The sequence below is a fragment of the Solanum dulcamara genome, chromosome 6, assembly GCF_947179165.1.
Source record: "Solanum dulcamara chromosome 6, daSolDulc1.2, whole genome shotgun sequence".
Taxonomy (NCBI): Eukaryota; Viridiplantae; Streptophyta; class Magnoliopsida; order Solanales; family Solanaceae; genus Solanum; species Solanum dulcamara.
Genome location: NC_077242.1, coordinates 75836843 through 75981021, shown reverse-complemented (window position 1 = coordinate 75981021; position 144179 = coordinate 75836843). Strand labels below are relative to the sequence as shown.

The window sequence follows — 144179 nt, the reverse complement described above, 5'->3', positions numbered from 1 at the left end:
AAATTGACTGAAAGTCATCACCAAAATATGCATGGGTTAACACACATGAAAAAATAGAATCGCCTAATTTTGCTTGTACGACTCCTAAATGTTATGAATAATACGTGGATCGTGTCGAGGCTACACATACTTTTCCTCCGGTTACTTATGAAATTTCCCATAAAGATTTCAGAAAAAAATTGATCGAAGGTCGTATCTCTAAAATATTTATTGGCTAAACACATACGAAAAATGAGAAAATTATCTAATTCTGCTTGTGCGGCTCTAAATGCTATGAATATACTATGAATAGTGCCGAGGATACACGTGTTGCTCTCCCAGGTACTTACGGAGGGTCCTATAAAGGTTTCAAATTTTTTTTACCAACAGTCATATCACCAAAATATTCATCGGCTAACACTCACAAAAATGAGAAAATCTCCAAATTTCGCTTGTGCGGCCCCCAAATTCTATGAATATGTCATGGATCATTTCAAAGCTATACGTACTGCTCCTCCAGATACTTACGGAGGGTTCCATAAAGGTTTCAGAAAAAATTTAATCGAAAGTCATATCATCAAAATATGTATAGGCTACGATACACGAAAAATGAGAAAATCACTTACTTTCGCTTGTGCGTCCCCTAAATACAATGAATATGCCTTGAATCATGCCAAAACTACACTTACTACTCTACCAGGTACTTACGAGGGGCCTTACAAATGTTTTAAAAAAAATTGACCAAAAGTCATATCACCAAAATATTCATGAGCTAACACATAAAAGATGAGAAAATTGCATAATTTCGTTTGTGCGATTCCTAAATGCTATGAATATACTGGATCATGTCGAGGCTACACAAACTGCTCCTCTAGATACTTACAAAGATTTTCATAAAAGTTTTAATTTTTTTTATCGAAAGCCATATTACCAAAATATTAATGGGTTAACACACATGAAAAATAAAAAAATCATCTAATTTTGCTTTTACAACCCCTAAATGCTATGGATACACCTTGGATCGTACCAAAGTTACACGTACTTCTCTCGGATAATAACGGAGGGTCTTATAAAGGTTTCACAAAAAAATAGACCGAAAGTCATATTAAAAAAATATTCATGGGCTAACAAACGAAAAATGAAAAAATCGCCTCATTCCGCTTTTGTGGCCACCTAAATGCTATGAATATGTCATGGATCGTGCAAAAGCTACACATACTTCTCCCAGCTACTTATGGAGGATCCTATAAAAATTTCGGAAAAAATTGACACAAAGTCATATCACCAAACTACTCATGAGCTAACACACACGACAAATGAGAAAATTACCTAATTACGCTTATACGACTTCTAAATGTTATGAATACACAGTGGATCATGTCGAGGTTACACGTACTGATCCCTCAGATATTTACGGAGGATGCCATAAATATTTATGATTTTTTTTACCGAAAGTCATATCCCCAAAATATTCATAGGCTAACTAACACACATGAAAAATGAGAAAATTGCTTAATTCTGCTTTTGCGGCCCCCTAAATGCTATGAATACGTCGTGGATTATTCCGAGGCTACACATACTACTCCTCCGGGTACTTACGAATTGTCACATGAAGGTTTCGGAAAAAACTGACCGAAGGCCATATCACAAAAATATTCATGGGTTAACACTAACAAAAAAATAAAAAAATCGTATAATTCCGCTTGTACGATCCCTAAATATTATGTATATGCCTTGGATCATGCAAAGGTTAAACGTACTGTTGTTCCGTGTACTTACGGAGAGTCTTATAAATATTTTGGAGAAAAATTGATCAAAAGTTATATCACCAAAATATTCATGGGCTAACACACACAAAAGATGAGAAAATCGCATAATTCCGTTTGTGCGACCCCTAAATGCTATGAATATGCCATTGATCATGCTGAGGCTACACATATTGCTCCCCTAGATAATTATGGAGGATTCCATAAAGGATTGAGAAAAAAATTGATTGAAAGTTATATCACCAAAATATTCATGGGCGTTACCGATAAATGAGAAAATCGTTTAATTGCACTTGTGCGACGCCTAAATAATGTGAATACGCCTTGACTCATGTCAAGGCTACACGTACTGCTCTTCCAGGTACTTACGGAGGTCCTATAAAAGATTCAAAAAAAAACTAACCAAAATTCATACCAACTAAAATACTTATGAGCTAACATACACGAAAAATGTAAAAATTATCGACCCCTAAATACTATGAATATGTCGTGGATTATGATGAGGCTACACATACTTCTCCCCCGGATACTTACGAAGGTTTCCATAAAGGTTTTAATTTGTTTTTACCAAAAATCATATTACCAAAATATTAATGGGCTAACACACACAAAAAATGAAAAAATCACTTAATTTTGCTCGTGCCTCCTCTAAATTTTTTAAATACGCCTTGGATCGTTCCGAGGTTACACTTACTGCTTTCCTGAGTACTTACAGATGGTCTTATAAAGGTTTCTCAAAAAATTGATCTAAATTCATATCACCAAAATATTTATGGGCGACACGCACGAAAAAATGAGGAAAACGTCTAATTCCACATGTGCGGCCCCTAAGTGTTATGAATATGCCGTGGATCATGTCAAGGCTACACGTGCTGCTCGTCTGGGTACTTACGGAGGGTCCTATAAAGGTTTCAGAAACAAATTGACAGAAAGCCATATCACCAAAATATTCATGGGCTAACACACACGACCAATGAGAAAATTATCTAATTCCGCTTGTGCAACCTTTAAATGCTATGAATACACTGATCGTGTTGAGACTACACGTATTTCTCCCCCGGGTACTTACAGAGGGTCCCATAAGGGTGTCAGAAAAATAATAACCGAAAGTCATATCACCAAAATATTCATGGACTAACTCACACGAAAAATAAAAAAAATCACCTAATTTCACTTGCGCAACCCCTAAATGCTATGAATACGTCACACTAAAAATGAGAAGATTGCCTAATTCCTCTTGTGCGGCCCCTAAATGTTATGAATACGTCGTGGATCGTGTCGAGGCTATACATACTGCTCTCCAGGGTACTTATAGAGTGCTCTATAAAGGTTTCAAAAACAATTTGACTGAAGGTCATATCACTAAAATATTAATGGGTTAACAAACGAAAAATAAGAAAATGTCTAATTCTGCTTGTGCAGGCCATAAATGTTATGAATACGTCGTGGATCATGTCGAGGCTGCACGTACTGATCCCCGGGGTACTTACCGAGGGTCCCATAACAATTTCAGAAAAAAATTGACTGAAAGCCAGTTTACCAAAATATTCATGGAGTAACATACAAAAAATGAGAAAATCGTCTAATTTCGCTTGTGCAATCCCTAAATGCTATGAATACATCGTGGATCGTACCGAACCTACACATACTGATCTGTCGGGTACCTATGAAGGGTCCCATAATGGTTTAGGGAAAAAATTGACCGGAAGCCAGTTCATCAAAATATTAATGGGCTAACACATACGAAAAATGAGAAAATCGCCTAATTCCGCTTATGCAGTCCCTAAATGCTATGATTGCGTCGTGGATCATGTCAAAGCTACACGTACTGATCTCTCGAATAGTTTCGAAATTTCCCATAACGATTTCAGAAGAAAAAAATTGACTGAATGACCTGAGGGAACAATACATTTAGTCTCACCATGACCTCCGCTATTTTTTTAGCATTCAGGGGTCGCTCAACAGAAATTAGGCGATTCTTTCCATTTTGTTGTATTAGTCAATGATTTATTTTGTGATATGATTTTCGAGAATTTTTATTTTAAAACCTTTACGGGGCCCTCTATAATGACTTGGGGGAATAATACGTATAATCTCATCATGATCTACGCCTTTTTTTAGCATTTTGGAGGTAAAAAAAGGGCATCCCGTACTCAACAGAAATTAAGTAATTTTCTCAAATTTTCGTATGTGTTAGTCAATAAATTTTTTAATGATATTGTTTCAGACACTTCTTTTCCATTTATATTAACACATGAATTTTTTGAAAGACGATCAACGTACTCTGATTAGCATGAAACTCGACTGGTCCATCACAAACAGGGATGGTGAGTGAAACTCAGAACACTGAAACCAGACAGGTCCATCACAAATAATATTGAAAACTTGGCCTGAGAATACTTTTATTTCTAAATTGACAAAATAAATGTGAACTAAATGAGCAGTTGAAGTTGAACTATAAGACATCTGTACACCTGGTAAAATTACTTCTACTTCAAGCTGCTCCAAGAATGCCCTCAACAAATTGATTGAGGCTCAATCAATGCAACTGAGACAAAAAAAGCATGGAGGATCACTAGAGTTTTCTTCAGGGGTAATGCCATCCAAGCATACGGCGTGAAAAGAATGTCCACATGACAAAATAGCAACACTTGGTAGAACGGAAGGCTCAACATCATCGTCGTAATATTTATCTGCAGATTCATCAGGCATGTCAGACAGATCATTTTCGCATAGCGGGCAAGTCATTTCAGAGGAATGAAATGTTTCATCCGAACCTGCAATTTACACATTATTGATCAGCAATTGCACTAAAGCAGAAAACAGAATTTTGCACTATAGCAGCAAATTAAAATGCTGCAATTCATATTATGCTGGTGACACAGCCTTTTGTAGTTAAATGTCATCCTTACACAGCAGCACAAGGATCATGTCATTGAAATCATTGTGTTCGTTGTGCACATCCCAGAAAAATTAAGCAAATCAACTTGCCACATAATCTATAGTACGACTGAGTTTAGTACATCTAAAACAATGAGTAGCTTTACAATTTCACGATTCTGTAAGCCTGTAAATCATGTTTGCTTAAAATTAAAATTAAGCCTTTTTGATACCTAAAAATCTCTTTAAAAGCTGTTTTACAAGATGATGAGAGAAAATCTTGGTCATACCTTCCCAAACAATATGATGGATGGGCTCTTCATGTCCTAAGTATCTCTCTCTAATTCTTGAAGGCTCCTTGGTACTTGTGGATGATTTAGACTGCCTGATGGAGGTCGGAAGCCTTGTCTTTCCTGCCAAAGCCTGGGGAGGAACCGTTGTTTTCTGGATTCCAGGTCTTCTACTAACATACTGTTCAGACCGACTTACAGAAGGCTGTGAAGTTGGAGACTTTTGAATTTTCGATTGAAGGACGGGAGCTTTGTTCTGTAGCTTCTGATGTGATAGCTGGGGCTTAGATGAAGTCTTCTGAAGTACGGAGCTCTTTGTAAGTGTAGCTGTTGGTTGTGATGGATGGATAGAAGTCTGGATTGGCGTTATTTCCTTTAGTACTTGAGGTGGAGCTGAAATCTTCTCGATTTTCTTAGTTACAGGCAAGGGTGGTCTAATAGGAACAGGAGTACCTTTCACTTCGCTTGTCTTAATTGATTCTGATACCGAATTTTTTAACCTTGGCCTAATTTGCTGGACTTGTACTGCATGACCAGTCAGTAGCAATCATTGTTAGCAATCTCATGAAGCAATAGTTGGAATGAAAAGTATATGGCTTCTCTAAAATGAGGGGAAGGAGTATTATTCACGCTGATCCTAAAAGGTAACATAAAAACTTAGTACTTTTAGGAATAACACAACATTCATTTCTGAAAAAGTACAGGCTTCTGAATGTATTGCATACCTAAATAGATCGCATCACTAACCTTGAAAGCTCGGAGACATTATAAATTCATCCCCATTTTGGCTCTATAGTCTATATAAATGCAAATAATGCTTAGACATGCCCTTCAAGTACCATATCATTCAATATAAACTCTACCATTAATTAAGTATATCTGAGTATGTTTCCTAGCACCAGCATGAACATTTTGGAGGATGAAAACGGAACACAAATCAAGACTGAATTGTAGGAATATCTCTATTTGTCATTCTTATCCAGAAAAAGAAAGGAGTATCTCTGAATAGTAAGAAATCTGAATAAAACAGCAAATGATAGTGTAGGTCTCACAACAAAAGATACCGAGAGTCAAAGAAGGCTTAAAAGTCATAACAGTGCCCTATGTTGCTCGAACTCTTCAAAAAAGTCAACGGGTGTGTGTCAGATTCTCCAAAAGTAGTTTATTTTTGGAGAATCCGACACGAGTACCATCAAAAGTGAAGAATCCGTGCAACTAGCTGATAACAATTTTGCCCTCTAGCATAAGAAGCTTGACCCCACTCTATTTCCTATCCTCTGCAAGGTACGGAAAGAAGAGAAGGAGAGCAAGAGCATTAGACTTGGTTAAACTTGCGGAGGCTAAAATAAGAAGGGGGAAATTGTTCATATAGGTCATTTTACAGTGAAATGATCACAATTTCTGATGCCTATTACTGGCTTCTGTTACACCCAAAATGAGTATATGCCTTTTCCCCTCATCTAGTTGACTAGTGGCATGCACATGGAAATTAACGAAGAAACAAGACAGACAAGACGTAAAACCATGAGGAAAATGTGAGAGCATATCCAAAATCAGATTTAGATTACCCCCAAACATTTGAAAATCTTATTATAGTTGACTTAGATTGGTTAACGAAATTGGTCTGTTGGAGTTAAAGAGTTCCTCAACATCTTTTACCATTTTTAGAAACATTTTATATATAGGAGTATAATTTAACCTTTATTTTTTGAAGTTCAAAAAAAAAAGTCAGTTGATAGTATTTAGATGCTTTTTTTGTGTGTGTATATATATCAAAAATATCTGTAGGGGTAGTGAATTTGTTTTTTGGTTTGGTTTTGCATTATTCTCTTTCGGCTTTTCGATTTTCGGTTATAAAAAAATGTATACACCAAATTAACTTTAGTTTGGTTCAGGCTTTTCACTTTGGTATTTCGGTTGTATCATATAAGATAATATGAATATGATATAATCAACTAATTATATTGAATGACAAAACAGAATAAATATTATAGAGAATGAGAAGCAGCAATGCCAAATCTCTTAAAATATTTTTTTCTAAATTCAATTCACATGATTAAAATAATGAAAACAGTTGATAAGATAGTAATACACATATGACGAGATAACCAAACATTACTAGTCTCCTATAAAACATAATACAACAAGCTAATAAAAATAAGTTTGCATGACTTAATATCACAATCAAAACAAAATCAGTATGTATTATTCAATCAGTATATATACAAAAGATGATACGCTACTGTGCACTGGCAGCCTGTAAGTATATTAAAAGCCAGAGATTTTTGGATTCTTCCGGTCGGATTTAGAAATTGCATATTTCTTTCTCAGTTAATTATTAACATGTACAGTAGGTTGATGCTTCTTAATGAGATGCTAGCAAAAAAAGGGGGAAATCTTTTTTATTCCCAACAGAAGGAAGACTATCCAAATAGATGATGATATCATTGTGCACACAAATTGTCCAGACATGATAATCCCCAAACTTTAGTATTGGACTACATATTGCATGTAATTCATTAGATATGTATGTCCGTCTAGCCTATAACGGTCGTTAAGTTGGAAGGTTCTGATGGGCTAGTTAATCTGATTAATGTTCAATTTAGTTTTTGTAACCCATTTCCATAATTTAATTAGTTTTTTGTATCATTTTAGTTCCGGACTCTAATTAAGAGCATATGCAGGAGAGGTACACCTAAACTGTAAATTCAAAATATTTAATAAAGAACACTAACTGGATTATCATTAATGTCTAGTACTCTAGCCTCTTCTTTTTTTTTTCACCTGACTAGTGAGGTGCAACCTAAGTTGCATGGACTCTTCACTTTTGTTGCCGCACCAATGTCATATTCTCCAAAATACACTACTTTTGGAGAACCCAATGCACCCATTGACATTTTGAAGAGTCTACGCAACATAGGATGCAACACAAAATAGTAGGGCATTAGCACCCAGTATGATGGTATGATTACAAATTTCAGCTGATTTCAACGGATAATATATTCATGTAACCTAGTACACCACACAGAGTTACTTAGCAAAAACAAAAAGATGTCACCTCTGGTTATACAGGGAAGCCTTCATGCGGAAATGAACAAACAAGGAAATTTGAATAAACAAAAAGTCATGCTTTATCAAAGTATATTGTTCTTCATCCAATGGAGGACATGAAAGGAAAGGAAATTTACTCTTACCTTTTTGCTTTTCTGTACTAGTTTTTCTGGAAGAACTAATTGTCGGAGCGGAATATGAACTTCTATTCCTTGTCTCAGTGCACCTCAACTCACGTGTACTTTCAGTTTCTTTTCCACTCAAAACTTTTGTGTTTAAAGTATGTGATAATTTCTCCTTTAGAATTTGGTCGTCCTTCTTGCTAGATAAAATAGGATATCTCCCAACAGATGATACTGGAGTCCGAAGTGGGCCTTCTAACTGCTTTTCCACAACTTCACTACGCATAGAGCCATTCGTTTTACATTTCCGACCTAAAGGGCTGCCGACCATGTTTGATAGTCAGATGATCTTGAAATCTTTCAACAAAGCTGCTAAGGTAAGCTGCAAATCACCTAAGCAACAACAGCCAGCCAAGTAGTGTATGGGAAAGATGGATCTACAACAGACTTGTTTCTTGCTTCTGCAATAACCACAACAACCGGTCACATCTTGCTGAAAAGTAAGACCATGACAGCATCTACAACACATGAATATTTATTTATTGCTAGATAAATTCGATTGCTCAAAATTGTCCATAAAAAATAGTAAGTTTTTCCCTCTATTAACTTTGCACACCAATTACTATTGTTACGGATTATTAAATCCAAAACTGCCACAAATAAACAAAAAGGGTCAGCATTACAACATGTACAAATTTATATAGGACCTATCTCTATATTAAGTATATCCACCAAAAAAAATTCCTGCAGTCGGCGTTTAAACCAAGCTAATAGATACATGACATATGTTTGTACATAGACTTATAGCACTAAACCATGGTTAACTAACATGCATTTTCACCTCATTAAATCACGTAATTATATTAGGTGTATATGGTAAGTATTTACCCTTCCTTTTCGTAGTTTATTACATCTAACACTGACAGAAATAACTAAAAGGATCACTATGAAATCCTATGAGAATTAAACTTAACTATATCCACCAATTAATCCTATTGTAAGTTTATTAAACTTAATCCTGCCACAAATAACCAACAAGTTCACAAACAAAAAAAATATCCTTGTGTCTTAAAGGTTATAATATATGATCCAAATCCACATACAATGGATTACAACTATGAATACAACTACATAACAACTTATAAATAAAAACTACAGTAACAAACCATAAAACACAAAAGTCAATTTTTTCTTGAACTAAACGTAGAAACCTTCAACAAAGCCCTATGGGTATCCAAAAAATACCACAAAACAGCAAGAACCCAAATACCCAGAAGACAATACTAGATGACAACAACAACATCTCCGGTGTAACATGACAGAGCATTCCAAAGGCAATACTAGAAAAATTACCCAAAAAAAAACCCATAATAGAATAATACCAAAATCAATAGCATAATCAGTTCTAGAGTCATCTAAAATATTCAAAGTAGGAAAAAATTCCCATAACACAATACTTGACAAATTTCCACAAAAAAAGAAAAACCCCTAATACAATAATACCAAACGAAACATCAAAAACTCAAATACCCACAAGGCCACAACACAATACTCAACAAATTCCCAGAAAAAGAAAACCCCATAACAGAATAATACCAAAAAAGTTCAAAGTAGAATTATTTTTTTTAAGGAAAAACCATATGGGTATCCAAAAATTACTACCAAACATCAAAAACTCAAATACCCACATCAAAATACTCAACAAATTTCCAGAAAAAGAAAACCCCATAACAGAACAATACCAAAATATTCAAAAGTAGAATTTTTTTTCTTCATAAGGAACCATATGGGTATCCAAAAATTAACACAAAACATCAAGAACTCAAATACCCATATCACAATACTCAACAAATTCCCATAAAAAGTAAACCCCACATCAGAATAATACCAAAATCAACAGCAAAATCAGTTCTTGATTAATCCAAAAATTTCAAAAATAGGGAGAAAAAAAAACACCTTTTGCAGACTGATTAAAAGGGAGTGAAAATAGTAACTAATAGAGACCCTAATTAGGCATTAAATATGAAATCTTGAAGAGGCGGTGGATGGAGAAGAACGAAAGAGAAGAGTCCAATTCATTCAAGGAAAGGAAAAAAAGGTTTATATTTTGGGGGAAAAGAATGGTACATATGGCTTTTAAAGGTTTTGGTTGTGGGGTCCATTTTGCCTATATTTTAGGTGTGGGGGTGGGGAGGGGTTTATTTATTTTATGTGAAAAAATATTTTCTATAATTAAAAGTTAACCTAATTTAGCTAGTAGAAAGCTGGAATTTCTTTTTCAAAAAAGATTTTTTTTTTAATTGTTGAAACAAAATGAAAAAAATTCAACCAAGTAGAAATGGTAATTTTTTGGTTCGAGTATCGGGTATGGAGAAAATTTTATTGGATGCACCATCCCGAATGAGTCATACAATGCTCAATTCAAATTTAACCGAGGCTTCAATATGAGCACCAAACATCTGGTAGGAAACAAAAAAAAAATTAATTATATATTTTTTAATAATAGATTGAGCTAAAATAAAAGAGGAGATTGTGATATAAGACTACCGACTTAAAATTTATCAATTCAAAATGAATCTTTCATATTATAATAGTATAAATAGAAAAACATAATAAGTGAGGATTCATACCATCCACCACAAATCATCTAGGACTATTATAAGATAAATGTTATTGGAAATATCAAGGTTTTTGTGTCCCAAAATGAAGTAAAAAGCTAATTGCTGCTTCACCTACTCAAAACAAGCACTTTTTGACTCCTCAAGTTTGCAGCCAAACATTCAAATCCACACCAAATAGTTAATGTCAACCAAAAAAATATATGGACAAGCACCATCAACTCAACAAATGTTGTAATGGGATGTTAATATCCCTCCATCCTTAATCAGAATCTCGACTTCTAATTTCATATCGATAATAGGTACTTTACTCCTAATATATTACTTCTTGATGCAAATTCAGATTAGTTGAATCAATATCAGATCGGTTCGGTTCGATTTTGAAGTTTATCGATTTGACTTATCGATTATCAGTTTATAGACATATCAAACCATTATAAAACCATTAAGATATTGACTTATCGGTTATTATTTTGTCAGTTATTGATAATTATCTGTTCGATTATCGATTTAATTGTTAAGATTTGATAAAAAAAATATTAAAAATCACTTAAAAACAAAGTGACAAACCAAATTAACCATGCACATGAATTGATAAATTGCGTCTTCCTCAAAAGCAAATGTAAAACATTGTATAATAACCAAGAATTTGAGATAGCAAGAAATAAAGTATGAAAACTAAATCATAAGTGAAAGACTTTATATTTCGAATAGTAATAAATATTAATTATTAAGTTACTATCGGATTATCGGTTAACCCGTTAAGAAAATACTTAAACCGTTAAAAACCGATAACCCGATAATAAAAAAAATTAAAACCATTACCGAAATTGTTAAACCAATAACCTATTACCGATAAACCAATAACTTTTTTTCGGTTCGATTTATTGATTACGGTTCGATTTTGAACAGCCCTAGATATCACACACCGAACTGAAAGTCCCTCACAACAAAGCCTAATTGACACAAAAAATACGACATCAACCACAACGCAGTACGATGGAATAGAGGAACTCCTGGCAGGAAGCGCTTCCCCTTCACTAGGCTATACACATCGCGTATCTGGACTATGCAGACCAGATAAATTTCGAACACCGAATGCATTAAAAAGAAAACAAGATCAAGACAACCATGAGTCATCAAACGCTTGATCAAAGGAACTAATAAAAGGAGGATGAATATTTACATGTTTATAAGAAAAGGCATTAGATACACAGGAAGAAGTCTGATTGATTTTCATCATCAGCTGTACAATAGGAAATCAAGCAAAGAATCCTTCTAAAGAAAAGTAGTACTAGTTAAAACTATATAAATCATTCTGTACAATTTTGATTTCTTCCCTCATTTCTTTCATTTCCATTCATGAGATCAGGAAGGAGGTGGTGAATGAATGGTGGTATCAGGTAACATGGCTACTGTCACGACGAAGTATTCACAGCCAACAGGGAGACCATACGGGTTCGTAGTTGATCCTGAATTCAAGGACAAACGACTGGTTCCTGTGTCAGAAGTCAGTATATCTAAACGATCTCTATCATGGTCAGCTCGAACTGATGTTGAGGGTGTGGACCTCACAGTCTGTTGTTCAATATGCACAACCAGCCCTATGATATAGCTTGGACGATTTGGAAGATGGTCAGTAAACAGAGCAACAGATTCTGCAGAGAGGTAGTAACGAGGGCAGTTTCGATTGATAGCTTCATAGTTTCCAGTAGAGTTGAGAACAAATGCAGCAATTTCATGGATTTCTAAACGCCCAAATGATATCTTCTCTTTGTTTGCCTGACGAACAATTAGGAAAGTATAATTAGCACAAAAAGAAATTTCAATGAATCAATTTTTTCTGTCACTTTAGGTCACGCCCAAAACAGCGATGTTACTAATGCCCAAAAAGGGAACACTTACCAAAACAATAATCAATCCAGAGGGAAAACATCAACAGTAAGTTTGAAGAAGAAAGGTAATCTATAATTGTCAAAATAAAAAGAGATCCATAGCATTTCCAAAGCATTTGCTTTGACTTAACGTAATTCAGGTGTTAATGTAACTGAAAAGCTCAAACATGGACAAACCACAAGTGGAAACAAATCACCCTTTAGCAATGGTACCATGTATATAACCAGAACACAAGAAGCTATATCGTTTACCTGCTTCTCGTGTTGATGCTTTTTGTAGAGGGTGTTTACCAATTCTTTCTTTTCTTCCAACTCCTTTGACACCTGCTTATTTGCAGCATCAAATTTGGAACATTTATCAGCCAGCTCTGCTCGATGCCTTGATAATGCACCAACTTTATCAGCAAGTACCCGGATGCATTCGCGAAATTCAGCTGAGCCATCCTCCTCTTTTTCATTGATTGAACTAAAAACAAATCAATTTAAATTGATCAGTCAGTGTTAGCAAAAAGACCGCATAATTTACAATTATAACCATTGATTTTTATTCCACTCCACCAGTAAACCAACAGACTGTTTACTTTACCAATAAATGATTATCATTGTACTGATACTGAATCTTTTACTAATCCAAGAGATAAATGAACTTGAAGAACTAACATGTCATAATATCAGCAAGTGTCCGCTAGTTACTTTTAGTTCTCTCTTTTAAAGGGGCAGAAGATAAACATGTCATATTTATCAGCAATTGTTCCCTAGTTCCATTTAGTTCTCTTTTTAGGGGAGCAGAAGATAATTGCTCTATTTATTCACAGCCTCTCTATCTCTAAGAAGTAGGGGTAAGGTCTACATACACTCTACCCTACCTAGATCGCACATGTAGGATTACACTGGGTATGTTGCTGCTATATTCACATTCTAGCTCCACTTGTTCTGTTCTCGACAAATACGAGCACGTCATTTCTCTAACTCTCACCATTTGTATTAGAGCAAGATTTTTGAAATTAGTGGCTCTCCAAAATGGCAAAAAATTGAGTACTCTATGTCGTTTTATCGTTTTGTAGAACATCCGGATAAAATCCATACTTTTAATAGAACATATTGAACAAACCGTTTCGAGAATATTTGGTTACAACAACAACAAACCCTGTGTAATCCCACAAGTGAAATCTGGAGAGGGTAGAGTGCACGCAGACCTAACCCCTACCTCGTGGAGGTAGAGAAGTTGTTTCCGATAGACCCTCAGCTCAAATGAAGAAAAAGAAAGCATTTCAAAGCAGTTTTGAAAAAAGAAAGTACAGAAATGAAGAAGCCATGACATATACTAAAGAAAGCATTACAAAGCACTCTGAAAGAAAGGAACAGTAACATCAGTTAAAGAAACAACAAATAATAACAAAATTCGAAGAACAAGAAACTACGAGGAAACACTAGCACTACTGGTATGAAAGGAGAAGCAGATATGGTGCTCAATATTTGGTTGAAATTGGAAAAAACGGTACTTAAAATTGAAGTTGAAAACAATATTTGGAAACTGAAATTGCGTTTGAACATGAATATCACTTGGAAATTGAAACACTGACGGGGAAATTTTGACAGAGAAAACAAAAAAGGGAAATTAGATAGTTGGTGCTCCATGTGCAAGTGTTACGGAGAAGATGCTAATCACCTACTCCTACATTGTCCTGCCCTCATCTGTGGTGTGAGACTTTAAGATGGTTCAGGATGCAATAGGTAATGTCAGGCAGTGGAGGGGGCACTCTCCAGTTGAAAATTTAGAAGAGGGAAGTGAAGTCGAAGAGCACAGGATGTTACCTCACAGCACTCATTTTGTTGGGGTGAAAGGAAAGAAATAGGAGCCATCGAGAGAAAGAGACGAATATATACTTTTGTGGAACATCCTTCTCATTTCTTGTTTCTTTTTTGGTACATTCAAGAGGTTCTAGTTTTACAGAAGATTGGATGTCGTTCTTAGAAAATAATACTGTGTTATAGAGTCGTTACTTTTTCTTGAAACTGGTAAATGTGAAAAAATGTTACAGATTCATTACTTTTTGGTATATTACTTCTATGAGGGATTTTTCTCATTTCCCCAGACCCCACTGGGGGAATATGTATGTTTGTTTGAGGGGCTTTTCTTATTACCTATAAATTATTTACCTTACCAAAGAAATATGTTCGCAACAACGTACTTCAGCCACTTGCACCAACATATAATAAGATAACAAAGTTGATAGGATTAATACAAGTAGTGTGCTAATTACATACTCCATGAGGGAAAAGCAAGAAAAGGTTAAGAAGATTAGCGAGTAAAGATTTCGCTGATTTACTGCATTATTTTCGGAACTCAAATCGATGAATTGGATTTTTCAACCTTCATCTATGTACTTTTTTTCAACCTTCATCTATGTACTTGTTTATCATTTTTGGTTGGAGAAGGAGAGTTGAATCAATTATTCAGATAATATTTTAGCAGCGCATCATTGATTAATTAATTAAAATGGGGTTATTCTCTGAACTTTGCACTTGAGCTAACCATGTTCACACCTATTGTTATTTTCCAATGAATCTCGCATCTAAAACATGTATAAACATCAACAATTAGAAGGTATTTACAAATAAGTAAGTTTCTGTCATGCATAGCAAAATGCCGTGTCAAGTAGGGTGAAGATATTATGGCAAGAGCTTACTTGGCTAAAGATTGAGATAATGTACGCAAGGACTCAGCCAAATTAGCCACACCACTGGACAAAACACATACTCTCAATCTTTCAAAGAGGCTGCGCATTTTGACTGCAGAAGCACGCAATGCGCTATACTCTGAGGCTCTTCTATCAGCTGCACATAGATGGGTTTGAGCTTCCTCTCTTGCTTCATGAAGGCAATTTTCTAAATGAGCACAGTTCATCTGCAAATCAACAATGGAAAAGGATTAAGAAAAAGTCATTAAATAAATTAGCATATCATGAGATAACAATTGCAGTGATACAGTGGATCATACCAGACAGGCCTAATCTTATACATATCTATATAAAGCTGGGAATGGAAATGGTGATGTGGCGTCTTCCTATATCAGTATCTCTATTTATCTTGTTTCACGCCTTCCTATATCAATATCTCTATTTATCTTTTTTTTCTCAAATTTTTGATTTATTTCCTTCTTTTATGTTTAAAATATGCAGAAAATTAAGTACTCTTTACTTATCTCTTTCCTCATTATTACTATTATTTTTTTCCAAGAATACCTCCTATTGCCTTCTTTTCTTCCGGGGGTTTTTCCGTCATAAATCCCACCATTTTCATGCTCATAGTTACTATTATTTAATTTCACAAGTTCATTCTTCAAAGAGTTTCAAACTTCCCCAAGTTCTTAGAGTTTTAACTCTTATGTGCACACTGTGCACGAGTAGATTCATAATGTTTCTTCCCTTCTCAATAGTTCTCTTTCTCTCTAGGTTGCTTTTTGAGATATCTCCTCATTCCTCAAGGGCAATCTAGCTTTTCTTATTTTGTTCGACAAGTAACATTGTATTACGTGTGCTTAAATATCCTGAAGTTGTTGACTTCCTTCTTATTCTGTTTCAAGGGCTATGTCAAAGGCATTTGAGATGTCTAAGAGATGAAATTGTGGGACAGATTAAAGTCACAAAAAAGGCCATGAGAGAGGACTATACTTCTCCCGGTACGACAAGGGGAGAGACGCCAAGATTTGTACTACCTAATCAAACTTAGCTTTAAAGACAATTGAAACCTCTGCATCAAATGAGCATGATGTAAAATCATCCCATGGAGACCTCAACGTGGATGACCAGAATAACAATTTATGCTCTTCAAGCCTAACTCTCTTCTTTTTTTGGAAAAGGGTAACACTTTCTACACCAGCTTTCCTCAATCTCTTTATCTTCATTTTTGAAGCAAGGTTATTGAACTAAGTCTGTTCCTAAAGTGTTCCTTTTCTATTTGCTTTTCTGAAATTGAAAGACAGGATTAGTGTCTTGGTAGCAGCTCCAGACATTGCTCCTTGTTTTAAATTTTGTTTACATTATCATTAGAGTCCATTGTTGAACTTCTGCTACAAAGTAAAGTGAAGTGTGTCTATCTATTACCTAAATCCCCTGTTTAAAAAAACATTTTACCTGTTTTTGTATTTTGTTAATTGTTCAATAGTAATACTTTGTTAAACATACTAACAATTTAATCATTAAAGCTTTAGCAGTTTCTCTTGTAAAATGATTTTTAATTAATGAATATTTATTTTGGATTAAGGCCTTTTAAAGCGGTAAGATTTTGAAAAAGGTGATCAAGGAATTCATCACTTGATCTTCAATGTATGCGATTCATTCGTCTTCTTTTTCATTGTGATATGCCTTTGGAATTTGCTTTGTTTTTTTTCTGTTCTATAGTATGGTATTGGTAGGATAGAACTAATTGACTAATCCCCCAAGATAATTATAGTTTCTTTAGTTTAACACTCATGTTCTGTCCATTAATCCATTCAGTAGTTTAGAAAATTCTGTAAACAGAATAGAAAAGAAAAAGATCCACGAAAGAGAGACGTACAGAAGAGAAAAGAAAAAGAACCACGAAACAGAGATGTAAACACATTTTCTGCTTTTACTCTACAAAAGAAATCATGTGGCTTAAACTTCTTTTTTTCTATAATAGAGAAATCCCCGAGGCAAGTGGCGAACGGTTCAAAACTCGATGGCAGTGAGCTCTCCCCTCCACCCTTCTCCACTTCAAACTAGTGGTGTGCGCCTAACCCACATATCACATGACCAAAGTCCTGGCGGCATAGCACATAAAATACTTGACATTTCCCATGATGTGTATAGTAAAATACATTTAGTCCGTTGTGACAGGCATGAAGCTTGAATAAAATAGATGTCACCCATAGCCTGATGATATACATTTTGAGATTTAAGAGTCCACGTTAAATTTCTTAGCAACGGACCCATCAATTCCAATCCAAGTCCTCATGACGTCACCTAATCTTGAGTTTGACAAAAAAAGTATTATACCCCAACAAAATGCATATATTCACTTGAAACTTAGGACTAGCAAACTGGACCATAGTCACATCCATCAAATCAAGATTAACAACTTACCAAATTCCACCAATTACAGAAATATATCCTATTCTAGTGAAACTTCTGCTGCTACTGCATTAGATTTACTTTTCAAGAGAAGCCCATGTTGAAGATATTCCCTGTGCATTGCTACCAAGACAAAAGAAAGAGACTCTATGAACATATGTTTGTTAGCATAGTCCTCTTACCTTTTTAACTCCATGGCTATCAGAAGTAAATAAAAAGGCAGCATCCAAACACGGTAAAATGAACACAGTAGTGGAAGAATCTCTCCAGCTATGTTCAACTCTTCACTCCTTCATGGAGAGTGTTTTCAATTTTATGTTAATTCGACCGTTAATGGGGAGGCCCCACAGTTAACTTACATCAATAAGCACCAACAAATAAAGGCTATGGGTTGACCTACTGCATATTGAGACAAACCCACAAATCACATAGACATCCATTTAGTTCCACGCGTATATGTTTCTGGAGCACCAATTTAGCTAGATAACCTAATTCCTTGGCACTAATTTTGGAAATACATCCTTAAATTATCTATAACCATGAGGTCTCAGGTTCAAATCCTAACGGAGGCAACATTAAATGATCTCTTCCTATCTGACCAAGCTCTTTGGGAGGTAGAAGTACATCTATTCTTGCACTAGAAGACAGTTAGTTACTTTGATCCTCCTTCCAACTTCTTTAGAGAAAGTTATGACCCAAAAAATACAAATTATATGGAAGATGAACTATGGAGGCTATAACTCTGTATGAGCAACATAAAGATTATACTTTTAGGAATATTGTAATTCTCCAGAGATCATGATAATTCCAAGCAGTTACCAGAAATTTAAAAGTTCAGGAAACTAAAGAAAACCTGAGATTCATCAAGAAGTTTCCCTCTGATCCCCAACTCCCTCACCAGCTTGGCTACCTCCTCTGTCAAGGATTTCACCTTGCTTCCGCTTTCATCCAGTAGCTTTGATTTATCAGCCAGGACACCTTGCAACTCCAGGAGAAGATCCTCTCTCGCTTTAGCATCCACACCTTGTTCAGCAATTGCTTCAGAAGGCATGTCAGTCTGAGCCGGGGATATACTCACAGCCATGGAACTTGTCGCAAGTGCCATATCTCCTCCAACCAATGTGGTATCTTTTTTGTCTTTCACGGGAAAGTTTTCATGCTCTTCATCACGATGTGGATCTAGCATAGATGAATCCAGCTGAGGGTTAATCATACCAGAGGAATCAGTCATATTGTCATCTAAGCCTTCTTGTTCCTTGATTTGTTTAGAGCCAGGTTTGATATTTGATGAACTACAGGCACAAGAAACCTCATCCATGACTTCAGCAGGCATACAGGGCATGTGAGCTTCTCCAACACCTGACATATCTGATTTACTGTCATCATTCTTCACAGCTGAAACAGTTAAGTTAGATACACCCTCACCGGCAGAATGTGTGCGCCCTTGCGAGTAATGATCAGACAACCTCTGTTCCAACTCCTTAATCCGTTTTTCATAAGATTCACACTGAATTTGCTTCGCTTTAAGCATAGATTGAAGGTGTTTTTCATACTCTTCTTTATGATGTAGAGCCTCAGAAGTTTTCTCTCTTGCTTCTTTTAGTAAACTATCAATTTTACTGTCATCAAGTGATTCAAAATCAAATTCAGGACAGGTAGAACACATAAAGGCTATTTTAGAAGCAAGTTCAGCCCTCAATTTTGCATTTTCCACTTCCATTTTGCTAGTTCCAGCAATATCCAGAATCTCTGAGCCCTGAAGTAATTCCTCACAATCAATTTTCTCAGCGAAGTCACTTACGTCAGTTTCTGCTAACTGAGAACCATCATTAGACAAGGAAAGTGGACTCTTTAAGGTCCCATGCTTTTCACTCCTGGAAGAGAGTCCCAATAGATACTCAGGAGCATAGCGATCTATGTCTGAGATATCAACATCGAGCAATTTAGTGTCAAAAGGAGTTATATTGACATCACAGTGGTTAGGGGTATCATACAGTCCCATGGAAGCCAAAATATCTCGGGGAATGTATGTACTATTTATCCTCAGAAACTCCTCTCTTCTACGAACTTCTGCCTCCCTCCTGGTTGCAAGCCGTTCAGCTAATTGCCCGGCCATTCCCATATATAGTTTCATTGCAGCTTTTCTTCTTACCACTTCGGCAAGGCATGCCCTGTATGCAGGACCAATCCCTCGGACCACTTTTAAGTGCTCGAATAAATCATTTTGACGCCTCAAAGCTTCCTGGAAAACAGCAAATTTGCATCGTATATCTTTGATGGTGAACTGGATATATGCCACCTTTTGCATGTAATTATGAACAAGAATGTTCATTTCGTTCTTTTTATCCTTGCAGAACTCAACCAAATTGGAGATTTCACCATCACAAGCCTGCATCTTAGGAAGGTAACTTTTCTCATGGCATTCATACATTGGTCCCAAGGCTGAAACAGCATCATGTGGACGGAGGGAAGATGATAACTGATTGGTCAAACAGTCATCCACGAGCTTTTTGACCATATTCACATCCTTGCTGCATATAAAGTTAACAGAACTTCGATCATTAAAATGCAGACAAACAGCACTTTAAAAGTGGATTCTGTAGTCTTTCTCATCCAAGGAAAAAGATGTTGACTATATCCAGGTAAAGCAACAGATGTACTTAAACCAATTAATTCAGCGGCCATCCTACAATCTTTTAGACTTCACGGTTAAAAATGACAAAATCTTTGTAAATGTCCTGAACACATTCTTACATGTTCCAAATTGCTGGATATAGACAACCCCGAAAGCTAAGCATATGAACTACAGATGTATTTTAACAAATTGTATAAGGAGTTGTCCTATATCAGCTACCTTCATCTCTGAAATATGTGGACCCTGACCCACTGAGAGAAAGTTCCTTTGTAAAACTAATGATCAGACTAATTCGTCAGCTTAAAATGAGGAGGATGGTAAAATGTACTAAAAATCTGAGACCTCATTCATAGAAAGGTAAAGTTGGAACTCAAACAAGAAAAATAACTACGAATGAAGGTCGTCAAAAACTTCCAAATCAGATATCACCCCATTTCTTCACATGTGACTTCAGTTTTAGCGAATTTGAGCTATCAGCTTAAGCAATATGACATCCTCAAGTAACTAGCATAGACATATATTACTTATATAAAGAAGGATGAAGCCCCATGCTGCAATTGTAACACCAATGAGCACAGGAACGGAAGTCCTTGTTGGAACAGAATGTTATGACAAAATTCTTCCTCGCCTACTAAACTGTTGTTACTAAAGAAGTTAATTTATTACTACAAAGGTAAGTACATTGAACTAAAAGTATTAATGTTACTGAGATGCCTTTAACCCAAAAGACTTGCAAAGTGTGTCAAAAGGCCAAAGGAAGTATCACGTATTTAAAATATTAAAACAAGTGCCAAAGAAGTATTAATAACATTTTTTTATAGAGAGACCATCCATGAGCAAAACGACTCTAAATTCATTACAGAAATTTCAATTTCTACAAGTACAATTCGTCACCATAACCTACATGAAGCAACCAGAAAACTATCCCTAGCAAAGCCTCTAAATCAGTCGATTTGCACAGCAGACAGACACAACATGGATATATTGGCAATTACGTAAAACATATATTATTAAGCTTCATGGATACACATGAAGAGGGTGAGGGACGGACAAGGGGAGGGACAGAGAGAGCAACAAGAGAGGAAGAGGTAGAGAACAAACCTCAAAGCCTGCATTATGCTTTTCTGCTCGCTGACAGACTTCTGGTGGTCTCTGATAGCTAGTTCAACTTCCCTTATAAGATGTGAAACCTTGGTAGAAAATAAATGCTTGACATTGTGCTCTAGCTCTCCAAACTCGAGCTTAAATTCGGACACTTTATTCTCAAACTGCCTGTGGGAACCATTACAATCGTCTGCCAACTTCAGCAAGTTCTCCTCTTTCACGAAATCCAGCAAACACTTGCGGCTAGCAGTCTGCAGAGCGGGATGAAGTTTGCAAGCCCTCAACTTGTCTATATCCCTTCCGAAATTATTCAGCAAGTTAGTATGGCTACGATATTGCTGGGAGTAACACTTTAAAAAGTCGTTGTAATTCTGAAGTATCATCCCATAAAAGTGATCCAGATTACCCCTAGCAATCCCTAAAGCCCTCTCTTGCACTTTTTGCTCTCTTGAAAGCCTCTCACAAATATTGATTCTCATTTGGGAACTGCTATAAATGGCATGACCGCGCTGGAAGTGGAACCTGAATTGCCTCTCATAAGAAGGCAAGGCTTTCAAGGCAGGGTCTGTAGCATCATCCAAAGGGTGGGGGTCATGTGAGGACGATGGTAATGGCGGATCAAGAATATCAATTATCTCAACTTGCTCGGGCAAAGGAGGTGGCGCATTGCTTCTCATTCTAGATTTATTAAACAAGATAACTTCCCGGTCATCCGATGGGAGCTTGTAAGTAGAAAGGGGACAATGCAATTCAAGTTTCACATCTAAGTACAAAAGAAGCTGATCACCAACAGGAATCCCAGAAACAGACTCTAGGAATTGCTGAACAGCATCAACAAGAGTATATTCATCACAATTCAGTTCATGTGATTGCCCATTCTCAGCAATAAGAACCAAAAGCTTCCCTACTTGTACAACACCAGATGAAGCATTTGAACTCATTTTATCCCTTCAAAACTCAAACCAAACAACCAGAAGAAAGTTCCCAAATCTCAACTTCAAGACCCAAATCCTCCAGAATTCACCCAGCAAAAAATGCCATAAATCCAATCTAAACCACAAATTACTCGAAACCCAATAAACCCTAAAGGGATCTCCTCAACACAATCAGATTCTTATGTGCTAAAGAAAAAACCCTATCTTTCTCAAATCTACTAAAACCTCCCAAATACACCCAAAACCAAAAACAACCCACCAAATACTTCCCCAACAAGACCCCAAATTTTCAATATCTTCCTTCAAAACAAACAAAATTTCAGCAGACCCACAAACGAATTCAGCAATAAAACTCCAAAATCTCAACGATCCACTAAACAATTCTTCACCAACGTCCAGATTTCAAACTACCCATCAGCCAAAACACAGAAAAAAAAATCAACTTTACAAAAAACCCACCTCAACAAACTCAAAATTCTCAGAAAACCCAGATGAAATCTATGATTCTTCAACCCAAACACAACATAAAAAAATCGAAACAACCCACTGTACAATATACGGAAAAAAAACAAGATTTAAGAAAATTAAACTACAGAAACCAACAAATAGATTGAGTACGAACAAGTTTACCACAAAAACCAAATATCTTTTCCTTATAATAATAATAATTTTGTAAAGGGGTTACTTGGTTCTGTGTTTTCTTGTTCTTCTAGACAAGTGCTGGCTCCAAAAAACCCAAAAAGAAAAATCAAAAAATTGTAAAAAATCGTTTGTGGGTAAAAAATTTTAGCAGAAAAGAAGAATCCTTCAATATGAAGTGTTTAAGCAATTGAAGCAGAGAAGTTGATGAGTTCTTCAAGAAGATTTATACAAAAGAATAAAAAAAGAGTCCTTGTGAAGAAAGAAGAGGTAAATTTCAGATGTATTTTTATTTATTTTTATTATTTTTTTAAAAAGATAATGATTTGTATATTTGTATATGTTGTATGTATAGGTGGTATATAATACAAGTAAAAAAATTATTTAAAAAAAAAAAATTAACCATCAATAATTGTGGAGAGTGAATTTACATAAATACCCTTGTTTGTTATGATTTTTTAAGGTTTTGGACTTTGGATATCCATCAATCTATATTCTTTATTTAATTTTCTAATTATTTGTTTATAGAGTTTTTGTTGATATAAGTGTATGTATTTATGTGGTATAATACGAGTAATTTTTTTTCAATAATATACTCAGTGTAATTTTATATGTGAGATCTGATAAGAATAATATATATGTAAACCTTATTATTACCTTGTGAAAATAGAGAGTATGTTGATAAATCCTCGATTTAAGGAAAGTATTTTCTAAACAGTTTGGAAGAAGAAAATATGAAAGTGAAGAAGAAACATTAACAACGGAAAAATAATACGATCACTCAAGCACAAGAATTAATAGATAGTGACAGAAATTGAACAATAAGAAACTATTACGAAAATCGTACTAATGTTATTAATATGAAAGGAGAAGCAGATGTGATGCCCCAGAGTCTAGACTACCACCAAACATATCCTACAGGAAAGTGAGACAATGCTTAGTAGCTTTTTTTTATTTATGATCATGTTTTCGATAAGTTGATGATTTACATCTTGTTTACTCATTTCCTCGGGAAAAAAAATCGATCTACCTTTACTTAAACCCATGCACCTTTTCACTAGGACATTTTTACATTGTCCACGATACCAGTTTTGTATTATTATTTTGAAAAAATAATTTTTTTAACAATTGTGGAAGTTGAATTCCATTAGTACCATAAAATATTCTTCATTTTTTTAAATTTTTTTTTCTATTCTCAAGCTTATTGGTTTTATTTATGTACAGCTTTTTCGTATTATTTTTTCTTGAAATTGGAATATTCACCCCTCATATCTATATTTATTACTATATTTAAACTCAATGTTTTGGGGGGTTTCCAATTGGTCACACATAGGAAATTAGAGTGTCTTTTTTCTTCTTCATTTTTTGGATATTGTGTATTATAAGTATTAAAATAAAACTTGTTTTTTATTTAAATTTTTACGCAGATAAAATATTATTACATAAGTTGAGACGAAATGAGTATATTTTAAATTAGTTTTATTGTTGCTTTTAACATATCATTATATTGGATTCACATATTGTGTGAATGTCTGATATTTAATGAATGTTTTTTCGCTAGATTTATTTAATTTGTAGATTGACAAGCTTTACATTTGGATCTATCACTCTGAAACTAAGCACTGCTGAATTAGACAGGAATAACTTAAGCAGGCATTTTTCGTTAGTTTGAGCATTCAATAGATATGAATAACCTTATCTGGTGTGACTCAAGATCATACTGATACAAGCACTGCAAAATTAGATTTAACTGAACTTCAACTGTCACGTATCGCCTTTTGATACTTTCGAAAGTCAAAGACAAATTTTGACTCATAAACATATGCCTTTTGTATTTCTTTTTTTTTTGAATTTTTTTTATCGAATTGAATTTAACTGAACTTTAATTGTCACGTATGATTTTTTGATATGTTCCAACGTCGGAATAGAATTCTGACTCATACAATATGTGCCTTTTGTATTATTGTTTTCAAAGCATCTTCATCTTATTTCAGACAATCACTAAAAGATTCTATCACTACTTTAATTTAATTTATAGTTAAACATTTATCAAGATAAACTAAGAAGTGTGCTTTTATTTTCCAATTAAAATATTAATTGACGTTCACACAATACGTGGAAAAAATAAATTCTATCACTTTTCAATGACTAGAAAAAGTTGATGAATTGACCTGCAAATCTGCAATGACTTGGAAATCAAGTTTCATTTAGATTTCATCACTATTTCTTGGAAACCCCTAAATTTTCTGTAAAAAAATAAAAAAAATAAAATATATATAGTCAATTTCTTTGTAATAATGTCGATTTTTTATACCGATGCCGATTTAACATAAAAAAAACTGATCAAAAAAGAAATTAATCGTTATATTTAAATATTATTATAAAGAATGATTGTTATTAAAAGCGGAGTCAAAAATTAAAACTTATAGATTCGAGGATTTTCATTTTTTTAAGGTACTAGATTTTAAATTGAATAATTTATACATGTTCAAAAAAAATTCTTAAAAACAAATACAAAATTTAGATCAAAACTATTAAGTTCGATCAAATCCATAACTTATACTCTACCTCCGTCAATGACCTCTTTTATGACTTTTTGTTTTGTTTTGTTTTCTTTTTTCCCTTCATATTATATGTTGTTGATGGCCCGTAATGTTTGTACCAAAGCATAATATATAAACATATTCTTTGACTTAGCTTCAATTGGTATATATATATTCAATTGTGAGTGTGCACAAATAGATATTTGAATTTGTATAAAATTGGATAAATAGACACATTTGTCCTACGTGACATTCTACAAGACAATTTTGTGTTATATGTGGCGTCATACATGTATTATGTCACATAAGATGTGTGTGTCTACTTGTTTGATTTTATACAAGTTTAAGTGTCTATTTGTGCACACCTAAATTTGGAGGACGTAAATGTCAGTTGAAAACAAATTAAAGAGCATATTTATGTATTATGCTTTGTATGAAATTTCTTCACAATTTTCGAATAAAATCTACAAAATGAGAAATATAGTAGTTGCAAATAACTTGCGCAATATTGGAAACTAAATTGGTTATTTGAATTTTCATTTTGTTTGTGATGGTTCGATTTCCCATCTTATAATCACCTCCCTCATTTTCCTTTCCGCCTATCCTTTATTAGAAAAAAAAATCCTTTCCCACGAATAAATTCACAGAAATTTCTTTCTTTTTCTTTTACATATTTTCGTCGAAAATACATAAGTTGCGACATTTATATCCTTATATCTAAGATCAGGTTCTCGATAAGTTAAAAATGTGTCATATCCTGTTTAATTATCTCTCCCTAATACTTTTTTCTATCTACCTCTACCTCTCCTTAAACCCACAGCCCCACTCCCACCCCCTTCCTTTTCACTTTGGATATTTGTGTATCGTCCCAATACAAGTATCATTATATTTATTTTGAAAGATTTTTTTTTTAACAATTATGGAAGGTGAATTCCACTAACACATGAAATATTCTTCATTTTTTTTTATTCTTAAGTTTATTGTTTTTATTTAGGCATAATACATAAATAGACTTGTTTCAACTGTCATTTATGCCCTCCAATTTTTGGTGTGTACAAGCAGACACTTAAACTTGTATAAAATTGAATAAATAGACATACATGCCATATGTGACATAATACACATAGGACACAAACTTGTCATGCAGAACGAATGTGTTTATTTATTCAAATTTTGGATAGTTAAAGCGTCTACTTGTGCACTAGTAAAGTTAGAGGTCATAATTGTCAGTTAAAAAAAAAATTAAGAATCATGTTTATGTATTATGTCTTTTATTTATAAGTACATCTTTGTTCATATTAAGTTTTCTTGAAATAAGAATATTCACCCCTCGTATTTATATTAAGAAAAAACTTTATAGAGTTATTTTTTTCTTCAAATATTTGAATATAGTATATTATAATTTATAAGCATCGACATGTTTTTTAACTAAAATTCTTACATTGTCAAATATCATAACATAAATTGAGACAAAATGAGTTCATCTTAAATTTGTTTTAATATTGCATTTAACATATCTTTATATTGGATTCACATATTATGTGAATGTATGATATTAAATAAATGGTTGCTGGTAAGATTTATCCGATTTGTAGATTGTTAAACTTTACCTTCAAACCTATTGTTCTGAAGCTAAGCACTGAAGCTAAGCAGACCTGCTTAGTTACTTCGAGCATTCAATGGATAAGAATAATCTTATCGGGTGTGACTCAAGATCATGTGTGATACAAGTATTATTGAATTGAATTTGACTGAACTTCGACTGTTACGTATCGCCTTTTGATACGTTCAAAAAGTCACCAATGAATTTTGACTCATAAACATATGCCTTTCGTATTTCTTTTTTCTCGAAATATTTTCATCTACTAAATTGAATTTAACTGAACTTTGACTATCACGTATCGCTTTTTGATATGTTCGAAAGAGTCATAATCGAATTTCGACTCATAAAAATATGCCTTTTGAATTTCTTTTTCTCCGGAGTATTTTCATCTACTGAATTGAATTTAACTGAACTTCGACTGCCACATGTTATCTTTTGATACGTTCGAACGTCAAAATCGAATTTTAACTCATACAATACATGCCTTTTGTATTTCCTTTTTCTCGAAATACCTTTATCTGATATCAGACAATTACTAGAAGATTCTGTTACTACTTTAATTTATAATTAAACATTTATCAAGCTAAATTAAGATTTGTGTTTTTATTTTCCTATTTAAAAATTATGTGACGATGTTGATGAATTGACCTGCAATGACTTGGAAATCAAGTTTCATTTAAATTTCTTCATTATTTCTTGGAAACCCCTTAAATTTTTTATAAAAATTAAAAATTCATAATATATACAGTTAAATTTCTTCATAACGATGTTGATTTTTTTTTAATTTTATCGGCATTGATTTAACATAAAAAAAAATTGGTCACAAAGAACTTGAGAGTTATTATAGAATAGGGTTGTTATCAAAAAAGGAATTAAAATTTGAATCTTATGGGTTTGAGAATTTAATTCTTTTAAGTAATTAAATTTTAAATTAATAATTTGGACATATCAAAAGTTTTTTTAAAAAAAAATAAATACAAAATTTAGATCTAAACTATTAAGTTCAATTGAATCCATAATGTATTTTTTTGACTTTTTTGCTTTTCTTTTTTTTCTTCATATGCATATACTGTTGATGGCCCATAATGTTTGTATGAAATTTCTTCACAATTTCTGGATGGAATCGACCAAATGAGAAATATATGAGTGTAAATAATTAGCGCAATACTAGAAATTATAATTTTTTATACGGAAATTTTAGTAGGTTAATTGATTAGCTATTTTGAATTTTTATTTTTTCCACAACTTTTCCTTCTGCTTATTCCTTATAAAAAGAAGAGACCTTTTTCCACGAATAAATCCGCAGTAAAATCTATTTTTTGTTACAAATTTTCGACAAAAAATGGATCGCGAAAAATATTTTCCTGTAGGTTCCATGAAATCTTTTTAGGGATTTTCCACTATAATAGTTAAATATAAATTCTTGTGAATTTTTTTGGTAAAATTATAGGAAAACGTAATAAAATTTTCATGAAGTTCAAATCTGATTAATCATTTGATTAAGATTGGAAAGATCTTATTTATTCCACAATAAGAAATAAAATTACTTTGGAAGAATTTTTTATTTACTTTAGATAACAATAACAATAACATATCTCGTATGATTCCATAAATAAGGTCTGAAAATCAAATATTCGCAGATCCTATTTTGTTTTATTAGATAGAAATATTATTTTTAATAGATATTCAACGCAAAAGAAAGATATTTGACGTAAAATACATGTAAAACAATACAACTTATTAACTTGAACTAATCAATGATTGAACGAAATATTTTTTAATTTGTACTTCAACTTTTCATATCATGTTATCTTCTTGGAATTTCAATACGCCATTTTATATTATAACGTGCATCCAATTAATTATATATTATATTATATATATATATTTGTTAATTACGTGTTTGAAACCTTATGATTCACTCTATCATCAAGAAGTCAATATTTCTTCATCTTCAAGATAATGGTGACATATGAGGATTTTTTTTTTTTTTTTTACATATATACTTATTTTATAGCCTATGTGAAATTATTATAGGATAAAGGGCAGCCCGGTGCACTAAAGCTCCCGCTATGCGCCGGGTCCGGGGAAGGGCCTGACCACAAGGGTCTATTGTACGCAGCCTTGCCTTGCATTTCTGCCAGAGGCTGTTTCCAAGGCTTGAACCCGTGACCTCCTGGTCACATGGCAGCAACTTTACCAGTTACCTGAAATCTATACTAGTGACAAATAGCATATATTTCATGAAATTAATCGAGATGTCTACAAGGTGGCCTAGATATTATATTCTATCAACAACAACAACAACAAAAATAAAAATCTACCATAAAAAATTGTCAAGTTTTTTAAAACTCCATTATATATTGAGTTAAGATACTTTTGACATGTCAATTGTTAATAAATTATGATTTTAATCTATATGATATCGAATTAAGGATATTAAACATTTAATTAATCGAATTATTGACCTTTGATCCATTTGCTTGTGAATGTTTACAAATCTATCATAATTATGAATCGTTTCGCCATTTATTACTCACATGTTATGTTAAATTTGTATAATTACTTCATATTTTACAATAATATATATATATATATTCACATAAAAAGTTAAGAGATATATTACATTTTTTTATTTTCTTTAAAATTGATTACTATCATGACATGTCCAATGCATAAATTTTTTAATATGTTAATCATTCTTCAAAAGTTTAATTGACATTATTATCTTGTGAGGTAGGTATCGTCAAAGTAACTTATGTTAATTGTGCTTAAATAATTAAGTAGGGTCCAAATATAAAATCACATGGTGAACATTGCTAATGACGTGGAAAAAGGTTGTTTGATGTTATCCCTTAACGGAACGTACGTAGATTGGATTAATTTGCTTTTCATTAAAAAATATTTAAATTAAGTATATCGATTTATTAAATTTATAAATCAAATCAAACCAACAGAAAGTTATTTTTTTGTTCGATTTGGTTGGTACTTTTAATTTTCTCAATATTTCGATTTTCTCATTTTTTTTATAATTATATTGTGATTGAAAAAGATATCAAATCGAAGAAGTTGTTCCTTTGATCATGTGATTTAATGCAACATTTGAAGTTCTCAATCGAAGAGGCATCTGATATCATTATCACAAGAATAAGCGATTATATTGCTTAATGACATCTCAAAGTAAGTTAATTTTACTATTTTGATTATTTTTTCTTTATAACCATTAGACAACTGTAGTTTTTTAATTTGACTCATTCAAATTATCGTTGTACGGGGTTTAAAATAACATGGCTGCTAACTCACATGGGAATGTCAAATATGGAGAATTTGATGGAGACATTGTTGCAGCCAAAAAGTATTAAAAATGAGAAAAGGACCAGAAACCTCCTTTTACATTTTTTTTTATCACGTTTGATATTCGATATTTTATCGTGAAATTCTAATTAATTTAAATTTATCTTACAACTATGTTCCAGAGCCTTTAGTTTAGTTGCGGAGTTAGAAGCATTTTTTCCTTAAGGAAAAAAAAAAGTACCCCCATCATAGTGGAAAAACACTCCTTTTTATCATAATTGTGTTTATTTTCAAGATTAAGATCCGTGATTTTTAATTAAAAAAAATAAAATAAAAATCCTATACATCCTGCCACGACCCTTTTATGATTGAAAGCCACTCTTTGTATTAGATACTTTGTCTCACATAAAAAAAGTATTTTTGTATGATTTGGTGTTCAATATTTGCTTCGAAGTTTCAATTAATCAAGTTTCTTAATGCATAAAATTTATTAAACGCAAAATATTTTTATTTTTATTTTTAAGACTCGATGCTGAGATTTTTAATCAAAAGATAAAAAAAAAATACTTTGAAAAGTCATTCCTTATCTCAATGTGAGGACAAGTACTTTGATGAACTCATTTTCATATATATATTTTTTGTCTCACATTAAAAAAAATGCTTCCAAATTAAAGAATCCTACCACAACAACAACACAGTGAAATTTCACAACGTGGGGTTTGAGGAGGGTAAAGTGTACGCAGACCTTACTTCTACTAAGGTAAGACAACTATTTTTGAAAGACTCTCGACTCAAAAAAGCATAAAAAAGGTCAGATAAGGCTAAGAAATTCAAAGCAATTTGGACAGCAAATAACGAAAACTTTACAGATAAAATAAAGTAGTCAAAATACATAAAGTAATAAATAATAATAGAAATCAGAGCACGGGAAATCATAATGTGCTAATGGTCCTACTAATAAGGAAGAATAACAAAACTATGTACTAGCCTTCTACCCTAATGTGGGTCCTCCACACTCTCCTATCTAAAATCATGTCCTCGGTAAGCTGTAACTGATGATGGATCAATATATGATGGATCAAGAATCTTAATTAAACATTTCTAAAATAAAAAATTTAAATTAAGGGATCCATAAAAGTTTAAAGTATATATATTCTTAAGATCATGATTCATTGGTTCAAATCTCCTTTAAATTAGAGTAAATTGTAATTATTTAACACTTGGTTCCCCAAATATGAATATCTTTTATGTATCACAAACATGTGTTTGTATTATTTTAATTTTTAACTAAATAAATAATAAATCTCTCTAATAGTGAGTTGGACTCCTATTTTGCTTCTATATTAAAAAATAAACAAAATGGAATGGAATGTTTCAATAAAGAAACACTATGAAGTCATTTTTGCATAATAAGTCAATAAGTTTAGAAGGGAAAGTTTGGTTTCATCTTCTATTGTTTAATTATTTGGTATTCAATGTCTATTACTCGACTGATTTAGATTCACGTAGTGGTAGATCTATTAAGAAAGTAAAATGCTCCTGATTGAAAGATTTTTCATTCACAAGATTTGTTTTGTCAAATGCGAAATTAAAATTAAAGTTTTATCGATTCTGAACATGTCGCTGAGAGTTTCTCGATCTAAGCAAAAAAAATTAAATTTCCTCCGAATCCGTACCTAATAGTGTAGCTCTACCTTTGATACCTAAAACCTCTGATTAAGTGAGCAAAGGAAGGAATCTCAACTATCCATTTAGTATCATCTATTATCACATGATTTATTTGATCTTTCCAAACCAATTTTTAAAAATATTTTTTAATTGTTCTGATGTAATTTTGGTCTTAGTACGTCATGCAATAAATTCTATTAATTAAAATAATATCCATAAAAATATTTTCACATGGTAAATTTGTTGGTTCAATCTGTGAAATGTTGAAGAAATTTCATACAAATCATTATGAGTCATCAACGGTATACTTCTGACAAAAATTGAATAAATAAAGTCTAAAGTTAGGTGGCTAGGAAAAAATATTTGATTTTTTTTTTTTAGAAATTCATGGAACTTTCAAAGAATTAGTTATGAAATCCAAGTAGAACCTTTCAACAACATAATTTTTTTTATTAAAACAAAAAATTTTCGAATTGTGGTAGTATCTAATTATGTATTATGTATTGTTTATAAATGAATGAAAAATGAAAACTTTATCAATTCCCCAATAATAATTGTATATGATTTTTCTTTGAGACATTCAAATTATAAACAAGATCCTATTTTTGTAGAATCTTTATAATTAGCATTTCAAATTTTTAAAAATTCTATGTGATGTCTTTGCTAGTTTAAATTAACTTTTACATTGTTATTTCTTTACTACTAATAGTATAGTATGTATGTCAAATACAATATTTTAATTTGGTGTCCAATCAAATAAATAGCCGCTTTTAATATCCCTATTTAAAACATATATAGTTTTTAAAAATTTATTTAATATAGGAAAAAATATTTGATTGAGTGCTTTTTAAAAATTAATTACTGATTTTAGCGATATTTTTTATTTATTACCATTTATAGCAATATATAGCAATACTATGATAAATCTACACTTGTATTAAAAGTGAATTATGCATACAATATAAATGTATTATAAGTGTTTTAAAATATATATTATGTTTGTGTAGTAAGAAACTAACATAATGTATTATAAGTCTATTAAAGTATGTGATAAATATATTATCCATCTATAAAACTTGTATTATATATGTTTTATAAATAGTTCTCTGCAATATGTATTAAAACTGTATTATAAATGTATTATAAGTATTCAGTGAATTTTTTTTTTATTGCTATAAATGGTAAATATTTTCTTAATATTGTATATTTATGTAAGTTTCCCTTTAAAATATAGCATTTTGCTCAACCATGTCAGGTTGGCCCAAAGAAAGAACAGGCCCATTGGGCTCAATCACATAGTTGTCCAAGCCATGCATATAGCCCAACTAAAGCACAAATTTGTATGGGCCTTTAGACATTCATATAGATGTTTAGGCGAAATTTCGCAAATAACCACTATAATAAATTTAGTTAGGCTTCTTACCTATAGTTGACATATTTATGAGTTGTAGCTATAATTTAAGCTGCTTCGTTTATATAGTTCGCGGATAATTGAGATATTTTTGTATAAATTTGAAATAACGAATTTATACAAACACAAACATCTGAACTTTAAACAATTATACAAATTATATATACAAAATTACATTATACAAAAGCTATATAAATTATATCATACAAATTTCAAATTATACAAACATGCAAATTATACAAATTCAAACCGTAATTAAGGTTAAATGTTCGTGGCGAATTGTAAATTAGTTAAACTATAGCTATGTTAACTAATTAACTAGTATGTATTTGCTTATTCACGTAATTTTTTCATGTTTCAACGAGCAAATTACATGAATGACTTCTATAAGAGATGATTTTGAATTTTTGGTCCGCGCTTAACAATGTTTTTCCAAAAAAAATTGCCTTTACTTCGGAGAATTCACTTGACAAAATTTTTGTTGCCATCGATAATAAGTTGTGGTCATAAACTAGATTTTTCTATAAGATAAAAGTTCAAAATATTTCAATTAAGTCAAAGATCGTAAACCTACTCAATTGAAACATAAATTCAGCCTTATTGACAAAAAATTGCATGTGTATCTCAATTGTTCACAAATTAAGTCAAAGATCGTAAACCTACTCAATAGAAGACACACTATTCTCTTCCAAATCTCCAAAAAACTTGTTAAGTTTTAAAGGTATCTGCAAAAATGGATATCACGTTGAGACACTAAATGAAATAAATATTGAATAACTTGGTATAACCAAAGGTGTCTCAGGCCAGAAATATATTTTGGAAAAATTACCAACTTTGTCGTTTGGCCTATATTAATGCAAAAATTAATGCAATTGAAGCACATTTGATCGTAAACCAAAAATTTACTGATCTAAATACACTTGTGCTATGGCATGATCAAATATATCATCCTGAATCAATAATGATGAGACGAATTCTTGAAAATTCAACTGGACATCCGTTAAAGAACCTGAAGATTCTTACGAATGATAAATTTTCATGTGCTGCTTGTTATCAAGACAAACTAATTGCCAGACCATCAACCCTGAAGGTTGGCATTGAATCTCCTGATTTTTTAGAGCGTATACATGAGAATATATGTGGACCTATTCATCCACCTAGTGGATTGTTTAGATATTTTATGATCCTAATAGATGCATCATCAAGATGGTCTCATGTGTGTCTCTTATCATCTCGCAACCTGGTATTTGCGAAGTTGTTAGCACAAATAATAAGATTAAGGGTACAATTCCCAGATTATCCAATTAAAGCTATTCGTCTTGATAATGATGGAGAATTTAGATCCCAAGCTTTTGATGATTATTACTTATCAATTGGGATAAAAATTGAACATCATGTTGCTCATGTTCATACTCAAAATGGCCTTGCAGAGTCATTTATTAAGTGCCTACAATTGATAGCAAGATCCCGAAAACAAAATCGCCGATTACTGTTTGGGGTCATGCTATCTTACATGCAGCAACATTTATATATCTCAGACAGACAAATTATAATAAATACTCTCCATCACAATTAGTATTTGATCATAAGCCAAATATAACCCATTTATGAATTTTTGATTATGCGGTATACGTGCTTGTAGCACCACCACAACGTACAAAGATAGCCCTCAACGAAGATTTGGCATATATGTTGGGTTTGACTTATCCTCCATAATTCGCTATCTTGAACCGTTGACAAGAGACTTATTTACTGCTTGATTTGCAGATTGTCGGTTTGCTAAAACAACTTTCTTGCAATTAAGGGGAGAGAAAAAGGAACCCAAAAGAGAAATTGCGTGAAAAGTTTTATCACTATCTCATTTTGATCCACGTATCCGCACATGTGAGCAGGAGGTCCAAAAGATCATCAACTTATAGAAAATAGCAAATCAATTGCCAAATGCATTTACTGATTTGAAATTGATAGCTAAGTCACATATCCCTATAGTGAATATGTCTATCCGAATTGATGCCCTAAAAGGACCATCTACTAGTATCATAACTTTTGAATTCCAAACACGTCTGAAGCGTGGTAGGCCATTGGGTTCAAATGATAAAAATTCTAGGAAGAGATGCATGAGAAATAGTAAAGATGATACTACAAAAAAACCTCCTGAAGAAGGTTAAGATTTGAGTAATTCTGATATTCCTTAAGAATCAGTGAACCCGAGACTCAAGTGAATGAAGAATTTTCAATAATCCTGATATTCCTGAAGAATCAGTGAACTCGAGACTCAAGTAAATGAAGAACTTTCAATAAGTTCTACCGGTGATGAGATAAATTTAGATCGATCGAAAATTACAATTGATAATGTTTTTGCATATAATGTTGCACTTAACCTCATGCAAGATAGTAAAAGTCTTGAGCCTAAATTAATCAAAGAATGTCGACATAGATGTAATTGACCAGAATGGCAAAAGACAATTCAATCAGGATTAGACTCACTTGCTACACGTGAGGTTTTTGGACCTATAGTTCAAACCCCTGAAGGTGTAAAAGCAGTTGGCTATAAATGGGTTTTTGTGCGAAAACGAAATGAGAGAAATGAAATTGTAAGATACAAGGCACGCCTTGTTGCACAAGGATTCTCTCAAAGAATCGGGGTCAACTATAAAGAAATATATTTACCTGTTACAGATGGAATAACTTTTCGATATCTCATCAGATTAGCTGTACATTAAAATCTTGAAATACATCTAATGAATGTAGTTACAACCTACCTTATTGGTTCACTTGATAATGAAATTAAATGAAAATCCTAGAAAGATTAAAATTGCCTAAAACATATACTAAGTCTCGAAAGATGTACTCAATCAAATTGCAAAGATCATTGTATGGTCTGAAACAATCAGGTCGTATGTGGTATAATCGCCTTAGTGAGTACTTGATAAATGAAGGTTATATAAATGATGTCATTTGTCCATGTATTTTTATTAAGAAAACGGAATCAAAGTTTGTTATACTCGCCGTTTATGTTGATGACATAAATCTCATTAGAACCCCTAAAGAGGTCTAAAAGACGATTGAATATTTAAAGAAAGAATTTGAGATGAAAGACCTTGGAAAAATAAAACTTTGTGTGGGTCTTCAAATTGAACATTTAACAGATGGGGTTTTTGTCCACCAATCTGCCTACACTGAGAAATTCTTAAAATGATTTTACATGGACAAAGCACATCCATTAAATACTTCAATGGTTGTTCGATCACTTGAAGTGGAAAAAGATCCATTTCGACCTCCAAAACAGAATGAAGAACTTCTTGGTCTTGAAGTACCATATCTCAGTGCTATTGGTGTACTTATGTATCTTGCTAATGCAACCAAGCCTGATATAACATTTTCTATTAATTTGCTGGCAATGTATAGTTCATCTCTAACGCGAAGACATTGAAACAGTATCAAACATATTTTGCGATACCTAAAGGGTATCATTGATATGGGTTTGTTTAATACTAACAAAGGTTGTGCAGACCTTATTGGTTATGCACATGCAGGTTATTTATCACACCCACATAAAACTCGATTTCAAATAAGCTATCTATTTACACAGGGAGGAACTGCTATATCATGGCGATCTACAAAGTAGTCTATTGTTGCTACCTTTTCAAATCATGCTGAAACAATAGCAATTCATGAAGCAAGTAGAGAATGTGTTTGGTTGAGATCAATGATACAGTTCATCAAAGAAAGATTCGGCCTGAAAAATGATGTCAAAGTACACAGTTATATTCGAAGACAATGCTGCGTGCATAGCTCAATTGAAAGGTGGCTTCATAAAAGGAGACAGAACGAAACATATTTCACCAAAATTATTCCTTACACATGATCTCAAGAAGAATGGTGATATTGATGTACAACAAGTTCGTTCGAGTGATAATCTTGTAGATTTATTCACAAAGGCATTAACAACATCAATTTTTGAGAAGCTAAGATATAAGATTGAAATGCGTCGTCTCCAAAGTATCAAATGAAGTTTTCATTAGTGAAGTAAAAACGCGCTGTACTCTTTTTTTCTTAACCAAGATTTTGTCCCACTGGGTTTTACTGGTAAGGTTTTTAATGAGGCAGCACTCAAGACGTATTACCAGATGTGTGTACTTTTTTTTCCTTCAGTAGACTTTTTCTCACTGGATTTTTTCTAGTAAGGTTTTAACGAGGCACAACATCTATGGATGTTTAGAATAACTATGTATATTGTTTCTTGTAAAGTTTTTAATGAGGCACATTACACATGGACATCCAAGGTGGAGTGTTATGAAAAAACAAAAATGTAGTGGATGTTCCACTTTCATTAGTGGGACTCACTAAATGGCCTTGGAGATCACAGAATGGATATATACTGAATTCTCTGATCTCTCTCTTATTATTACTATTTTTTACTATTTTGTTTTTATTAATTTGCTAAGTTAGTTTATTTTATATTAATTGTATACATTGTATTAAATTGTTACAAGTTGTCAACTTTGTCATATATTGGCAAAATTTTTGTCACAGGTTGTCAACAGCTCCTTCCACAATACTTGGTATCGCCCACTTAAAGCTTTTCATGATTACTTTTGTCTGTTATTTTATTTATTTACTTTAGTTTTTTTTTTAAAAAGAAAAAGTATAGTAGATCATCTTTTATAGTTATTCAATTAAGATTTGAATAATCAAGAATTCTATCTAATAAATATATCGAGATGTATTTGTTAAAAAAAGTGAGATGATAAAAAAGTCAGAATCAGAAGATATCTGGTCTTGTATCCATCTTTACAGTCATTCTCGATACAATTTTTAAATATTAAATTTTGTGTTATATAAATTATTTATCTCCTTCACTAATGTTTATTTATCACTCAATGAATGACTTGAAAGATTCATTAATGACCCAAAAACGTTATTATACCCCCAAAACATTTTCAAAAACTTCTTTTGAGTTACCAAAATATTGCATAGCAAATGCTTTTAGTGAAATTTTGGGGCGCGACACTAAATACCTATTTGAATTGATTTATTTTAGATATTGTAAGCATTTTTATAATATTCGGGATTGACTATAAGCCCATCAAGCAGGCCCGGGTGTGGATGTAGAAAATATTTAGCCTGACAATTGATTCTTTAAAGTGATTGACTTGGAGTCTATTCAGTTGAAGACTTATTGACATGACACCACAGGGACTAACACTTCCAAATGCCTAAATGTTCCCGACTAGTATGCGTGTAAATAGCGGCGGAATCAGATTTTTAATCAAAGAGTTAAAATATGAAGAAGTAAACATACAAAGAAGTCAAATAAAGTTTAATATTCATTATTATATACATAAAATATAATTTGAATCATATATATATAATATAATTTTTCGTCAAAAAGGATTTAGATGAATTCCTTTGATCATACCTAACTCCACCCCTGACTATAAATAATTTTCCTTCCTAGTTCATTCACAACAAACAAATGTTGGGGCGCCTGTTTGAATTAGCTATTTTTAGTGCTTTTAAGCATTTTTTAGAGTTCGAGATTGACTATAAGCCCATTCCAACAAACCCTACGTGTCAAAGTAGAAAATAGGTGTAGAAAGTAGACAATGAATTTTTTAAAGTGATTTGAGACTTAGAGAGCAGCCCATTCACCAGAAGACTCATTGACTTGACACCACAAGGACTAAAATTCTTTCCAAATGCTTCTGTTGTCTTAGGTCAATACTGGTTTTATTTATTTTATTTTTTTAAACCTCAACTAAAAAATTCATGTACGGTTAATTTGTACACACCTCAACTAAATTCACGATATACCTCCTACCTCACACTAGCATTAAATGGTATGTAATTATGTCCATCATTGCTACGATCAATAGGAAGAAACCATCTAATATTTTTATTTCTGCTGGATTTGAACCTGAAACATGATGATTCTCAACTCAAGAGTCACGACCACTAGGCGGCCACAATACTGGCTTAATTTTCCCCAAATACTATGCCTATAAATGATAAGAGATTTTCCTTGCTAGTTCATTCACAAACAAGCAAATATGAAGAACAATTCATTTCAACTTATCTTTCTCATATTGTTAATTCAACTTTTGTATTTCACTTGCATAAACTATCACTTTGTTTCCTCCGCTGGCACCTCTTGCATTGAAACAGATAAGAATGCATTGCTAAACCTTAAAGAAAATCTCATAGATCCTTCAGGCAGGCTATCTTCTTGGATTGATCAAGAAGATTGTTGCCAATGGCTTGGTGTAACATGTGACAACAAGACCGGAAACGTCGTAAAGATTGATCTCAGGAACAAATTTTCAAGAAACTATGGATTGAGAGGTGAGATTAATCCATCTTTACTTGAGTTACAACAATTGAGATACTTGGACTTGAGCATGAACAATTTTGAAGGTATCAAAGTACCTGAATTCATCGGTCGCCTTAAAGAATTGAGATATCTCAATCTATCTGGTGCATCTTTAACTTGTTCAGTATCTTCATTTCTTGGAAACCTCTCTAATTTGCAAGTTCTTGATTTGGGAGGTTTAGATCTTAGCAAAGATACTAATTCTTGGCTTCAAATAATCAATGATCATGTACCTTCTCTATTGGAGTTGCATTTGCCTCAATGTCAACTTTTAAAACTTCCATCTTCTTTTCCATCTATAAATCTTACTTCCCTTTTGGTACTTGATCTTTCCAACAATGTTGTCAGCTCAAGTACATTCCCTCAATGGATATTCAAACTTAGTAACCTTGTGTATCTTGACTTAAGTTCCAACAATATCTTTAGTGAACTGTCTGATGAGTTTGGTAAGCTCAGTTTCCTTGAATATCTTGATCTGTCTTCCAATTATGGTATCAATGGAACACTCAAGAGAAGCTTAGGGAAACTATGTAATTTGAAGACTTTGATCCTCTCTTACAACAACATCAGTGGAAACACTACTGATTTCATCAATGCCTTATCTGAATGCCAAAGCAACAGCTTGGAGACATTGGAGTTGAGTTTCAATGAATTGACAGGAAATCTTCCTGATACATTAGGCTACTTGAGGAAGCTAAAGAATCTTCAATTGAGGTTCAACTCATTGACAGGAACAATACCTGAAACTATAGGGAACTTATCATCATTGGAGACATTCTACCTCACATCCAACAAAATGAGTGGGAACCTCACCACGAGTATTGGGCAGCTCAGGTCGTTGATCTCTTTGGACATCTCGGAGAATATGTGGGAAGGTATTGTCACAGAAGACCATTTTTTGAATCTTTCCAACTTGAAAGAATTTTTAGTTGGCATGAAACTTGGTAAAAATATTACCTTGGGATTCAATATCAGCAAGAATTGGACTCCTTCATTCAAGCTGACATTCTTGACCATTCAGTCATGTCAATTAGGCCCTGAATTCCCACATTGGCTGAAAGATCAGAATGAGCTCACCAGTATAATATTCAATACCGCGGGTATTTCAGATGGTGTACCAGTTTGGTTTGTAGAGTTGGATTTGAAGCTTGATAATCTTGACATGGCTTACAACAACTTGACAGGGAAAGTTCCTAACAAATTTAACTTTAACTTTCAAGCCAATGTGGATTTAAGCACTAATCGCTTCGAGGGTCCTCTACCACTATGGTCTTCTAATGTTTCAACATTGTATCTGAGGGATAACTTGTTTTCAGGACCTGTTCCTCTCAACATTTGTGAAGCACTTGCCAATATATCAGACTTGGACATCTCCAAGAACAATCTAAATGGCACAATTCCCTTGTGCATGGGTGATATGAATCAGTTGACTACTTTAGCGCTCGATAACAACCAACTTATCGGAAAGGTTCCTGATTTCTGGGGTAAGCTACCACTTCTTTATTGGATAGACATGTCAGAGAATGGCCTGTCCGGACAAATTCCAGACTCACTAGGCTCTCTTGCTTATCTGATGTTCTTAAGACTCTCAGGCAACAATCTCTCTGGAGAACTGCCTTCGAGTTTGAGAAATTGCACGAAAATGATTAACATTGATCTTAGTAACAATCAGTTGTCAGGGCTAATCCCAGCTTGGCTAGGGGAAACAATGACATCACTGTTAATCCTTAGTGTAAGGAACAATAGGTTTTCAGGCCACATTCCTTTAAAAGTCTGTAGCCTTTCAGGTCTTCACATACTAGACCTTTCAGGAAACAACTTATCCGGTTCTATACCGTCCTGTTTTGGAAATTTGGAAGGCTTCAAGGTTGAGCTAACTGATGTAGAACTAGAAGCTAGACAATATCAAGGGACATTGAAACTAGAGGCAAAAGGAAGAATACTTTCTTATGAGAAAATCCTTTACCTAGTAAATAGTATCGATCTATCTAGCAACAGTTTGTCTGGAGAAATCCCAATAGAGATAGCAAACTTACATAAACTTGGAACCTTGAACTTGTCCAGGAACCATTTGACAGGAAATATACCAACAGATATCGGAAAGTTACGATGGGTTGAAACCTTAGATCTTTCAATAAATCAGTTATCAGGTCCTATCCCAACTAGCATATCAACTTTAGACTTTCTGAGTCACTTGAACTTGTCTTACAATAAGTTTACAGGAAAAATTCCTACTAGTACTCAGTTTCAAACCAAAGTTGATCCAACAATTTTCCAAGGAAATGTAGCACTTTGTGGTCCTCCTTTGACAGAATGTGTTGGTGATAGGACTACGACGAGTACGACATCTCAAAGTGGAAGGAATGATGATGAAGGAGAAACAGATGATGAAGAAAAACTTGAGAAAGTATGGTTCTTTGCTGTTGTTGGTTTGGGATACATAGTAGGTTTTTGGACATTTTTTGGCACTTTGATCTTCAAGAAAAGATGGAGAATTGCTTATTGCAGATTCATTGAGATATGTATTTTGGAGTTCTATGAATGGTCTTGCAATTTTGTGAAAAAATGTTTAGATGTTTAATGTGTAGAAGAAACACTTAGAAAAAAGTTTGTTAAGTTTAGTAAGGTATTCAATAAGTGGAGCTATAGGAGTTTGTCTCTGTCATTCTGTTGTATGTTATGTTTTAGTTTCAATATACACATATTACTTACTTCAGAAGCACTCCAACTTTAAAAGTGCACATCTAGACACGTCAAGTACTCAGTGACATTTCTTGGTCCCTAAATCAGGCTCTTTCTATCAGGTATGCCACTTTTCTTGATTTGTTTTGTTGAAGTGTGTGACCATTTCATTTCAAATGTCCTCACATGTGGAGTTTATTCTTTCGTGGACCAACACATGGGAAATGGCATTAGAATTTGAATTCAAGACTTCAGTCTGCTCCGATGTCTAATTAAAAGTGTTCTCTTTAACATGTTAATCAGCAAGATGAGTCGGTCATACATTTCAACAAGAAAGATTGTTTTTACGTTGGAGGGAGCATGTGAAAAAACTACCTCCTTTTATTGCCTTCAAAACTTTTCTTAGTACTACCCAAAAAAATGTACCTCAAAATTTTTACTTTAAAAAAAACAGAAATCAAATTACACGCCTCAAGCATACATCAGGGACTTAGAGAAAAGCAGTAAGTTTTGGAGCTACATTTTAGTATGTACTTTTTTTGAGTAAATAGTTTAGTTCTAATCATTTTTAGTTGTAGTAATGTCAAAATGTACACACTTTTTGTGTACTTGTAATTGATGTAAAGAAAGTTTTGAAGGAAATAGAACAAGAAGTTTTTAATTTTTTTTTTTAATCTTGTATGAATCCATTGTTTTATCTACTAATGCAAATACTGATTATGCTAGGATTGTTTTTTTTTCATCACTTAAGCTATCAAATAGGAGTAACTATGTTGTATGGGGTGAAGTGATGGTTAATCAAGAGCTTGTGCGTTTAAAATATAGAGAGTAGCGAAAATGAGAGATATGATTAGGAGCGAAGTTATTGGGCACCAATGTGGAAGTGACTTTCATGGTGGATAAAATGAGGGAGACAAGGATAACATAGTTCGAGCATGTAAAGAGAAGATGCACATATGCTCTAATGAGGAGGCGTGAGAGGATGACTATGGAAGGGGTAGAGGTAAGCTGAAATAGTCTTGGAAAAAGGTGATTAAATAAGACATGGCTTACCTACATCTTAGTAAGGATATGACAGATGTGGACTGTGGAGGTCGAAAATTAGGGCATGAGGTTAGTAGGTAGCAATATTGCTACTATTACTCCAATAACTATCGTATTCTTCGATTTTAATAGTATTTATTATTTTCATTACTTTGGTTATCAAATTATTTGTCATCGCGACTTGTTTTTGAACTAGGCAAAAAATCTTTATACTCCCTTTTAGCCAACTAATTGCACCATCTACACGTTTCCATCATACGTAAGGGAGGTTGCAACAATTTTTGCAATAAAAAGCCACTTTAGCCTTTTTATCAGCACAACAAACAAAAACATGAATCATGTGCACAACACTGACAAAAACAATGCTCAAGCACACGAGCCTTATAAGGAGTTCATCTATTTCATTAGTTATAAATATAAATTTTTTGTCATTCTTCAATATTTACGTTAATAAATAGGTTTAAAATAATCATTAAAGTATATTTTGAACGATTTCCCTCCTTTAAATTTGTAAGGAAGTATAATACATAAATGGTACTTTTTAACGTATTTTCAATTGATATTTATGTTTTCTAACTTTGAATATGTACAAGTAGATGTTTAAATATTTTTTAATTTTGAATATGCATAAGTAGACACTCAAATTTACTTAAAGTTGAACAAGTAGACATATGCTTCATACATGGCATATAACATGTAGGATTGCCACGTAGGACACAGATTGCCACATAAGACACAAATATCTATTTGTTAATCTTTATATAAGTTTAATTGTTTACTTGTACACATCTAAAGTTAGAGGATATAAATATCAATTTAGAACATAACTCTTAATTAATATTTCTGAAGAAGAGTGTACAAAAGAGACGACAAATAATTTAAGATGAAAGGACTAGTGTACAATTTTATGTGTTGTAATTTCTAAAATTTGACGAGATTTTCCTAAAATTTATGAGATTTTGGGTTTGAAAATGGATTCAATAAATCTAAGTAAATTAAAGTAAATTGGAGTTTTGTTTTCCACCCCCTCATAAATATTTGGTGGTTTCTTCTCATTTATTCTAGCTTTGATGAATAAAATTATTTGGTACCTATTGTTCGTGAAAAATGACCAGAAAAGGAGCAACATGTATTGATTACGATTTGGCCGAATCCAATAACTTTGGTTCAACCTCTAAACATGAAACAAGAAATTCCTTAAATATGTATTAATTATTAATTTAAAACTTAATAACTTAAAAAAATATATTAAAACTTGAAACACATAAAATTTAAATTCTAATTCTCTCTTGCAGTATTCCATAAAATTAATCCGAAAGATACACAGACAGCACCTCCGAAAACAAAACAAACGAAAACATAAATCATGCGCACGACACTGAAAAAACAGAACTTATTGTTACGTCAACAAAATCATTATTGATACCCTTTTTTTTTTGGGCCAATAAGCTTCCTTTTTCCCATACTTCACCAGAATTAAAGAAAAAAAAAGTGAAAAAAATTCAATCTTTATATACCCCTTTTTCCTCAATTTTTGAACAAGTTCATAAAAATTTTCACCAAGAAAATGTTAAATCTCATTTGGGTTTTTCTTGTTCTTGGTTTATTTTTCATTTCTGGTAGTTTTTCTGTAAACCCAAATGCACAAAAACAATTAGACATAGTTTCTAAGCTTCCTGGTCAAGGGTTTAATGTGAACTTTGCACATTATTCTGGTTATGTTACTGTGAATGAGGAATCTGAAAGAGCTCTTTTTTATTGGTTTTTTGAAGCTGTTGAGGATCCATCTTCAAAGCCTCTTGTTCTTTGGCTCAATGGAGGTTTTGTAACTCTATCCCAAAGTTTTACTCTTTCTTTTGTTTTGTTTGATTGCATTCTTGTTACACTCTTCATCCCAATTTAAGTATCTTAGTTTTGACTTTGCGCGGAATTTAAGAAATAAAAGTAGATTTTTGAATCTTGTGGTCTTAAATTTGTGATGTAGAATGTTGGAATTGAAAAAAAAGACAATCTTTTTGGGACATATCAAAAAGAAAGGTAAGACACTTACGTTGGAATGGAGGGAGTGCATTTTCTTGTTCTCTTTTAGCTTGTGTTAGGTTGGTTTTTGACGTTTCATTGATTCTTTTGTTTGATTGCATTCTTGTTACTTCATTGATACCAATTTAAGTATTTTAGTTTTGACTTTGCACGGAGTTTAAGAAATAAAATAGATTTTTGAATCTTGTGGTTTTAAATTTGTGACGGAGAATGTTGGAATTGAAAAAAAAGACAATCTTTTTGGGACATATCAAAAAGAAAGGTAAGACACGTTGGGACGGTGGGAGTTCATTTTCTTGTTCTCTTTTAGCTTGTGTTATGTTGCTTTTTGTTGTTTTGTTTGATTCTTTTGTTGTATATAACAAAAGTTGAAGAGCAGTTTTGGAACTACTAGGTTGAAGAAAGAGGGGATTTTGTTGAAAAATTATAATGTACTAATAGGAAAATAAATTATTCGTTTTTCGGGATATATATAAGTTGCTGAATCCTCTTGACATGAGAGAAAATTCTAGTGAAGTGGCAATGAGGTTAAAAGATTGCACATTATGCCCTTTCTTTTGTTTTCTTACATTTTCTTGTTCTCTTTTAGCTTGTCTTTGGTTGATTCTTCTGTTGAATTAACAAAAATTAAAGAGCAGTGGTGGAGCTAGGTTGAAAAATTGTAATGTGCAAATAGGACAATAAAAGAATTCGTTTTTCGGTTTTATATAAGCAGTTGAATCCTCTCGACATAGTTGAAGTGGCAAAGGGGTTAAAAGATTGCTACTTTTGAATCCCTTATGTAAATTCCTAGCTCCGTCAGTGTTGAAGAGTCATCAATTCCCATATGGTTGAAGTTGGATGGTCATTTTCCTCTGACAAGAGATTTATTAAAAGAGTATTTCTTGGTTACTCAATGTGGTTGATTGTGCCAATGATTTATTTTTCACTGATTATGGGTTCTTACAGGGCCAGGATGTTCGTCGATTGCCTTTGGGTTAGCTGAGGAAATTGGACCCTTTCATATTGAGAAAGACGGGAAGACCCTCTATTGGAATCCTTATTCTTGGAACTTAGGTATGTTTCGCAATACCCCTTCTTTTTGCTGTAAAAACTTATGCTACTGTTGAGGGATTTTACTTTTCTAAGCATGCTCGTCAAAAATGTCTTTTTTTATGAGATGTATAATATATGCTTGTACATTCATGAGCCCACTTCATGGCATTCACTTCAGTGTGTCCAACCTTAAGAAGAAAACTTTAGCAGTGTCAAAACATAGAATGTAAGTGATGGGAAAACTTTATAGTTGTTCTTAGATTTCACATGTGGTTGGAAATGGCTCAAAACAAATTTCCACTGAGAGGAAGCTTAAATTACGCCATTGGAGAATCAGGGCTTATTGTGTTCGCTTTGGTATCTTCTTGATTGATGTGATACCAAAGAGATTGTTGCTATGGTTACATTTGATTCTTGTAATGGTTCTATTTGTAAATTTTAAGGGCAAAGGATCAATATTTTTTTTTTAGGGGGGGGGGGGGGGGGGGGGGGAGGAGGGGGCGACCGAGTATCAACTTCTTTTAGCTAGTAGTGTTTTCTATTCAATTGTCTTCTTGTTGGTGTTCAAAGAATGCTTAATGGATTTTACTGTTATTGTATCCGGAAAATGATGTCATTAGGCATTGACGGAGCATGATTACACTTTCGAGTCAGATTAGTTTATATTTTGAGCCCAAATTGTACCTTTACTGACTTAAGTAGTTATAGGAAGCCAGTGTTTCTTCAAACAATAGTGGTTCGCAAACACTAAATTTGCATGATCACAGGCAGGATTAAGTCAATCACCCCATAATATAGAAATTCACAAGATATTCCATGTCTGCACTACATTTTTACTCCGAGACACATTGCTTCTGCAGTATGTATACATTTGGACATAATTCTCGGAAGCATGTTTTAGGAACTTATCAGGATGGTGTCTAACTCAATTATCTGTTTCTGCAGCTGCAAACGTGTTATTTCTCGACTCGCCTGTTGGAGTTGGTTATTCCTATTCAAACACTTCATCTGATCATCACAACAATGGTGACGCTCGGACAGGTAGTAATTTGACCTTTTGAGCGTTTTTCTTTAGGTTATTGTCCGTATATTTCTGTAAACAGGTATTAAATTTTCTTCAATTGTTGTTATTGCATTACAGCTGCGGACTCCCTTGTATTTTTACTGAAGTGGCTTGAACGATTTCCAGAATATAAAGGAAGAGATTTTTATATTTCAGGAGAGAGCTATGCTGGTAAAATTATTTTTTCTAAGCTTAAAATTTCTATTTCCAATCATTTTCTGGTTAGCTGTATTCAGTATTAGGTACCCTAGGGAATTAATGGTGACCAAATTTATCGGGTGCATTGTGGCAAAATAAGTAACTGGTCATCAAGATGAAATTACATGTCTATTATGCTTACGGAGGAAATCCATAAACATTCCAGGAATTCGATTGTTTGTATATATTATTACATAGATGGAGTCATAAAGATCCTTTACTACCTAATAACTCACTAATTGACGTCATTAGCCCCGATGCTCTAATTGACAGTACAGATTGTCTCACTTGCCTAAAGGGTTGATAGAAAGTTTACGAAGCCATAGTTCAAAGAACTAAGTAATACTGCCTCTGTCCATCTTTCCTTGTCCATGTTTGACTTGAAACACCCCTTAAGAAATAATAAATAGTGGGCTAATTTTACTATATCACCCCTTTTATTATAAGTCATCTAAGTATTGAAAAATGAATAGTATTTTATTGCAAGGGTAAAAGAGACACAAACTTCTAAATTATCTCTTGGTTTTCTAAACTGGACAAGTAAAGTTGGACAACTATTTTTAGTATATTGGACAAGTAAAGATGGACGGAGGGAGTATAACTTACTGCACGCCAACTCTTGGGCTTTGCAATTGATCAGGCGTAATAATTTTGATCAAAACAACTTGCATAAAAATTATTGTGTTTTTTTTCCCTTATTACTCTTCAGAGTTTAGTTAAAACCTAGTGGTAAACATTGAGGTGGAAGATTAAGGTGGGAGGTGGTTGATGGATTCTTTTTGAAGCAGTTGTTGATGAACGTGCGTGACAGTAAAGCATAAAACAATGGTTAAGTGATTCCATGATGTTTAGAGGAAGTACTCTTTAATCACAATAGAAGTAGTTGGGAATACAAAAACTTTTAATCGAGATGAAAGTCCTTTTCGTTTTCATATTGAAGAATATTGTCCCACGATTTTGCTAATCAAATCATGAGAGAGAGAACAATAAAACGTATTCACTAGAAATATTTCACATTTCTACCAAATGGATCCGGCACTTAAAGATGGAGATACTATCTGCTTAATCAGAAGTTATTTAATCTTCAGCGGACATTGTGTTACTTTCTAAGAAGATTGTGCTATTAACAAACTTTGATAGGATTTTATTTAAGAAACAATGTTTCCTTGAAAAATTCTGGCTATTACTGTTTGTTATCTTGGTAGCTCAATTCAATTACTGAAACAACTGTGGTTTACTTATTCCTGGTTGTGGACCAGGGCATTATGTTCCTCAGCTAAGTCAAGCTATTGTGAGGTATAACCATGGTTTAAAGAAGCAAGTGATCAACTTAAAAGGTTTCATGGTATGCACGCTTGTTTCTCAACCCAATGCACGCACACAAAAGATTAGCAAAGACAAAACATTTGCATTTATGTAGTTTAGTACTAACACTAGGTAATGAACGTTGCAGGTTGGAAATGCTTTGACTGATGACTATAATGATCACTTGGGATTATTTCAATTCATGTGGTCATCCGGAATGATTTCTGATCAAACATACAAGCAGGCAAATGCTTTGTGCGACTACCAATCATTTCTAAGACCCTCAGAGCAGTGCGATAAGATTCTTGATCAGGCTAATGAAGAAATCGGAAATATTGATAGCTACAGCATCTTCACTCCAGCATGCACAGCCAAGTTTAGTATACTTAACCACTTTCTCAAACGGAGCAATGTAAGTGACTGGAACTTTACTCTCGCATTAACTTCAGTTATAAAGTTTGAACTCTATTCACTTGGTGTTCATTGTCTGAGTAGTAAGTATGCATGGTTGTTTGGAGTGGTAATGGTTAAAATCATACATTCTTCTATTAGTTTCCATTTTCGTGTAGGATGATTGAGATGCTATCAACATATGACGTTTTTAGTATATACCTGTTAAATTTGATTGAAAATGTAATTCTAAACTTGGATAACATGCTGCTTCAAAATGCTTTATAACTCCATATTAATCAGCTTTGAGGTTCGTGATAGAACGAGCAAATGTTTTGAGGGTCAACCAACCTTTGTTCTCGCATCTATAGAAAGGATTAGAAGTCCCCCTGTATCTTTTTTTTTCTTAATTTCTAGAATGCGATGCTCAATTATTTCCATCTCTGGAGAATGATAACTATTAGCATTGTTTTTGATAAGGAAGTATTATCATTGTTTATGAAGATGATATGATAAATATGCCATATATCAGTTTTCATTCTCTTTGTTGATATGGAGATGCGCTACATTAATGAATAAAAAAGAACGGTATCTATCTCACATTAGTGTGTTTCCTCTAGAGACAGAATATTGCTTCTCTCAAATGCATTATTATCGGCTCGGCTGAGTTGATCAGGAGATTAAAATGTTGAAAAAGGCTTTACCAAACACTATTTTGATCACTGATAAAATTTTATGTCTTTAAATAGAGCGTGGGCCATCTCAGAAGAAGCTATGATCCATGTACAGAGCAGCACTCAAAGGTCTACTTCAATCTTCCTGAAGTTCAGAATGCTCTTCATGTTCATAAGAGAAACTCATCATTCAAATGGGTAACTTGCAGGTATTTTCATTCTCTTTCAACACCTGCTCACTGAAAAAAGCAGCAACCTCGCTATTTCTTCTCTTCTTCGGCCGCAAGTTACACTTCCGTTTGATTTTCTCTCTTTCCCTTCATTGCCATCCCCATACATAAAAAAAAATTAAAAAACTAGAAGAGGATAAGAAGTGTAAATGGACCGGCAACCAAGGGTGTGGCCTAGTGGTCAATGAAGTGGGTTGAGAACTATGATGTCTCAGGTTCAAATCCCAGTGAAGGAAAAAACATTAGGTGATTTCATCCTATCTATCTAAGCTTTGGTGTATAGAATCACCGGGTACGTGTGCTGGGGGAGTTAGTAGGTACCTCGTGGTATTAGTCGAGGAGTGCTCAAGCTGACCGGGCACCACGGTTATAAAAAAAGTGTAAACGAACGGTGATTTGGAAAATTGAGGGCTGCTTGCCTTCTAAAAGAAAGAAAAAACTATAAGTCCATGGGGTTTAAAGATGTCGAAGGGGATCTCATGCAATGTCCTTGTTATATAAGAGTCCAAATGGAAAATGCATTATTGTGTAGGTTAATCTACTCAGTCAGCTCCTTTGTCTTTCAATTGTAAATGTCTTATACTAGGAAGGCGCTATGTATTTACTCATTTGCCCTACTCGCAGTGAAGAAGTATCCGCAGGTTGGAAGGATTCTCCCAAGACAGTGCTGGACGTGTATCGTGAACTGATAGAGTCAGGCCTTCGTATTTGGGTTTTCAGGTATGCTTTAATCCTAATGCTAAGCTTTTCCTTCTCTTCTCACGTTTACTTGTTAAGTTGGCAAGCATTGCGATTTTAGGATGTTAAAAAAGAGGCAGTGAATGCATTGAATAGTTAAAAATTTAGTTCCATTATTTGGAGAGTTGGATTGGCCAAAGGGAATATGAGTCTTGGACCATACGCTCTAAAGCCGTTACGTGTAAAGAAAACAAAGTGTGTCAACTACAAAAATTGGAATTGCATCACAAAGTACCTAAAATGAAGACTCTTATATTTGTACCATATGATGTTTTGGCTCTTGGTTATGATTGGAATTCTATTAAAACAGGTCATAAACGTTCACAATTCTGATAGTATTCGTTGAATTTAATGTTAATCCCGTCTAACAAACTACAAGATTACATTCTCCATATGCCAACTATTATCTACCATCGACTTACACTAATCTGAAACTCTACAGAAAAACTTAAGTCTTCTTCTAGTATCATAGTAATAAAGCCTTAATCCATCCGATTGTTTAATCACCTACTATTTTGAGAGAGAAAGAGAGGCAAACAAAGTTGATAAGTACTTATGTTAAGGATTTTAAGGGGGTGAAGTATGAATTCAAAAGCTTTGGTATATACTGAAGGCTGCTTGAAGACATCATTGTGTGAACCTCAAAATGTTTTTTCAGCATCTTGTAGACACTTCTTCCACTAATGTGAGCTGAAAAAATGCTGATAACGCAAGGAATGTTTTTTTGTTTAATTTTATGGCAGTGGTGACACAGATGCTGTGATCCCAGTTACATCAACCCGTTACAGCATAGATGCTCTAAAACTGCCAACGGTTCGTCCTTGGCGCCCTTGGTATGATGATGGACAGGTATTTTCATTGCTCAATTTTGTTGTCCTTCAAGAAATACCTCAAATTCAATCTGTCTATAGCTCTGGAATCGCTTATTTCTTGATTTAGTATCAATTCTGATCCTGTCAAACTACTATCATACTATGATTAATGCGTAAAACAGGTTGGAGGATGGACTCAGGAATACAACGGGCTGACATTTGTTACAGTAAGAGGCGCTGGACATGAAGTTGCTCTGCATAGACCGAAGCAAGCTCTCACTCTCGTTAAGTCGTTCTTAGCAGGAACATCTATGCCTAGTTTGGAACAAATTAGTGACTTTTAGTTCTGTCCCCCCCCCCCCCCCCCCTTTCCAAGCTGATGAGCAAAAACAATTGTTACATCGACTGCAGCTACATGCTTTGATATTTTTATAAAAACTCAACGCCACGCTTATGAGTTGTAAGATTTTATCATCTAAAGCAAGCATGAGCATATCTTCCTTTTATATCATAAGGCAGCTGAAATGGTACCAAAGTTATGTTGGATTTATATGATTTGAGAATGAATTCTACTTCTCTTGCCATCCTTATGTTTGTGGTTCATGAAATCCAGTACTTGTTAATCAGATATGGCTGAGAGTGAAAAGTTTCAAGTGGTGGATGCCTTTGGAAAGGATTTTCATTTCATTGGTTTGAAAGAAATATGCAGCACTAAGCTTCTGCTATGCACGCAGTTCGAGGAAGGGTCGGACCATATGAGTTATTGTACGCAATTTTACCTTGCAAATTAATTACTACCAATAAGCATTCTTATCCAGAAGACGGAAGAAATATTTATGTTCTCAAAAGATGTAATCTTGCTTGTATAAATTTAAACAAAACACAAATAGTGTCTGGTGAAAATAAGGTCAACAAAATCAAGAGATCACTACATCTTCTTGGTTGGATGGTGGTTACTTATTGTTTCATAGTGAATATAATGTTTGGACAGATTTATTATTTATCGTCGTTATATAATGTCACATCAACCATTTGAACGATAAAACTTAAAAGAAAAGTAAGGTATGAGTAAAGCTATTATAAAAGGTATGGTAAAAAAATAAAACACGTCTATTAAATAATAAGCAATGACAAAATGAGAAGAAAAAAAAAAGGTAACGACGCTATCAGACTTGCACCTTGTTTGGATGGTTATTGCCTATTGTATTATATTGTTAGTTTAAATACTATATTTATTTTGATTGTTATTTAAATTTTATTATATTGTATTATTTAAATCCATCATTAGGTAATAATGAAAAGTTTCATTTTGTGTAAAGTCCGATTTGGTGTGATCTCGTCGTACTTTTATTGTAGGTTTATTATTTAAATTGTTGATGTGTGATATTATGTAATGACAGATAACAATACAATTTATCCAAACATTTTATTAATTAAGATAACACAAGACAATACGATAGATTACAAAATAATATATAACAACCATCGAATATGAACTATACAATAAAATTTAGATAAAAAATAAAACCAACAATACAATAAAATTTAAATAACGAATCACCCCCTATGCACGTGATGAGTGGAACATTTTTGTAGCAATCTTATCTCTTGTTCAATTGATGAAAACTTGATTCTCACATCTCCACAAGAAATTCTCATATGTTTAGATTCATAATTGCCCTTTAATTCCACTGTGAAAAACTAATATTAGAATAAATTATTATGTGTACATTATATTATTAAGTATATAACTTTTAAAAAAGTTAACATAAAATTTTGTTGATAAAAAGTATATTTAAAGAGGAACATCATCATTAACAATTATTAACGGAAAATTTTATAGATAAAAAATATACTTAAAGAGGAACATCACCATTAACAATTAAGGAACAAAAATAAATGGGGTGAACAAAATTTCGACATTGATATCAAAAGAAAAAATTTAAAAGAATTTTGTTTCTATTTTTTTCACCAAACTAAATTATGTTAGGAAAAAAAAACGACTGAGATACTTTCAAGCTTTTCTACTTCTCTTTATGCAGATTATATGTTGCTTGAATTTAATATTTTACTTAATATTATATTATTTTAAAATTTATTTTTTAGAAAGAAAAATAAAAAGAATATGATTTCTGTAAGCTTTTGCTTTTAAACTATGATTTTAAAGAATTTAAGTTTCATGATTAAGAAAAATAAATTATTCTCATAATATTAAACACATACTTCTAATTTCCTTCCATATATTTTAGGTTCCTTTATTTTCACATACACTTCTTTTCATATATTTTAAGAGTTGTTAATTACGTACACTTCTTTCCAAATATTTAAGGAATTTTTAAAATATTATAAGAATAATTAAATAATAATTTTAAAAAAATAGTAAAGAATCCTAATTTAAATCGGATTGGGATTAAATATCTCCTATTCCAAACAAAACACGTCTATAATAAGTTTCCTTATAATACATCTAAAAAAAGGGCAGCCCGGTGCACTAAAGCTCCCGCTATGCGCGGGGTCCGGGGAAGGGCTCTCACTTCTATATATTTGCCTATAAATCTTTGTTTTGTTTATTTATTTTTGCCCTCTTACTCAAAAAAATATGGCATATATAAGGGTGTTCAATTGAATTCAACATATGATTAAAAATCGTGTTATTAATCATCATCACCGATTAGGATCGTCATCGAGATTTGAGCTTTTAGTTTTAAGGGTAAGGAATTAAATTAGGATTGTAAGATCTAGAATTGCGATTCCAACAATCGTGGTGGACAATTTAAAAAGACAACTTTCAAAAAAAGTGTTCAAGATTTGTGAAACTCCAAAAGAGTTTGTTGAAAGTATTGATTTTACTTTGGGGTTATAGAATTTGTTCTTTAAAAACACGATTCCTCATTTAGCTAACGCGATCTATGATTATTTGTCTGAGTAGCTTTGGTAAAAATTTGAACTTTTTGAGTAATATGGATGATGAAAATTGTGAAATTGGAAAAGAAAAATGTTATGAATTTTGAATTGGGAGATATATGTCCAGTTTGTTTTGAGATTTTTGAAGAAAAATCAGTTGTTGTGATTACTCCTTGTTCACATATGTTTCATAGGAGTTGCAGATTTATGTGGCTATCAGAGAATAACACATGTCCTATATGTAGAGAAAATTGTGATGTATGAATATTTTTATGTATAATAAAAAATTTCAATTTATTTGGGACTAAGATAAAATTATTGTCGTTGTTATTTCATTTCCTATTTCATTTTTCATTTCTATATATAATATGAATTTTGATTATATTGATAGACTAGTTGGCGGATTCATTTCATGTGAATTCATTTTTTGATGGGGTCATCCCAAGATTTGTTTCACGTGAATTTCTTTTAGTGCTTTATGAATTTTTACTTTTTTACCTTTTAAAACTTTTCATGTTAAAAAATAATCAAAATAAAAATTGTATTAAGTCTGTAGTGAATAAATTCCGTTGGATATGTGGACAAAGTATATGCTTTAAAATACTTTGATATTATTTTGTTTTAGTTTTTATACTAATAGTAATTTGATTTATGCTTTAACGTTATCGCAAATGCTTATACATAATTTTGTTTTAGATGACATAACAATAGAAATATATAATACATTAACGTGCCTTTTAACTTAGCTTCATTTGGTATCTATGCTCTTGAACTTTAAATGTACACAAATAAATACTTAAATTTTTATAGAGTTGAATAAATAGACACACACATCTATTTAGCGTCCTACATAAAAATTTCCGTCCTATGTTATCATATATGACGTCCTAGGTATATTATTCCTTAAGAAGATTTTTTTCCACTATTTTTTTTTGTACTTAGAAAATCTTTTTGAATTAAAACACAATTATTATAGAATTCAAACACAATTTAATTTTCCTAATAAAAAGAGAACTCATATATGCTAACAAGAAGACAAAAGGTAAAAGGAATGTTGCAACTAGTCTCCATGTCTTCTTGGAACAGCCACCACTAGCTGAAACTCTCAACATCAAAATCCCAAAATTCTCCACTCCACTGCTTCACTATTTCACCTTTCCATTATCCTTTCAAAAACTAAAAAAGCTTCCCCCTTTTCTCATTTTTTTAGCTTAATCTTCAAGGTAAGCCCTCAAACCTCTAATATTGATAACTCCCAACCAACCCCATTTAGCTAAATTTTAACTTTGTTTTTTGTAAAATTTTGAATCTTGATAACTCCCCACCAACCCCTTTTCTCATTTTTTTTGTTACATCTTCAAGGTAAGCCCTCAAAACTCTAATCTTGATAACTCCCCACCAACCCAATTTGGCTAAATTTGAACTTTGTATTTTGTAAAATTTTGAATCTTGATAACTCCCCATCAACCCCTTTTAGCTAGATTTTAACTTTGCTTTTTGTGGAATTTTGAATCTTGATAACTTCCCTCCAACCCCATTTAGCTAAATTTTGGCTTGTTTTTTATGAAATTTTGAATCTTGATAACTCCCCCACCAACCCCTTTTAGCTAAATTTTGAGTTTGTTTTCTAATGAATTTGGAATCTTGATGAATTAATGCTGAGGTTATCAGCTTTTCTTGAGGCCACTCTGCTTCATGGCCTCTTTGAAATTATCCCTTTGTGTAGACAGTTCATGGGAATCCAAGAAACTTAATTGCACAGTAAAAGCTTTGAACTTTACTGATTCTAAGTGTTGGGTTCCCTCATTTTTGGGTGGTGGTGCATTTGTGGTTAGCCCATTTTGTAATTTGAAGCACATTAGAGTTTCAAGATTAGAAACTGAGGAAATAGAGACTTCTGAGTCAACTTTAGATAGTGAAGGGGTTGATGTTTTTGAAGGTGAGTTAGGAAATGAGAGTTTTGTTACTGAAAGACCAACTCTTGAGAGGGATTCTCAGAAAAGGAAGTTTAATGTTTGGAAAAGATTTAGGAGGGTGAAGAAGGTACCGAGAGACTCGAATAGGTCTAGTTTTCGATTGAAAGAGAGGAAAAATGGAATGGGAGAAAATCCCATGATTGTGTTTGATGTAAATAGTGATGAGAATGTGCTAGATAGCCAAAGTGGGGTTGATTTTCATGATGAGAATATTGGGTCTGACTCGAGTTTGGATCAGTGCAATGCAATATTGAAAGAACTCGAAAGGGGTGATGATGGGAAAGCATTGAGTTTTTTCCGATGGATGAGGAAAAATGGGAAGTTAAAGCAAAATGTAACTGCCTATAATTTGATACTCCGCATCTTGGGGAGAAGAGGTGATTGGGATGGGGCGGAGGGAATGATTAAAGAAATGAGTATGGAGTCGGGTTGTGAGCTTACCTATCAAGTTTTCAATACCCTTATTTATGCTTGCCATAAGAAAGGGCTCATGGAGTTGGGTGCTACATGGTTCGACATGATGTTGGAAAACGGAGTTCAGCCAAATATAGCGACTTTTGGGATGCTAATGGCTCTCTATCAAAAAGGATGGAATGTTGAGGAAGCAGAATTTGCCTTTTCAATGATGAGGAATCTCAAAATTATGTGCCAGTCAGCATATTCTTCTATGTTGACGATATATACGCGAATGAGATTGTACGATAAAGCAGAAGAAATCATTGGCTTTTTGAGGAAAGATGAAGTAATTCTGAATCTGGAGAATTGGTTGGTTCTTCTCAATGCTTACTGTCAACAAGGCAAGTTACTCGAGGCTGAGCAGGTTTTAGCTTCCATGAAACAAGCTGGTTTCTCGCCAAATATAGTTGCATACAACACATTGATCACTGGATATGGGAAGATTTCCAACATGTGTGCTGCACAACGCTTGTTTGGTGACCTTAAAAGGGTTGGAGTGGAGCCTGATGAAACAACTTACAGGTCTATGATTGAAGGGTGGGGTCGTGCAGATAATTATGAGGAGGCAAGGAGATACTATGCGGAACTGAAAAGACTTGGACACAAGCCAAACTCCTCTAATTTGTACACGATGTTAAATTTACAAGTCAAGCATGGAGACAAAGAGGATGTTGTTAGAATTATTGAGGAAATGATGCACACTGGTAGCGAAAAGTCAACCATCCTTGGCATTCTTTTGCAAGCATATGAGAAGCTTGGACTCATTCGTGAAGTTCCTTCAATTTTGAAAGGCTCTTTATATGATCATGTTTTGAGAAACCAGACATCTTGTTCAAGTCTGTTAATGGCTTATGTGAAAAACAGCATGATAGATGATGCCTTAAAAGTCTTACGGGAAAAGCAGTGGAAGGATACTTTATTTGAGGACAACTTGTACCATTTGTTAATATGCTCGTGCAAAGATTTCGGGCATCCAGAGAATGCTGTGAAAGTGTTCACTTGTATGCCAAAATCTGATAAGCCTAACTTACATATAATATGCACTATGATAGACATTTACAGTACAAACAACGATTTTGCTGAAGCTGAAAAGCTTTATCTGATGTTGAAGAAATCAAATGTCAAACTGGACGCGATAACTTTCAATGTTGTGGTAAGGATGTTAGCGAAATCTGGAGCCTTAGAAGAAGCCTGCTCTGTGTTAGATGCAATGGAAAAACAAAAGAACATTGTTCCAGACACATATTTGCTCCGTGATATGCTTCGGATCTACCAGCGATGTGACAAGAAGGACAAATTGGCAGATCTTTACTACAAACTTGTGAAAAGAGGAGTCATCTGGGATCAGGAAATGTACAGCTGTGTCATAAACTGTTGTGCCCGTGCACTGCCAGTTGATGAGCTTTCAAGGCTTTTTGATGAGATGCTTAAACGTGGATTTTTACCTAATACAGTCACCTTCAATGTCATGCTTGACGTATATGGAAAATCCAGGCTCTTCAAAAGAGCAAGAGAAGTTTTTTCGATGGCCAAAAAGTGTGGTTTGGCTGATGTTATCTCTTACAACACTCTCATAGCTGCATATGGGAGAAGCAAAGACTTCAAGAATATGTCATCAACTGTCAAGAAAATGCACTTCAATGGCTTTTCGGTTTCTCTTGAAGCCTACAATTGTATGTTAGATGCTTATGGGAAAGAAGGACAAATGGAGAAATTCCGTAGTATCTTGGAAAGACTGAAGGAATCTGGTCACTCTTCTGATCATTACACCTACAACATTATGATAAACATTTATGGCGAGCTAGGTTGGATTGAAGAAGTTTCAGATGTACTGGCAGAATTAAAAGAATCAGGATCAATTGGACCTGATTTGTGCAGCTATAACACATTAATAAAGGCATATGGAATTGCTGGAATGGTTGAAAGTGCAGTAGATTTGGTCAAGGAAATGCGCAAAAATGGAATTGAACCTGATAGAATAACCTACACTAACCTAATCAATGCATTACGGAAAAATGATAAGTTTCTTGAAGCTGTTAAGTGGTCTTTATGGATGAAGCAGATTGGATTATAAATATCAATCTGGAAAACGTTGCTGTTATTCATCACGTCCCATTCTTCTCCGGTTTAAAGGTAAATACATGTTATACAGAAGCATATGTTTGTATTATCTTCTTTGAATTGTGCTGTATTATATCTTGTTGACTGTAAAGTGTCCTACTTGCTATAGTTTATTGCCCTGAAAATGAGCCTTTCCCCCCCTCCCATGAAGTAGTTTGCACGTATGAACATATTCGACAGATTCTATTACCATATAACCTAAATTAGACTGCAGAAGTTTTACCTTCTCGTGCATATGTTAGTATCTTGACGGACTTCAGTGACAGAGCTAGCTTTTCACTAAGGGGAAGTCAAAACATTAAAAAGTATACACACGAAGAAGCCAGACGGATTCAACCAATAGTGTATATCTAAACATAAAAAGTACTTTTTTCCACAGTGTAATATTTCAGTGAAGGGGTGTCAATCGATCTCATAAAAGATTTATTGTTCTTTCTGTTGACTCGCTAGAACTTGTGTAACTGCTTGTCTTTCCTATGCAAAATGCTTTTTTTGTAACAGTGTGATTCATTTTCACCTTTTCAGGTCAAGGCTTGTATTCTTCTTGTATAGTTGACACTATAGTTTTCCAGCAAAGGTTTTATCAAGTAGGCTGGATCACCGGTGATGCTGATCACATATATGCAGCTGTCTACTTCCGCACACAAGTTTCTTCAGCTTAATTTAAAGAACTGTGTATTGATTGTCCCATAATGCACCAGTCAGTGTATACTATATGACACTCCCGTCCCGCCCTATTGTCATCCCAACATGAAGTCATCTCTCTGTTGTAAAAAATCAACATGGCATGAGCCATTTATGGTATAGTTTCAATAAAATCTCAGTTATTTAGTTATCTCCTTTTGAAAATTCATTTCTTTTTTAACATCAAAATGAGTGTCTTCATTACTATTGTGAAATGAATTTTAGTGTTCAAGCCAATACATTCAAAAAGCTTGGACCAATAAAAGCACATATTTTTTGGAAGTGCGGTGGAATTAATCGAGGTGCACATAAGCTCTGTTGAAAGTGTTTTTTAATATTATATGTAATGTATAATTCAAGGGAAAAATAACGAGTACATTCAATATTATGTGACAATTGTTTTTTTGGTGGACATGTAACAACTAAATGCAATCTAGATAGTGTTACATCAATCAAAGTTCTTCATGAAGGAAATGATGAATGTTTAGTATATAATTAGTCAACAATTTGAAATTAGTTTTAAATAAATGGAATTTTTTATGATTTAGTCGATCAACTAATTTCATGTAATAACTTCACTTCTCTTTTTTTTTTCTTTCACAATTACTGGTTTTGATATTCAAGTACGAATTTCTTGAGCGCTTTGGCAACAGATAACAATGGCTTCTTTCTTCTCTTTTTTTGTTTTACAATTATTGATTTTGATATTCAAGTATGAATTTCTTGAACGCTTTGACAATAGATAACAATGGCTTCTTTCTTTATCTCCGCTAGACTTTTTTTATAATAGCTTGACGAGCTAAACCAACGAGAGATATTACTTTCTATCTTTTGCTTCTAACTATAGTGTCAAAATCAAACATTTTGTTTTATTACAGGGCTAAAAAGTAAATTGAACTTCAAATCCAATAATGGAACAAATGCATTTTCAAAAGGGAGAATAACACTTTGGGTTGGTAAATCAAAGTAATTAAAATATGCCTTTTTCGTCACTTGTGTTGTTTCGTTATCGAAAATAGTTTTCTATCCATAAAGATTGAAATAAGGTATATATATATCATATCTTCTTAAAATTCACTTATATATTATTATTGTAGGTAGAAAATATATCATATTTGGACTATTTTTAACTGTATATTACCTCAAATACAAAATAATAACACAAGTTTAACATAATACATGGAAAATTAAAAAGTTAATGATAAAAAAAACACATGAATCATCATTTTATCATGAATTTCGCACTCTAACTATGAGTTGTTTTCTTTTCCTACATGAACTATTATCATCTATATATTAAAACACACATTCAATCTGATTAGACCAACTATCATGCTTTTCTTTTTTTTTTAATCAAAACTATCATCATATAGCACAGATAATAATAGTTCAAATAGAAAAATGAAACAACCAGTAATAGTTTAAGTGAAAAAAAATAACTGATAAATTGAAGTGTGAAATTCGTAAAAAATAAAAAACAATTCAAATATGTTTTTATCATTATCGCATAATTATACGACAGAATAGTTAATAATTCTAATTTTTTTAAAAAAAAATATTAAAAGTGCATACAGACTAAAATTAAAATTTCCCAATATTTAAAGGACCAAAAAGTGATGTTGAAATTGCTTGATTTTGTCCCTATGCAAATTTCCTTTTTCTATGGTCTTCCTCATTCATCGAGTTTGATCTCACCTTCTTGACCCCCCATCCCCACTTGACCCCCCACCCCCACTTGACCCCACCCCAAGATTTGTAGCCTACGTGCACCCCCTTATACTGGAAGATTACCTGTTCTTGTTCTAATCACATTGGTCAGTTCCACGTGATACGGTATCTTTTTAATCTCTCTTTTTTTCTGTTAATTTCAGTGTAAATCTCTTGTAAATGGACAAAAAAATTATGGCTTTATCTTTTTAATCAACAATTGTTGTTTTGGATCTTGAATTTACTTGGGTATGAGAACAAAGTTTGAATCTTGAAGTGTTCTTGATAATGGTGTGATTGAAGTGATTGTGATAGTTTGTGCTTTTTTGGGTTTGTTAATGTATGTATGCTTACCCCATTTGGCAGAATTTTCTGAGTTTTATGTTTGATTGACTATTGTGGTTTTGGAGCTTAGATTTTGGCTTGGATGGGGGAATTGGGCATTGCTTATTTCTTTCTTTGGTGATTGTGTATGGGAATAAAAGTTTGAATCTTGAAGTGTTTTTGAGAATGGTGTAATTGAAGTGATTCAATCAGTGATAAGTTGTGCTTTTTTTGGGTTTGTTAATGTATGTATGCTTACCCCATTTGTTTTATGTTTGATTGACTATTGTGGTCTTGGATTTTCTCGGGTGGTAGCGCGGAGTTTGAATCTCGAACTGATTCAATCAGTGATATGTGGTGCTACCCCAATTCGCTGAATTTTCTGGGATTTATATTTGATTGACTATTATAGTTTTGGATCTTAGATTGGCTGGGGGGAATTGGGTATTGCTTATTTCTTTCATTGGTGACTGTTTATGGGAATAAAGTTTGATTCTTGAAGTAGTGAAACTTAATTAGCTTGAAAGTTAGTGGAGAATGTCATGGTTGAAGGATTGTTATGCTTTTTCTGGGTTTGTTTCTTTTTCAAAGTTTGTGTGGATTAGTGATGTTGACGTTTAATTATTCACTAAGTGTTGGGATGAATGTTGAACCTGTAGCAAAGACATTTTTTGGTCAACCTCCTCTGTACCTGTGTTAGTCTTGTGCTATGTTGCTCGGAGTCTTCAAAAATGTTGATGGGTGTGTGTCGGATTCTCCAAAAGTATTGTATTTTTGGAGAATCCAATACAGGTGCGGGAGTACTTTTGGAGAGTCCGAGCAACATAGATCTTGTGGATTCTGTCAAAGCTTTGACCTCAAATCTTTAGTTGCCAAGATTGAATCAGAAATTTATTCCCTGAACCTTTTTAACCCGTGCACTGTCAATTGAACAATGCCGTATCTCTTTTAAGTGTTGACAAAAGCACTGATTAGTGCATTTTATAAGAGGATATATGCAGAAATTACAGAACCCCTTTAGCTATGCTGGGAGCTCAAAAAGTTTAGCATTTCTTATACATTACTTACAATATCAGTTTTACTCCCAAAGAACATAATATGAGACATAAGCCTTTCAGTTGCTGAATTGTCCTCCAGGCATTCTTAATCTTACGTTCCTAAGTCGTTGATATCTCCTATATGGATCTTTTTCTTCCATTGTGTTCTATCTGTGTTATTTTAGTAATTTTTATATGATATAATCAATACTAATATTAAATATCTTACCACGTTAGGGAGACATCTTCTGCTCGATTGATCCTTAAGTATTTGGTTGATGTACTTTGTCAGGTGTTAACTTGGAGTTTGACTAAAAACTGTAGTAAAGCTGGTGCAAGCCAGTTTCAAGTCTAAGGAGGTAGATTTGGTCATTATGTTGGTAATATGGACTCAATAGAGTGGTGGGTCTAACTCTCAAAATAAAATCAGTGATTGGTTCATCAAAAAGTTAAGGATTAGCAACGGTTTAGAGACTAACATTGGTCTTATCCATATGAGATGAAAGTAACAAAAGAAAAAAAATAAAATCGATTCTTCTTTCTTTATCACATAGGAGCCATGTGAGATAAAAGTCTCATGCATAGTTTTGAATGAGAGAAAGAAGTGAGGAATCCTTTTCTCCACACTGCAGTTGCTGCTTTTCTTTCTATGACTCTGAAAGTAGTTTCAGCTTTAGCTGCTCGAATTTATGATCTAGCCCGAGGTGGAGGTCAGCTATACCATAGTAGTTAATTTCGGTTTGGTTTTGTTTCAGATACCGCTTAATTGCTTTTTTGATAAAGTAGAATTGTACTTGGATCAAATATCCAAATTATAAATCCGTTCCTTCTCACAAGTGAAGTGAAGAAAGATAGCTTGATGTCACTAATTTGTTAGTAGGTTTAGCAAGTGTTTTGGTGTTCTCTTTTCAGTTTTATTTCTGTATCTGTTGCCATATTCATTTTTATTTTATGGTAATGAGTTTATTTGTCCTGTTTCTAGTTGGCATCTTTAAATGTGTGGAACCTATGACCTGTCGGGTTTTGAGATATTTCCTTGGAATCTGTACTAATTTGTTAGTAGGTTTAGCAAGTGTTTTGGTGTTCTCTTTTCAGCTTTATTTCTGTATCTGTTGCCATATTCATTTTTATTTTATGGTAATAAGTTTATTTGTCCTGTTTCTAGTTGGCATCTTTAAATGTGTGGAACCTATGACCTGTCGGGTTTTGAGATATTTCCTTGGAATCTGTACAGGATAGAGGAAGAACAATCCATACTCTGGCTATTCGGTAAGAGGATAATAAATTACGGATTTGAAGGGCATAATCACAATGACAACGGAGAATGCAGAGCTTACTACAGAGGAGGTAATATCACATGTATAAGCACAATAAAGAAGCTACATTATACGTAAGGACATGAAATAACATACAGTTTTTGTAACTGATAACTAGCTTGGACTATAACTTTTAACCACCATCATAATAACATGCAACACAGGATCTAGGCTCTTATTCTTACCAGTTAGTCGCTGTACCTTGTTTCCATCTACTGTTTGAGAAAGTTTGTAGTAGTATGTCAACATCAATAAACACTAAGCGGAAAGAATTCTGTGCATTAAATGATGGATAATTATAGAGATACTTTTGGTTGCCAATTTTTTTAATAGATTGGATAAGGTATCTATTTTGAGAAGGAGAAAGAATTTGTTGCTGTCAGGGTTATATTTTGTGAAGAATTTGTTGCTGTCAGGGTTATATTTTGTGGGCTGTCCTGGAAGAACAGTGGAACATCCTTTTTCTTTATCTTTTCTCTAGTTTACCAACTACATCACCTATAAATAAACATAAAAGTGGTTTTATTTCTTTTGGTTTTGGGGAAATGGGAGTGCGGGAAGAAAAAGAAACTGAAAGAATAGTGATGAATTGGGTCTTTTAGCACAGGTGATTGTGCAATAACATCGTGGATCCTTCTGTTTCCTTAGGTCTTGAGGAGGGATATCCCATGGGAAACATACATGACTACAAAGCTCGTCACTGGAACAGGTTTTCAGTTGTTGAGGCGCTATGATAAGAAGGCAGAAAGTTACAAAGCCCAGTTGCTGGATGATGTAATGTTTCTAACTCGAGTTGTCTTTAGCTATGACTTACATTTTGGTTTCCTACAAAGTCTAATTCATGCATCTTGTACTTCCTCTACTTCCTTCTGCCTAATTCCTCTTGTATTTAGGTCAACATCTTCTAGATTGCAGTTCTTTCTCTAAAAGAAAAAGGAAAGTTCTTCTAAATTAGGTTAGGAACAGGTCTACTTGTGGTGGTGTAGGTTTTACTTTTTGCATGCCAGTGACTACGTGGAGAAGCTGTTATTTGGGAAGTAAGATAAAATTGTCATCACCAGCCTCACCTTTATTCGTCAAGTTTGGCGTACACCTGATTTCCATGTATATATAAATTGTCTAATTCTTTTTGACTTGTCATTGTGGTTGGTATCTTCATTTTTCCGAAGTTCATTTATTACTTTTAAATAGTCATCTATAATTAGCATTATCAAAATTTAGTGTGAATGTTCTTTAAACACTATCGAGCTATTCCCAAGTTACAGGCTTTCTGATGGGGCTTATGTGGGAAATGGGTTTCTTGCAATTGCTGATTTCTAAGCATCCATATTATTAGATTTCGTTTTTGGGTTCTTGGTCAAGCTCTCAAGCTTTTGATTGTCTTATCACGGTCTTAGACTCAATTGGTGATACTCTTGTATAATGGATACCATTATTCCAGGATGGTCCAGGTTATATCCGCGTCTTTGTTACCATTTTACGTGACATCTTCAAGGAAGAAACCGTGGAATATGTTTTGGCTTTGATTGATGAAATGCTTACAGGTAAGTAGAGAATTTATAACTCGTAGAATTCCTTTGGTAAGTGGACTGATGTAATGCTTATTTCTTGGCAGCAAATCCAAAAAGAGCAAGACTATTCCATGATGAGAGTCTTGCAGACGAAGATACCTATGAACCTTTCCTCAGGCAATATTCTTCAACCCTTTTTCAATTTTTGGTCCGTGTTCTCTGAATGCAAGTGTTGATGTCCTTTATTTACTCTTGCATGTAGATACTATTTTCTTTCTCTTCCTTTATAGCAAAGAATTGGCAATTTGTATGCACCCCCTTCCCCTGCCTCCATCCTATATCAACATATATTGGCAGATGTTAACACATAATAAGTATCAACTCATGCCATATTTATAGAAGATCACATCTGTTGTGTTCCTCATTTATATTATATGTAGGTAGCAGTAGTTTAATTTTATGGTTCGTACCAAAAGTTACATCCTACCCTCATTTCTAACTTTTGGTATGGAATTTTTGGATGCTAGAATTGGAAGACTTTGAATCAAACGAGGAATTTAATTATATTACATGTACTCGAATAATTTGGTATTCAGTTACTTTGAAACAAAATAATACGCACAGTGGCAAAGTCAAAGACACCTTTACCTTGACTTTGTTAGTGCAGGCATACAACTATTTTATTGCCCTTCACTGCTCGAAGAAAGCATTGAGTTTATTGGTCATAATGATCAGACATTGTCAATCAGGTGATATTGAAGTGATAAATAGAACCACTAAATACACATATATATAGGTTGTTGAAAATGGCGACACTCGTATTGTATATCGGAGTCCTATGTTCTCTTTTTTTTTGTCTCTTCTAAACTGTTATCTTTATAAATCAGTGAAGATTGCATACTCTTTTCTGTCTGTGACATTCAACTTCTCTTTCTAAAGATGAGTTTTGTTTTCCAGGTTGCTGTGGAAAGGTAATTGGTTCATACAAGAGAAGAGCTGTAAGATTCTATCTTGGACAGTGAGGTAATTAGGTTATGATCCCTCCTCCCGTGTCACTGATATCAAAATACCCAGAATGTTAGAATGATAAATGAACTTGTAACTTTGCTCCCCTCTTAATGACTACTCCAGTGCTAGGTCAAAAGTTCAGAATGGTGTTGATGCAAATGGATCTGCCTCAAGCTCAAAGAAGAAACATACTACCATTGACGATGTTCTGGCAGGCCTGGTGGAGTGGCTTTGTGCACAGGTTTGTTATGCTCCTAGATTTTCCACGTCTATATTTTTCTTCCATCCCACCCAAACCTGCATTACTGGGTTTGCAAAATTTTCAAGGGGGATTCAGTATAGAATATAGATGTTTTCAGTTCTTGTGGAAATACTTCATAGAAGGAAGGTTCTAGAGTATAGAAACAGTGACACGAAGTGGATGGAAAAAAGTGCAAGAAGCATAGGGACCATGAGTTGCAATGTATTAGTTTAATCAGTACTAAGTTTGTTCAGACTAGGGTGTGGGTGTCCGATACGGGTGCGAATCTTAAAGTTGGATCCTTCATGATCTAAATTGTTAGATTCGGGGGTCCGGATCCAGGTATTGATACGGGTGCGGGGAGTCAGCTAAAAACAATACAAATATCTAAAAATAGAGTTATGTCTAAATTATGATACATTATGTGGAAAACTTACAAGGTATTATGAGGAAAAAATATTGATCAAGGGGAGAATCCCAGAAGGGGATATAAAGAAATGGAAAATGACTGACATAGAAATTTCTATATACAAGGTACTCCATTTCTTCAATTTCACCTTAGCTTTTGTTTTGATTATAGAAATCATTGTATCTGTCTCAAATTTGTCCTTTGATTTTGGCAAAGTACCCAAAATCGGTTGACCAAATAAGGTACAAATCCCCACACCCACACCCATTTCGTGTCGACGTGGATGCGGCACTAGAAGTGAAGTGTCCAAGCAAACTTAGAATCAGTATGCGTTCAAGATCTTCTCTGAGTCTCACAACTGGGTTTATGACCTATTTCTTCACTTTGAAGCTAAATAGTTGAATATAGGGGAAATCAATTCTATGGAATGGGCTTTGGGGGTTTATGGATTAATTCCACTTGTTGGTGTTATCATGTCTGAGTCAGTTCTGTCGGTACTGATTTTGATGATCTGTGCAGCTGAAAAGGCCTACTCATCCTACCCGCAGCATTCCTAGCACAATCAACTGCCTATCAACTCTATTGAAAGAGCCAATGGTTCGATCTTCATTTGTTCGAGCTGATGGAGTGAAGTTGCTTGTTCCTTTAATTTCACCAGCATCCACTCAGCAGTCTATCCAGGTTTTCTTTACTCTCTAATGCCTCATATTGCATTAACTTTATAAATTATATACATGTCATGCTAGTAATTTGTGGTGGTTTGAGACAGTTCTGTACTCATTCAACACATCAGCCACCTCCAGAATTAGAGGAGAAAAGGATATTTTTTCTTTCTTCTTCCTGATTTTATTTTCTTCCTTAAAACAGCTTCTCTATGAGACATGTTTATGTGTCTGGCTTTTGTCGTACTATGAACCTGCAATAGAATATTTAGCTACTTCAAGGGCCCTCCCTCGATTGATAGAAGTTGTTAAAGGTTCAACAAAAGAGAAGGTGAGCTTCTTGTGCTGCTTTATGCATAATAGCTATTTGTACTCCCTATTATTTTTTAAATATGATGCTGCTCTTTTTCTACCTTGGTTGTCCTTGGCTCATCTCTGTTCACGGCCTGTGGTGTTTCTATAACTATAGGTTGTACGGGTTGTCATCTTGACTCTTCGGAATTTGCTTTCCAAAGGGACATTTAGTGCTCAGATGGTAGACTTGGGAGTGCTGCAAATTGTTCAAAGCCTGAAAGCACAGGCTTGGAGTGATGAGGTGAGGAACCTTAGTTATGGTTTTTAAGCTGATATTATATCTTAAATTTAGTCCACTCATTTGCAAACAGCGTCAAAAAATGAATATAGGAATAGTCACTATTGAAACTTCTTCTCGGTTCATCTTAGTATTTATTATGTTGACAGTTAATAATGTTGCTGTGTCTGCTGAAGAATGAAAAATTATTTACCTTTATATCATCTCTGCAGGACCTTTTGGACGCTCTGAATCAACTAGAACAAGGATTGAAGGATAACATTAAAAAGCTGAGTTCGTTTGACAAGTACAAGCAGGAAGTCCTTCTTGGCCATCTTGATTGGTCCCCAATGCACAAAGATCCTATATTCTGGCGGGAGAACATAAATAATTTTGAGGAGAATGACTTCCAGGTAATACTTGTGGATTGCAAAACCTTCGCTAGCTACATGTCTTTAAAGACTGTAAAGTACGTGCTGCATAATAGCATTAACACAACCTCATCTTGCCTGCAATATTAACAGCAGAACCAGCGTTCTCTGCTGGGTTTGTGGATGTTCGATTTTTGCTGACCTTCAAACAAGTCTATCTGCTGCTCAAATTAAAAAGCTTCTTGTGAATATTCATGTCTGGTAGTAACTTCCATCATTAGAGGTAGACTGTGGCCATAGTAGCCAGAGTGGATGAGGACACACCCTTAACTAATAATTTATATAGAGGGCCTTTAGGACACATCCTCTCTACCTTCTTCCCAAGGTAGCGGTAAGGTCTGTGTATACTACCCTCCCCAAACCCCACTTGTGGGATTACACTGATAGGTTGTATATTTTTTCTTCTATATCTTATATAGCCCTTTAGCATATCTATTGGCATTCAACTGAAACTAATATCTTCAAGACGTAACACAGGTATACATGTGAAAAAACACTAAATTTTTTTGACAAATACTATATTTTGAACCATAATTTATAAATGCAATGCGTTCTATGCTAAGAGCCTTGAGGTTGAAATCATCAAGTTTAAATCTTGAATCCACCTCCGTGATCTTCATAGCATATTACTGTTTTCTTCTGAGTGGATCTTCGAATCTGCGCAACACAATTTTTCCTAATACTAAGACAGATATCTTGTGTTGTGTGATGTTGCAGATCTTGAGGGTTCTCATTACAATTTTGGACACATCAAGTGATCCAAGGACACTTGCTGTTGCTTGCTACGATCTGTCGCAGTTCATTCAGTGCCATTCTGCTGGGCGAATTATAGTGAATGACCTCAAAGCTAAGGAGCGCGTAATGAAACTATTGAACCATGAGAATGCAGAGGTTACCAAAAACGCCTTGCTCTGTATCCAAAGGCTTTTCTTAGGTGCCAAGTATGCTAGCTTTTTGCAGGCTTAAGTCTAGTCAAATGTTTTCATTTCATCTTTCAGACAACGAGAACTAGACTCGTCTCGTTATTTCGTTGGACACAAGGAGTTTGTGGTCATGGTCTTGTTTATTTATTTGTTGTATCACTATTCGAGTATTGTATCTAAGGTGTCTTGGTGAGATTTTCATTCCAAATAAAGGTGTACGAGTTATTTTTCATGTCCCCTCCAATAAAAAGAAGTTTGTATTGACATGTTTATCGAACCGGGGAATTGTTTTGTGGTATATACTATTCGGAAATTGTGGTTCGAACAACTTATTAGAACGATGATTTCGTATGATCGGTATGGTTTATGTACCGAACTTTATAGTCTAGTGATATCAGCAGGAGGTTGTCACATATTATATGAGTTCAATTTTACTGTTTTCATTCATGTTTTTGTTTTCTTGATCCCTTGTGTGATGGACAAAGATGGGTTTGTCCTACTTTTCTGGAATTATTTCTATTTGATTTATGGGGTATAAATATTTGTATGATTATATATCATTTCATTAAGGTTAAGATAGAAAGTTTAAAGCTAAATTGTTGTTAAATGTAAAAATGTATTGTTCTTTTTGAATTGACTAAAAAGGTAAGAATGTCACATAAAATTGAGAGGAAGGGAGTTGGTCGCATATATTTTAGAAAATTCATGAATTAAAACACATGAAAAATTGAGATAATTCTAAATTCTGTTTCATGACTCGTAAATTCGAAAGAAGGCGATGTTTGTATTTTGGAAATTGTGAGCATCATTTTCTAGGTTGTGATGAATAAACTCACATAATGTGAGCTCAAACAAAGTTGGTTACACATTTCAGAAAATTCATGGACTAATGCACATAAAAAATTGAGGTAATCTTGAATTTCTATTCTGTAACTACAAAAAAACGTCTATTTCGGGAAAATTATTAGTATCATTTACTAGGTCGTCATGAATGGACTCACAAAATTTGAGTCCAAACCAAGTCGATCAAACATTCCAAAAAAAATCAGGACGAATAAGCACAAAAAGGTCGAGACAATCCTGAATTCTTCTTTTCTGACCCACAAACTCCGAAAAAGTGATGTTTACCTCTGAAAAACTACGATTATCATTTACTAGATCGTCACAAATGGACCCACAAAATTTGAGCTCAAATAGAATTGATCACACACATTTCAGAATATTTATGGATTAATACACATGAAAAATTGAGATGATACTGAATTCTTGTTTCCGAGCGATAAACTACAAAAAAGCAACATATGCCCCTAGCAAACTATGAGTATCATTTACCAAATCGTCACGAAGGACCACCCAGAAAATTTAAGCTCAAAAAGAGTCGGTCACACATTTCAGAATATTCATGGACTAATACACACGAATAACTGAGATAATTTTAAATTCCCGTTTCATGACACATAAACTTAAAAAAAATAACGTTTTCCTCTGAAAAATTATTAGTTTCATTTACTATGTGGTCACAAATAGACCAATAAAATTTGAGCTCAAACAAAGTCGGTCAAATATATTTAAGTAAATTCATAAACTAATACACACGAAAAGCCGAGATAATTCTAAATTTCTATTTCATCACCATAAACTCCAAAAACAAAAGCGATGTCTTCTTCTAGAAAACTAGTAGTATTATTACTAAGTTATAACAAATGAAGCCACAAAATTTGAGCTCAAATAGTGTTTGTCCCACGTATTCTGAAAATTCTTGAACTAATACACACAAAAAATTGAGTTAATCCTGAATTCCTATTTTATGGCCAAAAAATCCTTAAAAAGCAACGTCTTCCTTTGAAAAACTATTAGTATATTTACTAGGTCATTAAAAATGAACCCACAAAATTTGTGCTCAAATAAAATTGATAGCATATATTTTGAAAAATTCATAGATTAATATACACAAAAAGTTGAGGTGATCCTAATTTATGTTTCGTGACCCATAACTCTAAAAAAAGTGAGGTTTTCCTCTTAAAAACTATTAGTATCATTTACTAGGTCGTCACAAATAGATCAATAAAATTTGAGCTCAAATAGAGTCGATCAAACATACTTCAAAAAATTCATGGACTAATACACACAAAAAGGCAAAAATAATTTTGAATTCCTGTTTCTTGACCCTTTAACTCCAAAAAAAATAATCTTTATACCTAGAAAACTATGAGTATTATTTTTACTAGGTCATTACGAATAAACCCACAAAATTTGAGCTTAAATAGAGACGGTCACACATATTTCAAAAATATCATAGTCTAATGTACCCAAAAAGCCAAGATAATACTGGATTTCTATTTTGTTATGCATAAACTCCAAAAAAGCGACGTCTTCCCTGAAAACTTTGAGTATAATTTACTACATCGTCACAAATGGATCCATAAAATTTGAGCTCAAATATAGTCGGTCACAGATTTTAAAAAAATCACAAACTAATACACATAAAATCTAGATAATTCTGAATTTCTGTTTCATAACCCATAAACTCCAAAAAAAGATTCTTTATCTGGAAAACTACTAATATCATTTACTAGGTCATCACGAATATACCCACAAAATTTGATCCTAAATAGAGATAGTCATACATATTTCTGAAAATTTGAGATAATCTTGAATTCTAGATCATGACCCATAAACTCCAAAAGAAGCAGCATTTGTCTCTAGAAAATTATGAGTATCATTAACTAGGTCGTCATGTATAGACTCACATAACTTGATGTCAAACAGAGTCGATCACATATATTTCAAAAAAATATGGGCTAATACACATGAAAAGTAGAAATAGTCATGAATTCCTATTTCGTGAAGCATAAACTTAAAAAAATGACGTTTTTCTCTAGAAAACTATTGGTATCATTTATTATGTCTTCACGAATAGTTCCATAAAATTTGATTCAAACAAAGTCGATCATACATTCGGAAAAACTCATGAACTAATATACGCGAAAAGTCGAAAAGTTGAGATAATCCTAAATTCCTTTTCGTGAGCCATAAACTCAAAAAAAAATATTGTTTGCCCCTGAGAAACTATGAGCATCATTTACTAGTGGTCACTAATGATCTTGAATTTCCATTTTTTGACCCATTGACTTAAAAAGAAAAAAGTGACGTCTACCAATGAAAAATTATGAATATCAGTACTAGGTTATCACAATTGAACCCACAAAATTTGAACTCAAACAAAGTCAAGACACATATCCCAAAAAATTCATGGATAATACACAAAAAATGAGATAATCTTAAATTTCTATTTCAAAATCCATTAACACCAAAAAAAAAAAGACATATTCCCTAAGAAAGCTATTAGTATCATTTAATAAATTGTCGCGAATAAACTCACAAAACTTGAACCTAAACAGAAATGGTCACATATATTTGAAAGATTCGTGAATTAATACATACAAAAAGTCGGGATACTCCTAAATTCCTGTTTCGTAACCATAAACACTAAAAAAGTGACACTTGTCCCCTAAAAGCTATGAGTACCATTTAATAGATCATAGAGAAAAACATTATAGTAGTAATACATATCTCATATTTAGCCCTGGAATTGAATTTGAAAAGGCACAGATATATCTTTTCCTATATTAGATCCAACAACAGTCCCCTTGCTTCTTTACCTATACATATCAAGAATCCTAAACTAGAAAAGTTACAATTTCCTCCAAAGATATCTGTACAGCACCTACAAGAAACTGAAACAGTGTACATAGTTGTGTATTTTCAGCTCCAAAGCAGACAGAGATGGATGCTACATCTTCCAGTGATATTGCATGGCGTTGTCAAGATTCTCATTGCTGGAAGTTCGAACTTGCGTATGGTCTCATGCAGTATGCGCCAATGTTACTGCAAAGTTCCTAAGCAGATGACTGTTTTGCATTGCTTTAGGCACCTAGCGCATAGAGCTTATGTAGTAAGCAACGAAAAACATGGACTCCTTGATAAGGGCCAGCACAAGAACGAAATAAAGCTCTCATGTTTCATCGGAATACATGTCCCACCAATCATCCTCGCATAAAAGCCTCATGCTTGTTTCAGAGCAAGAACATAGCATTTTGAAGAAAGGGGTTCATTGTTTCAATGCTATTGGTTCTCAGTTAAAGAAGTAGGGTGACTCGAGAACTTCCCGTAAATCAAAATCACCTCTTTTTGGTAGAGGGGGAAATGTCAATGCTGGATATGATTCCTGGAAGCATTCAAGCAACTGCAAACAAGATGTCATGTATACCATAAGAGCAGCATGAGAAAGAGAAACAAAAGTAAATATCGGGGACATCTTGAAACACGCTCGTCTAGAAAGGAAACTTTCACTTCCAACATACTTACATCTTCAAGAATAGGCATACTGTACAGCTCCACAAACTTTTCCCTGAGTATCCTGTTCATCTGGTCGACATCGCAAGCATGAGTCCAGAAGGAATCATGTACCCCTACATTAGGTTAGGATTTTGATCAATATTCTCAACTGAAAAAAGTTTGTATCAAACAAGACCAATGCTTGAAATGTACGCAAGTAAAAGAACTTTAACGCAAGTTCTAGAAGTCCTACAACAATATACCTAGTGTATTTCCACAGTGGGATCTGGGGATGTTAGAGTGTACACAGACCTTACCCCCATATCTCGTGGAGATAGAAATGTTGTTTCCGAAAGACCCTCGGCTCAAGTATCACATAAAGTTCATGAGTTTATATACGAAAAATGACCAATCCAACATAAGTTTCTGCTAAGTTTGCCCATGTGAGTTCGTTTTGCCTGGAGAGAATTCTAGATCTAAATAATCTTTTACAAAAGAGAATCATTTAATGGACCATCATTTTTCACATACTGGTAGCATGCAATAATAGCACTGTGAGAGAAAGTGGACAACGGGTGGGAGCATGACAGAGTACAGAAATGAAAACAATGTTGTTCCAACATATGATGAACTTATACAACTATCACAGCATGTTCCTTCAAGCCAGATTATCTTATCCAGAAACTCGCAAAAAAACATCTTATGTAAAAAATTACACATTTCTCTGTCTTGGCAAAGCCAATTCAACATCAAGATATTTCAGAAACAAACTGGAGTACATTGATAACAAAACCTTCACTCGAAGGACTTAAATTTAGGAAACATTTTCACTTGACTGTTTCACAATTGAGTAGAAACACAATTTCAACTTCTGTATGTGGTATGTAGGCATGCATACAGGTGCATATAAGTGGTCAAAAGCTCAACTATACACCAGATATCATTAGAAATAAAAGGGCAGGCAAACCTGCAAAATGTAGTCCAGCATCCCTGCAAGCAACAGCGGTCATCATCATATGTGAACCATCCAGTGAGTGCACAAAATTTGGAGGAAAAGCAGTTCTCTGCTTCCGGACCTCAACCTACAGTTTAAACATTTGCAATATAAAATAGGCATCAATTTAAATATGAAATCTTAACAGGGAAAAAATAAAAGCATTACAAGAAGTATTACTTACTGCATCACCCTCACGCTGCAAAGCCAAAACTTGCAGAGAAGTTCTAATCTGCACATGCACGGAGCAAGAATTAGCAACAACAGGTGTTGCATGAGTTGCTTGAAATTACTGATGTTTTTTTCTAAAGGGGACTTCTATCTTTGGGAGAAACTTGCAAATACTTCGCCAGTTGAACAGAAGAGCTTTACAGCATCATTCAAGACATATCACAAGTTGAATAAGATCATTATGTAAGTCAATTTCTTATAAATGTCACAAGAATTATTCATATGCCTTCTGTCGTGTACGCAAGATCCTATGAAGTAAAATCCAACTATTTAAAGAGTTAAAATGGGCACCTTTGTTATGGATGATAACATGTAAAATCAACTAGCAAAACAACATAAAAGGAAACAGCTTCCTAAGGAACAGACTTGACCAGATTGGTGTTACTTGATTAAAGAAGCACTTACAACATGCCGCTGAGTTTTAAAGTAAGGCTGCACAACAGGGAGCCCCAGTGGTGTCGTCCATCGCACTGGCTGATTTTCTGAAGCAATCACCTGTTAAATGTCACTAGTTAAACCATTGTAGTCCAAATAAGTTTTGAGATGTCCTATAACAACCAATTGCAATTCCTCTGGGGAAATTTCCAAGGGAACTAACATTTTTGTTTCAAAGAATATATATTTTGTATGTTCGAGTGACCATACATCCAATGTTACTCCCTTGAGTTCTAAACTCAAAACTTGTAAAATTAAAAACATTTTCCTTTTCATTGATTCACTAAATATACTTTTGGTCCTAGAGAACTTACAAACATGGCTATCCCATTTAGGGTTTCATTTGGAACTCTGGATTTCTTAGAAATTATCAATGCACTCCCCAAAGGTCAGTCCCAATTTTTATGGCCATTGGAGGGCAATGGATAGGCTGAGAATTTTTGCTTCATCAGTGAACTCGTTTAATGTTTTGTAATCCAACAAAAAAAGTACAAGAGAGAACCAGAGTATAGAATGAGCTACAGAAACCTTTGCAGAACTTCACAGGAAGGAATACAGGTTTGCGATCTATACTCTAATTATAGGCTGCAAGTTTTGTTTAAATTGAGTTGCATGTTGTTCAATCATTATATCAACTTTTTTTGCAATTATAATTAGCGTAGTACTTTGTAATCCAATAACAATATTAAATAGCTAACAAACTGGACAAAAGAAAGCTTAGTCAAGAAAATTCTTATTGAAAAGAATTAGTGGAGGGGGAGGGCCCATGGTAGGGGCAAGTGGTATGAACCTTAGCACAATCACCAAGCCAAGTCATCGTTCCACGTGCAGCTTGAAATAACTCTCCAAGAGCAGCTAATGTCACCTGACGAGAAACATGAGAACAAAATATATAGTCAAAACATAAAGCTGAATCAGTAAGTCGTCACAATGGTTAGTCCTGTAAGAGTGTTGGCAAAAGCTCTTAGGAATTTTTTTTTTCTAGGTCTATGTTATGTATGGGGAGGAAAGATAAAACACCAGGATTTCTTCAATGCCTCTTTTCCCAACCTTATCCCGTTAACTAAGGCAAGACGCTTCTAAAGAAAAGGTCCATCTCGCCTTACAGATTAAGTCCCGTGAAAATTAGTGATATGCATGCATGCTAAAAGAAATAATAAGCAATAGCCTGGTTTAAACACACTATGTCCTTTTAATTTAATTATGAAATCCTTCCATGCCTTGGCCATGCAGGTATGAGGTATATGTTAGTTAGAGCAAACAACAACTACTACTAAGCGTCAAACGTCAGTCTCAAACAAATCGGAGTCGGCTATATGAATCCTCACCGACCATGTTTCCTCATTTAAGCTAAACTCATGTAGATTATTAGAAAAGGTAGATTGAGTGACCTAAGTTAAGAATATATGACTAGGTAGTAGAAACCTATGGAGTAGCATACTATATACTCCCTCCGTTTCAATTTGTTTGTCCTATTTTGACTTGGCACGGAGTTTAAGAAAGTAAAGAAGACTTTTGAATCTTGTGATTTTAAACATGTCATGTGGAAAATTGGAATTAAAGAGTTGCTAAAAAAGGAAATAGGCATCCTTTTATAAACGGGCTATAAAGGAAAGTAGGACAAATAAATTGAAACGGAGGGAGTATTAGACAATCAGTGCTTACTTTAGCAGCATAGCAAGATGCAGTAAATAGCAGCCTATCATCATCGATAAGACCCTTCTCTTCCAACCTTCTTTTGATTTGTTCACGTGCCCCGACATAAGTAACACCATACACTGAAGTCATTACTGTCTGCTTCACCAATTTCCTGTCAACCTGAAAGTCTCCGCAACACCAAACATTTTAATTGGTACAAACCTAGAAGCTACAGGCCTAGATACTTGAAGTTAAAACAGAAATGATAACGACAATAAAGATAGAAAAGACAGATAACCAAATGACAACCTGGTCAATTAGGAGTTTGGCTAGTAAAGCATTAGGATCAGTAGCAGGGTCCTTGGTACTATCTCCTCTGATAATATGATCAACCCTGCAATCAATAGATGTCTTCAACAATCACTAGTTGAACCAAAATACACAAAATTCTCCCAAATATATTAGTGGTGTAAATTTTTGACAAGTTGATCAGAGAAGCAGTAAGGTGAATATGTTTACAGACCTTTTTTCTTGTTTCATAAGTTAAACGGTACAATTGAATTTTGATTAATTTAGAAAAGAAAATGCAAAAAAGTAGAACAAGATATCCTTGTCGCATGGTGAGCATCATATCCTTCCACCATCCAGTGAGCATCATATCCTTCCACCATCCAGAACATATTTCTTCCATAAACAAGTGGTTTATCGTTTTACATCTAATGTCAGGTATGAAAAATAATCACACATGAGAAGGTAATTTCCCATTCCCCTCCTGAAATTCCATCTAGCATCAAGTAAATGTAGCAAATATTTTACAGGACTAAATTTAGCAAATACTCTTATTTCTTTCTGGGGTACATAACTCTTACACAGTTGATATAGGTTATGACAACAAAAATATAAATAATGAAGGCTAAACATTTGTAGCCTTCCAAAAATGCACTCAATAGGTTCATGGGTCAAAATAACAAAAACAATAGCTTAACCTAAATTCCAAAAAAGGGAGCTTAGTTTTGACGTGTCACTTAAGAATGGATTTTAATCACTCTACTATACCTCAAAGCAATTTCAGTATAAACATCAGCTGGTTTCTGTCCAGCAACTAGATTGACTGCTGCTGCCTCCATCTGTAAAAGTTGCAGAACCTCAGGAGATGACATAAAGAGTTACTCTAACATATATGGAAAGTTCACAGAAGATAAACATCATAGAACAAGCTAAACTTCACTAACAGAAGAAAACAGAGCCGAAACAAGGAAAAAAACAAGAAAGAAGAAATGGAACAGCAAACATACACTATCTCTTCCCAGAGCTGCATAGTGCTGTAGGCCATTGCATGAACCATCCTATAATAAAATGAAGGAAAAACTGTTCACATGTCCAAGGCCTACTATTTTTGTTTTCGAGATATAAATGCTTCAACTTTTATTTTCTTGCAATGGAACTTATCTTATTTTTATCCATGGATTAACTTTTCTACATTTATTAACCAACAACAAATCAGACAAAAGGGAATTGAACAGAAAATAAAAAAAAGTAATGATGAAGTGTTCTACCTGATGAATAGGCAGGTGGGAGATGACAGTATGTGGTGACGGGCTTTTCAAAGCTTCGGATAGGTTAATGCAAGCTGCTAAGCACTGAAAAGGATCCTCAGCATTTAACCACCATCTATTTCCATTTAAAGGATTGTGTGCTGAATCTAATATGTCAACAATGTGGTTTTCTACAAATGCAATGCGTGCATCATAGCAGAGCTTCTCTATGCCCCCTGCATAAAGACTTGCTAAATGTATTTTCAGCCAGCGCAATCCTGACTTTCCTAGTGGTCGTCCTTCAGCAAATTCAAGGATTCCTCGACAGAGATCAGAGCTCAAGTGATTCAAATGAGGATGCATAGGGTATGCACGTCCTCGAAAATCAAGATTGTGAGGATAATAAAACCCTTCCTCATCTTTCAACTTCCGAGCAACCTAGTTCAAAGAACTCAAAATTTACTTCTAAATAAACAAGAAAAGTGTACACATGTGGAAACTTAATGCTAAATCTAGTTTTAGAATGTTAAAACCCTAGAAAGTCAATTAATAGAATGAGTAATGATTCTGTCGAGATTAACACCTAGATCTAAATGTGCAAAGGTCTCTCAGTTTGCATTACTTTTTAGGCATCAGGACTGCCACACACACACACCCCCTACCCCACTCCAGTCTAACCCAAAAAAGTAAAGAAAGAAAGAAGAGTCCAAAAAGAAGACTAACTGAAAGCTTGAGCTCTGTGTCACATCTTTGGGAATGCAACTCTTGGTTGATCTTTTTGGCTTTTCTCACCCTCCATTTCCACCTTTTCACTTCCATTATATCATCAGAGTGAAACTCTGGTATGGGAACCTACAAACAAGAAATTTCTTGCAATGAAACACAACCTACAAATGGCACTAGGTATTTAAAATTTCACACCCACCTGAACGTCTTTACAGAAACCATCATCTGAACAGCTAAGAGAACGGGAAATATTAAGCAGACAAAATAACACACTAAGCATATGAACTTACGAACTATGGAGTAATTTTTTTTGGACAATTATAGAGGGCAGAAATTTAAAGATAAACTTTAGAATCAGCCACATAAGAAGATTAAATGGCATTTAAGCAGACTGGTATTGACAAAGATAGTATTGTAATTCAAACTATATCTCCCCGTAACACAGTAAAATCCAGATACTTATAAGTTCCCGAACAAACACAGAAAATTACAACATTATCTTCTTCTTTTTTATTTTTGATAAGGAACATCGAAAGTTCTACTTACATCTTTGCGATCCACTAGGCCACCAATATTTCCTCCTCCAGCCCAAATACTCTCAACCACACTAAGTATCCTTTTATTCACTCTCCATTTAGTGCTTCCTAGGGTATCCAAGGCCTGCATGAGTTGCAGAAAGAATTAATACACAGGTAAACCTCTTAGAGAACAATTGAAGCAAGTTAATTATCAGCAGCGCCAAGATGGATTTAGTGAATAACTGTTAGTATTAAATGAGTTTAGGTGGACAAAAATTCTATTCAACAAATTTACAGCACAGGTTGAACAAATGCAGAAATCTAATATCATCTCAGATTCTAGTGATGATTTACATGTATTTGTGCTACTAACCGAAACTATGTAATATTATCACAGATCTTGGAGATGACTTGCATGTTATTTATGCACTATGTCTTGTATGATCCATGTGTCATAGCCAAAACTATTAGCTGAAGAATATAAACAGTTATATCCGGTAGATAGCAGAATTAATAAAACCAAACTTGCTAGGCAACCTGAAGCATTTGAAAACCCTTCCAAATATCCAGCTCCAACACATCACAAGCAACAGATGAACAAAACGAGTCAACTTAGTTTAAGGTTTAGCACAATTTGCTGCATTATTATGCACAACTGGATTGGCTTCATCCATCCTGAAAGAATGAAACATTAAGAATCAAACTTCACCTCATAAACTTGCTGCATTTGTTTCACGGGAACACTTCTTACAGCATCTTGTTGCCTCCTAGATCCATGAGTGCGCATCAAATACGAAGGCAAGAACAAGTATCCACCCTTGTCATACCTGAGATAAAATTGCCCGATAGTTAAGTCCCGTTAAAATTTCTTTGAAACCTGATAATGTTATCACATAAATTTATATTTTTTTTACAAGAAAGAGTAGTTTTATAGATCAACTAGAACAAAGGGTGTGCTATTACAACTGTATAATATCTTCAGAAGCAAAACAGAAAAAATTTGCCCCTTCTAATCCTATAGGGCTTCTAATATTTGTAACACTGATTCAGCCTTATTTACATGTTCCAATCTACAGCATGAGTTCTTGCATAAATTTAATCCTATTAACTACAACCAAAGCCTAAATAACGAAGCATGGAGGTATATCATTAAAAGCTGAAAAGGTATTATACCCTCTCCATTTTTTGGGTGGCACCAACATAGGCACATAAGGAATCATCATCTGTTTAACCTGCAATAAGCAAAATTAGAAGTCTGAAGCATAATGTCACATCATTAACTGCATAATAGTCATTAAACTGTCAAGTGAGTCCTTTATATTTCTTTATTTGACAGACTAAAATGAAAAATTATTTCTTCTCTCTCTGGAAGGTGGTCAGTAAACTTGTATCTTTGGCTTTTGTTTGTAAAATTTTAAGGCCCCGGGAAATGGCTGTAAATATCAAGGTAGACAGCAACGAAAATAAATCCAACAATCCTGATGTGCTCACACAATGGGGCAATAGTGAAGTGCAGGTATCGGAGTTTCAAGTCAAATTCATTCTTCCACTATGTTATTTTCTAATTCAAAATCATTGACTGGCACAGATAACATGCTATCATTATAACAAGTAAAAAAGAAACAGAACCAGCAAGACCTTCTAGCTTTTATACAACCAAAGTGTTGCAGTACAAATCCTCTTTCGCAGGGTCGCTAAAGTTATACCATAAAACAAATAAACTGGGGAATTTTACTCATGGTGAAATATGAATATGATCAAACAAAAGAAGTTTGTATAACCTACTGTTCTGTCAACTCCAACAACAACCAAGGGATCACATTCTATGACACCATACTTCTTGACAATGTTCTTCCTGCACGAACAACAAACAATTTTGTGAAAGGAAAAATAACACGAGCCTTCTATCTGGAAGGTAATACCTAGAAGTATGTGTTTTGACAATGAGAACTTCATCCTAGATAAATCAACTAGGGGCAGCTGCTCTTGGCATGTTATAGTTTGACGATTACACACAGCTTATCACTAAAACAATTTCTGTTGTTAGATTTGTTATGCCATGATGTAGCAGTCTGGTACACTACTCCAGACTCCTTTTTATATGAATAAGAAGTATGATATTATGATCCTTGAAGAAAAAACAAAAAAAAATGCACTGACCCTGGATCTCTTGTAGCAATTCTGAATACGTGCCTGAATGCAGGTCTAATATCAGGAGGAGTATCAGCAGACTGATCCACTGGAGGTTGCACATAAGCTGTTTCTGTTAATAATTCTAAAAGACGGCATCCTAACTGCATGAGATTCAAAGAAGCAGCCACTAAGATAAGATTTTAACCTAAAAAGTCAGCCATTAGTAGCTCTCATCACGCATAAAGTTTCTATATAACAAACCTTAGCCTGTGTGTCCCGACCCCAACACTCGGGTTCTTCACTTTGCATCAGCTTTCTCACCTCAACTACTCTATTCCTTTTAATCAAGCTTTTGACACGTTTCCTTAGAATCATTGTCTCCCTACTCATATCTTCTTGACTTTGAGCTCCAGTCATATGTTTTTGGTGCTTCTTTGTTTTCTCCATGAAATTATGAATCCTAACCTGAGAAATATTATTGATGAGGTCAATTTACATATTACAGCCATACCATTGTTTTAAAGTGAATTATTTTTTGTTTACCCCCATAATAGCACTTAGTATTCCAAACAACAAGACAATCCGTGGCTACATAAATTCCCTACACAGGTAAATACTATAAAGAGTTTGGCATGATAAGACAGAGTCTGTTTATACAAAACTAGCTAAAATAAAGAAGCAAATCAGGGAGTTAGAGGGAAGCACATACATTAAAAGAAATGGTTTTGGCAGGATTCCTAGCATTGAGCAGCGCAACCTGAGCCACTCAACACCTTCATAACCAACTGAAAGGTGAATGGAGAGCCATTAAAGTAAGAGGCTATAAATCATAATCAGAAATGATGGATACTTCCAGTTTTTCTTATTCATAATTACTGAAGAATGATATTTGAGTTCTTAGAAAAAGGAAACAAATTAGCAGCTTCAACTTGCTATCAGAAAAAATACAAGCTCAATGACAGATCTAACACAAATTCAACTAACTTCTTTTTTTTGATAAAGTAAGTTGTTCATAGATTGGCATCAAGAAGATGCAATAATTACAAAAATAGATATGCTAGCTCCTATACAAGATGCTATGACAGGTCGGGGAGCTAGCCAAACAGAAAAAAGAGAACATCCATGTTAAGGGCTACTCTAGGGTGAGGGAGCTCAAAAATAAAAAAAAACAGTAGAACTATTTACATAGGACTGGTAGGCCCAACGAAAAAACCCGGAATTCGACTGACTTTTTGGAACACAACCACAATCATAGTTCTCAGTCAAACAGTAACTTGCAAAAAGGTGAGGATTCATTATCTAAACCCTTGAACAATTTGAAGAATTAGTCTCCGAAAGAAACCACAACTTATATCTCTAGAGTCAAGATATAATCTTTGGGTTAGTAGAGAATAGGTTTTCTTTTTCTTGTTGAGCAGATATCATTCAAATGGTATATATTCTAATCTGTAGATCCTTGGTTAATAGTTGTTGTTGTTTTTACTTTTACTTCTTCTGGATATTCATCAAGTATACATTATACATTCCATACTTCTAATGTAACATCCAAAATCATCTGTTTAGTTACTATTGTAGCATACTTCATAGTTCCATAGCAAAACATTCTGCAAAAAACATAATTCGGATGCATAATATAAAATGAAGTCACAAATGGGTAACAAATAGGACCAACATTATGAAAATGCAACACTCACTTCATTCTCAACTGCCATGCCAATCTGCACTGCAGCTTGTACCACCTGAACACACCTTTCTCCTTTACCACCCATCATCAACAATCCCATCAACTTATGCATCACAATCACAGCCATTTTATCAGCAGGCAATGAATCAATATGTGGCGCATAAGCCGCCCTATGTTTCTGTGTCATCTCAGCATTCTGCACCTTTTCTATAGCTTGTCTCAATGGCTCAAACCAACCTAACAACAATTTCTTAACATAAGGCAAATTGGGTGCTAGTTTCTTTTCACACATTTCCCTATCCAACTCCCTATATTCCTCCACCATTTGCTCCCACGCCTCGGTTTCCGCCTTTACTTGTCTTCTCCTCAACATAGCATACCTTCTTCTCCTCTCAATTTCTCGAAATTCCCTTCTAACCCCTTTTACCTGTTTGGCTCTAACAAACAAACTATTCATAAAAATAGAAGAAACCCATGGTGGGTCTTGAATAAACACCCTTTTATTCGATTCTTTTCGCAAAACCTGAGGATGCCCATTTGGGATTTTCTGCAAATTTACCAATTCTTCAAGATTTTCAGTGAGATTCTCGTCAGTTGATACAGATACTACTTCGGAATGAACAGTAATTGGCAACTGAATTATGGGTAATTTCAGAGTTTTCGGAAATGAACAAGTTTGAGATAATTTAAGGGATTCTTGATTGTGAATGCCATGAAAGTTGCAGTTTTTTTGGGATTTTTGAGTTTTTCTCCATTGAGAAGATGCTGGGCCTGGAGAGTAAGAAGCTGAGGAAGCCAGCTTTAATGGTGGATTTGGATGATAAAAAGAGAAGAGAGCAAGAGAGAAGATAAGGTAACTAAACTGAGTGAAGCTCACAACAAAAACCTCTGCTAAACCCCTTTGGTGGAATAGATATTTCGTGAAATTTGTAGGATCTTTTTGTCTTCTTTTATCATGTATGTGGACCAAAAAAAATAAAATTTACTCGTAGGTGTTGGGTATTATTTGCAAATAATCAATAGTTTGCTTTCAGGCTCAACTTATTCAAATTCACGCGTTAAGGGTAAAGTTTCTCTATTGAAGGCGACTCTATTTTATGGGTACGAACACGAGATTTATGTATGAATGAGATTTATCACTCCGTCATAATTTTTGGTAGTTCAAATATATAGATTTTGTATATCATACTATACATATAATATACATAATTGATATAGAAATTTTGTATATTTCGATTAGATTGGTAAATTAATTTGATCGAATTATACAGTTTCTCAATATATTTGATTGATAATAGATATGTGGAGGGTTCAGATAAAGTAGTAGTTTGCAAAGAGAGTTTCTTGGCGGATACCAATATATTGGTTCATTGTTGAATTGAACGCTTAACCCTCACTTTCAACTATGGAGGAAATCACACTTTAACTTCATTTCTTGACATAGGCTTCACATCGATCGTTTTATTTACTTAACTCATCTTTCTATGGGATGTGATTAAACTTCATATCTAAATTTTGATAATTCCTAAATTTAAGAGATGTCAAGGATAATTACACTAAATGGTCATTTGACAAAAGTAATTATCAAAACTATGTATAGTCAGTGTATATTTCATGTAAAGTCAAGTTATATTCAGTTTTTGAGTGTATCATAATATATATTCAGTAAATAGATCATGTATAAGTAATTTATATTGTATAATCAATGTATACTTTCTTGACTTTTGACAAACTATATTGTATAATCACTGTATACTTCATATGATTCTGGCTATTTTTTATGTACATAAAATATGGCTATATTTATTGTAAACTAATTATTTTAACTTTATTTGGCTAAACCGTTAAGTTGGCTTCCAAAAGATGACCCATTTCACAAGCCCAAAGTCCAAATGGCCAATATTCAATCTTTTGTTCATGATAGCTAAATCTCACGTATTATTTACCAAAGAAGTCAGTAATATTTTATTTACTAATAAACTTCATCGATTAGTAAAACATTTATTGGTAATCAGTCACTTAGTTCTTAAAAACAATGATTTTCAACCGTCTATAATTCATTGCTAATTTACTAACATGTTTAATTTGATTGGTTGATAAAATTCCTATTCATTTGATCATTTTTGTTATTTGCTATAGTGAATATCCTAATAACTATTTTCCATCAAAATTTAAAATATAATAATTCTTATATTTTTCAATACAATTTTGATCAAACTAAATATGTGTAGATCTCATCTCTAAGAATTATATGTGTGTTCCCTTTAAAAAGAAGAGGGGAGAGGGGAGAGGGGAGAGAGATTGGTAATATTTGGCAGATTAGGTTATGATCCATTATTTGACTGTCACGACCCAACCCCGTAGGCCGCGACTGGGGTCCGACCTGGACCCCCCGTACATATATCTATTAGTTGAGGTCACATTGAATCGTAAATAAGACAATATCATGTAACAGAGCCCCACTGGCGATAACATTTTCATAAACTGTAGCCCTTTTCGTTTGTATCACAACATGACAGGGCAGGCAAGCCAACAAGGCTGCCATAACATAATAACATATATCATATATCATGTAGACCCAGCTTAATCAAACTGACATACACAACCCACATATACATGTCTGCAGACCTCTAAACATATAAATGACAATATATGGCGGGACAGGGCCCCCGCCGTACCCCTGAATGGATAAAACAATTTCTATACATCCGTGGACAGTATCAAAAACTAGGCTCCGATACAATGAAGCCTCTTCCAGCTGAGCTGCATGGAATCCTAAGCTGACGGACTCCCAAAATCTGTATCTGTACCTGCGGGCATGAACGCAGCCCCCCGAGAAAGGGGGTCAGTACGATATGTGTACTGAGTATGTAAAACATAATATAATACAACTGGAAACATATCCGAGATAGAGAATCAGGGGATAAGATATCAATTCAGAAACCTGTACCTGTACTTTATGAATTACAAAAACATGCATGTTCGAGTCATATCATATAGCCGGCCCTTTCGGGGGTCCGGTGAATCATCTCTGTAAAATCATCTCTGTAAAACCATCATGGCCCTAGTGCCATCACCACCTTATTACAACACATCATCATATATTTATACACGTATCCTGGCCCTCTATTGAGGGACTCAGTGAATAATGCAGTGAACTGTGCACGAGAACATATCCTGGCCCGGGACTCAGGGAAAGATGGGTTACAGTATACACGAGTAGAGTAGTGAGTAACTATATGCAATTTAAATCATTATCAGAGACTCGACAGAATAAGAAACTTAAGCTTTTATTTGAGAACCCGAGTAACGGTGTAGTCATCTCGAGTGTCCTCTAAATGCCATTATGGGCTGTCTCAATTATAATCTCGGGGCTTCTAGACATATACTAAAGTAAAGACAAATCACTTATGGAACCAGAAACATTTGTTAACATATAGTCTGTAAGACTTGGACCCTGTACATTTGTTACCTTTTTAACATATAAAAGTTTCCAGGGAAATAGTTCGATTATTATAAAAGTTCGATATTCAGACGTAAATAAGAGATGCTAAGAATGGAGTTACCTCGGAACTAATATCATGTTTAACCTAAAACTAAGACATGCCAGAAGAAGAAAGAGAATAAACTATATATGGTCTGTACTTTCCTTTATGGGATCTGCATACACATATTTCATACCCGGCCCATCATGGGGCTCGGTGAATCATTATGGCATCATAATCTCACTTTCGTATCAAATACGTATCATAGGAAATGAGAAATAGCTTTCCACATACTAGTGTTTAACACATAAAAGCCTTACTAGGCAATACTCAATTCTTTCAGAAATTCCAATACTAAGCAGTGGATATGGGTTATGAGGCATACTTGGAGTTTTGGGAATGGAATTATCCCCACATTCCACACACACTTCACTTAAGGCTAAAACTTGCCAAAAGGAAAGAAAGATAGTTGTACGAATTTATACCAAAACATGCCAAGAGAAAGCTTTACATACCTTTTGGGAGTTACCCTTTATCCTGCTCGTCTCGTCGTCTTCCGAACCTATTCAATATGAAAGTAATACGAATATCAACTACTCTAAACTTTCCAGCATCTTCGATTATGCCTTAATGTTAATGGAATCTATTTCCTTAGTCGTTTCCTCGACTAGTCCTTTAGTTTGTTAAGGCGTTAACGAAAATTGGGCAGCACCTCCCCTATAATATGCCCCATCAAAATTTCCAATTAGGTCCCTAAGACCTACAGCCAACCAACAACAACAACCTGCAGCAATTCATACCAACAATATACAACATACACTCCAAACAACTTATAAAAAAAATACGATATCTCAATAGGGCGTCTAGCCTTTATGTTGTGACGCCTTTAATTATACGTAACGAGGGGTCATGTGGCTTCGACTAGAAGCACCCTAACCCACATTAGTACATATTCAGGCCCTGCAACAACAAGCCACACCCCTGCAGAGCAACTCACAAGAACAATACTTTGTTTCGACAACAATTCAACTATAACGACTACAAATTAGTTTATTCCGAACGCCAAGTATTTCTAAGCCATTTTCATATTTCCAGCCACCAATAGAGAGTGTAACATGCTCCATCAGAACACATAAAGCTCAAATTTAAAGAAGAAACCTTACCTTACGTTAAACTCGTCAAACTCGCCAAAACTATCCAAAATGTGAAATCTGGACAGTTTACTGTTTCACCTTGTCGCTTCGTTTCGAAGGGGTAATGGAGGGAAACAGGATTTACGCCCTTCATGAAAGTTATACACATATGTCTTAGGGTCGCAAACAATTTCGAATCAACCCTACATCAATTTTGTACAAAAAGATATGACCAAAATACTTACAGCTGTCCGTGTAGAATTTCCAAAACCAAATCTGAGTAGAACCTCCTCTACACTTCATTACCATTTTTCGAACTGATACAAGTACAACTGGATTTTGGAGTCTGAATGAAATCTATAGAGCCACGAAATACCTTTCCAAAACATATTAAATCACTCGAAACAAATCTGTACACAAGAAGTTATACCAATATTACTAATCACTGTCCCTTCCAAAAACGGGTTGGTTAATTAATTCTTAACATTTTCTCCTTCGACTTTCTCTTATTTTCTCTTCCAAATTCCAATTGAAAAGCTGGAGTTTTACTTCCATGAAGGTCTTAAAATACATATATACATATCCACATACTTAAGGTACACCGTATATAATTAATTCACGGAAGAAAATTGGAAAACTCACCTTTAATTCTTCCAAAATGTTGCTGCCTTGTTCCTTTTGGTTCTTCACGTTTTTGTTTTCTATGTTGGCTGCTGTTTTTGGATAATGAACAGCTTAAGAATCATATATACATATATATATGAGGTGACACATGTCAGCCCCTAAGGGTGACACGTGTCAACCCCTTATTGGGCCACCTCAACATGCGGCCAATGGGGTGCTGCCATGTGGCAGTGGGGTCCACCTCCCCCCAAGCAGGTGGGTCACCTACTTGACCCCAAGCAGGTGGGTCACCTGCCTGCTTAGGTGCAGCCACGTGTCACCCTCCCATTGGCTGCCCCGCGAAATTTTTTTCTCTTCCTCGTGGGTTCGTAATCTTGTTCGTAATATCGTCTCAATTTACGAGCCTATGAAACCCTTGCTACGTAAGCTTGGTATGTAATCAAGTAACTCATGTATGTAAGATTTCTAAATTAGTAGCTTACGTAGATAAGTCGAGTCATACGACTCGTTACTTGGCCTCCTATTCCTTCCGGATTCTTATGATTCCCCTTCCAACCTTCTCTACCACGGGGTATCACATCCTCCCTTCATTGGAGTCATTGGATAGTGTCGTAGCATATCCGGTTCATATGGTAATGTCCAAGGAACTTATGAGACATTCTGAGTTTAAAAAGGGTGGGGTGTAACATCCTTCCCCCCTTTAGAACATTCGTCCCCGAATGTTAAACAAAACCTCCCTTAGAACTTATAGAGACCATCGGGGGATTCGTTTCTATTTCCTTTCACATATTTCCATCGAAGTACTTAGTATACGACTTTCAGGAGTTGGGGTTACCTGTTGACCTGGTGTTTTATGTCCTCTTTTTAATTTCTTAGGTCATCCCCTTTTCTAGTTTTGATTTTGCCACAATACCTTGACGGAAGGCACGTCTTCAGTTCGCAACCTTCTAATTTGCCAATCGAAGATGGCAATAAGTTTCTCCTCATAGGATAACTCTCCCATCTCATGGACTTCATTTATAAGACATACTATGGGTGGATCGCTAGTACATTCGCGAAATATCTATATCTGATAGGCTGGGCGTATGGTCTCCAAATCAAGTGGTAAGCTCAACTTACCAGCCGCGTTGCCCACCTTACGCGCAACCTGATACAGTCTAACATATTCTGGGTCAAGTTCCTTTTCTAGGTGACCCCATTATGAACATCCAATCATCAACTTGAACTCTGCATGTCGACGTCGATTATCTGTATATCATTCCTCCCGATTCTGGCTTTTAGTCAATAGTTTGCTTAATCATATCGGGGCCATTGGAATACTGGAGTAGTAATTATTATTGTAGTCAACTTGATAAGTGAGGGATAATTATTCCGACTACCTTCAAAGTTAGTCTCCCGGCTTGTGACATATCTTCTAGCGTCTAATAGTGCGCTCAGTCTGTTTAGTATCTCGAGGGAGAAATGCGGTACTAAGACCTGTCTGTGCTCCTGACCTCTTCTTGGACTGATCTCAAGACGTTAATTATAATTGAAGTCCCTTTATCTGGGATATTGGATAAGGAAACCTCACGGAACCTTACCATTCTCCATGTTCTATAACTCCCTCTAATTTCAGCAGCATAGGTGCTCTTGATTGGATGCAAATGGGCTGATTCATTAGCCTAATCACAACAACTCATATAGCACCCTACTCTTACCGAGTATAAAATGGGTGCGTAATGACGTGGATAATTTGGTAACCGTTAGCCTCGTATAGTCTTTCTCGACTCTTTTCAGAACTTTAATTGGCCTATATTGTTATTCTGTGGTTTTCCACTCGTTAACTGGTTCTATGTTGACGAGTTGTGGCATTCGAGTGCGTCGTCAATTAGCAATTAGCTAATCCTTCTTGTTTTTCTTAAGCCCTTGTTACAATTTCCTTAACGTATCTTATAATACTCTGGGTACATAATCTCATATCGTTTCTCCGTTACTAGTTCAGATTCTTCCATCTCGTGCGATCACACCAGTACTAACGTATTAAGTTCCATCAAAATATTGAAGTTAAGCGTGCTGGGGTGAGAGTAAGATCGGGATGGGTGACCTTCCTGGGAAGTCTTCGTGTATCGTTTCACTGTAATCCTTTCTACGATGTGCGGGCACTCAATTTAGCCCAAGATTTACCTTAGTGTTGTCTCGCGAGTCTTTATGTTTTGCCCTGTCCTTCCTTTGTTATCTTGCGACCAGTATCGGCGTAGACCTTTAGTTCCGCTATGACCATGTCCCTTTTTGATCATTTTGGTTTAACTTCCCCTATTGTATCCCCCCCCCTTTCTGTACGCACCCATTCATTAGGGTGGGCTACTGAGTAGCGCTAAAGTTCTTTCATATAGTGACCTTTGGAGCAATTTTGAGTTTTGGCTATTATTAGCTGGCATAGCTTTAAAGGAATTTGACATATAAGCTCTCCTATCCTTTATTCACTTTGTGTTCTTCTCATTTTCTACCACAGGAGGCTTTCTATTCTTTTTTCCTTGGTTATACATTTATCGCAACATCATTTGCGACCAACTCTATAACCAACATTTTGGCTTTTGGTCTAGCATGTTATCATTATCCTTCGTAGTGTCTCTTGAATTATTCGATATCCTTTTATTGATACATTCTTCTGTTTTTATACGCAGCCAACTTCTAGTGTTATGTTGTTCAGGGTCTCGTCACAAACTTCTTAACGCTGCCTTATGTAGCATTCTGGCTTCCGTTCAATTACTGGTGGCTTCCAGACCTTTCTAACTTGGTTCAGCAGGATATCTTATTGAAGTTTAGACGTCTATCTCACATTTATTGCTATATTAATTGCCTCCTCCTACCTTTGCTGTTTTCTCATTAACTTCCCCCCTTTAGGGGGTACCCGCACTTTTCTCTGTTTGTACTTTGTAGTCGTTCAATTTCAATTAGGCAACACTAGTATTCCAATGATAACTATTCCAAGTTTTCTTGAAGCGGTGGCTTTGTCCCAACTTATATCCTTTGTTTATTGGGACGAATAAAAGTTGCATCATTTGTTCCTTAAGTTTTCCATCCTCGTCCCTTAAGGGTTCCACTATTTTTGGGGCGACGTTGTGTACACGCGTCATTTTTTTTATATCTTAAGCCCCATGCTCTTACTGCGTTCTCAATGCAGGTCTTTTAACTTAGTTAGCCGCTACCAATGGCGCCTTATTAGCGGTCTCACTTTATCCTTGCATACTGGTATCACACTATTTAATTCATACTTATATATCCCCTTTTTAATTCGTATCCGTATTCAGTTCCTGACATCTCTTTGTGGTACTTCTATTAGAAGTTCTTTCCCTAATTAGTCGGTGGCAAATTATAAATTATTGTCGTACATCATTTTCCAACCATTGTTGAAAGAAATTAGAACCTCTAAAACATCACAGTACCCCTTTTTTTTGTACTTGACCTACCTGGTCTCCTTCTGAGTTTATCTTCGAGTTATGAACACTCATCTAGTTTAGAATTAGGAGTTGAGGGCTTGGTATTTTATTTATTTTTTAAAAAAAGAGTGAAACTCATTCGCGGGACATCTTATCCTTTATTCTGAGCCCTCTGTGTATATTCCTACAATACAAATATGGCTGGAGATACCGTAATCTGAACTTTACTACTTAAATAAGCCTTTGTTTCTCCGAAATAAAATTCTTCGAGTGAAAAGGGTGCCCCTTATCGACCACCTAAAGGGTACCTCTTACAGCTTTAGTTGAACACAGTAGGGGTACTTGGTATTAATTCCTTAGACATCTCAAAAATCTATGTTTCATTCCCTGTTCTTTGTTCTGGAAAAATTTCGGCAGAGTTTCCTCTATATTTCTTACTTATCGCAAAACCTGCACACAGAAAATACCAACAATGCCTCACAGGGCCAGCATATATATTTACATATCATATCACAGCCGCACAGGGCTTTCAATGTCATTTTTTTTTCGCAGCAACACAGGGCTTTCAAAGTCAACAATAATATAAAAATATTGGACTTACCTCATATGTCCAACTTCAAACTGCATCTGTTGCACTTTTTGTCTGCTTTCCTTTCAAATTTCAACTTTACATTTCAATAATACTTCTACTTCAATACCTTACCCGACGAATATCTTTTTTTTGGCTTAACTTTACTTACCTGCATGCTTTGTAACTTTCCATGTCGTCAATTACTTCTTTCTGTTGGTGTCGTCCTTCTGTTAAGATCCAAGGTTAGTATAAAGAATTTTTCCTATGACTCAGATCTAAAGCACGATCTCAGATGTAGAAGAAAGGTAACATCCTAAATGTCCTATAGCTTCCTGTTTATAGATGTGGCGCGCAACACATCGATAACCAAGACTCTATTAGACACGGTCTGCAGACACTCCGAGGACGAACTGCTCTGATACCACTTTTGTCACGACCCAACCCCGTAGGCCGCGACTGGGGTCCGACCTGGACCCCCCGTACATATATCTATTAGTTGAGGTCACATTGAATCGTAAATAAGACAATATCATGTAACAGAGCCCCACTGGCGATAACATTTTCATAAACTGTAGCCCTTTTCGTTTGTATCACAACATGACAGGGCAGGCAAGCCAACAAGGCTGCCATAACATAATAACATATATCATATATCATGTAGACCCAGCTTAATCAAACTGACATACACAACCCACATATACATGTCTGCAGACCTCTAAACATATAAATGACAATATATGGCGGGACAGGGCCCCCGCCGTACCCCTGAATGGATAAAACAATTTCTATACATCCGTGGACAGTATCAAAAACTAGGCTCCGATACAATGAAGCCTCTTCCAGCTGAGCTGCATGGAATCCTAAGCTGACGGACTCCCAAAATCTGTATCTGTACCTGCGGGCATGAACGCAGCCCCCCGAGAAAGGGGGTCAGTACGATATGTGTACTGAGTATGTAAAACATAATATAATACAACTGGAAACATATCCGAGATAGAGAATCAGGGGATAAGATATCAATTCAGAAACCTGTACCTGTACTTTATGAATTACAAAAACATGCATGTTCGAGTCATATCATATAGCCGGCCCTTTCGGGGGTCCGGTGAATCATCTCTGTAAAATCATCTCTGTAAAACCATCATGGCCCTAGTGCCATCACCACCTTATTACAACACATCATCATATATTTATACACGTATCCTGGCCCTCTATTGAGGGACTCAGTGAATAATGCAGTGAACTGTGCACGAGAACATATCCTGGCCCGGGACTCAGGGAAAGATGGGTTACAGTATACACGAGTAGAGTAGTGAGTAACTATATGCAATTTAAATCATTATTAGAGACTCGACAGAATAAGAAACTTAAGCTTTTATTTGAGAACCCGAGTAACGGTGTAGTCATCTCGAGTGTCCTCTAAATGCCATTATGGGCTGTCTCAATTATAATCTCGGGGCTTCTAGACATATACTAAAGTAAAGACAAATCACTTATGGAACCAGAAACATTTGTTAACATATAGTCTGTAAGACTTGGACCCTGTACATTTGTTACCTTTTTAACATATAAAAGTTTCCAGGGAAATAGTTCGATTATTATAAAAGTTCGATATTCAGACGTAAATAAGAGATGCTAAGAATGGAGTTACCTCGGAACTAATATCATGTTTAACCTAAAACTAAGACATGCCAGAAGAAGAAAGAGAATAAACTATATATGGTCTGTACTTTCCTTTATGGGATCTGCATACACATATTTCATACCCGGCCCATCATGGGGCTCGGTGAATCATTATGGCATCATAATCTCACTTTCGTATCAAATACGTATCATAGGAAATGAGAAATAGCTTTCCACATACTAGTGTTTAACACATAAAAGCCTTACTAGGCAATACTCAATTCTTTCAGAAATTCCAATACTAAGCAGTGGATATGGGTTATGAGGCATACTTGGAGTTTTGGGAATGGAATTATCCCCACATTCCACACACACTTCACTTAAGGCTAAAACTTGCCAAAAGGAAAGAAAGATAGTTGTACGAATTTATACCAAAACATGCCAAGAGAAAGCTTTACATACCTTTTGGGAGTTACCCTTTATCCTGCTCGTCTCGTCGTCTTCCGAACCTATTCAATATGAAAGTAATACGAATATCAACTACTCTAAACTTTCCAGCATCTTCGATTATGCCTTAATGTTAATGGAATCTATTTCCTTAGTCGTTTCCTCGACTAGTCCTTTAGTTTGTTAAGGCGTTAACGAAAATTGGGCAGCACCTCCCCTATAATATGCCCCATCAAAATTTCCAATTAGGTCCCTAAGACCTACAGCCAACCAACAACAACAACCTGCAGCAATTCATACCAACAATATACAACATACACTCCAAACAACTTATAAAAAAAATACGATATCTCAATAGGGCGTCTAGCCTTTATGTTGTGACGCCTTTAATTATACGTAACGAGGGGTCATGTGGCTTCGACTAGAAGCACCCTAACCCACATTAGTACATATTCAGGCCCTGCAACAACAAGCCACACCCCTGCAGAGCAACTCACAAGAACAATACTTTGTTTCGACAACAATTCAACTATAACGACTACAAATTAGTTTATTCCGAACGCCAAGTATTTCTAAGCCATTTTCATATTTCCAGCCACCAATAGAGAGTGTAACATGCTCCATCAGAACACATAAAGCTCAAATTTAAAGAAGAAACCTTACCTTACGTTAAACTCGTCAAACTCGCCAAAACTATCCAAAATGTGAAATCTGGACAGTTTACTGTTTCACCTTGTCGCTTCGTTTCGAAGGGGTAATGGAGGGAAACAGGATTTACGCCCTTCATGAAAGTTATACACATATGTCTTAGGGTCGCAAACAATTTCGAATCAACCCTACATCAATTTTGTACAAAAAGATATGACCAAAATACTTACAGCTGTCCGTGTAGAATTTCCAAAACCAAATCTGAGCAGTACCTCCTCTACACTTCATTACCATTTTTCGAACTGATACAAGTACAACTGGATTTTGGAGTCTGAATGAAAGATATAGAGCCACGAAATACCTTTCCAAAACATATTAAATCACTCGAAACAAATCTGTACACAAGAAGTTATACCAATATTACTAATCACTGTCCCTTCCAAAAACGGGTTGGTTAATTAATTCTTAACATTTTCTCCTTCGACTTTCTCTTATTTTCTCTTCCAAATTCCAATTGAAAAGCTGGAGTTTTACTTCCATGAAGGTCTTAAAATACATATATACATATCCACATACTTAAGGTACACCGTATATAATTAATTCACGGAAGAAAATTGGAAAACTCACCTTTAATTCTTCCAAAATGTTGCTGCCTTGTTCCTTTTGGTTCTTCACGTTTTTGTTTTCTATGTTGGCTGCTGTTTTTGGATAATGAACAGCTTAAGAATCATATATACATATATATATGAGGTGACACATGTCAGCCCCTAAGGGTGACACGTGTCAACCCCTTATTGGGCCACCTCAACATGCGGCCAATGGGGTGCTGCCATGTGGCAGTGGGGTCCACCTCCCCCCAAGCAGGTGGGTCACCTACTTGACCCCAAGCAGGTGGGTCACCTGCCTGCTTAGGTGCAGCCACGTGTCACCCTCCCATTGGCTGCCCCGCGAAATTTTTTTCTCTTCCTCGTGGGTTCGTAATCTTGTTCGTAATATCGTCTCAATTTACGAGCCTATGAAACCCTTGCTACGTAAGCTTGGTATGTAATCAAGTAACTCATGTATGTAAGATTTCTAAATTAGTAGCTTACGTAGATAAGTCGAGTCATACGACTCGTTACTTGGCCTCCTATTCCTTCCGGATTCTTATGATTCCCCTTCCAACCTTCTCTACCACGGGGTATCACATCCTCCCTTCATTGGAGTCATTGGATAGTGTCGTAGCATATCCGGTTCATATGGTAATGTCCAAGGAACTTATGAGACATTCTGAGTTTAAAAAGGGTGGGGTGTAACATTGACCTAATCCTTTTTTATCCAAGCAAGGTACATTTGCAGTCGCATATTGTTTTCTTCTCCTTTTATTTGAAGTTCAATGTCAGAATAAAAAAAGAGTTACATAAAATATGCAGATTCAAAAAAACTTTGTATTGATTGAAGCAATCTCCGAGGGCGTGGGTTGAGAAGTTCAGTAAGACCATAGTTTAGTTTGGCTACAAAAAGTGTGCTTCTGATCACACACTTTGTAATAAAGGGTGAAAAGTGAGTTGGGTAAAAATTTGAGGAAAGATAGAGAGCTCTCTAGGCTTTCTTGATCAAATTGAGAGCTCGCTTTGTTAGTCCATGAATACGCCGCACACCCGCACCCAACAGTAGTTTGAAAAATTGCCCTATTTGGGAATGTCCGAATCTATGCTGATTTTCAGCTCGTCAAAGTATTTCATTGATTACTACGACCTTTCTCCTCTTTAGGTATCTGAAACAACAAGTCCATAATTACGAATCTCTATTAATATTTTTTTTTAAATCTAATTAAAGTTTTCTCCCTTTCAAGTGAACTAATGCCGAATGGGGTCTTCACCTAATAATTAATTTTATCCGTTTTAACTCATTATTATTCCACTGACGATTACAATACATTTATCAAAGCAGAATAAGTCAATTTAATCCAACCCGATCATTTGCCGTCCATAATCTCAACAACCTATAGCTGTAATTTTGTAGTTCAAATTGGTATTTTTCACGGTAAATAATATATATATTCGTTTGCTTCCTGCAATTTCTTCTTTGATAATTAGGTAAAAAATCACTTGAAGCCTTATTGTAGACTTTGGTTATTTAATTATGTCACGGCAAAATAAACCTCAAGATAATCATCCAAAGATTGATTATAATATTACTACTGATAAAGAAATTATAATTTTGACATAATGAAAAAAAATAAAATACTGCCTACTTTGAAATGTACTCGAGATTAGAATTTATTTGGACGCTTTATATAGAACAAATGCCACATGACTTTTTACACAAGCATATAATTATAGATAGCCATTGCTTGTAATGACTCAACATTAATAGGTATATAACAATCAATCACTATAAAAAAAAAAATCCATAATACGAGATTGTTATAGAAGGGTCTAATCATATTTGTTTGTTTTATTTTTGTCTCTTAAATTTGTTTCCAAATGAGGGGCATAATTTGATCAACCATGCCTAGTGGATTATTATTATACTCCATTTACGCGGCAAATAGACATAATCATTAAAATCAAACATGTAATTAATTAACTTTTTCACTTTCTTGAGAATTTATTTTAAAATTAAATAAAATATTAGCAGACATTTTTAAGACATGAGCCTAAAACAATGGTCAACTACTTAATCAAATTATATATAATTACCCCGTAATTAATATCTAAAAAAAATTGCAAAGAAATTTTCACACTTACATCGACATGGACTTAGGGTGTGTTTGAAGAAATGTTCTCCATTGAAAGAAAGAAAAAAATAGATTTTTTTTTTGAAAAATAATTTAGAAAATATTTTTTTTATTTCCGTACTTTCATTAGAAAAGCTATTTTTTTCATTAAAAAAAAACTTATTTTATTAGAAAAAAATGTTTTTTTAACCAAACAAACAAACCGTTTTCAGAAAATATTTTCCTCCCTAACAAACACACCCTTAAATTTGTTACCTTAATTCTTTAAAGTGATGATGTCAAATATTACTGTAGAATAAATTAATTATATTGGTGATTAATGTCATCTTTTTGGAAATCTAAAGTGTGATAGGACTTGGGAGAGTAATAATCTTGGGCAGAACTAGTCAGTAAAGAATGATCAGTTGAACGTCTTTATCAAAAAATTATATGTATATAAGTCAAATATTATTGCTTTATATACATGTATATCAAATTTTGAACATATTCAACAAGCAAAGTTTTGATTTTCATCATCGGTGAGTGAGGAAGTTTTATTTTGAAGTAACTTGCTCATAAGATAAACATTAGTACAATTTGTCAACGATAAAATCGTCATTTCTTTAATTTGCCTAGTTTTGTGTTAACAATATTTTTTATTTATTTTGTCAACGATAAGATAATTTCTTTAATTTGTCTAGCTTTCTTGTTAATGATATATTTATTGTAGAAGTCAATAAGATTACTATCATATATATTTGGAGAGAGTCGATTTTAGATTTGAATCATGTGACTTATGAAAAAAATATAAAATTTTTATTTAGTTAAATCTTCAAATAGCCAAATAAATGAAATTATTTTATGATCTTATGATTGACTTCTTTGATTAGTGTGAGAACTCAATCTCTTATCCCAAGTTGTCTTTCCCAAAAGACACAAGACTAATTGCAAAATAATGTTTTGATCATGAATATCTTTGATTTTGTTGATGATATCAAGTCAACCTAATATTTTTTTGAACTCTTTTTTAGTTACTTTTGACTTTCCTTCAGTATACTAGAAAAAGACTATTATTTTATTTACAATATATAATTATGATGTTTGAGTCAGTTTAAATGTATTTTGATTAATTCTATGAGATAGCAGCTATTTTCTACCAAAAATTCAAATTTATATCCATTAAAAATAGAAATGACATAAATTTAATTTCTTCATTCTCATGATTCAAAACAAGATTTGTTATTAAGGGTGGAGTGGTCTCCTCTTACTATACCTATTGATGGTGAATATTAATCTCTCTGATCCAAAATACTTGTCATCGCTTTTGCTTGTCCACATTCAAATTATAATATTCCTTTACCAAAATTTTAAGAGGTGTTCTTTCTATCATATCGATATATGAAAAATTATAATTTATATTTTTTCGTATAATTTTTGAATATATAAATTTTATTTTAAAAATATTAAATTAATTTAAATTCAATATAATTTAAAAAATTAGTTAAATTAAATCTTGAAAAGAGAAAAATAACACATATTTTGAAACAGTGGGAATAATTAATTTTTTCAAAAGTAACAAAGTAAACTTATCTCAAATACATTGCATTAGTCCAACATCAACTTGGTGCTATATTTTTAAAAAAAATTCAAAGTAAATAGCATATGTTTAATGTGTATGGTGCAGTATTCAAAAATTGTGTTCTTTTAATTCAACATTTAGTGCCTTCAAATCTTTGTCCTAATTAATTCCCACTTCAAACAAGACCAATATGTAATTTAATCATATTTTTCCTCAATGTCTCACATGTTTTTTTAAAATAAAATAAATTAACATAGTTACATTTGCACTATAGATGTTCCAATTAAATAAGAAATTAAAAATCATGATGAATGTACTTTACATTTTCTTAGTATCAAGTAGCCATTTTAAAAATATACTTACCTCATACTCAAAAATATTTACACTTTTTTACATTTTCTTAGTAAAAGGTAGCCTTTATAATCTCTATAATAATATAACATAAAATCATGATGAAATTTACTTTTTACATTTTTTAGTAACAACTAGCCATTCTAAAATATACCTCCAACTCATTTGTGATCCTTTATAAGATAGCCTAATGAGTAGTAATTCAACTACCCAATTGAAAAAAAAAACTACCAATGAAAACACAAAAAAGAATCCACTATTGTTTCTTTTAAGTTTTAAATAGAAAAAATTGAGAGGTTATATGAATTCTATCTTCTTTTTCCACCTTCCTATTCCTTTCTGCAGCACTAGAATTATCAATAATTCACTTATATTTTTAAGTAGACGGTTGTGACGGGATGAATATGATATTTTCAACTTTAATTAGAGATTTTGATTTTGAATTCGAAAAATAGAAAGAAAGAAAAAAGTTGACAGGGAACACTTTCTTTTTTAATGGACCTTACGCTTGCATCACAAATTTGAATTGGCCTGATTAGTGAGTTACAGAAACTGAATTATAGTTATACCAAAAAAATATACTTATTACTTTTAAAAAAAATATCATTAAGAGTTGTGGTGATATGGATAGGATCGTTTCACCTTTAACTAGAGGCTTCATGTTTGAATCCTGACAATGAAAAAAATAATCTGGTAATGAACGTTCTCCTACTTAATAGACCTTACGCGATGTAAATTCATATTAATCGGACTAGTAAATTAATGATTATACCAAAAAAGTTATATTTTTTAAAATTTTTAGTGGAAAGATGATTATTAAAGATATAACCATTTCTATGTTCCTTGCATATAGTCATTTCCTTCATTGGTCCCTTTGAGCACTATGCCTTATAACGCTAAAAATTTAGGTACACTTTTATATATGAAAAACATTATTATAAACTATGTGAGGTTGGTAATTATTATAATTATATGTTACTAGGTATTTGTAGATAAAATCTACCATGTTGAGTTTTGTTATATTAAACTAGGTAATGGACATAAACTCTTAAACTATTGAAGGTAGAGATAATCGTTCAGATTTTATTGTGAAAGAAAAATTTGCTTAATTTTTGGGTAGTAATCGCTTGATTTTTGGGAGTAAGTATTTGGAGATGATAGGTGGTTTAGTGCGGCTATGGGGTGAGTTCAGCCTTAACTTGTAAAAGACTCAATTCGCATTGTTTCTGATGGCGGAGTCAGAATTTTTATTAAGAGGTTTCAAAATTTAAAGAGTAGACACACAAACTAGCCAAAGGAGGTTCAACATCTATTATATATATATAGGCGAAACCCATCGGTGGCCCCCTAAAATTGGCACTATATATATAGGCGAAACCCATCGGTGGCCCCCTAAAGTTGGCATCAACTTTCACTTAGACACCTCAACTGGGCTTTATTCATTTTAGACACCTCAAGTAAGGTTCCGATGTGTCATTTTGACACTTTGTGTTGACTTGGCACATTGTGTGTGCTGCATCCATTTTAAGCATGTGAAGAGCACTTTTTCTTAAAAAATAATATTTTTTTGTTGTTGTTCTTCTTCATTTTTTAACATTGTTTTGGACTGGTTCGGAATTCTTTGACCTAGAAGCTGTTGTTGATAGTGATGAGGATGAGGAAGAAGAAGAAGGCGAACTATCTATTCTGTTTTCTTTTGGTTGTTAATTTGATTTATAGCTTAATTTGTTTACTTGACTGCATCAAAGAATGAAGAATTTCACAAAAATGTATTGAAAATATTATTTTTTTTAAAAAAAGGGAATTGGGGATAAGCAGATGAAGTAGGATCGGGAATAGGTGGAGAGTTTTATTTTTTATTAACACGGTCTGTCAGATCTTTAGGGTCAATTTGAACATATGTTTGAAGCTGAACTTGTTTTTTTTTCCCCACTTTAGATGATATGGATAGCGTTGGGTGGGTGTTGCAGGAGAAGAAGATCTGGTGGGGTGGGGGAGGGGTTAGGGTTGGGGTGGGTGGGGTTGGAGAAGACGACGGCGGGGTGGGAGAGGGGTTGGGGTTGGGGTGGGTGGGGTTGGAGAAGATGACGGCGGGGTGGGTGGGGGTTAATAGTTGTTAATTTTTATTTTTAAAAAAATTATTATTTAGATAAAAAAAAAGCCATGTGTCATCAAATTATTGATCATTTTTTCTACTCAAAAGTCATTATTTAATAATTATTTTTGATATATATATATATATATATATATATATATGTCATGTGTCTTTATTTAATTCGCTGTTTTTGACACGTCAGGCGATTGCATTGCACATACTTAATATATTTTGGTGATTGTAAAAAAAGTGTCAAAATGACACATTCGACTCTTACATAAGGTGTCTAAAATGAACATCTCCTGGTTTAGGTGTCTAAGTGAAAGTTGGTGCCAACTTTAGGGGGCCACCGATGGATTTCGCCATATATATATATATATATAAATATTTTAATCATGTATAAATAGTATAATTTTCAGTGGAAAGGGGTTCAGATGAACCCCTGAACTCAAGGTAGTTCCGCTCCTGATTGTTCCGCTCCATAAAACAAAAGTTTTTTGTTTTCAACCCCCCTCTTGCATAAAAAGAGAAAAACACAAAAGAAATAGGTCTTAGCCCGCAATCCCTCTACTCCGATGTGAATTAAAGATATTTGTTTAAAACTGTAACATATTTTGATTTAAAATATGAAGACGTAAACAGATGAAGAAATCAAAGGAAATTTAACATCTATCATATATAAATAAAGAATAATTTTACCATATATAAATAAAATAATTTTTCATCACAAAAAATTCGAACGAACCTCTAGATCCGGCTTCAACTACCTCACTCCTAATGAGTTGATTATGATTTCACGTAAACTCTGTAACTTATATTTCCAACCAAAAAAGGAAATATTACTGTCATTAGTTAACAGACCAAAAAATGACCTCATCTTTAAATCATGACCACTTAATTAGCCGACATAAATACCAAAAAAAAGGTTGTCAACTTGCAAGAATATCCTATCCTAATCCTTAAACCCTGTCTTAACCTAAGCATGCTTAATAACCTAGATTATCTTAAACTTAAACACATCATCATCCACTAATCAACACACTAATCCCACAAGTAATTCCAAAACCTTCTCATGGTTAGGTCTAATGACATGTAAACCATCAACAAATATTAATTTAAGTTCTGTGTACTACCAGTATAACAAATATTTCAAATGCATATGAAAAGCTACGGTCAATGAAAAATCCGCTCGACTCTTGAAAATCAAATAGCACCACGTAAATTGGGATGGAAGAAATATCATGATAACAATAATTAATTTCATAATCAATTATTTAGTAGATTTCATAATATATATTCAAGATTTGGACATAATTAAATTATTGTGTTCACGTTTTTTATAACAATGATTCACTATAACAATCAAAAAAAAAATATCCAAACAAACGATACCGTTATAAAGAGACTTAACTTTACAAGGTTTAGATAAAAGCTATTGTATTCACATGAATCATAATCGACACTCTATATAGATCCACCCTGCTATAACTAGTCAAATTGTCATGGCATTTTAATACTAATGATTTATATTGTTAACGTATATACCTTAAATTCACCGTTAAAAGGTACACAGGATGAATTTAACAATGCACAAGTGGCATTCAGACACGTTCACATGTGTTTCATGGATAACTATTTGACAATTTTGTTTTCAAGTCAAAAATCATTGGCGCCACTTCTTCAACTCCAGTTAGGCACAAACAAAAACTTAATTATTTTTCCCTATTTCTAACAATTTTAATTTTCAAAATTTCATCAAATTTACTATAATTCTAACCTAGGACAAGCCCACACATATATACAGTGGTGGAGCCAGAAATTTTTTAATTTTTTTTTTTATGCCAAAGAGACTTTTCACAATTTATTTTCGCTCTATTTCTATAGTATAATATTTCAGTGAAAGGGGTTCACACGTTCAGTTGGACCCCCTTGCATCCCTTATGGCAAAGGGACTTTTCACAATTTATTTTTGCTCCATTTCTGTAGTATAATATTTCAACGAAAGGGGTTCAAACGTTTAGTTGGACCCCTTGCACCCCTTATGCCAAAGGGACTTTTAGCAATTTATTTTCGCTCCATTTCTATAATATAATAATTCAAAGAAAGGGGTTCAGACGCGCAGTTGGACCCCCTTGCACCCCTTTGCGTCCGCCCTTGCATATATGTATGTGTATATATACACCTAGGTAGTTTCATTAATTTCTCACTATTCAAATTCTCATGATTGGTGCAATAATACTACTAACAAAAATGGGCTGCTCTAAGTTTTCCATGTACATTTTCTTCTTCATGAATATGGTTTTCTCTATAGTTTTAGGCCAAAAAAATGAGGAAATTATGTTAAATGATCGCGATTCGCTTGTTTCGTTCATGTCTAGGATTGTTTCTGATCCACACCATGTACTAGAAAGTTGGAATTCTTCCAACATTCATCTATGTAATTGGACAGGAATTGTATGTGACAACAAAATTCATAGAGTTGTTGAGCTTGATCTTAGTCACCATTCGTTACGTGGAACGATTTCTCCCTCCCTCTCTGGCCTCACATTCTTGGAGATTCTTGATTTGTCTGGGAACTTATTTGAAGGAAAAATCCCAGTTGAATTAGGCAATCTTTTTAAGCTTAATCAGCTAAGTTTGTCTTCTAATCTCCTAGAAGGAGATATCCCAAATGAGTTAGGACATCTTCATGAATTGAAGTATCTTGATTTGGGAACAAACAATCTTTCTGGTGCAATTCCTTTGTCTTTGTTCTGTAATTGCTCTGCATCATTACAGTATATGGATCTTTCTAACAATTCGCTTCGCGGTGAAATACCTATGGATGATCATTGTGAGTTGAGTGGTTTGAAGTTTCTTCTTCTATGGTCTAATGAACTTGTTGGTGAAGTCCCTAAAGCTCTTTCGAAATCTACAAAACTAGAATGGCTTGATCTTGAATCGAATTCGTTGAGTGGTGAGCTTCCTTGTGATATTGTAAGTAAAATGCCAAAGTTACAATTTTTATACTTGTCTTACAACAACTTTGTTAGTCATAGTGGTAATACTGACTTGACGCCTTTTTTCGCGTCTTTAGTTAATTCTACTAACTTGGAAGAACTTGAGTTGGCTGGGAATAGTCTTGGTGGGGAGTTACCTCCTATTATTGGTAACATCTCCAAGAACCTTGCACAGATTCATCTCGACGATAATCTTATCAATGGTCCTATCCCAACACAAATTTCGAGTCTTGTAAACATTACTCTATTGAACTTGTCTAGTAATCATCTCAATGGTACAATTCCTACAGAGTTGTGTCAAATGAGGAAACTCGAGAGGCTTTATCTATCGAATAACTCACTCTCAGGTGTCATTCCTTCTGCTTTTGGTAATGTTTCTCATTTAGGCCTTCTTGATCTGTCGAAAAACAAGCTCTCTAGATTAATCCCCAATACCTTTGCTAATCTTCCCCAACTGAGGAGGCTTCTGTTGCATGATAATCACTTATCTGGAACGATACCCTCGAGCCTAGGTGAATGTGTTAACTTGGAAATACTTGATCTTTCTCATAACAGAATCACGGGGACGATTCCAAGTGCAGTTGCTGGATTAAATAGTTTGAAGCTCTATCTTAACTTGTCTAGTAATCACTTACATGGTCCAATTCCTTTAGAGCTTAGCAAAATGGATATGGTGTTGGCAATTGATTTGTCTTCGAATAATCTCTCAGCTAATGTCCCTTCACAGCTTGGCAGCTGCATTGCTCTCGAATACTTGAATCTATCGCGTAATTCCTTAGAAGGACGTCTTCCATCTTCTATAGGAAGATTGCCTTACCTTAAGGAAATCGACGTTTCATTCAATGTGTTGAGTGGGGAAATACCACAGACGTTTCAAGCATCGTCAACTTTGCAAAAGCTCAACTTCTCCTATAACCATTTATCCGGGAACGTGACAGATACTGGTGCATTTTCATCACTAACCATTAGCTCATTCTTGGGAAATTTTAAGCTTTGTGGCTCAGTACAAGGCATGAAAAGTTGCCATAGTAAGAGGGGTAGACATTTCATAATCACAATCCTCCTTTCATTGCTTATAACTCCTATATTTTGCGTAGTTGGGTACCCTCTCCTCCTAAGGTCAAAATTCAGGAACCAATTAGCGAGTTTTAATAGCAGTAAGGTGATTGAAGATACGGAGCAAGGTGGTGGGAGGAAAGAACAAAAGTATCCGAGGATATCTCGTATGCAGCTGATTGAAGCAACGGGAGGTTTTAGCAGCTCGAGTTTAATAGGAGCAGGACGATATGGGCGTGTTTATAAAGGAGTGCTGAAAAACAACATGAGCATAGCTGTTAAAGTAATTGATACAAAAGGAGGTGGAGAGATATCAGGGAGTTTTAAAAGGGAATGTCAAATCTTGAAAAGGACTAGACATAGGAACTTGATTAGGATCATAACAACGTGTAGCAGACCGGATTTCAAAGCTCTCGTGTTCCCTCTTATGCCAAATGGAAGCCTAGAGAACCATCTGTACCCGAGCCACGGGCTGAGGCATCAACTTGACTTGTCTCAATTGGTTAGCATTTGCAGTGATGTAGCAGAAGGAGTAGCCTATCTCCACCATTATTCGCCTGTTAAAGTCGTGCATTGTGACCTCAAACCAAGCAATATCCTTCTTGATTACAACATGACAGCTTTGGTCACAGATTTTGGGATTTCAACATTAATAAAAGCTGTTGAGGAAAACACTAATCCTATCGACGAATCAGTTACTTACAACTCCACAGATGGATTACTATGTGGATCAATTGGTTACATTGCTCCTGGTTAGTGTTCTCTCCATTGATTATGTACATTCATTTCAATTTATATGACTAAAGTTTCTGTTTGCTGTTTCTATGATTGTAGAATATGGAATGGGAAGGAGAGCTTCAACAAAAGGAGATGTATTTAGCTTTGGAGTTTTGTTACTCGAGATTGTAACAGGTAAACGTCCCACAGACGTTCTGTTTCAACAAGGCTCGAGCTTGCACGAATGGGTGAAGAGTCAGTATTCACATAAACTCGAGGCTATGATTGATGAAGCGTTACAAAGATGTGCAACAACAACAACTTGTACCATAGTTCAACGCGATAGCAATATATGGCACGATATCATGTTAGAGTTGATTGAACTTGGCTTAATGTGTACACAGTACAATCCATCAACTAGGCCAACAATGTTGGATGTTGCACTTGAAATTGGAAGGCTAAAACAGTATCTTTCAAGTTCTTCCAACATTGTTGCTGAAGATGTCACAACAAAAAGTTAACATTTTTTTATCTAACAATGTAACTTTATTCATTGTACTTCTATGTCCTTTTTTTACCCTTTTAATTGTTCCTTCTTGGGGTGCGGCCCTTCCCTGGATTCTGCATGAACGTGGGATGCTTACCTTTTTGTTTCTTCAATCCTGATCCTGAAAATTGCTTCAGGTGAGCTACAGAAGAATTCTTTTTGTTTAATGTATTATTTTCTTTTATCCCGTGAAATTTACTACAATATATGTCATGATCCAAGATCATAACACATATTGTCCGCTTTGACCTAATAGACCTCATAAATTTATCCTTTGAGCTACGCCATCATCGACCCTAAAAGCACACGTATTATATATGTGCGCTTGTGCTATGCCTTATAAACTCTCCACTTTCTTCTCTTATTCCAATGTGAGATTCGCTTGATGTGTCATGTATATCTTCTTCTACAGAAGCTTGTCAACTTAGAAGTCTGTCAATCCCTTATTTTTTTTAAGAGAAGAGTTAAGACTTTAAGTTAATAAGTTCTGAATTCTAAAAAATTGCTTCTTAGTGGGTTCTCGATAAATTATTTACTCATATTAAATAAATTCTTAAATACAAAAACAAGATTTGAGCTAAAACTATTGAGTTCTGCCAAAGTTATCGACAAGTTGTAGCTCCACCCCTATTCTTTTTGACCCGCCCTCCGTCATGAGCGTCACATTATCCTTTAATGCTCTTTAATCAAGGCTATACTACTATTAAGACATGTTACCAACCAAATGTAGCCTTTTTTGCTGTTAAAATAATTATGACAACTATTTATAACTTATTGGCAATTTAATTAGCTTAACATTAAAAAGAACAAATCTCCTTTTAACACTAATTTTTTTGGTGTTATCTGACAAATCATATCATACATAGTCAAAATGCACTTGTAGGATCTTTTCAGCCTACCATTTATATCAAATATCCCATCAAGTGGAAAGTTGGTATTTTGCCAAACTCACTTAATAAATAATAACTAATTAAGTTTACCAATAACTTTTATGATTGCAAAATAAGGAGTATTGTCATTAGCAATTCAAGAATGAAAATTCCACTCTGAATTAATTTTGGAAAAGTTACAACTATATACAGTTCAGTCAATTAATTAATCGACATGAGACCAAAATATACACTACGCAACATATACATTGAATCTGAATCGTCTTTTGATGGATCGTTAATTTTGATACCTCATAATATCTTCATTCAATGTTGATTCAATATCTGAACAACACTGATATTTCCAAACTGCCATGTGCTAATGAATGTCTATGGTCTCCGAATTGAAATCTTGTTGCACCGGAAGCAGACTTCAAAGCTACATATGATGCTTGAATAGCTAGTACATTTCAAACCATCTTGTTAAGTTTTAAAAATCCAAGCACAAACATATTCAAATTTAGCACCAGCACAATCAAATAACTTAACATCATCTCTTACAATCAAATTAAAAACATGACATGCGCACCTAATATGAAAAATATCGTCATTAATTAGATAAACTCTAGCATTTAAATTTGTAGATACCTAATGAAATTATACTGATAGAAGATAATAGATACCTAATGAAATTAATCGAGGTGCGTGCAAGCTTTTTCAAACATCACGATAGGAAATTGATAGAATATCTGCTATATTACTCTACCTATTTGTTAAGTTTTTCATCAAAGTCTACTCGATTGACATAATTTTTCTGTGTTGATTTAACAAAGTGCTATTCGAATTTGTGACTTCAATTTCAATCAAACCATCCCAAATCTATTCTAAATAATCTCAAATTTGAAACAAAACTTCGAAATACCAATTGACTAACAAAACTTACATAGTCAATAATTCGGGAGATGAAACTAATAATTCTCGCTATGTTCAGAGGTGTTATCAACACTTATCTCAGTTTTTTATTAAAAGTCACATACTCCTACAAAAGATTGACACCACTTGCTATGCCATGTGGCAGATCAAAATTATATTGAAGTTCAGTTATTCTAGTGGAGGAATATTTTTAAGATTGTCAATAGTTAAAAGACGAAACTAACAATCCGCGCCAAATTCAAGTGTTTTCAATACTTCTTTCAAACACCAATTTTGTCAAGTAACACCAAATCAAGAAAACTCAGTTTGTCTTCTTCAATACTTTCAAAGGTCCAACAATAGAGTTTTGAGCTTTTTAAAGTAAGCTGGAGTTTGACCATAGATTCTCAAATCTATTTTATTATTAGAATATGAATTAACCGTCTTAAAGCCTAGGTATCTATATAAATAAATAAATGAAATTCTCGCTCAGTCAACATAACACGAAACAATATTTAAGAAATAAACCCCAAAAAAAGGTGGTGGCATCACCCACAAATCAACTTAACACTCACAAGTGGAGTCTGGGGAAAGGTAGGATGTACACAAACCTTAACTCTACCTTTGCGGGGTAGAGAAACTGTTTCCAATGTCAAAACAAAAACCTTATGTCAAAATGTTAAGCAAATGTGAAAACACTCCTCTTCTTGATGCAACTAAGTTGATGAGATGAAGGCTATACGGTACTGTACACTCTACGCGATCAATTTACAATGTATTCAATCTCTCCGCAACCACACAATAAAGCCAAAACTACTCTTACATTATTCAGAGTTCACAGAATGGCAGCATCTTGATTATGTAGCGGTCGAGGCTATTCCAGGTGACTGCTGGTGCTCGAGCTTTTGATAGATCGATCAGAGCCAAAAGTGAATCATTGCCTGTTCAAAATGGTAAGAATGTTAATTTGTTTGTCGTAGTTTCCTGTTTAGCCCGTTTAAAAAAATGGCTTGTTCTCTTTTTTGCAGCTCTTTAGTTCTAACCTTCATGGCATGTTTAAGACCACAAGATTAAACAACATTTTAGTATATTCTATTTATCTTTAGTTTATAATTGCACCAAATTCAAAGTCTTCTTTACTTTCTTGAAATACGTGCCAAGTCAAAATTGGACAAACAAATTGAAACAGAAGGAGTAACATTTTTCACATGTTGCGACTGAATACGAATAATTATTATCAGAAGAAAGGGCGGAACTTAGATGAAATGTACCTACCTCTGATAGAAGAAGTAAGGATGATTCGTCGTCAGCACTTGGAGGGAGTTTGTCAATTTTCAAACTTTGGATTTCAGAGTGCATCAAATTTAGTTGCTCCTTAATGTCGTGTAACAACTTCAGCTCTTCTTCTCGAGCCATTTCTTGTCTGGTCGCTTCTCTTCCAACTTCAACTATCTCAGATGTTCGATTGAGCTGATGAGACTCACTAGTCTCAGAAATGCTGGTTGTAGGACGAGATATTGCCAAATGGCAGGTAATAGCAGCAGCTTCACTTGCTCTTCGTAACTTGTACTCTCGCTGTGCAGATACAAAGTACTTCTTTAGCAAATCAGCTTCATCTCTAGCCGATGATTTTACAGCCTCTTGTTGGGCAGAATCTAGTCTCTCAAGCCTTTCATCGTTATGCGAAACCATCTTGCGATCATGTTTAGGAGGCAATCCGATATCAATGGTATCCTTATCTGCTCGAGGCACTTCGAAGACATCAAGAACATTCGGAGAACAACCAGAATCAGCAGGTGTGTCATTTTCTGATTTGTTCACGTGAAGCTTAGGAGGCTGGTACATTTCATTTTCTGATTTGCTTATCTTAGTGCTTCTTTGAGAAAGTGGTGAAGGAGACCTCGTTTCACTCCTCAGGTTCGCATAGCTAACTCCTGTAATATCTTTCACTCGATCATCCAACTTCCGAATCTGTTGCCAATACGAATTGATACTTCCAGTCGTCGAAATGGAAATATCTGTCTTCTTCTCTGCATCCGACTGCTGCTCATTCATCTCTTGCCCAGTATATTCCTCCACTGTTTTCGAATTTGAATCTATTTCCGAACTTGAATCATCTATTTCCATAGCACCCTTTTTTGGAATTTTCAGAGGAAAAGGAGGTGCGGAATTACGCCTTCCAAGGGCTTGGAGATTCATCTCGCCTGCTAAAGTCTCGTTTCTTTGCAACAAATTCTCAGGATATTTAAATTCACCGACCCCGGGATCTACACAGCCCATGCTCAACAGCTTATACCTATAAGCTTGCACCTGATACTCCAATGCAGCTATCTCCATCTCCTTTCCATAGAAAAGATCCTCGAAAATGGCTAATGATTCCTCGGCATGACACATTTTCTCCTCAGCCAATCGCTTGTACTGCTCGGCTTCCATTTTTACTGCGGCTTTTTCTCCTTGGAGACGCAAGATCATCGATAACGCTTCACTAGCCGCACTTGAAGAGGCTTCTCGTTCCTCATCCAATTCATTGTAAAGCTTCTGTAGAAGGTGTTGTTGAGCACATAGCGTTTCTTTCAAAGAAGCAACATCAAGTTGAGACATATAACTTTCAGCCATCTAACCGGAAGAGTAACTACACGTTTTCTGCGATAATAGAAGTAAAGATTGACAATGATTAACTCTTTTCTGATTCAGTTTTTAACCAACAATTGAAATTAACTTTTCTGATTCAGTTTTTAACCAACAATTGAAATTAACTTTTCTGATTCAGTTTTTAACCAACAATTGAAACTTCATCTATCATGACAACCATAATCCCACCCAAGGAAAAAATGTCTTAACCTTTGCAATTCTCATCAAATACAACAACTATGCCTCAGTCTCAAACAAGTTAAAGTCGGCTATAAGAATTCTCACTAACCAACAACAACAACATACTCGGTGTAGTCTCACAAGACTTGTGAGGTCTGGGAATAATATGTACGCAAACCTTGCCCCTACCTTTGTGGGGTAGCGAGAATTGTTTCCAATAGACCCTCGTGAATTCTCACTTATCATGTTTCCCATTTAAATTCATCCCATGCCAACAGTATACAATCTGAGATTGAAAAGTACTAAAAACAAGAATCAGATCCAACATTAATTTCCAAAAATGTAAGACGTAAAACCTTTAATTTGAGAAACAAACAATCTCAACATACTTGAGACGAGGGTCTATCGGAAACCCCCTCTCTACCTCCCAAAGTAGGGAGAAGGTTTGTGTACTCTCTGCCCTCTCAATACCCCACTTGTGGGAATACAATGGGTATGTTAGTGTTAGGCTATATCAACATTAAAACAAAAATATGAAATATGTAATCTTTGTATCAAAAAGGCCAATCTCAACATTATTGAGACGAGGGTCTATCGAAAATAGCCTCTCTACCATCCAAGGTAGAGGTAAGGTCTGCGTAGACTCTACCCTCTCCATTCCCCACTTGTCAGAATACACTAGGTATGTTCTTGTTAGACAATCTCAACATTAAAAAAGAAATATGAAATACGTAATCTTTATATCAAAAAGTGCAATCTCAATATTCATGAGACGAGGGTCTATCGAAAATAGCCTCTAGCCCTCTACCTTCCAAGGTAGGGATAAGGTTTGCACACACTCTACCATCCTCACGCCTCACTTGTCGGAATACACTAGGTATATTGTTGTTATGCAATCTCAACACTAAAAGAGAAATATGAAATCTTTGTATCAAGAAGGGCAATCGCAACATTCATGAGACGAGGGTCTATCGAAAATAGCCCGTATAAGATTTGCATACACTCTACCCTCTCCATACACCACTTGTCGGAATACACTACGTATGTTATTGTTAGATAATCTCAACATTAAAAAATATGAAATATGCAATCTTTATATCAAGAAACAGACAATCTCAACAAATGATCAATGCATAAACAGAGCTGAGGGACTTCGAGTTTTACCTAATTTACAGCAGAGAACAAGAGTCAGATAAATCCACAAGAATTGACTCAATCACCTGGAAATTTTCCCTTCAAAAAACACAAATCACCCATCTTTCCCTCCTTTTCTCTTCATAACAATCAAGAAATGCTAATTCTTCAAAACCCCACTAACCAAACTATAGAAAAAAGAAAGCCCCACCAGAAAATTCAAACAAAATGTGAAATTTTAATAAAAAGAATCAATCTTTTTTGAAAAAAAGAAAATGCTCATTCTTCAAAACCCCACAAACCAAACTAAAGAAAAAAGGAAACTTCACCAAAAGATTAAAACAAAATGTGAAATTTTAATAGAAAGAATCAATCTTTTTGAAAAAAGAAAATGAACCCACTAGTGGAAAAACAAAATCAACATTATTTTCTGGATATTTTCTTCAACCAAAGCTATAATCTTTTTTTTTCTTCAAAAGGATCAAGAAATGTTCATTCTTTAAAAAACCCATAAACCAAAAAGCAACATAAAGTGAAAACACCATTGAAGAATTTCAAAAAAAGGAAACCCCACTAGAAGATTCAAAGAGACATTAATATTGATTGAAAAAAAAAATTAGAAAAAAAAAAAGATGAAGAAGAACCTACTAGTGGAAAAACAATGGATCAAGATTATTTTTCCAGATAAAAGAAGTTGTATTTTGTAACGGTTTGTTGATTTGTCATTTACAAAAAGGAAAGGTGGTCCTAGATTTTGGCTGTCCGTTTATGCCACCCAATTTCTAGGTGACAAATATCTTGATTTTATCCCCTTAATAAAGTACTAATTAAAAACAAAATAAATAATTAAAAGTAAAAATAAATAATTAAAAGACATCATTACTTTGAACTAGGAATTCGTATTATATGTTGTTGCTATTATTTTTTCTCCAATGTTTTATGCGATTTTTGTTATGTTTTTACTTGAGTTGAAGGTGCTTCAAAAATAATCTTTTTATCTGCACAAAATAGGGGTAAGGTTGTGTACGCAGCAACCTCTCAGACGCCACTTATATAAGTATACTAAATTTATAATTGTTGTCATATATAGTATCTAAAGTCCACCGATCCAATTAATTTAGACTCATGCTCCATTGAATGTAAAGTATTTCTTGTGGAATTTCTCTTGTAGTAATAGCATGAGATAGCTACCTTTTATTTTAAATATATAAATTTTTTAGATAATAACTATTTTTCAATTACAAAAGCTGAATTATGAATTTTTGTGAATTTTATTTGTTTTTTATTTTCACAAACTTCTAACTAAGAATGGAATAATGTAATCATATATTATTTAAGAATAATGTCATGACAGCATGATGATTTGACTTGATAATATTGTTGGTGTGTTGTGGCAAAAACAAATGTTAAGAGTTATGATTTCACAAATCACTTATTATATTTTATGGATTTTGATTTTTATTATTATATTTAGAGATTGATTGTGTGTACTTAATTATTTAAACGTTGTTTTAGGCTTTATTTGAGCTAAACACTACTATTATTCTGTTTTTAAAATTGTTTCCAACCTCACTTCTTTGCTATTATATTTATTTTATATACTTAATTTATATATTTTACTTGAATCAAAGACAAAAATGAATTCATAAGTTAATTTTGAGAAAAATTATTTTGCTCTTGATGAATGAGTTATTACGTTTAATTGTTCAAGAGAGTTAAAAGTTTTAATATTAGCTTAAAACTCATATTTGACTTATATATTTGTATATTCATCATTGCCCACGACATTAGTGATTAGTTAGATACGATATTATTCCTCAGTTGTCATTGCAAGTTTCGTTATTGCCTATATATATATTAAGATAATGATATCTCCATGGTTTTTTAATCTTAAATTTGCCTTTTGATGAGGATCTATCGAAAATAATTTTTCTACCTTCACAAGATAGGAATAAGATTGCATAATCCTTCTCTGACCTCGCTTATAAAAATTAATACATTGTTGTTTTCAAAATTATAGGAACCCTCTTTTTAAGTCTTCCGTACTTCTCTTCTCTTAATCTTTCTTTGGTATTTGGAAGTGGAAAGTGAACTGGTGGCTGTGGGTTAAAAGAGAGGTTCTGTCTTTCTTCATTCAAGGAAGAAAAAGATGGAACACTCGCAGACCGGAAGGAAGAGATTATTAGAACTTTCGTTCACCCTTCTTCTTATAGTCAAGTGGCCGCTGAACGCCCCTCTTTTTACCCTCTATAGCTGAACTTTCTTACTTAACGATGAAGAGCTTACTTAATATTGAAATTAAATTGACAGAAAATACTGAAAATCAGCCATTATCCGTATCTTTTGGTGTCTCAACCAACTTTTTTCTTGTCTCCCAATCTTTCTTTTTGGCTTTTGAACAAAGAGGCTTCCTTAAACATTTTTCATTGCAATTGTAAGTGTAGTTTAACATAAATGAACTCCTTTCCCCCCAAAAGAACACAAACAAAAGTCAATTATTAAATTTTATTAATTTATTAACACCACAAACAACATGATTACACTTGTCACCTTTATATATATATATATAAAAAAAAAAAGACAGAATAATTACACATGGGGTCGTTATTTAACGGTAAGCTGGACTTATTAAAAGTTTTAAAAAGTCGTTAAATAATAAATTTATAATTTATGTCTTATTCATGGCCGACCATATTACTTATTCAATGTTCCAGCATGCTCATTGTAAGAGGATTCAAATAAGTAATGGGGGTGGATCTAGGGTATCTGGGTGTTGAGTTTTTGAAAATTCAATAATTTTTGCTTATATTTTATATTATATTAATGATTGTTAAATAGATGAATTTGATCAAGTTAAATAAATTAAAATAGATTGAGTTAATAAATGAATAAATTATTAATATTTATAAAGATTAAATGAGTTAAATAATGGACATGAAGTGTCATAATTTTCATTCCACGAGACCTTGGTTGAAGGTTACGAAGTGAAATTCTTAAATTATGAGTCTTTGAAGGATTTTGGATCAACTTATGGAAAAAAGAAGCTTGCTCTTACTTTCCGCATGCCACTCTGATGGACTTTCTCTATTCCATATAAACTGAATTTCTAAAAAAAATTTCATTGTTCAAAATAATTGAATTGTTTAAAGTTTTAGAGAAATGTTTGAAAAAAATTTCATGCTTACCATTTGCTTTAATGAAGTTTTGTTTTTCTAGGAGTTAATGTTTACACTACTTATAAAGAGTATTTATAATTTCACATTTAATTATTTTTATGAGGGTGAAATTTTCAATAAAAAACTACTTGTATCACTAGCACTCTACTTCATAAAATTCATTTTTTAACTCATCCATCTCCACATCTACTCTTTTAAATAAATTGAAAAGTGAAGCTTGATGCTCCTCATGAAAATCTGACATTGGGAATCAAATGGACTTCTTAACTTCTGTTAGTAGTAGTAATTATTATAGGTAAAATACAAACCTTTTTGACTTAAGAATAAACAAAAGGGTAAATGAGAAAAATATGTTTAAATTTTTTTCTTGAATAATTTCGTTAATATGTGTGCATTACCTTAAAAATTCAGATAATATGAAAAGAGGGAGTAATCAATAATGTAATTGAAGTTGTGCGTGGACATTTACTTGTCTCTTATTTATATTATTAAAATAAAGATAAGATTAAGCAAAAAAATGTATGGTACATCAGTGTATTAAGTCATCAATATGAGATCTTATTTCGATCCTATACGTTCACTTACGAGACTTACATTTGACTTTCGTCTCGGTAAGTGTATTATTATTCATTTTTTCAAACGAGCATTCATTTATTTATTTATTCCCTGTCGATTTGTTTACTAAATGATCAGGTATACCATATTATGTATCATCTCATATAGTAATCATGTTATAAACCTTATTCCTTTATACTTTTTTCTTGGGCTTTACGTAAGTTAATTTGCTTATTTAGTGCTTGCGCTAAGAATCTAATCGAAGTTAGACTTGGATTTGGAAAGAAAGAAAAACGTTTCAAAATGAAAAGAAGTTACTCAAGCATCATAAACATATATTTTGTTTGAATAAAAGATTGTAAAGTCACTAATGTGTAAATATATTTTTTTATCGTTAAAATTAACTGATCCGATTAATTTAAATTTACATCACCTCCTAGAAGGATTTCCTCCATTTACATCATCAATATATAGAAGCTATACTCTTTACATATTTGAGGTCAAGATGCACATTGAACTTATGTACTTCAAATAGTAATTCAGCGGAGTTCGAAGAAGGTAAGATGTATGCAGATCTTAACCTTATCTTTGTAGGATAGAAATGTTATTTTAGACCCTCAACTCAAAAGAGAGGATGTACACATATCTTAGCCCTATCTTTGTAGGGTAGAAATATTATTTCAGATAGACCCTCGAATCAAAAGAGAGGATGTACGCAGATCTCAGCCCTATCTTTGTATGGTAGAAATGTTGTTTCAGATAGGCCCTCGACTCAAAAAAGGAGTATTCGAAGCATGATTGCAACATGGTATGAAGTTCAACCATGTTATACATATTTCAATAGCACATATTCATCATAACAATTAACATTTGATATTTTAAAAGGAATTTAGTAGTTAAAAAGGAGCTTTTGTTTAACTCTTAGGATGGTACACAATTACATGCTAATGTCAACTAAAGCAAAGTCCTTTTTCAATCTACTGGAATTTCAACTTCCATCTTCAGACCAGAGCTGCCAAGAATCTGCAAAGATAGTAACTTTGTCAATAACATTCAACCAAACCAAGGAAATTCAGAAATTAATATGTCGAAATTTCCAATTTACTTTTCTCACCCACTGATAAGCTGATCCAATGATACAGATCAAAGTCACGTTACACGTTGATTCCGACAAGTAATGATCATGTAATGATGCAAGTGACACGCACATCTCAAGTTGGAAGTAGTTCTACTTTACTTTTCTCATCCCACTGATAAGCTAATCCGATGACACGGATTAAAAGTCATGTAATAATGTTGATTCAATGAAGTTATGATCACGTAATGATGTAAGCAACGCGTAGAGGAAGCATTTGCAAATCCTTCAAGTCTGAATCATTTTGACAGTAGACATGAATACGCTTTAATCTTATTAAAATATTCATGAAATTTCAAATTCAACTCACTCCACAAAGCCTTCGAAGTTTACTAGTTTTGCTTTTAATTATGTACCAAGCAGGATGATTACCAACTTGCTGTTTGACATTTCTCCGTACCTGCTTTCCTACACTGCTACTTGTAACTTTCCTATAGTCAAAACATATCAAGCTTCCCGACCACCAACAACAACATACCCAGTGGAATCCCACAAGTGGGGTCTAAGGAGGGTAGGATGTACACAGACCTTATGGAGATAGAGAGGCTGTTTGCGAAAGACCCTCGGCTCCGAGCTTCCCGACCATAACGATAAAACAGTTAAGGCAAGTTTGTCGAAATCTATTGTTTGATCTAACATTGGACCTTGTCTAAATTCACAGGACACCTTTTATACAAATGCATTAATGTATATATCATATTATATTCTCAAAAAGAGAGATTTAACAAGAGGCAAGAGCAATTGGCTTTTCTAGAGAACCGTTAATTTATCTGTCAAAGAAAATCAGAAATTGCAAGAAGAAACAGACAGCGTGAATGTCAAATGTCCAATATTTACCTTCAGGAAGTCAGATTGGACTAGTGAAGAATCCTTGCTGTATCCTGCTTCCTCAAGAACACGCGTCAAAACTTGCTGCATAGGCGGAAACAAAAAATGGAGTTAAACACAAGGTCACGTTTCTTTTTTCAGGTAAACTTTATAGAAGGTGCCTTCTTCAGTGATCCACCATCAAAATGTTCTCATTGACAACTTGTTTACTTCACAAACAAGTATATTTGTCCCAAAAGAAATATTATACTTCTACCTTAATCCAAACCATAATGAATAATCTCCTGAGTATACCTATATTAATTAGAAATCTTCACAGAATTTTGGATAGACAAGGCTAAAGATCTTTGATTAAATCGTTTTTATACTGTCTATCATGGAAACTAGAGATGCAATAGAACCAAGCTGACTTGCTGCTTGGATTAGCATTTATATATACCTAAAGCAACTCATTAAACTGAGAATTTCAGTTATTCTTTTCTCAAAGAATGATAAGCATGTTGATGAACTGCACTGCTCGATTCGCTATATTTGAATTTATCTTCTCTGCTTCTTTTAAAAATTGATATTTCCTGCTAAATACCTACTATTTTTTAAGTCTTCGATTAAGCACTTACTACGGCGAGAAATGAAAAGAGCGAAGTAGAGTAGCTTTACCATAGTTAAAATCGGAATCAGAATAAGTTGCTAATCTTTTTGCTAGGTTGAAGGAGAATATGTGAACAAAATAAAACATGAAATAGGAGCTAAGAAATGTATAAGGTCCCCAAGTTTTGTCACTGATAAAAAAAGTTGTCCCCAAGTTTATCTCATTACTTCAACTAGTACCGATTGATGGGAGAGAGACATATGTGGATTAGTACAATTCATTATTTATTAGCATATTCAGGATCCCAAGAGATAAATTTAGTGTTTTCGACAGTCTTCTTTATATAAAAGTAGTGTTGCGACTAACTTGCACACACCTCGACTATCCACGGTACCAAAATATGTATCAGATAACTCTACTACAAGGGTTGGACAAATTAGAAGAAACCAACTAACTATTTGCCTTTGCTAGGATTGAACCCAAGTATTCATGGTTCATTCGAGTATCATTGACGATTGGGTCACACCTTCTTGCACCGAGCTTGTTCTTAACTTAAGGCAAACATTGAAAGCAATGAAACTATAAAAATTGGAAGAATGATATTAACTTGTAAAAGTTTTTAAGGGGATTCTCTATACCTCGTTTTCAAAAGGGTGATTAACAAAATCCAAGTAAATATAGTTATGCATTCTTCCCGGGATGATACTCCTTTGTCATGTCAGATGTGTTAAAAGGTGACATGGACACACAGAAGAAAAAGAGAAATCTCTCTCTTTTATGGCCCAAGGCATGGACATGCTTTAATCTGCAGTTGCTGGTAGACTTTAGGTTATTCTCAGGAGTATCTATATCTGTTAAATGCAATAAAATCCCAAAACCATGTATATGAGTCTATGATCACATTGTTTAATATCTTCTAAAGATAAAATTTCTACTTGTCTTAGAAGTCAATTTATATTATTTCCTTATTGTTTAGAAGAAATTTTAGTAGGACTAACCGACTAGAAAACTGGTTCTGATAAATATCCACTTGTGTTTTCGAATTCATATTGCAGAATATATGAGTTTACTTGAAGGCTTTTGGCGAAGCTTTAGTCACTACTTTACTGCATTTTTACTTCTATGGTGGGATTTCAAGACTACTTTCCTTCTCCTACTCTACCGATTTACATACAGAACAACGGAAAAAAAATCTGTGATTCTTGGAATCATTAACCTTAAAACAACAAGAACCCCGTATAAGTCTCCCATGTCTCTGCCAGTATCAAGTCCTATAGATCTCCATTTTACCATAGTACAACTATAGGCTAGTTGAAAGCTCCCTACAACAGAAGGTTACAAGGTAATCAAGAACAATCAAGAGATTGAATGCCTTGACGGTCTTTTTTTTCCAGAAGTATACTTTCATTAACAGAAGCAATTAAAAGTAAGATACGAAGAAACTCAACCTATTTCTCAACCCTTTTTCAGTTCGCATCAGAATAAGATCATAAGAAACAAAAACATTGGGAGTATAAAACACAAACACTACCTCTCTTTGAACCTCAGCTATAAATGGTCCAGTCAAATCTTGTAAGACCTGCAGCATATCATTGAACGCCACCTTTCCATTGCCATCAGAATCATAAACCCTAAAAATAACTGGAAAATAAGAAAGAATGACAGCATATGAGCAGATTAAACAGAAGAAAGTAAAGTTCAGCACAAAAGGAGATTAGATTTAAGCATTTCAAAGAGACAATCAACAGCATAAAATGAAAATGCCCTTACATTCAACCTTTTGTTGCAAACTGGCATGAGCACTAAAGGCTGATAGAAAAGCCACAAATTCTTTGAAATTTAACCCGTCTATCATCCTTAATAGCCTCTGCATTAAGAAAAAGGATGATTAAGAACAAAGTTTTATTGTGGCAGAATTTGCCAAAATGCATTTGTGACATCTCAATACTGTTCATTGACCAAAAATTCAAAGAAACGATATACTAACAGAGGCACACAATCAAAAAGTTATTTACAGTTGACCAAACCAGCGGTTAAGAGGAGAAGAAAAGAAAAAAAGTGAGCCGGGAACTTCTAACTTCATTTCTCAATGTTTTAAAAAAATACAATTCTCATCAATGCTCAATGAGAACAGAAAGGAGGAATTAGAATTGATTAGCCTGCTATCATAACCTCTTTGTTGATGAATCAGGGTACCTTTTTAATCTCTTTATCATTTCCCGTTCCAAGACTTATCTGTTCCCAACATACCTCTCTCTCTCCAGTATGAAATCTATATTTTTCTTCGAGTTATCTTTTTACCCTTACATCTCTAGTTTCGTCCTGGCCAAATGTAAACCAGGTCTCATGTTGTTATCGTTCACAGATTGGATCATCTTTTGATTCCACATACTTTGAAGTTATAATAGATAGTCTCACGAATTTCCATTACCAAAACTTTCATATCTGAAAGATTGAATTTGTTCAGTTTATCAGAGGCCAGAGGGGTATGCTTCTTTCAGACACAAAAAGCCCCACAAGCACCAAATAGCACAATAATACCATAGAAACTATTCGCTCATTATTATGTGAGGACAACCAATTGCAGAACCACGTTTGTCCAAGGGGAATCAATTGACACCCCTCTTCAGAAAATTACATTGCGTAGGTAGGTCAAAGTTTGTTATGTGTATATATGATATGTTGAATCCCATTGGCTTCTTAGTGTGTTTACTTCCTTGTATTTTGGACTATCTTGCTCGGACTCTTCAAATATACTGACAAGTGTGTGCACGATGCTCCAAAAGTAGAGAATTCGTTGGAGGATCCAACATGGTGCGGCAATATTTTGGAGAGTCCAAGCAACAAAGATTTTGGATTCTATTTAGTAAAATTCCTGGTTCTGTCATTGGGGACAAGTATTTCAAAGTATGCAAAAGAATTAGTCCATGATTTCTACAGCATTCTAGTAGCATTTGCATGCTTCAATTCACAAAACTATACAAACTAAATCCTGAAACAGTATTTACATAGGCATATACAGAAAATTGATGTTGATTTCTCGATAGTCACTCAACTAACATTGTTATCACAGGAAGTGATAACAATTTTCTTCAATAAAGAAAGCGACTTTCTGAGATAATATCCATTAGTTAAATTAGTTAAGTGACCATAAGAGAAATCAACTCATGAAATTGGATCAGGGTTGCACAACTATGAGGAAATTATATGGAAAAAAAACATATATTTTATCACGTAATTATGACACAATCAATCAAACCTGAGAAAGAGGATTGACAGCAAATTCAGGCACTGAAAGAAACTCTTCTCCAGAGACAAATCCACAACCATTTCTATCCAGTTGACAAAACCTCTGGTATAATGATAGAATCTCCTGCTGTGAAACTAAAACCCCAAAACAAAAAAGTTACAAACTTTAGTAAAAAAAAACCAAACCCTTTTAAACATTGATATAAAAACTCCACACAACCCCAAAACAAAAAAGTTACAAACTTTACTTTAAAAAGAAAAATACCCCTTTAAACAATGATATAAGAAACCCACATAACCCCAAAACAAAAAAGTTACAAACTTTAGTAAAACATACCCTTTTAAACATTGATATAAGAAAAACAAAAAACACAAAATCCCAAGACAAAAAATACAAACTTTAGTTTAAAAAATACCCTTTAAAAGATTGATATAAAAAAACACATAACCCCAAAACAAAAAAGTTACAAACTTCAGTAAAAAACAAAATACCCTTTAAAACATTGATATAAGAAACCCCACATAAACCCAAAACAGGAAAGTTACAAAACTTTAGTAAAAAAGATACCCTTTTTAAACATTGATATAAAGAACAACCCACAAAAGCCCCAAAACAAAAAGTTACAATCTTTAGTGAATTATACCCTTTTAAAGATTTATAAATGAATTTGTAGAGACAGAAATATATATACATGTGTGATTGCAGTGTTCTTGAACTTGTTCAATGTCATATTGAGTCAGTAAGGAAGAAGCATTGCCCATTGTTAATGAAGAAAACTGAAATCTATGGTGAACAAGAAACTAATGAAATGGGGGGTTTTGAATTTTGGGAATTTGGTGAGCTGAAAAAATGCAACAATTGAATGAGACTGTGTGAATGAGCATTTTGCATTGGTTTTTGCAACCTTTTTCCAACTAATTCTGTCACAGAGTGCATTTACTTTTGGGAAGGGTTTCTATTTACTTTGTAGCGGATATAATATTTGATATATATATATATATATATATATATATATATATATATATATATATATATATATATATATATATATATAATAACAATCGAGTAAAATCTTACGTCTGGAGAGGGTAAAGTGTATGCCGATTTTATTCTTATCAAGGTAAGACGGCTGTTTCCAAAATATCTCGGCTCATATACATATATATTAATTACCATAGTGTTTTGATAAATAATGTATATTTATCTTCTTTTAATTAGTAGACTGAATGAAAAATTAAATATTAAAATTAATTTTTTAAATTTCAAAAATATGACGTAATTTTAATAAATTACTTCACGTATGTTTTTACTCCACTAGATTCGATCCAGCTAAAAAAACAAGTGCTAGTTTTAAACATATAAAATAAAATAATTATTTTATAATAAATATAGTCATGTTTCTATTTATAAAAAAAATAGCCAAATTCGACCCAAAGTCATGGACTCAGGACTACGAAGCTGAAATCGACTCAAGGCAGGCTATGGGCTCCTGACTAAAAAGTCCAGATCAGTCCAAGGCAGAACATTTTTGCTTCCTTTTCTTTTTTCTTTTTTTTTTTCAATGGAATTTTTTTAAAAAAAAAAATAATAAGTCTGCTAAAGTTTTTTGTTGCATTTTTTTTAAAAAAAAAATTATAAGACCACGCCATTCATTTCATTTATCAATATTGTATAAATTATGTATAAACATGTATATATAATGTACAAACAATTATGTAATGTATGAATATTGTATAAATAGTGTATAAATGTGCATCAATATTGTATAAATGATATATAAGCACATATATATATATATATATGATGTATAAATAATTACATAAAATGGGCATCCAAAATTGTCAATGACGACAAGTTTACGTACGTGTTCATTCTCAAAGCATTTCATAATCAGAATTGTTGAAGTTGCTAACTGGACATCCAAAATTGTCAATGACGACATGTTTGTTTTCCTGGCAAAAAGGAGAAATAGAGAAGTAACAATAAATTAAAAAAAAATACATCTAAACAAGGCAAGTTATTGTTTATTATTTTTTAGGCTGCAGCCCTTAAAAGTTGCCCAAAATTTTCAGTTAGACACTTTTACTAAGGTTATCCCTATTGAACACCTAAACCATAATTCTCTGATGGTTTAGGCACTTGTAAAGTTCATATTTGTCTTTAATAAATGATAACTCTCCCCAAAACTGATGTTGTTCTAAGGTATACTTCCACAACCACTTCATCGTTAGAGATTTGCTGTGATCTTTCATATTCTTGATTCCTAAACCATCAGACTTCTTGCCACATATAACTACTTTCCACTTTACCAAATGGATTGGGTGAGTTTTATTTCTGTTAAGTCCATGTCAACTGGATTTTAACATATTCATGCACCCAACATAATTGAGCCTCACTGTTTGTTACGTGTTAGCTCTCTATGTATAATAGTCACACATTGATTTAGGTTTAAGTGTTCAATATATATAAGGATAAGTCTTAGTATTAAGTGTTTAAATGAAAAATTAAGGCAACTTTAAACCATATTTTTTAACTTTGAAAATAATAAAAGAAATCAACTTTAGTAATAAAAGAATAAAAAGACTAAGATAAATAAAATTTATTAATCATGGAAGGAATGGTTGATTAGACTTACAAACTATCGAGGAAGTAGGTGTTTTTTCCTAGTTGATTGGACAAAGTTTGACAAGCGTCTTTCATCCTTTCCTCCAACTATAGCATACCAAAGTCGATTTACTGTTTCTTTTTTATGTTGATTGATCAAAAATATTCAATTTATGTTTAAACAAGCTAACAAGAAGATTGACATTTGAAGGGAAACTTACTTCTTCCTCTATTCAGTCACTGTCATTATTTTCAATACCTAACCTTGCTCTGATCTCGTTTGGACAATGCCAAGAAAGATTACTGAGGTCTTGCTCAGCTGGGAAGAGGCAGGTACAGGATTGACACGCGTAGATAGATGGAGGATTGTCCCAGCCTGCATTTGGTGGACAATCTGAAAAGAGAGAAATTCTAGATGTTTTGAAGACATTAGCAGTTCAGTTCAGAGGGATTAAGTTGAACTGCTTAAGACTTTACTTTTTTTGGGCTAACGAGAGATACATAGAAGCTTCAATGATAGACGACACCCTTGTTTTTTGTTAGGTTGATTTGAAAAAAATAGCATTTTATGGCATCAGAAAGTTCAAAAAGGCAAGCTGCTGGACGATCTAGCAATGCTAGGGCATTCAACAGAAGGCAGACTTATGACTCATCTTGAAAAGGAGAGCTCGTTACTCCTTAAACGCAGGAAATAGCTAAAATAGAAGAAATCTCTTGGAGGCAAAAGTCCGAATGTTTATGGCTGAAAGAAGAAAGAAGGGGTTAGGAATACCAAATTCTTTTTTGAGTAGCAAACTCTCAAAGCTATTGATTGGGGAAGAAGTCTTAGCTGCTTATCACAAGCAGGGAAATCTAGCTAGATAGGAATTTTGAAGAAGAAGAGATTAAAGCTGCTATGTACACTTGTGCCCCAGATAAAAGTGCAGGACCTGATGGTTACACAGTGGTTTTTTATGATAGTGCTTGTGATTTTGATCAAATCAGACATTATGGAAGCTCTCAACCATTTTCATCAGCATTGCCACATGTTTAAATCCAGAAACGCTCTGATTCCAAAGAAAAAAGGAGCTCAAAATCTCGGAGACTTCAGGCTCTTGGCAATGTCTATAAGATACTGGCCAAAGCATCAGCTAAGACTAAAATCTGTGATCTGGAAGCTGATATCAGGGGGACAAAATGCCTTTGTGAAGAATAGAAAGATTATTGATGCTTCTCTACTTTCCAGTGAAATGATTATGGAAGACTTAATAGTAATACTAGGGATTATGTGTGATCTGGTTAGGGAATTCGCAAATGCAATACTTATTAATGGGAGGAAGATCGGGACATAAACTTCATCTAGTCATATGGGAAAAAGTTGTACTGCTTAAGGATCAAGGAAGAATAGGCATAAGAGATCTAAGCAAACATAGCACGAGTCTTCTTTTGAAATGGTGGTGGAAATTCAGTCAAGGAACACCACGCCTATGGAAGGAGGTGGTTATGGCCAAATATGAGAAAAGGCAACACCTGAAAAAATTTAATCATAGCATGAAAAGAAGAGAGATATAGAGGTCAGAGCAAACATGCCTTTTAGAATCTCTGGAGCACAGGCATGATCAAGATTGCTAAGATCTACATTAAAAGCATGTGTTACATACCCAAAGTCAAATACTTTTATGTTGAATTCCTGCAAACCAGACCAATGTAATAAGGTGTAAAAATCTTCAGTTTTTTTAATCAGGTAAAGGTATTTCAAAAAATGCACTAAGACAATCTTCAGATATCTAAAGGAAATAAAAAGTCAAGACGGCGACCAAGTGTTCAAATTCACCTTATCTATCATAATATATGGAGGAGTAACATAGCCAAGTGCAATGTTGTTGTCATGCATACATGAGAAGAGTTCAGCAAGTTGAGTTGCCACTTTCATCCGCTCATCCCACCCAAAGTCATCTGCAAACGAGAAAGAGAAAATATGAACAATGTGCCAAAACCAAAAAAGCAGACAGATGAACAGTCATTCAACATAATACTCGAGATAGTAAAAAGTACCAGACAGAAGCACATCCGACAACACTACTCCAGTGAATTTTTCATCAAAGACAACCGCAAGCCTTGTATCACAAAGTATCTATACAACTTCACTAAATTTGGATGCATATTTGCTCTTTCATCTGTGTGTAACTTGATCTCATCCTACAAAAGAACCTTCATCATTTAACGAACCAACAGACAAGAAATTAAAATCCTATCTCGCAAACATACACAAAATGTATTGAGACATCGAACAGTATCGTTTCTCATGGGAAGGAGAAAATCCCATGTCTTTACAATAACCGGTCGTTGTTCAGATCCTTCAACAATGATCCCATGGAACAGTCTTCCTGAAATAGATTTTTGAATTACTTGAGGATTATTGAAATTAACAATCCCGTCCAACTTGGAGTAGCTACAATGCTTCACCTTACCAACTATCGTTGGCTCAATGGAGAAGTCGAAGCTGCATTTTAATCCCAATTATTATTATTATTATTATTATTATTATTATTATTATATCAATCAATCAATATAACCCAGACATGGAAAAAGAGTTATTCAAACCTTTCGTGAAACTTGCATGCATTATAATAAGCCTTTAGCGATAAGCGAGCCATGTAATCATCGAACCGAGGATTAACCGAGCCGTGTGGGCAGTAGGAGAACCCTCAATTTCCAAAACGGTTATAACATGCAGAAGTTAACAAAATACAAAATAACAGCCTAAAAAAATTATGAAGTCGCTCTTTATTAATTTTATAACTTTAAGATTAATTGAAAGAGATATTCTAACACGCCCAAGGATACTAGTCTAAACAGGTATAAGAGCTTTTAATAATACAACTTAAAAGGAATTTAATGATCGATGTACTCAGTTTACATCTCAGCTTTGGAGATCATTTCAAAAGGGCCTTGGTACTAAGGCCGGCAATGGATCGGACCGGAAATTACCGGACCAATGTTACCGGATTCGGAATCAGAACCGGTTCCGTTAACCCGTTCCAATTACCAGAACCGGGTCTATCGGTACATTTCCGAGTTTCCGGTCCGGTCCTATATATAACGGGTTGGAACCAGATCGGACCGGTACCGGAACCGGGTAATAACCGGTTTTTAAAATATATATATATATATATATATATATATATTTAAAATATTATTTAAATATTTATTAATAACTTATTAAATATTAATTATAATTTATAAGTAGTAACTTAGTATAATATTATTACAAAAAGTTTGTAACTTTTTATAAAACTTTCAATTTTTGATTTGAAACTTGTAACTTGTAAGAATTGTAATTTAAGTAAAGTTTAAACAATAAAAAGTAGTAAACAATATGAACTTTAAATTTAATTTTGTAGTAGTAGATTTTTTCTTTGCGGATATTGGTTGTTTTCCTTTTTCACTATTTTTTTGTGAATTCATATCACGGTTAGGCCCTAGTTCGGATTGTGACAAGCATATTAGGATATCCATCTTAGGCCACATGTGAGATAGTGTTTAATGACCAGTTTACCTTTCACCTTTTTAAAAATGACAAGAAGTACACATGTTGAAAGTAGATCATTTCTAACATAGTAGGAAAATTAGTAAAGTAAAGTAATTATATTATATATATACTCTCTATCCAATTTATATGACTCACTTTTTTTTGTTAGTCCAAAAAAGAATGACATATTTCTATATTTAGTAACAATTTAACTTTTAAATGTCCATTTTATTTTTAATGAAATGATTTAATAGCCACACAAATATCTATGACTCTTTTTAGACCTCAAGTTTTAAAAGTTTTCTTTCTTTTTTTTCTTAAATTTAGTGTCAAATCAAACTAACTCATATAAATTGGGACAAAGAAAATAGTATTTAATGACCACTTTACCCTTCACCTTTTTAAAAATGACAAGAAGCACACATGTTATCCTTTCTAACATATACTCTCTATTTATATACACTTTTTCTGTCCCAATTTATACGAGTTACTTTTTTTTAGTCAGTCCTAAAATAATGACATATTTTTATATTTAGTAATAATTTAACTTTTAAATGCTCCTTTTTCTTTAATGAAATGATCTATAGGCCACAAATATGAAATATCTATGACTTATTTTAGACCACAAATTTAATTTTTTTTTTCGTAAATTTCGTATCAATTCAAACTAACTAATATAAATTAAGATGAAGGGAGTATATATATTATTATTATATTTACTAAGAAGAGGAGAAAAGCACAATTGATACATTGTTTATTATGTTTTGATTATCACATTATTTTGTTGTTGTTATTGTTCCTTTCTTGTAGGCTCTGCAGTTTATTAATTGCTTATGACAACTTTTTTTGTCTAGTATCGGAGAGAGGTGATTAGACACGATATGACAAAGCTTCAGATTAACGGATACATGACTTTAGATAGGAAGGTGGGGAGGTCTCGTATTAGAGCGGGCAAAAGGTTAAGTGGGTAGTGGAGTGTTGTTTTGCTTTTTGAATGTTTAGATTTGTTGGTGTCTATTGTAGTATTAGTCATATTCTTATATTTTCATCTCTTTATAGGTTTTATTGATGAATATTTGATTGAGTCCCCGAGTTTCAAGTATTGGTATGGAATATAGGATGCTGGTGTTGTTGCTTATGACAAATTATTTAGATAGGAATATAGGGTTTTGGAGAGGTGTGATTGATATGACATACATGACTTGACTTTAGATAGGAAGGTGTGGAGGTCTCATATTAGGGCTGGCAAAAGGTTAAGTAGGTAGTGGAGTGTATTCTTGTAGTTCTTGCGTTTGATATCTATCATTATGTATATATTGTTTATTATGTTTTGATTATCACATTATTTTTTTGTTGTTATTGTTCCTTTCTTGTAGGCTCTACAGTTTATTAATTGCTTATGACCACTTTTTTTGTCTAGTATCGGAGAAAGGTGATTAGACACGACATGACAGTGCTTTAGATTAATGGATACATGACTTTAGATAGGAAGGTTGGGAGATCTCGTATTAGGGCGGGTAAAAGGTTAAGTGGGTAGTGGAGTGTTGTTTTGCTTTCCGAATGTTTAGGTTTGTTGGTGTCTATTGTAGTATTAGTCGTATTCTTATGTTTTCATATCTTTTTAGGTTCTATTGATGAATATTTGGTTGAGTCCCCCAGTTTCAAGTATTGGTATGGAATATAGGATGCTGGTGTTGTTGCTTATGAGAAATTTTTTGGATAGGAATATAGGGTTTTGGAGAGGTGTGATTGATACGACATACATGACTTTAGATAGGATGGTGTGAAGGCCTCGTATTAGGGCGGGCAAAAGGTTAAATAGGTAGTGGAGTGTATTCTTGTAGTCCTTGCTTTTGATATCTATCATCATATATTTATCACATTATTTTGTAGTTGTTATTGTTCCTTTCTTGTATGCTTTGCACTTTATTAATCGCTATATTTTCTTCACTAGTTTCCTCATCTTTTACTTGGATTTGTTGCACTTGAGTCGAGGATCTTTCGGAAATAGCATCTCCTACCTCCATGAGCTAGTGTTAAGGTCTGCGTACGCTCTACACTCCCCAGACCCCCACTTGTGAGACTTCTCTGGGTATGTTGTTGTTGTTGTTGTATTTTATATCAATTTCTCTCTTCTTTTTTCTTCTTTCAAATGAGATTATCACCAAGAAGAGGACGTTTATTTAATGTTGTTAGAGATTTGCTTGAGCTGCCTTAAGTCTTGAAATTAGATGCAGTTCTATTAATTCCTCTCTCATACAATTATAGTTATTTTTCTTGCATCATATATTTTCGTTTTTTGTTTGCATCATCATCCACGATATTATTATTTCTTGTCTCAGTGATGTTCTCTGGTTGCCAAAATGCAGCTTCGACTTCTCCATTGAGCTAATGATGGTTGGTGAGGTGAAGCATTGCAGCTACTCCGAGTTGGACAAGATATCTAATATCAAGAATCCTGCTGAAATTCAAAAGACTCTTACAGGAAGACTGTTCCATGGCACCATTGTTGAAGGATCTGTAACAAGACCGGCTATTGTAAAGACATGAGATTATGTCCTTCCTATGAAATCTGAGAAAGCTCCACGTCTAGATATATTTTGTGTATGTTTGCGAGATAGGTCTGAATTTGATTTCTTGTCTAGTTTTTTTGTTGGGTAAATGATGTCAGAGGTTCTTTTGTAGGATGAGATCGAGTTATTAGTAGATGAAAGAGAAAATACGCATCCAAATTTGGTGAAGTTGTATAGGTACTGTTTTGATACGAGGCTTGCAGTTGTCTATGATGAAAAATTCACTGGTGTAGTGTTGTCGGATGTGCTTCTATCTGGTACTTATTACTACATTGAGTATTCTGTTCTGTCCAACTTTTGTGTGCTTTTTTAAAGCATGCTTTATCTTGTTTGCAGATGACTTCGGGTGGGATAAGCAGATGAAAGTGGCAATCCAACTTGCAGATCTTTTCTCATGGTTGCATGAGAAGGGGATTGCAGTTGGCTGTGTTACTGCTTCATGCCTTATGATAGATGAGGTGAGTTTGATGAACACTTGGTCGTCGTCTTGACTTCTTATATCCTTTAGATATCTCCAGATTTTTACGCATTATTATTACATTGGTTTGGATTGCAGGAAGTAAACATAAAAGTATTTGACTTTGGGTACGTATCAAATCATTCGAATGAAGATACAAAAATTCCTGTAAAAGTTCTTATTGGCAGGGATGCTCCATAGGTTTGGGAAGGCATGTTTGCACTGACCTCTGATAATTTCATGCTATAGATTTAAGTTTTTTCATATAGTTTTCTCTGTATTGCATGATGCAACTCTGTTTGTTTGAGGTCTAGGTTTCATCAATTAAAACTCCACTTTTTTCCATTTCTTTGCGTTCTTTTTATTATTCTCTAATTGGAATATATGCCAGATAGAGACCATGGTTAGTTATGAAACTATGACAGAAGACCTTCATAATTAAGATAAACATAAATAGTCAAATGACTAGTCATGAAAAGTCCCTAGTCGATCCCAGAACAAGTTATATATGTAGCAAGTTTGGTACATAGAATTTTATGCACCAGCTTTAGGGGAGTGTTAGAATCATTTTGAATATTCTAGAATATATGTATGTATAGTAGGTAGCTTAATTTGCTTCTATTGTAATTAGGGATTGATTGATTTCCTTAAACCTCAATAGCCCGAGAGAATAATCAAGCCGAGTTCATATCTGAAGCAAAATGTTTTTGCTGCCACTTATCCGACTGATAAAGCTCTTCCTTCTTTTGACCAATCTGTATCACTGAGAATTTTCCGAACTTGTATCTTCAATATCAAAGGATTTTCTTCCCGCAATGCAGAACAGATTTCTCCTTACTTCCGGATTGAAGGTTTGATAGCTTGTATTACGTTTCCAGTCATTGTATCCTAGTAAGTTACTCTCCAAGTCAAACAGTTGGCTCTCGTTGGAGAAGCTGAAGAAGCGCAGGGGATATTATGCTAATAGTAGAGGATTTAAAGAGATGCTGCACATGTGAAGAAGCAGAAGCCCGCTATCGGAAAAGTAGGTTACTAAAGAAGAATATTAGGATATGTTTGTTAGGACTGAAAATGAACTTGTAGTGTCTAATAGGGAGGTCGTTGGAAAAAAAGAAAAGAAACTATGAACATGTTTCCAAGAGAGAAAAAGATGGCCATCTTCCATTCTTTGCTATTTTCTTTACCTGCTTTTGTGCATTATTAATTTCTGATGCCATAAGATACTACTTTCTACCGTGATTTCTATTAATTGAGACCTCCTGTGGACATCTCATTCATTTGGTGATTTTTCTTGACCTTCACTTGGAGGTGGGGGAATAACCGGAAACAACAACAACAACATACCCAGTGAAATCCCACAAGTGAGGTCTGGGGAGGGTAGATGTACACAGACCTTACCACTACCTCATGGAGGTAGAGAGGCTGTTTTCGAAAGACTTTCGGCTCAAAAGTATCAGTCCTAAATAAGAGAGAAAAACAATATATATAGCATAGCGGGTAAAACGAAAAGCGATGCAAATTCTACAAGACAAGAACAATAACAGTAGCAAAATAAAATGATAATCAAAAGGCAATAACAACACAACCATAATGGTATGCCGAGACCTAAGACCAACCGTAATCCGTCACAAGGTAAGGAAACATTCTACCCCTACTAGCCTTCTACCCTAATACACGACCTCCACTCTTTTCTATCTAAGGTCATGTCCTCGGTGATATGAAGTTGCGTCATATCCTGTGCATAAACCCAAATCCAACCGCTCTCACCTCCTAACTGGGATGTCGACACACCTCCTTTGCAAACCATCTCAGTCTCGTTCTCTCATCTTGTCTGCCATAGAGGCCATTTCCACTTTCTCCCGAATAACCGGAAAAATCAGCTGAATGTGAAGCCTTCAGTAGTTCCAGCCCAAATCTAACTTCATGGATTCCAATCGATTTCCTGTAGTTACATAAGTAGAAGCAGACGATATCACTTAGGTTGGCCATTGTTGCTGCTGTTTTTTATATTTTATGAAGTAATAAGAGATTTCATTGCTGGCATCAAGATGTAGAATATTACAAAAGTTAGGAAGATGACAAACTTGATTAGCTCGATAACAAAAAAGACTAAACTAGTACCAGAGAGCTGACAAAGTTCAAAAAGTTCTCAGGGGAATCTATGGGTGAAAGATTATATTATGCCAACTATATAGATACAAAGGACATCTAGCCTTAAGGGAGTGAGTTGGGAGTTGATAAACCATCAAAACATCTGTTGTTCCTTTCTGACCGTACACACCAAAAGATACTAGCAGGTGTCATCTTCTAGATTGGCTTGATGGCCTTATTACCAACTCTCCAATTGCACCAGCATTCAAAGGCTTCTTTGGAGCTATGTGGCATTACCCAATTAATACCAAATATAGACGAAAACAGACTCCATAAGTCAGCTGCAACCGTACAATGTAAAATAGATGGTTGTTAGACTCAAGGTTCTGTTGGCACGTGTAACATCTATTGGCAGTCTGAAATTTTATTTTCTTAAGCTTGTCTTGAGTAAGGTGGGCTTCATGAAGGGCTGTCCAGCTGAAGCATATGATCTTTGTTCCATATCAACTCCGTGACCAGTTATCAAGCACTTCATTAGGAGCATATGAGTTTGCATAGCCTGCTTTCACGGAGTATTTACCATCCGTGTCACTGCCCAATCTTTACTTGTCTGCTTCCTGGACATTTATCACCTGGCCTTCTAGCCTAGTGAACAGGTTGATCACTTCTTCAATTTCCCAGTCTAAATAGTACATTCCAGGTGTTGTCTGCCTTTTTCTGAGAGATGGAAGAATTTGGTTCACATGCTATTTGAAATAGACTTGGGAATTCCTCCGTCATAATGATGTTGTCCAGCCACCTATCCTTCCTTAACCTGCTATGTATACCATTACTTGCTGCCAACTGAGTGTTTTGAAAGAACTCATCTTTAAGCTTACATATACTCTTCCATAGGCCTATACTACACCATGAGGGGATCTGGACAGCTTGGAGCACCAATGATTTTGGACTCCATGTTTTGCCTTGATTACTTCCTTCCATAGAGCTTGTCCCATCTGAGTGTACCTCGATAACCATTTCATGAGTAAGCATTTGTTGTGAAGAGCCAAATCTTTTATGCTCCGTCCTCCCAATTGTTTTGGCCTGTGAAACTTGTTGTTACCCTCCCATAGGCAATTCCTCCTGATTCCTATAATCTGCTTCAGTATATGTCTTGCTGGATATGGGAAATAGTCTCATGTAGTAAGTTGGAATGCTGTCTAACACGCTGTTAATTAGTGTCGATCTCCCACCCATTGACAAATATTGCATCTGCCGTGATGCCAACCTTTTCTCAAACTTCTCAATCACCCCATCCCAAATAGATGTAGCTTTAACTGTGGCACCCGGGGGTAATTCAAGATGAGTGGTTGGGAGGGAGCCAGTGGTACACTTGGAACAACTGAACTAGGAGAAATAATAATTTGTGTACAAGTAGAATGTGTCTACGAAGATGAAACTTTGTGCAGTTAAGATATTCATCTTAAGTTGGAAAATAGAGATAGTTCCCACGTGTTGGCAATTATAGGATTCTAAAATCCAAAGGAGACAAGAATTTTATATGAAAGAATGCTTCGTCGAACCTGAAATTTTAATTTTATTTCTACATAAGCTCTGGCTATCATCTAGTGGTGGAAATATGATTCCCCCATTGTAGTGCATATTATAATGGGTTATTGATGGGCAGTGCTTCTACTGGTTGGGAAAAGCGACTCAGTTGAAAGAGAATAGTTAGTAAATGCAAGTAGAGGAAAAATGCAAAATAAATAAGCTAACTTTGGAAAAAATTCATTCTGAGAATCATTGTTTGCTCTGAGAAAGAAGCGCAATTTGACACGCCCAAAACCAAAAAAACGAAAAGCTTAAAGCAAACCAAACATGAAAAGAACCCGACTATGAGTTGCTTTCGGTTACCATGACAAATTGAAAACTGAACCGAACTGACAAACACGACCCCCTATTTCCACCTATGATGTATTATTCACGTGGACTACATAACTAATACAACATTTTAGATATTCTGGTCTCATTTTTGGAGGCACAGGTGAAAATTTATTTGATTTTAAATTCATCTCTAGTATCTCATCTCTCTTACAAATTGATGTTGTTTTGTAGTTTTTTATCTGGGTTTCCTGGATTATACTAAGTTCTAGTCAATTTTATTTTTTTTGATTTTATTGAAGACGTGTTGTGATGCCTTGTTCCTATACATTGTTCATCAGTGTGCATTAAGTCCTAAGCCCAGAAGCTCTCTGTAATGACCCTCATATTTTTATGTATTTGGCTGAAACAGAAAAGAGATAGTGAAAAGACGTCCAAATTAAGAATTATGGTTCCTGAGCTTTCCCCTTGTGGAGAATTTTCATCATATATGTTGTTCTATATGGCATAGTATTTTTTACATAGTTTATCTGCCGTCTACTTTACTAGTGTATTCTCCTTTTGAAATGCTTTACTTGAGCTGAGGGTTTATCAGAAACAGTTTTTCTACCTCCTCGAAGTAGGGATAAGGTCTGCTGCGTGCTTCGAAGAAGTTGATTATTCAAATGCATTTGAGATCACACTTCTGGCGTTCCTCTGCTTGAATCCCGATCATCCAGACAAGAGGCCAACCATGAAGGACGTTTTATATGCTTTGAAAGTGATGCAATCGAGTGTGAAGAAACGAAAAAGAGATGAAAATGAGGCAGAATAGAATAAGTGCTACCCTCTCATCCTATGAACTGGGAGATGTTCTAAGCTAACTATTGAAGACATCCTACTTTTATCTCTCTTTTTTCTTCTTTCGAGTTAATTATCTGATGTGCAAAGTATCCTACCTGACTTTATCATAGCTATTTATAATATCAGTGTTAACAGTATTAAAGGAGCAAGACAAGTCTGACCTTTCACAAACATCCTTGTGTAACAACTGCCCAGAATAACAACTCAAGGCTGAAAACTATGCATTTGAAACTATCAAAATAACAACAACAAAAAAAAAAAAAAGGAAAAAAGATCAAAATACTACATACAACATACCCAGTGTAGTCCCACGTAAGTCTTACCTCTACCTTATATACTATGTGAATGGATCCTTATATTCTAAAATTTTCAATGCTATCTAGACAAAATAACACTCCTCGTTTGAAAGACATCCTTGGCATAAAGAAATTTGTACTATTGTCCAAGAACATAATCATAGAGCAGAATCAAAATTGGGGATCCAATTCATATGCTAGAGAGTGGTATTGGTACTCGTTGTGTCACGACGTTAAATAAGACATTTATTTTAACGTCTAATCATACGTTGCTAGATCAACAATGAGCAACTCTATGATTAACCCGCTCCTTCTCCGATAGATTAAAGCCCTCTTAAGTGTCAGCGCTTGGCGAGATCTTGATAGCGGAATCTGTAATTAGGAAGAAATGAAAAGTTACTGGTTTTAACTGTTCTAGTGAGATGATGTTATAGAAAACATATGTTTCAATTTGTTTGTCCTACTTTCCTTATTAGTCCGTTTCAAAAAGAATGTCTCTTTACTTTTATGGAAACTTTTTAATTTACTGAAGGATATATTGCTATTTGTTATTCTAATCATGGTTAGACCTTAATTTAGGTAATTAAATCTCAACATTTGATTCTTAATTATGACATGTGGCTGCCATCCAAGTAGGTAGAGTCCAGAACCTATTTGAGCCACCAAGAGATAAAAGTGATAAATAAGCCATATTTTTGAAATATAACTAAAATAGGCTTAGTGTAGAAATTTATTCCGTTTTATGAAAAAAATTTAAAAACAACTGTTAACTGTGAACGTCTAAATTTTAGTGTAAAATGAAACTTTTTATTACACTTTATAAAGTGTAATTTTTTTTTTACATTTTAAATTGTGTCTCTTTATGCATCTTTTGCAGTGTTTGTCATACAATTATATTGATATGACAATATAATATAATTTATATTAGCCTGAATAATATTATTATTTTACTAGTGAATTAAGTGTTTAATTTTTTTTCAAAAAAATAAGATATATATATATATATATATATATATATATAACTAAATATATTTTTTTAAAATAACTATTAAAATAAAAATAAATTTCACAAAAAAGGATATATATATTAAAAATTAAGAAAGGAAATAAATATTTTGGTTGAAATTTTTTATTGACACCTTTGATGGAAAGGAGAATATAATAGAAACAAACACATATGACCTAATAATAAATATAAATTATTAGTACTAATATTTTTTCAGTTTGAACTTGTAAGCTATTTGTATTTTATGTACTTATAATATTCTATTATATTTGAATTTTTTTTTAATTTAGTCTTAGTATTTAGTTTTTGAGAGACTTGTGCAACAATTGATATTCATGTATTAGCTCCTGCATATCTAGTATAAATAAGGAGTCATTTATTTGTAAATCAAGCAAAGCGAACAATTCAAGTTTATTTTAATTTAAGTCTTACGTTTACTTGACATAGCAAGATCATTAAAAAATTGTGTAAAAATATGAGTGATAGATATCGCACGTATGCTTAGTTGAAATAAGAGACATTTCAAAAAACCATCATACAACACTGTAAAAGCTGCATAAAGAGACACAATTTAAAGTGTAAGAAGTAGTTATACTTTATAAAGTGTAAGAAAAAATTTCGTTTTACACTAAAATTTGACAGTCCACAAGTAATGTGGCTTATTTGTGTTATTTTTATCTCTTTGTGGCTCAAATAGGTTCCGGCTTGGAGAAATGGAGAGGAGTCAATTAAGTTTGATGTAGACACACACATTTTATGTGGCATAATACACGTAGGACACAAAATTATTATATAAAATGCCATATAAAATTAATATGTCTATTTATTCAATTTCATATTTATAATGATGAATCAATTAAGTTTGATAACCAATCCACAGAGTGATTATCATAAAGAAACACACAAGAATGTCCACATAAACAAATAATAGTTTACTGAATTTAGAAAACTCAATACCTCAACAGCCTGTTATTATTTAATAAATTAATTAATTTTATCTTGATTTTATAAATCGACTGACAAATATGTTAGTCTTATTTTAAGGTTATACTCATTACCGTTTTGTTCCCTTTTTGGTGGTGACATCTCAGAAATTACCTACCTTTTTTAAAAATTTATTTTCCTTTCAATATTCAGTATCATTTTTTAAGTTTGACAAATTTGTGTTCGAACTTTTTTTATTTTACTGGTAAAACGCTTTCCTTAAAACTGACTCCACTCTTGAGTAGGGGTGTGCATATTTTGGTAGATACCGAATTATTATATCGAAATTTAAATTTTCAATTCAGTTCGATATTTATTGAAAAAAGTATTGAAATATCAAATATTGTTTCAAAGTATTGTAAACAACAAATTTTCGAGCCGAGAAAAATAAATAATCAAGACCGGAAAATTGGAGTAACAAAGTGTAATATTTGATTTCAAAATGTAATGCGGTTACAATCTCTATAATAATCCTCTGATTCTTCAAATGATATGAAACACGTTGAACTTGAATTTGAATTTGATTTAGAGTCAAGGGCTTGAATAGCTTGATCTTGAATCTTCGTCTTCGAATTTGGATTTGAATGATTCGTCACGAACACTTGTATGGTTATGACGAACAGTAAAGATGAACAAGTAATTTGATCTTGATCTTCTTCTTCGTTCTTGATCTTGAACTTGAATTTGATTGCTTGAACTTTGTAGCTTTGTAGAGAATTTGCGGTCTTTGATCCACGAGCTCTCTTCTTGCTTCTTGTTCTTCAAAAAACCCCGCTCCTTCAGAATAATGAGGACCCCTATTTATAGTTGTAGGGAGTGGTATGAGGGTGTGATTTGATTGGTTGGTTTGAACTGACCAATCAGATTTCTTTGTTGAAGAGTTTTAATTTGATTGGTCAGAACATGTCAAATGGACACGTGGCATTATTTTAGTGGCTCATTTAATTTGACTTAGATTGCCACATAACTCTGACATGTGGCATGATTTTAGTGGCTTATTTAATTTGACCTGGATTGCCACCTAACTTTGACATGTGGCATGATTTTAGTGGCTTATTTAATTTGACTTGGATTGCCACCTAACTTTGGCACATGGCATAATTCTAGTGGCTTATTTAATTTGACTTGGATTGCCACCTAACTTTGACATGTGGCATGATTTTGGGCCTCTAGGATGAGATGATATTGGGCTTAACAAAGTGGAGTCATCTTTATAGCCCAAATCAATGGATTTAGGTTTTTAATTAAATCCACATTTATTGGGCTTAAATAATCGACCCAATTTTATTAATCCAAAATATTTATTTAGACTAATATATCTTGAATTTAATATAAATTGAACCATTCTACAAATTTATATTTAATAAATTGTAAATGATTACAAGTATATAGTTATATATACAATTCATATGTACAACAACAATATACACAATGTAGTCCCACAAAATGGGTCTAGAGATATACAATTCATATATATTATACAATTTTTGATTTTTTTCTCCATCTTTTATTTTTAGTTTGTTTGTTGATATTCCTTTTTTAAAAATCAGATTTTATAGAGTATAATGGTGGGAGTAATTAATTAATGAGGTAATTACAATTAATATAAATTAATTATTTAATTTTTTTGTGTTGATCAAAGGCATACTTTCAAAGGTAAAATAGAAAGAATAAATCATTTATGCATTGTTTTTATTTTTGAAATGACAAGTATTAAGGAACATCTATTTTTAGAAAGAACATGTAAATAAAAACAAAGGAAGTATATAATATATAAAATATAAAATAGTATTAATAGAAAACTACGTACATATCATATTTCATTTAATGTCATTTTGTATTTAATAGAGGATTGACTAATATCGTTAAGACTTTAGAACGTTGACAACCCTATCTTGATTGAAATGTTTCTTTTACAAAGTTGATTAATTAAAAAAATTACTTGCAGTCTCTTTTGGATATATTTTACATGTATAAAGTGTTAGTTTGATATATTTAATTTGACACATTTTTTGAAAAGTCGAAGTCATAATTCTTCATTATATAAATATATGTAAGTCGAAATCGAACAAATTATGATTACCAATTTATCATACAGTAAATTATCAAATTAATTTAATATGATAATAATATGATATTTCAAACTAAAATTTCAACTGCCATTGTTATCAATTGTAGCTTTTGAGTAGAGAGCATTTCTTGATAAAATTGTTTATCAAATTTCCATATTATTAGAAAAAAAAATTCAACTCCAACAAAAAGAACCTTTAATGAAACTTACATCAATACCGGTTCATAATATATACTACAAAATAGTATGTCAGCTTTTACAAATGTCCATTAGTTTACGTAATCTCCGATCTATCCAAGCTCCGTGGCTAGTCTGCGCTCTTTGGACTTTTCAAACTTAGCGAACTGAAACCAGTTGGTTTACGAATCAAAGGAGACTAACAAACTATAATAAAAGCAAGTACCCTATTGAGTCGGGTCGGTGCTTGCAAAAATGTCGAGCCGACGGGGTCAGGAATGGAGTTCGTCATTTATTGACGGATTTTTCGGAATTTTTCTAAAATCAAAATCGAATAAAGGTTTTAACTTTTCAAATATATATATATTATTATTATTATTATTATTTTATAAAATATATTCTTCTAATGGGGGCCTTATTTTTTAAAAAAAAGGATAACTATATATGCAGAATGTCAATCCATAAACTTTACTTACTATCTATTTACCTCAATTTATATAAATTAGGGAAAATGGTCATTTGGCCATATCATTTACCAAAAAAAGGGCCAAACGCAACCTCTCTTCTTCTTCCTCATTCTCCTTCTTTTTCTTCGTTGCTTCCCTTTCTTAAAACAATTCATCATACCGTGAATAGTTTTGAGCGAGTTATATATCAAAAAACTCGAAATATTGAGAGCATTTCATATCTAAAATTTTGGGACTATTTAGAGGAGATTTTGAGTTGGTCGGAATTGAATAGTCAGTGTATACTACATGTACAATTAAGTTATATTCAGTTTTTTGAGTGTATCATAATATGTAGTCAGTGTATAACTCATGTATATGTAAGTTATATACAAATTTTTGAGTGTATCATAATGTATAGTCAATGCACAACTCAAATATAGGTAAACTATATTCAGCTTTTTGAATCCCGATCATCCAGACAAGAGGCCAATGGTGAAGGGCGTTTTAGACGCCTGGATTAGCTGGTTTTGACGTTTTATATAAATTTGTTGCACTTGAGACGAGAGTCTTTTGGAAACAACCTCTCTACCTCCATTAGGTAAAACTAAGATCTACGTACATTCTACACTTTCCAAACTCCACTTGTGAGATTACACTGACTATCTTATTATTTATTTTTTGTATAAAGTGAATTTTAAGGTGATAGTGTGACATCCTATCTTGTATATCGTTGTAACGCCTTTAATGCAAATGTCTTGTGATGATGGAGCTTTGTAGAGAAGAATGCATTTGACTGAATGCTCTATGAACGGGAGATGATCTAAATCTGTAAGCTAACTATTGTAGACATTCAACTTTTGTCTTTTTCTTTTCTTTTATGACGTTGTTTATTTTCAGAGCCCATAACTTTATAATATTTGATTTCAAATAAGTCTATTTTATTGAGTTTCAGAAAAATATAATAAAAGTAGCATATATTATAGAGGAAGAAGTAGGAATGAATAGAAAAAAGAAACAACAAACTATTGATCATACTTGTTAATTCTTCAACTAGTGAGAAAGTTGCATACTTTAATCATGTCATATTTCAAGAATTCTTGTATGAGTTAAAAGGCATCTAGATACACATTATTTGTAAATCAATATTTGTTTTGCAATTTTATTCTTTAGTTTACCTTTTAACTTTAAAATAAAGAAAGCTAAAAAATATATATATTTAAATTTATTTATCTCCAATGAAGATGATGTTTCACTAGCAAAAGTTGCAACATTTTCTTCAAAAGTAAAATTTACCTTCAACTTTATCTATGAATAAATCATGCCTTCTTAGGACTATTCTGAATGTATAATTCAATTTCGATAGTAGTATTCTATTTC

At 33.9% G+C, this 144179-nt stretch overlaps 10 protein-coding genes across 13 annotated transcripts; 5 read left to right on the top strand and 5 right to left on the bottom strand.

Annotated features, from left to right (window-relative positions):
• Window positions 1–4130: 4130 nt before the first annotated feature.
• On the bottom strand, window positions 4131–10218 carry LOC129891574 (uncharacterized). 2 transcript variants are annotated; one of them, XM_055966977.1, is made up of 4 exons: window positions 10045–10218; window positions 8110–8549; window positions 4916–5440; window positions 4131–4438 (listed from the first exon to the last, which is right to left on the bottom strand). In XM_055966977.1, exons 2-4 carry the CDS (start codon window positions 8417–8419, stop codon window positions 4281–4283), a joined length of 993 nt encoding a protein of 330 aa, XP_055822952.1. In that variant the 5' UTR covers window positions 8420–8549; window positions 10045–10218; the 3' UTR covers window positions 4131–4280. The 2 variants fall into 2 exon arrangements, with proteins under 2 accessions (XP_055822952.1, XP_055822951.1); XM_055966976.1 differs by having other exon boundaries at window positions 4131–4522; window positions 10045–10217.
• A 1626-nt stretch (window positions 10219–11844) lies between these two features.
• Window positions 11845–23211, bottom strand: LOC129891573 (autophagy-related protein 11). Its single transcript, XM_055966975.1, has 5 exons — window positions 21434–23211; window positions 18551–20228; window positions 15292–15509; window positions 12854–13067; window positions 11845–12488 (listed from the first exon to the last, which is right to left on the bottom strand). The coding sequence occupies exons 1-5, from the start codon at window positions 22375–22377 to the stop codon at window positions 12075–12077; spliced, it is 3468 nt and encodes a 1155-aa protein (XP_055822950.1). The 5' UTR covers window positions 22378–23211; the 3' UTR covers window positions 11845–12074.
• Window positions 23212–39582: 16371 nt separating this feature from the next.
• Window positions 39583–42483, top strand: LOC129892994 (receptor-like protein EIX2). Its single transcript, XM_055968490.1, has one exon. It carries the CDS (start codon window positions 39583–39585, stop codon window positions 42481–42483), a length of 2901 nt encoding a protein of 966 aa, XP_055824465.1.
• Window positions 42484–45074: 2591 nt separating this feature from the next.
• On the top strand, window positions 45075–52663 carry LOC129891571 (serine carboxypeptidase II-2). Its single transcript, XM_055966971.1, has 10 exons — window positions 45075–45448; window positions 46617–46724; window positions 47649–47744; window positions 47845–47937; window positions 49224–49309; window positions 49418–49681; window positions 50409–50542; window positions 51188–51283; window positions 52045–52150; window positions 52296–52663. The coding sequence occupies exons 1-10, from the start codon at window positions 45196–45198 to the stop codon at window positions 52455–52457; spliced, it is 1398 nt and encodes a 465-aa protein (XP_055822946.1). The 5' UTR covers window positions 45075–45195; the 3' UTR covers window positions 52458–52663.
• A 3408-nt stretch (window positions 52664–56071) lies between these two features.
• On the top strand, window positions 56072–60411 carry LOC129891570 (pentatricopeptide repeat-containing protein At4g30825, chloroplastic). The gene is made up of 2 exons (XM_055966970.1): window positions 56072–59582; window positions 60096–60411. The coding sequence occupies exon 1, from the start codon at window positions 56713–56715 to the stop codon at window positions 59521–59523; it is 2811 nt and encodes a 936-aa protein (XP_055822945.1). The 5' UTR covers window positions 56072–56712; the 3' UTR covers window positions 59524–59582; window positions 60096–60411.
• Window positions 60412–61884: 1473 nt separating this feature from the next.
• LOC129891572 (V-type proton ATPase subunit H-like) lies at window positions 61885–70841 on the top strand. 3 transcript variants are annotated; one of them, XM_055966972.1, is made up of 12 exons: window positions 61885–62087; window positions 64557–64669; window positions 65287–65412; window positions 66080–66182; window positions 66254–66326; window positions 67107–67172; window positions 67281–67398; window positions 68327–68488; window positions 68675–68800; window positions 68939–69064; window positions 69274–69453; window positions 70189–70841. In XM_055966972.1, the coding sequence occupies exons 2-12, from the start codon at window positions 64634–64636 to the stop codon at window positions 70435–70437; spliced, it is 1365 nt and encodes a 454-aa protein (XP_055822947.1). In that variant the 5' UTR covers window positions 61885–62087; window positions 64557–64633; the 3' UTR covers window positions 70438–70841. The 3 variants fall into 3 exon arrangements, with proteins under 3 accessions (XP_055822947.1, XP_055822948.1, XP_055822949.1); XM_055966973.1 differs by lacking the exon at window positions 61885–62087 and adding an exon at window positions 62114–62210; XM_055966974.1 differs by lacking the exon at window positions 61885–62087 and adding an exon at window positions 62135–62301.
• A 2947-nt stretch (window positions 70842–73788) lies between these two features.
• On the bottom strand, window positions 73789–86687 carry LOC129892993 (DNA-directed RNA polymerase 3, chloroplastic). The gene is made up of 20 exons (XM_055968489.1): window positions 86674–86687; window positions 84637–85573; window positions 83204–83407; window positions 82970–83103; window positions 82595–82664; window positions 81983–82041; window positions 81519–81636; window positions 80838–80951; window positions 80289–80417; window positions 79587–80003; window positions 79326–79376; window positions 79087–79157; window positions 78340–78424; window positions 78058–78210; window positions 77183–77257; window positions 76363–76452; window positions 75911–75958; window positions 75700–75814; window positions 74763–74866; window positions 73789–74640 (listed from the first exon to the last, which is right to left on the bottom strand). The coding sequence occupies exons 1-20, from the start codon at window positions 86685–86687 to the stop codon at window positions 74530–74532; spliced, it is 3099 nt and encodes a 1032-aa protein (XP_055824464.1). The 3' UTR covers window positions 73789–74529.
• An 18865-nt stretch (window positions 86688–105552) lies between these two features.
• On the top strand, window positions 105553–108678 carry LOC129891569 (putative leucine-rich repeat receptor-like serine/threonine-protein kinase At2g24130). The gene is made up of 2 exons (XM_055966969.1): window positions 105553–108109; window positions 108192–108678. Exons 1-2 carry the CDS (start codon window positions 105553–105555, stop codon window positions 108593–108595), a joined length of 2961 nt encoding a protein of 986 aa, XP_055822944.1. The 3' UTR covers window positions 108596–108678.
• A 2170-nt stretch (window positions 108679–110848) lies between these two features.
• LOC129891568 (uncharacterized) lies at window positions 110849–115101 on the bottom strand. The gene is made up of 3 exons (XM_055966968.1): window positions 114378–115101; window positions 111678–113045; window positions 110849–111343 (listed from the first exon to the last, which is right to left on the bottom strand). The coding sequence occupies exons 2-3, from the start codon at window positions 113016–113018 to the stop codon at window positions 111320–111322; spliced, it is 1365 nt and encodes a 454-aa protein (XP_055822943.1). The 5' UTR covers window positions 113019–113045; window positions 114378–115101; the 3' UTR covers window positions 110849–111319.
• Window positions 115102–118889: 3788 nt separating this feature from the next.
• LOC129893109 (uncharacterized) lies at window positions 118890–124840 on the bottom strand. Its single transcript, XM_055968605.1, has 6 exons — window positions 124572–124840; window positions 123890–124014; window positions 122401–122497; window positions 122162–122271; window positions 120051–120125; window positions 118890–119101 (listed from the first exon to the last, which is right to left on the bottom strand). Exons 1-6 carry the CDS (start codon window positions 124639–124641, stop codon window positions 119051–119053), a joined length of 528 nt encoding a protein of 175 aa, XP_055824580.1. The 5' UTR covers window positions 124642–124840; the 3' UTR covers window positions 118890–119050.
• Window positions 124841–144179: the final 19339 nt, after the last annotated feature.

Excerpts from the sequence above, each read along its gene's own strand:
- LOC129891574 (XM_055966976.1), bottom strand. The coding sequence starts at position 8,419 with ATGGTCGGCAGCCCTTTAGGTCGGAAATGTAAAACGAATGGCTCTATG. Across the intron at positions 5,441-8,109 it reads TAGTACAGAAAAGCAAAAAG|TACAAGTCCAGCAAATTAGG; the intron begins GTAAGAGTAAAT and ends CTGGTCATGCAG. Across the intron at positions 4,523-4,915 it reads CCATCATATTGTTTGGGAAG|GTTCGGATGAAACATTTCAT; the intron begins GTATGACCAAGA and ends TGTAAATTGCAG.
- LOC129891573 (XM_055966975.1), bottom strand. The coding sequence starts at position 22,377 with ATGAGTTCAAATGCTTCATCTGGTGTTGTACAAGTAGGGAAGCTTTTG. Across the intron at positions 20,229-21,433 it reads AGCATAATGCAGGCTTTGAG|CAAGGATGTGAATATGGTCA; the intron begins GTTTGTTCTCTA and ends CTTTATATGCAG. Across the intron at positions 13,068-15,291 it reads TTATCTCAATCTTTAGCCAA|TTCAATCAATGAAAAAGAGG; the intron begins GTAAGCTCTTGC and ends ATTTGTTTTTAG.
- LOC129892994 (XM_055968490.1), top strand. The coding sequence starts at position 39,583 with ATGAAGAACAATTCATTTCAACTTATCTTTCTCATATTGTTAATTCAA.
- LOC129891571 (XM_055966971.1), top strand. The coding sequence starts at position 45,196 with ATGTTAAATCTCATTTGGGTTTTTCTTGTTCTTGGTTTATTTTTCATT. Across the intron at positions 49,682-50,408 it reads ACTTTCTCAAACGGAGCAAT|AGCGTGGGCCATCTCAGAAG; the intron begins GTAAGTGACTGG and ends GTCTTTAAATAG. Across the intron at positions 50,543-51,187 it reads TTCAAATGGGTAACTTGCAG|TGAAGAAGTATCCGCAGGTT; the intron begins GTATTTTCATTC and ends CCCTACTCGCAG.
- LOC129891570 (XM_055966970.1), top strand. The coding sequence starts at position 56,713 with ATGGCCTCTTTGAAATTATCCCTTTGTGTAGACAGTTCATGGGAATCC.
- LOC129891572 (XM_055966972.1), top strand. The coding sequence starts at position 64,634 with ATGACAACGGAGAATGCAGAGCTTACTACAGAGGAG. Across the intron at positions 68,489-68,674 it reads CCACTCAGCAGTCTATCCAG|CTTCTCTATGAGACATGTTT; the intron begins GTTTTCTTTACT and ends TCCTTAAAACAG. Across the intron at positions 69,454-70,188 it reads TTGAGGAGAATGACTTCCAG|ATCTTGAGGGTTCTCATTAC; the intron begins GTAATACTTGTG and ends GTGATGTTGCAG.
- LOC129892993 (XM_055968489.1), bottom strand. Across the intron at positions 79,158-79,325 it reads CAGCTCTGGGAAGAGATAGT|ATGGAGGCAGCAGCAGTCAA; the intron begins GTATGTTTGCTG and ends CAACTTTTACAG. Across the intron at positions 75,815-75,910 it reads TGCAGCGTGAGGGTGATGCA|GTTGAGGTCCGGAAGCAGAG; the intron begins GTAAGTAATACT and ends TTTAAACTGTAG.
- LOC129891569 (XM_055966969.1), top strand. The coding sequence starts at position 105,553 with ATGGGCTGCTCTAAGTTTTCCATGTACATTTTCTTCTTCATGAATATG. Across the intron at positions 108,110-108,191 it reads AATTGGTTACATTGCTCCTG|AATATGGAATGGGAAGGAGA; the intron begins GTTAGTGTTCTC and ends CTATGATTGTAG.
- LOC129891568 (XM_055966968.1), bottom strand. The coding sequence starts at position 113,018 with ATGGCTGAAAGTTATATGTCTCAACTTGATGTTGCTTCTTTGAAAGAA. Across the intron at positions 111,344-111,677 it reads CCTTACTTCTTCTATCAGAG|GCAATGATTCACTTTTGGCT; the intron begins GTAGGTACATTT and ends CATTTTGAACAG.
- LOC129893109 (XM_055968605.1), bottom strand. The coding sequence starts at position 124,641 with ATGGGCAATGCTTCTTCCTTACTGACTCAATATGACATTGAACAAGTT. Across the intron at positions 122,498-123,889 it reads CTGTCAATCCTCTTTCTCAG|AGGCTATTAAGGATGATAGA; the intron begins GTTTGATTGATT and ends TTCTTAATGCAG. Across the intron at positions 122,272-122,400 it reads TTTGCAACAAAAGGTTGAAT|TTATTTTTAGGGTTTATGAT; the intron begins GTAAGGGCATTT and ends CTTATTTTCCAG.